Here is a 144,179-nt window from a genome sequence, read left to right as displayed (position 1 = left end):
AGGAAGTAAAGCAAATATGAAGCCTCCTCTCTTACCATAAAATTAAAGGGATACTCCAGACAGTAACATAGAAACATAGAAACATAGAATGTGACGGCAGATAAGAACCATTCGGCCCATCTAGTCTGCCCAGTTTTCTAAATACTTTCATTAGTCCCTGGCCTTATCTTATAGTTAGGATAGCCTTATGCCTATCCCACGCATGCTTAAACTCCTTTACTGTGTTAACCTCTACCACTTCAGCTGGAAGGCTATTCCATGCATCCACTACCCTCTCAGTAAAGTAATACTTCCTGATATTATTTTTAAACCTTTGTCCCTCTAATTTAAGACTATGTCCTCTTGTTGTGGTAGTTTTTCTTCTTTTAAATATAGTCTCCTCCTTTACTGTGTTGATTCCCTTTATGTATTTAAATGTTTCTATCATATCCCCCCTGTCTCGTCTTTCCTCCATGCTATACATGTTAAGATCCTTTAACCTTTCCTGGTAAGTTTTATCCTGCAATCCATGAACCAGTTTAGTAGCCCTTCTTTGAACTCTCTCTAAGGTATCAATATCCTTCTGAAGATAGGGTCTCCAGTACTGTGTACAGTACTCCAAGTGAGGTCTCACCAGTGTTCTGTACAATGGCATGAGCACTTCCCTCTTTCTACTGCTAATACCTCTCCCTATACAACCAAGCATTCTGCTAGCATTTCCTGCTGCTCTATTACATTGTCTGCCTACCTTTAAGTCATCAGAAATAATCACCCCTAAATCCCTTTCCTCAGATGTTGAGGTTAGGACTCTATCAAATATTCTGTACTCTGCCCTTGGGTTTTTACGTCCAAGATGCATTATCTTGCACTTATCCACATTAAATGTCAGTTGCCACAACTCTGACCATTTTTCTAGTCTACCTAAATCATTTTCCATTTGGCTTATCCCTCCTGGAACATCAACCCTGTTACATATCTTAGTATCATCCGCAAAAAGACACACCTTACCATCAAGACCTTCTGCAATATCACTAATAAAAATATTAAAGAGAATGGGTCCAAGTACAGATCCCTGAGGTACCCCACTGGTGACAAGCCCAAGCTTCGAATATACTCCATTGACTACAACCCTCTGTTGCCTGTCACTCAGCCACTGCCTTACCCATTCAACAATATTGGAATCCAAACTCAAAGATTGTAGTTTGTTGATAAGCCTTCTATGTGCAACAGTGTCAAAAGCCTTACTGAAATCGAGGTAAGCAATGTCTACTGCACCACCCTGATCTATAATTTTAGTTACCCAATCAAAAAATCAATAAGATTAGTTTGGCATGATCTCCCTGAAGTAAACCCATGTTGTCTCTGATCTTGAAATCCATGTGTTTTTAGATGTTCAACAATCCTATCCTTTAACATGGTTTCCATCACTTTCCCCACTACTGAAGTTAGGCTTACTGGCCTATAGTTGCCCGACTCCTCCCTATTACCTTTCTTGTGAATGGGCACAACATTCGCTAACTTCCAATCTTCTGGGACTACTCCTGTTATCAATGATTGGTTAAATAAATCTGTTAATGGTTTTGCTAGTACACCACTAAGCTCTTTTAATAGCTTTGGGTGTATTCCATCAGGTCCCATTGACTTATTTGTCTTTACTTTTGACAGTTGAAATAGAACCTCTTCCTCTGTAAACTCACGTGTAATAAATGACTCATTTATCCTTTTTCTTAACTGAGGTCCCTTTCCTTCATTTTCATCTGTAAATACCGAACAAAAATATTCATTGAGGCAGTCAGCTAGACCTTTATCCTCATCTACATACCTTCCTTCTTTTGTTTTTAATCTAACTAATCCTTGTTTTACTTTTCTTTTCTCATTTATGTATCTAAAAAAGGTTTTGTCCCCCTTTTTTACTGACTGTGCTATTTTCTCTTCTGTGTGTGATTTGGAAGCTCTTATAACTTGCTTAGCCTCTTTCTGCCTAATCTTATAGGTCATTCTGTCTTCCTCACTCTGGTTTTTTTTATAATTACTAAATGCTAACTTTTTGTTTTTTACTATTTTGGCTACATCTGTGGAGTACCACAGTGGTTTCTTGAATTTTTTGCTTTTACTGACAAGCCTAATGCAATTTTCTGTTGCCTTCAGTAGTGCAACTTTTAAATAATCCCATTTCTTTTGGACTCCATTTAAATTGCTCCAGTCTGATAATGACTCCTTTACACATATTCTAATTTTGGAAAAGTCTGTTTTTCTAAAGTCTAAAACTTTTGTTTTTGTGTGGTGTGACTCAGTCACTGTTCTTATATTAAACCACACTGACTGATGATCACTGGATCCTAAACTTTCACCTACAGTAATATCTGATACCAAATCTCCATTTGTTAACACTAAATCTAGTATGGCCTCTTTACGAGTTGGCTCCTCAACGACTTGTTTTAGAGACAATCCCAGTAGGGAGTTTAGAATATGTGTGCTCCTGGCACAAGTAGCTATTTTTGTTTTCCAATTTATATCAGGAAGATTAAAGTCACCCATGATGATAACTTCCCCCTTCATTGTCATTTTAGCTATTTCTTCAACTAGTAGATTATCTAACTCTTCAATTTGTCCTGGGGGCCTATAAATCACACCTACACGAGTTACTGTGTGATTACCAAATTCTAACGTAACCCAAACTGACTCTATGTTCGCCTCACTAACCTTTATTAGGCTAGATTTTATGCTATTCTTTACATACAGGGCCACCCCTCCCCCTTTCTTGCCTTCCCTGTCTTTTCTATATAAAGAGTACCCTGGTATTGCTATGTCCCAGTCATTTTTCTCATTATACCATGTCTCAGTAACAGCGACTAAATCTACACTATCAGTTGCCATTATTGCCACAAGTTCATGGATCTTATTCCCTAAACTGCGAGCATTTGTAGACATGACTCTAAGCTTATCATTTTTTAACACACTTGCTACAGGCACCTTCTGTCCTTGTTTTGGGGGACAATTGGATTGATGTTTTATCACCCTTTTGCCCCCCCCTCCTAGTTTAAATACATCCTAGCAAAACCTCTGAACTGCTCACTGAGAACATTTGTTCCCTTTTGAGAAAGATGCAAACCATCTTTTTTGTACAGTTTATTTCCATTCCAAATAGAGCTACCATGAGCAATAAAGCCAAATCCTTGCTCCCGACACCATTCACCAAGCCACAAGTTAAAGTCCCTAATACGCATCCGCCTGTCATTCTGAGTGTTATGCACAGGCAGAACTTCAGAGAATGACAATGTGGAAGCAACCTGCCGTATATCATTGGCAAAAACACTAAAAACTTCCTTAACCTCTGAAACCTCATTGCAAGCCAAGTCATTTGTCCCTAAATGGACAAGTACATCCAATTCCCCTTCCTGCTTTGCTTGCTTAACAATATTACCGATACGTCTCCTGTCTCTGTGAGCAGTAGCTCCGGGAAGACACCTCACATTGTCCATCTCCACACCTCTTATGATGGAATCCCCCACCAACAACTGCTTTCTATTAGGCCTCACCAAGCCTCTCTGCACAACACCACTAGCCTCAATGTCTCTCTTCACAACACCACTAGCCTCAGTGCCTCTCTGCACAACACCACTAGCCTCAGTGCCTCTCTGCACAACACCACTAGCCTCAGTGCCTCTCTGCACAACACCACTAGCCTCAGTGCCTCTCTGCACAACACCACTAGCCTCAGTGCCTCTCTGCACAACACCACTAGCCTCAGTGCCTCTCTGCACAACACCACTAGCCTCAGTGCCTCTCTGCACAACACCACTAGCCTCAGTGCCTCTCTGCACAACACCACTAGCCTCAGTGCCTCTCTGCACAACACCACTAGCCTCAGTGCCTCTCTGCACAACACCACTAGCCTCAGTGCCTCTCTGCACAACACCACTAGCCTCAGTGCCTCTCTCCACGACACCACTACACTCTGAAAGTGCAGAAAATGAATTATGTAGAGCAACAGACTGTGCAATATGCCTTTTATCCACAACTCCAAGTCTACCAGATCCTACAGTAATCCATCTGCCATTCCTAGTATGTCTCTGCGGCAGTGGCTTTGCAGCAGTTCCAGCCTGAGTTTGTTTACCAGATAATTTACAAATCTCAGACTTCAAAAATACAATCTCCTGCCGCAAAATAGAGAACTGTCTACAGATTAGACAACAACCAAACCTCCAAAAAGTGGAACGTGAAACAAATGCAAAGCAACTATTACACTGAACTAAGTCTGCCATTCCAATGAGGTGAATAATTTAAATCAAACAAACCTTAACTTTTTTATTTATCCTCCTGAATACCTCAGATTACCTCCAGCTTATCTCCAGAATATCTCCAACCACACACACACTTAGAAGCAACACTCTCCAGAATATCTCCAACCACACACACACTTAGAAGCAACACTTAGATGAAGCAACCAAGCTCTATTAGCCAAGCTAATGACAACTACCCTTATATACTCCTAAAATCACCTCCCACTAGGAATGTTTAACACCTGGGTAGGCCTCTGCTTATTAGCAAACAATAGCTAATTTAAATAGCAATCAATAGCAAGTAGCTACCTAATCCAATCAAATGCCTTATAATTACCAACAGGAAATCAAACCTTGTGCAGTCAGTAACCTTTTCCTACAGATGAATCTTACCTGTAACAGTAAAAAAGAACTCTTAGCACAGCTCTTAGACAGTTGAAGCTTCTGTAAAACTCTCCAGAATATCTCCAACCACACACACACTTAGAAGCAACACTTAGATGAAGCAACCAAGCTCTATTAGCCAAGCTAATGACAACTACCCTTATATACTCCTAAAATCACCTCCCACTAGGAATGTTTAACACCTGGGTAGGCCTCTGCTTATTAGCAAACAATAGCTAATTTAAATAGCAATCAATAGCAAGTAGCTACCTAATCCAATCAAATGCCTTATAATTACCAACAGGAAATCAAACCTTGTGCAGTCAGTAACCTTTTCCTACAGATGAATCTTACCTGTAACAGTAAAAAAGAACTCTTAGCACAGCTCTTAGACAGTTGAAGCTTCTGTAAAACTCTCCAGAATATCTCCAACCACACACACACTTAGAAGCAACACTTAGATGAAGCAACCAAGCTCTATTAGCCAAGCTAATGACAACTACCCTTATATACTCCTAAAATCACCTCCCACTAGGAATGTTTAACACCTGGGTAGGCCTCTGCTTATTAGCAAACAATAGCTAATTTAAATAGCAATCAATAGCAAGTAGCTACCTAATCCAATCAAATGCCTTATAATTACCAACAGGAAATCAAACCTTGTGCAGTCAGTAACCTTTTCCTACAGATGAATCTTACCTGTAACAGTAAAAAAGAACTCTTAGCACAGCTCTTAGACAGTTGAAGCTTCTGTAAAACTCTCCAGAATATCTCCAACCACACACACACTTAGAAGCAACACTTAGATGAAGCAACCAAGCAAAACTGCCTTTTATGTTAATTTATTTGCTGTACTTGTGCATACAAAATTGTGTATAATTTTTGCTAGAAAAATAAGTTATTTTTTATTTATTTGAATGAAAGTTGCAAAACATAAAATTCTAAGAGGTTTGAAGTGTATTCTTTTCATAATCCCTGTCGTGCAGATAACACTACAGACTTTTACCACAGTACTACCAGTAGAGGGCAGCATAATACTTCATCCAATGCTACATATTCTACAAGTCTTCAACCAGCCACATTCACTAGCCGAGGTCAGTTGGCATTACGTTCTATGAGTACTTTTAAAAAGATTTAACACTTCATCTCCACTATTTCTTAACTGGTTTCTATGTCTTGCTCTATTCTGTACAGATACCAACCTGAGCAAAAATAGTCACTCAGCTGTCATATGGGGAGATAGCCATGTGTACAGTAGTGTATCTCCAGGTGTTCATGCTACCAAAAAAGGTTGGTAGAAAATTAAAGGGACACTCCAGACAGTAACATTAATGCCTTTTATTAGCTGTATTTTTGCACACTTAAATTGAAATAGATTTTGCAAGTAAAAAAATATATACTCTATAATGAAAGTTGCAAATTATAAATTTCTAAGAGGTATGAAGTGCATTTTCTTCATAATCTCTTTCGTGCAGATAACACTACAGACTTGTACCACAGTAATACCAGCAGAGGGCAGCATAATACTTCATTCCATTCTACATATTCAGCAACACGTCAACCAGCTACAGCCACCAGCCAAGGTCAGTGGGCACTACTATGCTTTATGAGTAATAGTGGTGGTCTGAGGAAATATTTACCCAGAATTTCCGTGTTAGAAAAATATATTTCTCTGTGCAATATTTTAAGAAAATACGTGTTTGTCGTACATTTTTGCATTAACAGTTATAAATTACATCTTATCATTGCAATTATGGGTGTATGAGGGTGGGTTCATAAAATGCAGTTTATACCACTGACCGCTCCAAGCTGTATTCATTAGTAAGCTCACAAGGTAGTAAAGGGTTTTCATGGTGGATTTTAGCTTAGAAGAGGCTGAGGAAGAATGCATAACTATACAGCTAAAGAACTATTAGGGTGCTGTGTGTTACTTTCTTTCCAAATGTCTTCTGTTCAGGAAATTCTATTGTGTTGTATTTTAACATCACCATTGGAGGGCAGCGTAGCACAACATCCTTTCAGAATTATAACACTGCCCTTCCTTCTGGTGTTAACATTCTACAACATGGGTCCTCAAACTCCGGCCCCCCAGATGTTGTTGAACTACAACTCCCATGATTCTTTGAATTACATAGATAGCCAGAGAATCATGGGAGTTGTAGTTCAGCAACATCTGGGGGGCCAGAGTTTGAGGACCCATGTTCTACAAGGTCAGTATGGGCATCACAGTGGTTCTCTACATACAAATAGGCCAGAATTAAAAAAATTGTGCCAGAAACCTCACGAGTCATTTAGGGCTTGGTATCGTACAACCCAACCCTCTTTATATTTAGTACATTAAGCACAACATAACTAATTGGACGGAATTAGAATTCCTTAGTTTTAGATTAATAATATAAATGGACACATTTAACAATTTTTACTCTTATAATGTAAATAGAGTTAAAAAATCTTAAAGGACAATATGTAATGGATAAACACCATTGACAACTTTTTTTTTCTTAGTTTATCAGCTTTTTATTGGCTAAATGGACCTGTGTGTGCATATGATGAGCAAAACAACAAACACACAAAATGTATTTATTTAAATTGATTTAACAATTCATCACCACTATTTCTCGTCTGATTTCTATTTCTTGCTCTATTCTCTGGGGATACTAACCTGAGCAAAAATAGTCAGAGAGATGCCATGTGGGGAGAAAGCCATTTATACCAGTAGTGCATTTCCCTGTGTTAATGCTACTAAGGAAGGCTGGTAGAAAATTAAAGGGCGCTACAAAAAGTAACACTGCTGTGTCTTATGGCATTGTATTAGCTGCATTTATGCATACAAAATTGGATTTAGTTTTTGCAAGAAAAATAAGTCAGTAAACTTTTTCGTTTATTTTAATGGAAGTTGCAAAACATAAAATTCTAAGAGGTATGAAGTGTGTCCTCTTCACAATCCCTTTCATGCAGATAACACTACAGACTTGTACCAGGGTACTACCAGTAGAGGGCAGCATAATCCTTCATCCAATGCTACATATTCTGCAACTAGTCAAGGTCAGTTGGTATTACGTTTTAAGAGTACTTTTAAGAAGATTTAACACTTCATCTCCACTATTTCTTAACTGGTTTCTATGTCCTGCTCTATTCTGTACAGATACCAACCTGAGCAAAAATAGTCCCTCAGATGGCCATGTGTACAGTAGTGTATCTCCAGGTGTTCATGCTACCAAAAAAGGTTGGTAGAAAATTAAATGGACACTCCAGACAATAACACTACTGCATTTTATGGCATTTTATTAACTAGATATTTGCATAATTAAATGTTAATGGTTTATACAAGAAAAAAAAGATACTCTATTTAATGAACGCTTCAAAATATGAATTTCTAAGAGGTAGGAAATGCGTTTCCTTCATATTCCCTTTCGTGTAGACAATACTACAGACGTATACCACAATACTACCAGTAAAGGGCAGCATAATACTTCATCCAATGCCACATATTTCACAACATTGCAACCAGACAAAAATAACCACCAGTCAATGTTAGCTGGCATTTTGTTTTATGAGTATTAGTGGTGGTTTAAGCCAAAATGTCCATATTAGAAATATATTTATGCATGCAATCTTTTTGTAAAAGATGTGCTTGTCATAAGTTTTACATTTAACATTTCAAAGTTATATCTTATTCTTTAAAATATGGATATTTGAGTCTGGTTAACAATAATGCAGTGTATACCACTGTCTGCTCCATGCTGTATTCACTAGTTAGTGACCAATTCGTAAATGTTTTTTTTGTGTGTGCTGATTTCAGCTTAGGAGAGGCTGAGCAAGAATGCATGACTGTTACATTTCCCTCTTTTTATAATATTGTAAAGTGCTGGTGAATAAGTTGGTTCTATATAAAATTCAATAATAATATGTATACATTTAAAGAACTATTAGGGCACTGCGAGATGCTTTCCTTCCTTGTGTGTTCTCTTCATAATCCCTTTCGTGCAGATAACACTTCAGACTTGTACCACAGTACTACCAGTAGAGGGCAGCATAATACTTCATCCCAAGCTACATATTTAGCAACACTTCAACCAGCCACATTCAATAGCCAAGGTCAGTGAGCACTATTGTTTTCTGAGTAATAGTGATCGTCTAAGCAAATATTCACTCCCATTTTTCATATTAAAAGATTTTTATTCATACAATCTTTTTGGAAAAGATGTGTTTGTTGTAATTTTTTACATTTAACATTTATAAATTACATCTTGTTTTTTAAACAATGGATATTTGTGATTGGGTAATAAAAACACATTGAATACTACTGTTTGCTTCAAGTTGTATTCACTAGTTAGATCAAACATTTGTAAAGGTTTATTTTGGGTGGATTTCAGCTTAGGAGAGGCTGAGCAATGCATGACTTCACAACAAAAGAACTATTAGGGTACTTGAGTTATTTTTCTCGAGTTATTATTATTCTTTCCACATGTCTTCCGTACAGAAGATTCTACAGAGTTGTATTCTTACATCACCACTAGAGGGCAGCGTAACACAACATCCTTTCAGGATTATAGCACAGCCCTTCCTTCTGGTATTAACACTCTACAAGGTCAGTATGGGTATCACAATGGCTTATTTTCATATAAATAAGCCAGCAATCAACATATTGTACCAGAAACCCCATGAGTCATGTAGAACTGGGTATCATGCAACCCAAAAATTATTTATTTAAGTAGATTTAACACTTCATCACCACTATTTATCAGCTGATTTATATTTCTTGCTATATAATGTGCACTTACCAACCTGAGCAAAGGTAGTCCCAAAGATGGGATGTGGGAAGAGAGCCGTGTACATAGTAGTGTATTACCCTGTGTTAATGCTACTAAGGTTCGTCGAAAATTAGGGATTATTCTAGCGTCAGTGACCAAATAATCTAAATTTTATTAAAGACAGGAGGCAAATAATCTTTACTGCATCTTCCCAGCAGCAAACAAATATTTAAACAGTTTAAACAAAAAACAACCAATCAGAACACATCTAGTCAGTAATATATGGCTGTGAGACTCCTCCCAACTCCTCTTTCTTGATGAAGCCGGAATGTGATGTCAACCGTGTAAACTAGAAACGAATAATCTTCAAAGAACCATAGTCAACCATGTACACAAAGAGTAGTTGAACCAGTAGATCCACCAATCAAGGATGTCGTGAAGAGCACGAAGATAATTTCACACTAGAAACAGAAGAACATTTGTGAAAGTATGGCGTGACTGGTAGATTGCCAATCTTACAAACTCCTAGCACTAAACTAAACTTACAACAACAACTTGATACGCTACATACATATCTATGTATACCTAGGTGTATAAACACAATCTAATGAATAAACGGGTTAGTGCAAAAGTAACACAAGGAAACTGAAACCCGACAAGAATGAGGCAGACAAAACTCTTGAATACTTTACCTAATACGAAAAGAATGAGGCACATAAAGCCCTCGAATACCTTACCTTAGCATCCCTTCGTGGATGAAAACAAGGTTGGGCGATACGTAAAAGATGTCCGAGAAGACATAGGGTGGGAAAATATTCCCCTCCTGTCTTTAATAAAATTTAGATTATTTGGTCACTGACAATAGAATAATCCCTAATTTTATGGCAAGGCAGGAGGCTTCATATTTGCTGTTTTAACGCCTGGAGAGTAAATCAAAGCCCGCATGAGATTGAGGCCGGAAATAGAAGGTACGGAAGGTGGATTCCCTGGACCAATGCACAAAGGCTAAAATGTCCGAAAGGGAACTCCCCGCGATAAAGGCAGAGAATGCAGCCGCGCCCCGCACCGAATGGTTGCCAAAGGAGGTCTTAACGCCTGCAAGGCGGAGGATCCACCAAGCAACATAGGATTATGAGGACGAACATAGGACACAAAAAGATGGAGCCCAAAGGGGAGTGGTAAAGGAGACATACCGTTGCAAACAACGGGCAACACAAAGAGATGGCCTGTCAGGGAAATATGGATAAAAAACTGAAGAAAAAGGGACGTTAGTGCGTTGAACAATAGAGAAGCATACTCCTTCAGGAGTAAATGCAATAGCATGAAGATCAAAAGCTTTGACGTCGGAGACCTGACGAAAGGAGACCAAACAAAGCTAGCTTGGCAGACAGTTCTGTAATGACAGTTCCGAGTTAGGAGGCCAAGCTTTTAGGAAAGACAAGACCTGTGCAACATCCCAAAAATGGGTATAATGAGGGGTTGGAGGTTGGGAGAGGCGAATACCCCGTAGGAGCCTGCAAACCGATGGGTGTTGTCCGTCAGGAACGCATCAATCGGATAATGTGCCGCTGAAATAGCAGAACAAAAAACGTTTCTCATATGGTAAGACTTGCCACTGTCAAAAAGAGATGATAGGAAATTCATGATATTCACCAGAGTCGTTGAAAAGGGATCAATATCCCGTTCCAAACACCAGCGAACCCAGAACTTCCATGCTGAAAGGTAAGATCTGTGGGTTCCTGGGGACTTTGAGCAGAGTCCGAAAGTCCCGAGGCATATTAGGATCCCCTGAAACAGTCCAGGCTACTAGCTGAAGGCGTCCCTGGACGGTGAGAGGGTGGGAAGCTCTGGAGGGATCTCGAAGGAGATCCGGAGCCAGAGGCAGAAGCAGAGGGTAGTCTGTAGACATTTCTAAGACATTGGGATACCAAGGTTGGGCTCTCCAGAGAGGAGTTATTGACAGGACAATGACTCCGAGAACCCTGAGACAATTGAGAGTGTGAGGAATCATGGAAAACAGTGGAAATGCAAAAGCTCCTGTCGACGTCCAATGTTGCAGGAAGGTGTCGACGACTTGAGACATCGGGACTGGTAGCCAACTGAAGAAGGCGTCTGACTGACGGTTCAGTCTGGAGGCAAACAGATCCAAAGTGATGGGCCCGCAAAGCCGATGTAGATGACGGAAGACACCCGGGTCTAGGTGTCAATCGCTGGCATCCCTCCAGTAAGGGGAGAACCAGTCTGCACAAGGTTGTCCAGCTCGGGCAGATATTCTGCTCTAAGAGAGAGATTCCTCCCTACAAAGAACTGGTTCCTTTGTAAGGTCTGACAGGAGTTTCGATCGAGAGCCTCCAAGACAATTGACATAACGGACAGACGAAACGTTGTCCATTCTGAGAATCAAAGAGCAGTTGTAAGCGTCCTTGGAGAAACTGCAAATCGCAAAGGCGCCTGCTATCAGCTCAAGGCAATTGATGTTCATCGAGTGTTCTGACTGGGTCCAGAGACCTCCCGTAAAAAGGCCAGAGCAAGTGGCTCCCCACCCTAGGAGGCTGGCATTGGACTCGATGACAAAATCAGGTTGGCACCCAAATATCGCTTTCTAATTCCAGGCTTCCATGTTTTGGATCCACCAATCTAATTCCAGACGGACCTCGTTTTTAAGGAAAACCGGATCTGTGAAGATACCACGTCTTGAGGCATTGATCGCCCTGTAATGTAAGGGACTGGGGGAAATAGCCTGAATAGATGCCAACAGGAGTCCTATTATGTCCCTTTTGATGGCTTTTATTTTTGACATCTGGAGTTGAAGGTTTGACAGAACGGAGTCGACCTGAAAACCCAGGAAGAGGACGGACTGGGATGGTACTAGTGCGGATTTTTCTAAATTGATTACAAAACCGAGGTTTTGTAGGAGACATTTGGTCATATCTATATGTTTCTGAAGAGTGTGGGGGTCCTGCGCCATAATTAGTATGTCGTCTAAGTAGACGATGGACCTGATACCTTGGGACTGTAGAAGGGCCATAACTGGTTTCATTAACTTGGTGAAGCACCAAGGGGTGGACAAGAGACCAAAAGGGAGGCAAGTGAACTGCCAAAGTTGCCATATGAATTGGAGGAAGGGACGGTGAGAGTGCTCTACCGGAACTGTAAGGTAAGCATCCCTGAGATCGAAAGAGGAGCACCAATCTCCCTTGCATAGCAGGTCTCGGAGCAGGTGTATGCCTTCCATTTTGAAATGTCAATACACTGATTCAAATTTATCAAGTTGTTGATCGGGTGAAAGTCGTTTGACTTCTTCCAAATTAGGAACATGCTGCTGACAAACCTGGAAGAGGATGGTGAAGGTTCGATTGCACCCTTGTCTTTGAGCTTGCAGAGTTCTGCATGGAGTACGGCAGTGTCTGATTGGGACATCCTTAGAGTAGATACCAATGTACCGCTGTAGCAAAAAACAGGGGTCACCTGTTATAAACAAGGGGGTCACCCTTGTGGTAGATTTATTGTTTGGATTTAATAATGGAGGTAACTTATATTGCAGGTGAAAACACTCTTATCAAGCAAGTTATCTGAACCTGTCAGTGGGGCAAACTCAGAATAAATGCATAAATTAAAATAAGATATAAACAAAAAATAATAATGAAATTATGGTACCTACCTTGGAACCAGTAGGAATAGCTAAACAACCGCCAAAAACGCAAGACCGGCAGAATAAGCTCCATCGGTGAGATAAACTGCCGCACACCAAGATGACTGCTGGCACTAGAGCGGAGGTGGAGCTGCACGCGTCACAGAAAAGCGCGAGAAAGGAAAAAAATGAAGCCGCGAACAGATCGCGGCAGTATTCATGTGAGCTGAATAGCAACTAGAAAACAAACTACTGCTAGATCACGGTTGGGAAAAGACCATGGGCGGCAAAAGTGGAGTAGGAAAAAATACAGTGGGCAACACAGTGGAATACTGTGGGGAGCCAAAAGTGAAGATCAAGGAACAAAGGTCGGCCCCGAGGGTAGAGACCCAGGAATCAAACGAGATAAAGAAAATAAGCCAAAATATAGAGGAAATAAAATTAAAGAGACATTTAAAGTGTAAAGTGTATTAGAAAAACGTATAATTATACATAAACGTATTGGCAAAGGCCTGTGTAATTAGAATTGACTCACCTGGGAGGCAAGCAGCAAAGAAAGAGGAGTTGGGAGGAGTCTCACAGCCACATATTACTGACTAGATGTGTTCTGATTGGTTGTTTTTTGTTCAAACTGTTTAACTATTTCTTTGCTCCTGGGAGGATTCAGTAAAGGAAGTAAAGCAAACATGAAGCCTCCTCTCTTACCATAAAATTAAAGGGATACTACAGACAGTAACATGACTGTCTTTTATGTTAATTTATTTGCTGTACTTGTGCATACAAAATTGTGTATAATTTTTGCTAGAAAAATAAAAGTTATTTTTTATTTATTTTAATGAAAGTTGCAAAACATAAAATTCTAAGAGGTATGAAGTATATTCTTTTCATAATCCCTGTCGTGCAGATAACACTACAGACTTTTACCACAGTACTACCAGTAGAGGGCAGCATAATACTTCATCCAATGCTACATATTCTGCAACTCTTCAACCAGCCACATTCACTAGCCGAGGTCAGTTGGCATTACGTTCTATGAGTACTTTTGAAAAGATTTAACACTTCATCTCCACTATTTCTTAACTGAGTTCTATGTCTTGCTCTATTCTGTACAGATACCAACCTGAGCAAAAAAAAATAGTCACTCAGCTGTCATATGGGGAGATAGCCATGTGTACAGTAGTGTATCTCCAGGTGTTCATGCTACCAAAAAAGATTGGTAGAAAATGCAAGGGACACTCCAGACAGTAACATTAATGCATTTTATTAGCTGTATTTTTGCACACTTAAATTGAAATAGATTTTGCAAGTAAAAAAATATATACTCTATAATGAAAGTTGCAAAATATACATTTCTAAGAGGTATGCAGTGCATTTTCTTCATAATCCCTTTCGTGCAGATAACACTACAGACTTGTACCACAGTAATAGCAGCAGAGGGCAGCATAATACTTCATTCCATTCTACATATTCAGCAACACGTCAACCAGCTACAGCCACCAGCCAAGGTTAGTGCGCACTACTATGCTTTATGAGTAATAGTGGTGGTCTGAGGAAATATTTACCCAGAATTTCCGTGTTCGAAAAATATATTTCTCTGTGCAATATTTTAAGAAAAGACGTGTTTGTCGTACATTTTTGCATTAACCGTTATAAATTTCATAAAATGGGTTCATAAAATGCAGTGTATACCACTGACCGCTCCAAGCTGTATTCATTAGTTAGCTCACAAGGTAGTAAAGGGTTTTCATGGTGACTTTTAGCTTAGAAGAGGCTGAGGAAGAATGCATAACTATACAGCTAAAGAACTATTAGAGTGCTGTGTGTTACTTTCTTTCCATATGTCTTCTGTTCAGGAAATTCTATTGTGTTGTATTCTAACTTCACCATTGGAGGGCAGCGTAGCACAACATCCTTTCAGAATTATAACACTGCCCTTCCTTCTGCTGTTAACATTCTACAACATGGGTCCTCAAACTCCAGCCCCCCAGATGTTGCTGAACTACGACTCCCATAATTCTTTGAATTAGATAGCCAGAGAATCATGGCAGTTGTAGTTCAGCAACATCTGAGTTTGAGGACCCATGTTCTACAAGGTCAGTATGGGCATCACAGTGGTTCTCTACATAAAAATAGGCCAGAATTTAAAAATTTGTGCCAGAAACCTCAGGAATCATTTAGGGCTTGGTATCGTACAACCCAACCCTCTTTATATTTAGTACATTAAGCACGACATAACTAATGGGACGGAATTTTGACTCTTATAATGCAAATAGAGTTAAAAAATCTTAAAGGACAAAATGTAATTGATAAACACCATTGACTACTTTTTTTTTCTTAGTTTATCAGCTTTTTATTGGCTAAATGGACCTGTGCATGCATATGATGAGCAAAAAAACAAACACACAAAATGTATTTATTTAAGTTGATTTAACAATTCATCACCACTATTTCTCGTCTGATTTCTATTTCTTGCTCTATTCTGTGGGGATACTAACCTGAGCAAAAATAGTCAGAGAGATGCCATGTGGGGAGAAAGCCATTTATACCAGTAGTGCATTTCCCTGTGTTAATGCTACTAAGGAAGGCTGGTAGAAAATTAAAGGGACGCTCCAAAAAGTAACACTGCTGTGTTTTATGGCATTGTATTAGCTGCATTTATGCATACAAAATTGGATTTAGTTTTTGCTAGAAAAATAAGTCAGTAAACTTTTGCATTTATTTTAATGGAAGTTGCAAAACATAAAATTCTAAGAGGTATGAAGTGTGTCCTCTTCATAATCCCTTTCGTGCAGATAACACTACAGACTTGTACCACAGTACTACCAGTAGAGGGCAGCATAATCCTTCGTCCAATGCTACATATTCTGCAACTCTTCAACCAGCCACATCCACTAGCCAAGGTCAGTTGGTATTACGTTCTATGAGTACTTTTAAGAAGATTTAACACTTCATCTACACTATTTCTTAACTGGTTTCTATGTCCTGCTCTATTCTGTACAGATACCAACCTGAGCAAAAATAGTCCCTCAGATGGCCATGTGTACAGTAGTGTATCTCCAGGTGTTCATGCTACCAAAAAAGGTTGGTAGAAAATTAAAGAACTATTAGGGTACTGTGAGATGCTTTCCTTCCTTGTGTGTTCTCTTCATAATCCCTGTTGTGCAGATAACACTGCAGACTTGTACCACAGTACTACCAGTAGAGGGCAGCATAATACTTCATCCTTTGCCATATTTTCTACAACACTTCAACCAGCCACATCCACTAGCCAAGGTCAGTTGACATTTTGTTTTATGAGTACTTTAAGTAGATTTAACACTTCGTCATCACTATTTTGTTTGCCGATTTCTACTTCTTGCTCTATTCTGTACAGATACCACCCTGAGCAAAAATAGTCACTCAGGTGTCATGTGGGGAGATAGCCATGTGTACAGTAGTGTATCTCCAAGTGTTCATACTACCAAAAAAGGTTGGTAGAAAATTAAAGGGAGACTTCATTGCATTTTATTAGCTGGATTTGTGCACGATCAATTTTAAAGGAACACTATAGTCACCTAAATTACTTTAGCTAAATAAAGCAGTTATAGTGTATAGATCATTCCCCTGCAATTTCACTGCTCAATTCACTTTCATTTAGGAGTCAAATCACTTTGTTTCTGTTTATGCAGCCCTAGCCACACCTCCCCTGGCTATGATTGACAGAGACTGCATGAAAGAAAAACTGGTTTCACTTTCAAACAGATGTAATTTACCTTAAATAATTGCATCTCAATCTCTAAATTGAACTTTAATCACATACAGGAGGCTCTTGCAGGGTCTAGCAAGCTATTAAAGCGGCACTGTCATGCCGAACTTACCTTTCCTCAATATCTTCCTCTTCTCCCCCTCTCTCAGGATCTGTTCTTCTTTTCTTCCTATCTGCTATAGTTTTCTTTAAAATCATAAGACAAAGTAGGGACTCTTTGCCTTATGGAGGATTCCTCCGCTTTACCAGCTCTGACCAGCGGAGGAGCAAAGTGTGATTCATTTCCGCTGGTCAGAGCAATTTTACCACAATCCTTACCTTTCCTCTGTGTTCCCGCGATGCTTCCTGTCATTTTAGACGAAACTGCCGAATTGCGTTCTAACTGAATGAGAACAGTATGTTAGTTTGTTTTAGAACGCAATTCGGCACTTTGTTTGGATCGGAATTTCATTCTAATGAATTAAACTCTGATAATATTCATTGCCGCGGCTGCATCGTGCAGCCGCTTAGTAGATAACTCCCTAATTCCCACGGTATCAGGGAGTTATCTACTAAAAGGCTGAAAGACCTAAATTGGTCTTTCAGCCACATTTACTAATACTAAGTAAAGATTACTTAGTATTAGTAAATAATATGCCCCTACTCGCTATACCGCGAGTAGGGGCATGTCTAGTAAGCAGTGAGCAGCCTGCTCAAGACCAAAACAAAAAACCTAATAACCGCCCCACCCCACCCCTTGCGCAGCTGGTGGGGCCCCCCTAAATAACAATAAGGGGGGGACCTACTGTCCTCCCCCCCTGGCCCCCACTCCTGAGCGGTGGGTGGGGGCCCTAAAAAAACAATAATGGGGACCTACTGTCCTCTCCCCCAGGCCCCCACCCCTGAGCAGTGGGTGGGGGCCCTAAATAAAGATAGGGGGGGGACCTGAGCGGTGGGTGGGGGCCCTAGATAAGAATGGTGGGGGGGGGGCCTACCATCCTCCCCCCGGCCCCCACCCCTGAGTGGTGGGTGGGGGCCCTAAAAAAACAATAAGGGGGGGACCTACTGTCCTCCCCTCCTGGCCCCCACCCCTGAGCGGTGGGTGGGGGCCCTAAATAAAGATAGGGGGACCTCCTGTCCTCCCCCACGCCCCCACCCCTGAGCGGTGGGTGGGGGCCCTAGATAAGAATGGTGGGGGGGGACCTACCGTCCTCCCCCCCGCCCCCACCCTTGAGCAGTGGGTGGGGGCCCTAAAAAAACAATAAGGGGGGACCTACTGTTCTCCCCCCTGGCCCCCACCTCTGAGCGATGGGTGGGGGCCCTAAAAAAAACAATAAGGGGGGGGACCTACTGTCCTCTCCCCCTGGCCCTCACCCCTGAGCGGTGGGTGGGGGCCCTAAATAAAGATAGGGGGGGACCTACTGGCCCCCCCGGCCCCCACCCCTGAGCAGCGGGTGGGGGCCCTAAATGAAAATCCCTTCCCCCCAATCAAGGTGACTAGGGGTCCCAAGCCCCTAGTAAACCCCCCCACCCAAATCGAACTATCCCCTACCTACCCCCCTCACTCTAAAAATAGTGAGAGGGGAATAAAATCACTAACCTAACCTGTAAAGAAAAATTAAACTTACCATTTGACGTCTTCTTTTTTCTAAAATCTTCATTTTTCAGCCCCAAAAAAGGCCAAATAAAAAGCCATCATACCCGTCGAACTTAAAATAAAATAAAAAAAACAAGCGCAAAAAAAAATCCTGACGAAAAATAAAAAATCCGACGCTAAAAAGCCATAATCCATCTTCACCCTTTGAGGGCACGCCGCATACTGAGCTCCGCAGGGCGGGTCAAGGCTTATAAAGCCTTGCCCCGCCCTGCAATTAGGCTTAGAACACTCTGATTGGTTGCTTTAAGCCAATCAGAGTGCTCTTTGTAATTTTACACAGCGTGGGTAAATTCCAAAGAACTTTCCCACGCTGTGTAAAATGACACAGAGCACTGTGATTGGGTGGCTTGAAATCCATCCAATCCCAGTGCTCTTTGTCATTTTACACAGCGTGGGAAAATTCCAAAGAACTTTCCCACGCTGTGTAAAATGACACAGAGCACTGTGATTGGGTGGCTTGAAATCCATCCAATCCCAGTGCTCTTTGTCATTTTACACAGCGTGGGAAAATTCCAAGAACTTTCACACCCTATGTAAAAAGACACAGAGCACTGTGATTGGATGGCTTGAAATCCATCCAATCACAGTGCTCTGTGTCATTTTACACAGTGTGGGAAAATTCCAAAGAACTTTCCCACGCTGTGTAAAATGACACAGAGCACTGTGATTGGATGGCTTGAAATCCATCCAATCACAGTGCTCTAGGGCCCCCACCCACCGCTCAGGGGTGGGGGCTGGGGGGAGGACAGTAGGTCCCCCCTATCTTTATTTAAGGCCCCCACCCACCGCTCAGGGGTGGGGGCCAGGGGGGAGGACAGTAGGTCCCCCCTTATTGTTTTCTTGGGCCCCCACCCACTGCTCAGGGGTGGGGGGGGGAAGACGGTAGGTCCCCCCACCATTCTTATCTAGGGCCCCCACTCACCACTCAGGGGTGGGGGCAGGACAGTAGGTCCCCCTCCCTCATTATCATTATGGCCCCCACCCGTCACTCAGGGGTGGGGGCCGGGGGGGAGGACAGTAGCCCCCCCCCCTCATTATCATTATGGCCCCCACCTGCTGCACAGGGGTGGGGGCCGGGGGGGGGAGGACCGTAGGTGAAATAGGCATCTCCCCTGGTGGGCGTTATAGCATGCCTGAATCTGGAAGTATCGGAGCCGCTCCAAGCCCGTTGGGGTCTTATCTCCCAACAGATCGGGTAGTGATTTAAGTGATGTTGTGGTGCACCATTGATGTATGTGGGTCTTTGCTATACTTCCAAATGCGGCCACATCTTTGGGTGTGAGTCCTCCAGCTATCTCCTGGTTGTGGATCACCGGCGTCATCGGTCCTGGCAGTGTGGTTAGTGCAAGCTTTGTCCGCACTACACCCCAGATCTTTAGTGTGGCTCCAATGAGTGGGTGGGTGGGAGCCGGGGAGTTCTACAATAGTTAAAATTTCCATACCTGTGCCGGGATCGTCCCCACCATCAGTGTCCTCTCCATATGAATCCAATGTTTGGGTGAGTGTGGTATGTGCCATTCTACAATGCGTAGGAGATGTGTGGCTCTGTGATAGTCCCTCATGGAGGGGAGTCCGACCCCTTCCTGTTCCTTCGGTCTACGTAGCAGCGTCCTGCGGATCCTGGGTTGTTGGTTGCGCCATACGAACTTAGAAATATCAGAGTCTAGTTGTTGGAAAAAAGTTGCAGGCAGGCTGATCGGGATCGTTTGAAATAAGTACAATAACCTGGGGAGGAGGTTCATTTTAATAGCATTTATCCTGCCAAACCAGGACACACACAGCTTGGACCAGTGCTCCATGTCCGTCCTAAGGTTCCGCAGGAGCGGGGCGAAGTTGTGGGCATATAGTTCGGACAGTTTCTTCGGGAGCCATATTCCTAGGTATTTCAGCTTGGTGGTGCACCAGGTGAATTTGAATTGCGAGCGCTCAGGAGGCTGCAACAAGGGCCGGCGAAGGGGCCCCCTCCTATATGGCGCCCAAGGCGGCTGCCTAGTTCGCCTTATAGGAAGCGCCGGCCTTGATGTCTGCTGAAATGAGTAGAGGCAGGTACTCCTGAGCGATTAGGACAATCCAATCTACTATAGCGTTGGTGGACCGTGGAGAAGTAGGAATAGTCACGATCCGTCGGGTGGAGCACCCTCCAGCTGTCCATAAGTCCCGCGCTTTGCAGCGCCTCCCTGGCGTCCCGTAGGCTTTGGTGTGACATCGAGCTGGTACCCCTAGACATGTCTAATAGAGGTTCCAGGGCCACATTTAGGTCCCCCGCTACTAGTAGCAGCCCCTCTCGGAACCTCTCCAATCTCCGTAGGGTACGCCTCAAAAAGCGATGTTTTCTAGTGTTGGGGGCGTAAATGTTAGCGAAGGTATATTTAGTGTCTGCTATCATGCCTTTTAGGAATAGATAGCACTCTCCTGGGTCCCTGCACGTTTCTATGCATTTAAACGGGATTGTTTTCGCGATCAAAATGGCGACTCCCGCATTTTTGGCCAAGTTGGGATTTGCGAAGTATCCGATCGGGTATCTTGAGTCTCTGAGGGCCGGCTCCGCGCCTTCTTTGAAATGCGTCTCCTGTAGCATCGCGACGGAGACCCGGGATGCCCACAGCGAGCGCAGCAGGTGCGACCTCCGCTCAGGGGCGTTTAGGCCTCGTACATTGTGTGACCAGATGTGCAGCGGTGCCAGCGCAAACCCAGCCGCCGCAGAGCCACAGGGCCGCCCCCCCGAGGGGGAGGGGAGCCCACCCGCCCCGCTGTCACGCTGGGGGGAAGCGGAGGGGGAGAGGGGTGCTGGGGTCGGGAAAGAAGAAGCAGGGGAGGAGTGCAGGCCAGAGGAAGAGCGGCCCGTAGCGGATGGTGTGTCAGTAGGCGTCCACATCAGACTCAGCTGTTTTGGTCGGTCAGGCTCGTAAGGCTTCCCCTATGTGGGGACCCACCCGGGTGGGCTTCGACAATTGGCGTCCACCCCCCTCCAGAGGTGGGAGTATGTATCTGTGACTTGGTGTCTGTGGTCGTGTAGTGCACGTTGCTCCCCTTTCAAGGGCAAGCTGCACTCCCCGTACCAGAGTAAGTTAGGCACCTGTCACTTGGGGTGCGCGCTGTCCGGCACAGCACAGTTGACGTTCTCCGACACGTGTCCCTGAATTGGCAACTATCCAGGAACAATGCGCCGAACTAAGTTAAATTGTAAGGTAAGAATTACCTCCCCGGCCGGGTTGGCATGTGTTGCACTACAGTGTGATGGTCATTAGGGCTCGTGTGAGATTCTAACGTGTTGCAGTGTGATCATGTGGATATGGGTTTGAGGCCTCTTTGGCGAGCGGCTTGTCACCCATTGTGAGGCGTGCGTGCGCGGGTCTGTCTGGGTCTGTCAAGGGGGTCGGGACTCAAGCATCCGCCTTAGTTTTTGGTGCAGGGGTCTGAGTGTCATCCGTGTACCTCCCTGCAGTGCGTCGGGGTTGGTTAGGAATTCGGTCCGGCGTCATTGGGCCACTGGGTCGTCAGGTTGCGTCGTGGGTGGTCCCCATGGCTCTGGGAGGGGCTCTAGTGTCTAGCTCTGATTCCCCGTGTTCCATGCCTATCGTCTGCCATGGCTACCCCTATCCCATGTGTCTCACTACCCTCCTTTGTCATCTCTGCTATGTCCCATGTCCAGTGGGGTTGTGGTGAGCTGGAGGGGAGTCTTGGTCCACCCAGGGTCTCAATTCCTATGCGTTGCTATGCCATTCCTAAATTATGAATATTTCCAGACTGGTAATAACAATGCAGTATATACCACTGTCTGCTCCAACCTGTATTGATTAGTTAATTTGTTAATTCACAATTTTGTAAAGGTATTTAATGGCAGATTGCAGTATAATAGAGACTGAGCAAAAACATATGAAAATACAGTAAAATGCACACTGAGTTACTTTCTTTCCAAATTTCTTCTGCACAGAAAATTCTACAGAGTTGTATTCTAAAAACACTAATAAAGGGCAGTAAAGGACACCATCCTTTCATGTTTATAGAACTGCTCTTCCATCTGGTACTAACACTACACAATGTTGGTTTTGGCATTTACTATACATTCTCTTCATGTAAATAAGCCAGCATTTTGAATATTGTACCATGCAACCAATGTATCTTGTTCATATTTAAGGAAAAAGTTACTAATATAATATGGTATCTCGCACAGCTACCAACATGTCATTGGTCTATAGATAGCATCATGATTATTCACTAAAGTGTGAATCGTCTCTACTTTCACGGGAAATCAGATATTGTATTATCAAAAAAAAAGTACAATGCTTAGTGGAAAAAAGCTCTACACACCTGTGGAGAATCCCCCTCACCCACACCTTATATAAATATATAATGGGTGGAGCTTAAAATATATTATATTTTCCTCTGTTGTGACATATTCACAATCATTCTGTAGACACATGAAAAGAAAAAAAAGGTAGTTATAGAAAAGGCAATGTATGTAACATAAATTAGAAACACTCACAAAGGTAGAGACACAATATCCCCTGGTTTTAGTGTTGTGCACCTCAGGGTCCTTATTAGGATTGAAACCCCTCTTCAGTGAATCTGGAGGATGGTAACTGTAACAATAATCCTTTGCTGAAGAAGTAGATGGTTTCACCAAGGATAAGTTTCAGAAATCTACTGGCAAAAGTAAAGCATAAAATCCATTAAACTAACATAAAAAAGAAGTCCATATGTATAGTTACGATAGTCCAATCACCAAGACACGTTTTACTGAATTCTGACTTCTTCAGTTGGTATATGTCACGACTTCCGACATCTCTGCCGGTGTGGCGGCACTCAAACATAGCAGCCACATCATCAGAGATGTTTTTAACTTACCTAGGGCTCGGCAGGTAGCTACCCGGTCTCCCTCCGTTCCGGTCCCCAGCGGGTGCTACGTTCTTAGGAATGCTGGCCTCTGCGGACCGGACTTTTAAAAAGCACTTATCTTCACCCACATCAAAGATGCCACCGACGTGTGTGCGGCGTCACGTCTTAGATGTGCACACACGTTTTGGGGTCAGAGGTCAGAGACAGCCAATTACAGCCTAGGGAGGGTTATTTAAACCCAAATTACCTTTTTGTCAGTGCCCTGTCGTGGTTTCCACTACCTGGTTATCTGAGAGTGTGTTCCTGATTGCGTTTTCTGGTATTTGTTTTGACTTCCCTGATTGCTGGTATCCTTAATTTATGGCTTTCCTCATCATTGTGTCTCATTCTGTGTCCCTGACCTTGGCATGTATTTTGACTATTCTGCTGTACATTAAGTCTGGGCATTCTAAGGTCCGGTTAGACGTTATTCTTAGTGCTAGGTGGGATACAATTCTACGTGCTTGATCAATTCTAACCCTGACAGTATATGGTGAAGTTGAAGGCTCCTTCAGCATCTTTTATATCCTTTATATGATTTTTATTTTCGATTCCTTGGAACACAAACGTGTGTTTCACTCTTCTATGGTGTGGTGCGCCTTTTGGGCGTCACTTTCTTATGGTCTATATCGGCCGTGGATGCAACTTGAGTTCCACCTACCCTCTCACATCATTTCCTATGATGCTAATAGGTATTCCCAATACCCTCCTTCCTATGTAGCTCTCCTAGAATGCGATGTTAGTTCCACTACCATCAGACTTTATTCTCATCATCCGGGAACCTGTAGTGGGAGCGCAAATGTGTTTGGCTATTTAACCTAAAATTAAAAAAAAAAAAGCACTTTGAAATCACTTTGAACCCATGACAATTCACACTTTAGTGGAAGTGGCTACCTAGACTGAAATCTCTTGGTAAACAGTCAGATCAGATATAGCCTCTTCTGCAGGGACATAGCAATAATGACTACTTTTAGAGCACTGCAGTGGTGTTGGTGTCAGCATTCTCCTGTTGCCTCAAACTATTGAAACGTGGATTGACGCACACCTAGCATTACATATCGCTTTTGCGCTAGTTACACTACTGCTTTAGCAGTATCAGTTCTGACCATATTTCATTGACATTTATTGGTGTTTAGTGTTTCCGTTGACATCCAAATATGGATGGAATTAATATTGCTAATAATGTGTGATTATAAGTCACACAATAACATTATGTTGAGCAACAGGTCAAGCCAATGACTGCTCTTTGCAGATAGATTGATTAAAAACCTGGCTGCCCATTTCCTCCACTGGCTGCTATTTTAAATAATTTGGCGGCTTCAAAGGATATAGACAAAGAAGATAGACAAAAGATATAGACACGTATGTAATACGTTTAAATCAAATATTTTGTGTTCCTCCATCCTAAAATGTGTTTTCTGTTATGACATTTTAAAGCACTAGAAGGTTTTGTTAATTAGAAAAAGCTAATTCTGGTCAATTGAGGGGGTCTAGTGTTCGATTTATTTGCTTCCTTGAATAAATATTCATCTGGGAATTAAATCAGTTGCATCATTAGAAATAATTGAATAAAACAGATTCTTTATATTAAGGTTTGTGACTTGATATTGTATTTTATATTCTTTATTCTGTGCAGAGATTCACACAAGTCTGTACCCTAACACTGAAATTATAGGGGGTGATATTACTGTTTCTGATCCCAAATACAGCAGTGTATCTCCACCTGGTGACGCCACAGTGCAAGGTTGGTACAGTGTGTTGGTACATTTTGTTTTGCTAGCTCAAATGAGCTTGTGTAGGAAACTGACAAAATATTTTCAATGCAAAAAATAAAAAAGTCAACTACCACAATAATTGCATTTAACTTGACTCACCCAAAGTATAATACTTTTTTCTAATAATACACACATTTTTACAAACGGTCTTTAGAGGTCTATGTAATAGACTTTAATTGCCAATAGCATTATTTTTTTTGTTAAAACACAAAAGAATCAAAAAGGTTGTTTAAATCTATAATTGTCAATTAAAATTTAACATTTAATAAATCAGTTAAAAAAGTAAATAAGTGCATATTCTAATGATATGGAATGATATGCCATCCTTTTAAGAGGCACCAGATAAAGTATTAATATGGGTAAATAACTTAAGAATAAAGGGGTAGAAAGGGGAAGACAACTAATAACACTAAGGAATAATGATATATTCTGCTAGAAAAAAAAAAAAAACATAGAAGAGCACAGCTCGCCAGGTTATGATCTAAACACGAAGAGCAAATCAAAACACTCTATCTGTAATTCACATTGGTAAGTAAATTGTAAGAAAGTGAAAATTTCAAAAGTATCCACTTAAGTTGCACTACCATTGATACTAAGAATACTAAGAATACTTACCAAAGTGAAATGTAATAATCATAGAAAAATAAAACTTAGCAGGACAACAAATCAAAATAAAATTGGTATTTCAGTTTGCAATAAGATTGTGAACTATTCTGTGCCTTCATGGGCACCTATGCTAAGTAGTAAAATCTAATCTGACTAATCTAGATAAAGCAAACATAAAAAGCAATTTTTATCAATTGCTATAAGACTGATAACAGCTGGAATCTTAACAAAAGCGTATATATATATTGTCAGTGAGATGATTTATAGATAGTGAGCACTTATGGTCAAATTAAGCTGACCCCCAACATATGTTTCGCCGTTCCGGCGGCTCTTACATTTCATGATCTCCACAAAACATAGAACACAAATAATAGATAGTAATGCGTGACCAAAGGGAAGGATTAACAGAGGAATAAAGAGGAATTAGATTATTCAATTAAAGGAACACTATAGGTCAGGAACACAAATATGTATTCTTGGCCCTATAGTGTTCAAACCACCATCTAGCCCCCTTGTCTCTCCCCCCCCCCCTGAACACCCCTAATCACAGTTAAATCTTACTTTTGTTCCAGTCTGCTGCTGTTGGTTCTGCCTGCTTAGCTGACATGATCAGAAGTGATTCTCTCAGCCACTCACAATGCTTTCATTGGAAAGCATTCGATTAGCTGAAAATGTCAAGGAGGCAGATCCGGGGCAGAGCCAACACAAGTCAAACACAGTCCTGGCCAATCATCATCTCCTCATCGAGATCAATTTAATCAGTGCATCTCTATGAGGAAAGTTCAGTGTCTCCATGCGGAGGGTGAAGACATGGATTGGCAGTACACACTGTGCAGCACTTCTCTAGGAAGACCCACTGGCAGCCATCTGAAAAAAAAAACAGTGTTCTAAGGCAAAAAGCCTGAAGGGAATGATTCTACTCACCAGAACAAATACAATAAGCTGTAGTTGTTCTGGTGACTATATTGCCCCTTTTAGTGAAAAATAAAATATTGCAGGCATCTTCCCTTATTTTTCAATATCCTTAGTCTTTGGATCAGTAAGTGTTTTTCTTTGGTTTAGGGTTAGCTGGTACTAGTAGGTACTAGCAGGTAACTCTGCGGTGACAAGGTAAATGGGTCAGTTTTCTGAGACTGACACCTGTGTTTCTTACTGTGTTAAATAACATTTATTAGAAGAAGTATTTTTGATGCTTATTTTTGGCACAGCTAACTGGTTTGGAATGGCTATGATAATTGAAGATTATGCTAGCGTTAGTGTACTTATAATCTTAATTTTAATAATGACAGGAGGCGAGTATTTTGCATATAACTCTCTTTACTAACTCCACATAGCGGTAAAGAAAAGTGAAAACAATAACCAATCAAAATGCAATAGGAGGTATAGTATTCACAGTGATGAGGCTCCTCCCCCTCTTTCGTAAGCGACATCAGGAAACTCAATAAACCATAAAGTCAAAACATAAAGTCAACGGATGATTCCCCTCAAAACGGAACTTCACGGAATGAGGATTGATCCAGATTATCCTGTAACATGCACCAACGGGCAACTTGTTCGATTAACGAACCTCAGAAGATGAAGGTTGACCCAAATGTGTCCATCCTGGGACCGAACTGTTAACATTGTGGATTTATACTGAAAAGAGAACGTGAAATGGGTTAGGAACCGATCTTGAAACTGGTTGCAGTAATGACCCAACATATAATTGCAGCAAACGACTCTTCAGGTTAATGAGTAATGAATCATGAACATAAAACAGAACAAATCCCCAAACATGAAGAGGAACAATATAAGTATGATGAGTAACCCGAGATATAAGCATACTTACGTGAAACCACTCTTCCTGAGGGTGGGAAAAAAGGGTGGGAAAATACTCGCCTCCTGTCATTATTAAAATTAAGATTATAAGTACACTAACGCTAGCATAATCTTCAATTTTACCACATGACAGGAGGCTTCCTATTTTGCATTTTTAACGCTGATTCAGAAGGGACATAGCCGCACCTGAGCTCGGGGGGAAGTAGAATGTCTGGAAAGGTAACTCCCTCAGGAGAGACCGAAAAAGCGTCGATGTCAAAGGCCCGTACATCCGAAACACGACGGAAGGAGACGAGGCAAAGCAATAGGGTCAATTTGGCTGATAGTTGTCTGAGGGACAGTTTGTCATTTGTCGGCCAATCTCTTAGGAACCGTAGGACCAACTCCACATCCCATAGGTGAGAGTATTTGGGTCCTGGGGGCCTCTGTAACCATATACCCCTCAGTAGACGGCATACCAGCGGGTCCTTCCCTACCGGGATCCCCAAGGAGGGGACGTGAGCCGCCGAAATCGCGGAGCGAACGACGTTGAGTGAACGATAGGAGCGACCCATTGAGAAAAGATGTGACAGGAAATTCAGAATGGCGGTCACAGGTGCAGTAAATGGATCGAAGTCCCGTTCACTGCACCAAGAGGACCAGGAATTCCAAGCTGATAGTTAACATCGTCTAGTTCCGGGTGCCCAGGAGTCCCATATGAGGTCTCTAGCTGTTTGCGATAAGTCGCTGGTCTGCCAGGCTCCCCTGAAAGAGTCCAAGCCACCAGGATGAGACGGTCCTCGAGTACAAGGGGATGGGGGTTCCCTTTTGGATCTGTGAGGAGCATCGGGTAAGATGGTAGGAGCAGCGGGTTGGTGTAGGACAGCGCCAGGAGGTCCGGGAACCATGGTTGACCCCGCCATAGGGGAGTGATGAGCAGTAGAGAACCGTGTTGATTCCTCAGGTATTGAATTGTCCTCGCTATCATGGTGAACAGGGGAAAAGCGTACGCTCCCTCGGTTGGCCATTGTTGGAGAAATGCGTCCACTGCCATGCTCTCCGGGTCCGGAAGCCAGCTGAAGTAGTCGTGCGTCTGTCTGTTGTTGCGGGAAGCAAACAGATCCAGTCGAAAGGGGCCCCTCCTGACTGAGAGTTTTTGGAAGATCCGAGGGTCCAGTCTCCAATCGCTGTTGTCCCGCCAGTGACGTGAGAACCAGTCTGCTGTCAGGTTTGTTTCCCCCAGGAGATATTCCGCCTTGAGTGAGATGTTGCGGGGTAGACAGAAGTCGAAGATCTCCTTCGTTATTTCGGATAGGAGCCGGGACCGGGCTCCGCCCAGGCGGTTGATGTAGCGAACCGCCGAGACGTTGTCCATCCGGAGGAGAATACAGCAGTTCGATCTGTCCTTTGCCAGGCTGCGGATTGCGAATGATCCTGCCAGGAGTTCCAGGCAATTTATGTGGAGGTCGATCTCTTGAGAGGTCCAGGCGCCTCCTGTCAACTTGCCTTCGCCCGTCGCGCCCCAGCCCCAAAGGCCGATTCTAGAACGATGTTGGGCGAGTTCCCAAAGATGGCCCGGCCGTTCCATGCCTCCATGCTGTCGAGCCACCATCTGAATTCCTCCCTGACCACTTCCGTTATCGGGATCGTTTGATCGTAGGAAGGATTCCGGTGGAGGAAGGAGGTCTTCAGGCGTTGCATCGCCCTGTAGTGGAGCCGTCCTGGGAATATGGCCTGGATGGAAGCGGATAGTAGTCCTACAATCCGAGCCAGATTGTGGAGTGGGATGGAGTGGCAGCGAATGACTCTGCATAGTTCCTTTTTGATAGCTGCGATCTTTGTCGCTGGCAAACGTAACGTGCTGGACCTGGAATTGCAACGTCTGAGCTGGGAATAATTCTGACTTCAGGAAGTTCACCACGGAGCCCAGTGACGTCAGGAAATCTACGGTAAAGCGTGTGTGTTGAGTCAGTCTGGATTTGTCGGAGCAAAACAGAAGCAGGTCGTCCAGGTATATAATGCACCGAATTCCTCGTGCACGTAGATGTGCGACCACTGGCTTCAGTAACTTGGTGAAGCACCACGGGCCGAACTGAGGCCGAATGGGAGGCATGTAAATTGCCAGGGGAGGCCTTGCCACAGGAATCTGAGGAAACGTCGGCAGGCAATGTGAACGGGTACTGACAGGTACGCGTCCTTGAAGTCCAGTCTTGTGAACCAGTCTCCGTCTTGGAGGAGGTCCCTCAGAAGGTGTATGCCCTCCATTTTGAAGTGTCTGTACAGAACATAGGCGTTGAGCTTCCTTAAATTTATGACTGGTCTGAAATCCCTGGTCTTCTTCTTTATCAGGAAAATATTGCTGAAAAAAAACCCTGGTCGTGAGCGGGTTCTATCGCTCCTTTCGACCGGAGTTCTTGCAACTCGTTCTCGATGAGCTGGCCGTCTTCTGTGGAGCAGTTCAAGGGATGCGGTGGGACCGTCTGGTCCGAGAGGTCCACAAAGTCTATGACGTAGCCTTGCACCGTCTGGAGGATCCACGCGTCCGTCGAGATAGCTGCCCAGTTCTGAAAATAAAGGGTAATACGACCTGCAGTACGAGAGGTAAGGGATACATGAGTCAAATAATGATTTACCTGCGGGGTTGAAGCGTGCTCTGCCATGGGCACGTGATCCACGACCTCTGTCGGCTCCTCTGGTGTAGGAGAAAGGCTGTCTGTAGCCCACTTCTGGGTAAAATGGTTGAGGTCTCTGTGATCGGGGGCCTGAAGGCCAGAAGCGGCTGGCTGCGCGGCCCCTGTGGCGGCCAGCCCTTCCCAAAAACACCCCTATGGGGGTTGCTCTTGAAGACCCTTTTCATAGAGGTCTGAGCTTTGTTAAGTGACGTGAACACATTCACGTGTCTGTTGAGTTTCTTCAAAAATGCGTCTCTGAAGAGTTTGCCCTGTGCCAGTGGCCCTAACTCTTTGGTGCCCAATTCCACCAGTTTTCCGTCCAAACGTAGTAATGCTGCTTTTCTCCTCTCACAGGAGAGGGCTACGTTGGCGTTGCCAACAAAACAGAAACATCGTTGCGCCCATTCTCTGATATCGTGCGCCCATTCACGTACCACATTGGCATCGAACTGGTCAGCTCGCATGAGGGCGTCATCCGCCAAGTATAAGATGCGGGAAAGTGGGCCAATGGAGTCCAGCAATTTGTCCTGTACGCCATGGAATCCCTTCTCCACCCCTTTCCGGGGATCGCGACCACCCCTAGACATAAAGGTGGTCATGATCTGGTCGAACTCCGGTGTCTGTGCCACATGATCGGGTAGTGAAGGGCGAGGGCATTCGGAGCGCAAACGGTTGCGCACCGTCTTGTCCATAGGTTTGCGTAGCCACAGATGTATGAACTTCGCGAGGTGGTCAGGAGGTGCCCAGTCCCCTGATCGCGGATGTCGGATGTTTCTTGGGTCGAAAAGACGTTGGCCTGAGGGGTCCAGGATGGTTTCCCCTTCGTCCAGCGTTGGTACTGGATCGTCCGGTAGTTGTATGTTGTCGAGGAAGGTGCCCTGCTGGAAACCAGTGTGCGAACCGCCATCCGAGCCCCAGGCGTCCTCAGGAGAATCGGAGTCCACGGCTTGCCACGAATCCAATATTGCCATGGAGGGTGACTGCTTGCCCTCCTCGTCCGAGGAGTAGTGGTGTCTTGGGGAGGGGGCGGAGGGAACCGGTTTGCTACGTTTGACAGGGGCCTTGCCTCTGTCCGGGTTGGCGGTCCTCTTTTCGCCTTTCCAGTGACGTTTAGATGGCCGGGTTTCGGCACGAGCCTGTGATTCCAAAGCCTCGGAATCGTAGTCCTGGTGTTGGACTTCAGTAGGGTTTTTATGTTGATCGGCAGACGCCGTCATAACCCTGGAGAGAGCCTTCTCCATCGAGGCAGCAATAGCCTCATTTATCATGGCTTGGAAATTTGCAGCGCTCTGATCCATCGTAGTTATAGCGCTTATAAACAGCACACTTGGCACAGGGCAGGTTGGGCTAGGGGTCAGTCTGTATAGAGATGGTACCAGCAGTACCAGTCCAACCCCAGTAGGGTGGATAATTATTACGTGCAGCGGTACCAGCAGTACCCAACACCCCAGCAGGGTATAACAGGTTAAATGGTGGTTAAAATTTGATATGCATGTGGTACCAGCAGTGCCTATAACCCCAGCAGGATATTATTGGGATTTAGTCACTGGGCCACACCCAGGTATATAGAGGATGTATAATTCACACCTCAGAAGCAGCAGAATATCAGGGGCCTCACCCCAAATGCACAGGGTAGTAAGCCCTATAGTGCTCTAATATACAGACTCCAGTCCACTGACCTGGTGACCCCTGCCTTGTCCACACTTGGGTAGGAGCAGCCTGAGAAGCAGTGAGGCAAACCGGGTGGTTGTAGGAGCCGAGCGCCGTTCGAACGGAGCACAGGGGTACCAAAAATGGCGGCCGCGGATCTCGTGAGACGCGAGATCCAAGATGGCCGCCGCAGGCGCCGGGAGGAAATCCCCGCGAGCGCCGGGCAGAACGTGCGTGGTGAGAAGCTGCGAGGTAGGGGATGGCTGGTGGGGGTGAGCGTTACCCCAAGGAAGTGAGAGGTGAGCGATCCGCCGATGGGACGGCGGACCGCTCGGAAAAACTCGCCGCCAAGCGGGAGAATAAGTGAGTCCCAGGAATAATGGGACACAGTGTATGCAGGGACAGGAATCCCTGCAGAACAAAATAGATTTACATGGGGGACAACCCCCCTAGTAAAACAGAATGCAATGAATTAAACAGTAATAAAGTAGATGATACAATTAAACAAAAACACATATTCAAATAAGCATTAATGAAAAGAGAAGAGCTGAAACTCTGACCTGTCTGCTGATGGAGCAGGAGCCTCATCACTGTGAATACTATACCTCCTATTGCATTTTGATTGGTTATTGTTTTCACTTTTCTTTACTGCTATGTGGAGTTAGTAAAGAGAGTTATATGCAAAATAGCAAGCCTCCTGTCATGTGGTAAAATTAGTTATTTGAGTCCCTTTAGGGGAGCATTCTTAGTGTATTGCAATTTTCATAGACATCTTTGGGGCTTAAACAATACTTAAGTATTCCAAACCAGCTTTCAACTTCTAATCTATATAACAGTCCAGACAGGTCTAACAGGTTTCTTTGTTCTTTTGTGTTGTACCTTGGCGATTGTTGATAAAAAGGATTAATTATTAGTCCTGTATATCAGGTGATGCTTACTTTTCTAAATTGATTGTCTCTTTCTTTCTCTTATATCTCCATTTTTTTCAGTATCCTTAGTCCAATATCATTTGATTCAGTTGTGCTTTTACATCCTGATTATTGTTTGTTTGAATTTAATAAAAGTTTTTTTTTTTTTGATTACTTACACTCTTCTCCCTCTAGTCCTCTGGTGCCTCGCAGTAGTTAGGCCCCGGGTTCTGTGCTCTTTGTTGATATTTCTATTTTGGATTACCCCAATATTTGAGAGATAAATTTGACGACATTGTCCTGTAGTGATTGCAGACCAGCACCAACAATTTGTGCTGCTTGACCACATCCACAATACTATCTATTTATTATATGGTCCCCCAACAACCCACTCAGACATTTTAACACACATGCATTCTGACCAGTGGCGTACATACCGGTGTCGCAGGGGTCATGGCTGCGACCGGGCCCGGCCCACCAGGGGGCCCAGCCGCCCTGCGACCCGGTATGTATGCCAGTGTGGCCAGCCTCTTCTCCTGGGGGTCCCAGGAGCTGGCCACCTGGCTGGCGGGCGGGCTGGCGCGGGGGCACGTAAGGGAGCACTCTCCCCTGTGTACTCCCTCTTCAGCTCCCTCATGCACTGCACTGATGCCGGAGCCGGAAGATGACGTCAGGGGAGAGGGCTCCCTCGCGCGCCCGCCAGGTGACACCACTGGACCCCAGGGAATCCCCTCAGCGCTCCCAAAGGTAGGGAGGCAGGGGGATTATTATTTTTTTTTTAAATGTGTGTGTGTGTGTGTTAGTGTGTGTGTGTTAGAGTGTGTGTGTGTGAGTGTGTGTGTGTGAGTGTGAGTGTGAGTGTGTGTGTGTGTTGAGTGTGTGTTAGAGTGTGGGTGTGTTAGTGTTAGAGTGTGTGTGTTAGAGTGTGTGTGTTACAGAGTGTGTGTGTGTTAGTGTTAGTGTGTGTGTGTTAGAGTGTGTGTGGGTTTGTGTTAGAGTGGGTGTGTGTTATTGTTAGCGTGTGTCAGTGAGTGTGTTACTGTGTGTATCGGTTACTGAGTGTGTTAGTTTGTGTGCGTCTGTTAGTGAGTGTGTTTTGTAAGTGAGTGAGTGTGTGTCTGTCTGTCAGTGAGTGTGTATGTATGTCTGTCACTGAGTGTGTGTCTGTCAGTAAATGTGTGTGTATGTTAGCTAGTGTGTATGCGTCTGTTCGTGAGAGAGTGTGTGTGTGTGTGTCTTAAGCACTTACCTTTCTCCAGCGCCGGACTCCCCTCAAGAGCCGCATGCGCATTCAAACCGCCCATAGGAAAGCATTACTCAATTACTGATTTTCACAGTGAGAATCGCGGAAGCTCCTCTAGCGGCTGTCAATGAGACAGCCACTAGAGGCTGGACTAACCCTCAGTGAAACATAGCAGTTTCTCTGAAACTGCTATGTTTTCAGCTGCAGGGTTAAAACTAGAGGGACCTGGCACCCAGACCACTTCATTGAGCTGATGTGATCTGGGTATCTGTAGTGGTCCTTTAAGTGTATGTGTATCTGCATGCACTGGCGTACATACCACTGTTGCAGGGGTCGCAGCCTTGAGACCCCTGCGACCAGGTACCTGCCGCCATGTGTTGCGGCCCCAGCCCGCGCAGAGTAAGCGAGTGGGGGGGGGGGGGCACGGATCAGTTTTCGCACCGGGGCCCCATGGGTTGTGATTCTGACACACAGATATCAGTCACACACACACATAAATTCCAGACACACTCACAGATACACAAACATACAAGCTGTCACAGATCCGCAATATAGTCTGGTCCCCAATCAGACTTCATTGCATTACAGAGCCCCGGAGCACAGCCAAGCAAGCCCCTTACAAGTGTAAGGGTTGTATCCCCCATATGGAAACATTGGGCCTGTAGTTGCTTATCTGTCCTTTTCCCATTTTTAGAGATGTGCTTTCAGAGGCATAACTAGAAACCATGGGGCCCGGTGTGAAAATTGCCTTGCCCCCCCATAGTCTACCCCATGCCACCCCCCATACATCTACCCTACCCCTCCCATACTTCCCACCCCACACATGCAGACAAACAGATACACATGCAGACACAGACTCATAAACAGAAACACACATACATGCAGACAAACAAATACAGGCACACATACATACAGACACACACACACATAAACACACACATACAGACATACACACATACATACACATACATACAAACACACACACACACACACACACAATTAGACATAAACACACACAAACAGACACACACATGCAGATACACACAGACACACACACAGACAGACATCCAGACATCCAGACATCACACACATGTACGTACATAAATACATACAGACACACACACACACACACACACACACATACAGAAACATACATACAAACACACACAACCACACATACACACACATACATACATACAAACACACATACACATAAATACATACAGACACATACATACACACACACACATACATACAGACACACATACAGAGAAACATTAATACAGACACACATTCATTCAGACACATACAGACTCACATACACAAACACACACACAGATACATACAAACACACACATATACAGACACATATACAAAATGTTTTAGTCACCCTCCTGTTTCCTACATTTTAGGTGCAGGAGGATGACTTTCCCTGGGGTCCAGTGGCTCAGCCTGAAGGGAGTCAGAATTCCTACTCTGACTCCCTCCTCTTCTTCCTCCTGCATGGCTCACGGTGTAAGATGGGAGGAGTAACCAGGGCTGTCACTTCCTCCCAGCTCTTATGTCATCTCAGGGGGCCCGGTCGCGCTGTTAAAGCGTTGCAGCGCTGACCAGGCCTCCTGGTAATTCATTGCTATCGGGTGGCCCGAGCAGCATGGGCCCGATGGGCCCCTTCAGTGCGGCCCTGGCGGTTATACCACGTGGGCCAGGGCAGCGTTATTTAGCCGGCAGGCACCGCGGTCGCAGGGGTCCACGAGGTGGTCGGGCCCCCAGGAGTGACGGGCCCATTCGCAGCTGCGACTCCTGCGACCGCGGTAGTTCCGCCACTGTGTGCATTGTTAGTTAGATCCAGAAAACAGCTATGACTATGTTGGTATCAACGTGAGCAGAATTGGACTGGCCATTGGGCAAACCGGCCAAATGCCGGAAGTGCCACGATGGCCATGGGCTACATCAAAAGATCTCCCTTGCGAGCCCTTGCAGTGCTAGCACCAGCAATGTTATGTATATTCACAGCCAGCCCAGTGGGGTGGTTACCCGGTTAAGGTAAGTGAAAGAAAGCTCGTTGCACCAAACTATTCCTCTTGTAAGCTCTGCATTGTTGCAGGTTACCATACCATAGCAACGCCCCAACACAGAAAGCACTGGAGTTCACAAAAGGAAAAACGTTGGAGGTGCAGTTAATTCATTTCTGATACACAAAGCACATCCTATGTATGCACTATGGATATTTTATGCATACATTAGATTCCCTACAGACACATACTGCACAACCTACACACACACACACACACACAGTACATCCCTGACACACACAGTACATCCCTGACACACACAGTACATCCCTGACACACACAGAGCATCCCTGACACACACAGTATAACCCTGACACACACAGTACAACCCTGACACACAGTACATCCCTGACAGGGCCATCTTTCCCCATGGGCACGCTGAGCAGTTGCCCGGGTGCCCCACGAGCATGGGGGCCCACTGCGCTGCCCAGCATGCCCGACCGACAGGGGAGATCCTTTGATCTCCCCTACTGGCCTATGGAGAGCAAACAATTTCACTAATATACATAAGCTCATTGACATAAAAATACAAGCTCACTCACTAGCAGACACACACACACACATGCAAGCAAGCAAACTCACTAGCAGGCGCACACACACACACACACAGCTTAATGTAGTGGTTCTGGTGTCTATAGCCTGTCCCTGCAGGCTTTTGAATGTAAACACTGACTTTTCAGAGAAAAGGCAGTGTTTACATTGCTTCCTAGTGACACCTCTAGTGACAGACACTCAGACGGTCACTAGAGGCGCTTCCTGTGTCAGTGCGGATTGGCTGAGATCATCAAGCTTGATGATCTCAGTCATAGAGGCAGAGCCCAGCATGACGTTGGAAAAAAAAGTGAGTAAAACACTATTTTTACAAACACACACAGACACTACGACTGACACACACACACCATGACAGACATACACACACCATGACACAGACAGACACACACACACACCATGATACAGACACACAGTGACACAGAGACACACACACACACACAGCATGACACACACAGCATGACACAGACACACACACAGCATGACACAGACACAGCATGACACACACACACACAGCATGACACAGAAACACACACAGCGTGACACAGAAACACACACAGCGTGACACAGACAGACACACACACAGCGTGACACAGACAGACACACTCCCACTGACATACATACTTGTTGCTACCTGTGTGGGTGGGTGGGCAGACTGATAGGTGCCCCTCCCCTTCTGTGCCCTCTTTTGCCCCCTGTGTGCTTTTTAGCCCCTTCCTCTCCTGTGCCCTTATGTAGCACCCTCCCTTTCTGTGCCCTCTTTAGCCCCCTCCCGTGCCCTCTTTAGCCACCTTCCTTCCTGTGCCCTCTTTAGCCCCATCCCGTGCCCTCTTTAGCCCCCCTTCCGACTTGTACCCTCTTCAGCCCCTTTTGTGCTCATCTTTTGGCCCCTCTCCCCTTCCTGTGACCTCTTAGCCCCCTCCCCTCCTGTGCCCTTTGCTACCCCCCCTCCCCTCCTGTGCCCTTTGTTACCCCCCCCTCCCCTTCCTGTGACCTCTTAGCCCCCTCCCCTCCTGTGCCCTTTGTTACCCCCTCCCCTTCCTGTGACCTCTTAGCCCCCTCCCCTCCTGTGCCATTTGTTACCCCCCTCCCCTTCCTGTGACCTCTTAGCCCACTCCCCTACTGTGCCCTTTGTTACCCCCCCTCCCCTCCTGTGCCCTTTGTTACCCCCCACCCTCCCCTTCCTGTGACCTCTTAGCCCCCTCCCCTCCTGTGCCATTTGTTACCCCCCCTCCCCTCCTGTGCCATTTGTTACCCCCCTCCCCTCCTGTGCCCTTTGTTACCCCCCACCCTCCCCTTCCTGTGACCTCTTAGCCCCCTCCCCTCCTGTGCCATTTGTTACCCCCCCTCCCCTCCTGTGCCCTTTGTTACCCCCCTCCCCTCCTGTGCCCTTTGTTACCCCCCACCCTCCCCTTCCTGTGACCTCTTAGCCCCCTCCCCTCCTGTGCCATTTGTTACCCCCCTCCCCTCCTGTGCCATTTGTTACCCCCCCCTCCCCTCCTGTGCCATTTGTTACCCCCCCTCCCCTCCTGTGCCCTTTGTTAACCCCCCTCCCCTCCTGTGCCCTTTGTTACCCCCCCTCCCCTCCTGTGCTCTTTGTTACCCCCCGCCCCTCCTGTCCTCTTTGTTACCCCCACCCTCCCCTTCCTGTGCCCTTTGTTACCCCCCCTCCCCTCCTGTGCTCTTTGTTACCCCCCTCCCCTCCTGTGCGGCCGCCAGAAGAGCTTCCCCTGCGGCCGCAAGGAGAGCTTCCCCTGCGGCCGCCATCCAAGCTCTCCATGCGGCCGCAGGACATCCACATGTCTCCCCGGCCCCAGGTGCCGACGGCCCACCGGGAAATTTCCCGGTATCCCGGTGGGCCAGTCCGGCCCTGGACATAAACACACACAAACAGACACACACATGCAGATACACACAGACACACACACAGACAGACATCCAGACATCACACACATGTACGTACATAAATACATACAGACACACACACACACACACACACACACACATACAGAAACATACATACAAACACACACAACCACACATACACACACATACATACATACAAACACACATACACATAAATACATACAGACACATACATACACACACACACATACATACAGACACACATACAGAGAAACATTAATACAGACACACATTCATTCAGACACATACAGACTCACATACACAAACACACACACAGATACATACAAACACACACATATACAGACACATAAACAAAATGTTTTAGTCACCCTCCTGTTTCCTACATTTTAGGTGCAGGAGGGTGACTTTCCCTGGGGTCCAGTGGCTCAGCCTGAAGGGAGTCAGAATTCCTACTCTGACTCCCTCCTCTTCTTCCTCCTGCATGGCTCACGGTGTAAGATGGGAGGAGTAACCAGGGCTGTCACTTCCTCCCAGCTCTTATGTCATCTCAGGGGGCCCGGTCGCGCTGTTAAAGCGTTGCAGCGCTGACCAGGCCTCCTGGTAATTCATTGCTATCGGGTGGCCCGAGCAGCATGGGCCCGATGGGCCCCTTCAGTGCGGCCCTGGCGGTTATACCACGTGGGCCAGGGCAGCGTTATTTAGCCGGCAGGCACCGCGGTCGCAGGGGTCCACGAGGTGGTCGGGCCCCCAGGAGTGACGGGCCCATTCGCAGCTGCGACTCCTGCGACCGCGGTAGTTCCGCCACTGTGTGCATTGTTAGTTAGATCCAGAAAACAGCTATGACTATGTTGGTATCAACGTGAGTAGAATTGGACTGGCCATTGGGCAAACCGGCCAAATGCCGGAAGTGCCACGATGGCCATGGGCTACATCAAAAGATCTCCCTTGCGAGCCCTTGCAGTGCTAGCACCAGCAATGTTATGTATATTCACAGCCAGCCCAGTGGGGTGGTTACCCGGTTAAGGTAAGTGAAGGAAAGCTCGTTGCACCAAACTATTCCTCTTGTAAGCTCTGCATTGTTGCAGGTTACCATACCATAGCAACGCCCCAACACAGAAAGCACTGGAGTTCACAAAAGGAAAAACGTTGGAGGTGCAGTTAATTCATTTCTGATACACAAAGCACATCCTATGTATGCACTATGGATATTTTATGCATACATTAGATTCCCTACAGACACATACTGCACAACCTACACACACACACACACACACAGTACATCCCTGACACACACAGTACATCCCTGACACACACAGAGCATCCCTGACACACACAGTATAACCCTGACACACACAGTACAACCCTGACACACAGTACATCCCTGACAGGGCCATCTTTCCCCATGGGCACGCTGAGCAGTTGCCCGGGTGCCCCACGAGCATGGGGGCCCACTGCGCTGCCCAGCGTGCCCGACCGACAGGGGAGATCCTTTGATCTCCCCTACTGGCCTATGGAGAGCAAACAATTTCACTAATATACATAAGCTCATTGACATAAAAATACAAGCTCACTCACTAGCAGACACACACACACATGCAAGCAAGCAAACTCACTAGCAGGCGCACACACACACACAGCTTAATGTAGTGGTTCTGGTGTCTATAGCCTGTCCCTGCAGGCTTTTGAATGTAAACACTGACTTTTCAGAGAAAAGGCAGTGTTTACATTGCTTCCTAGTGACACCTCTAGTGACAGACACTCAGACGGTCACTAGAGGCGCTTCCTGTGTCAGTGCGGATTGGCTGAGATCATCAAGCTTGATGATCTCAGTCATAGAGGCAGAGACCAGCATGACGTTGGAAAAAAAAGTGAGTAAAACACTATTTTTACAAACACACACAGACACTACGACTGACACACACACACCATGACAGACATACACACACCATGACACAGACAGACACACACACACACCATGATACAGACACACAGTGACACAGAGACACACACACACACACACAGCATGACACACACAGCATGACACAGACACACACACAGCATGACACAGACACAGCATGACACACACACACACACAGCATGACACAGAAACACACACAGCATGACACAGAAACACACACAGCGTGACACAGAAACACACACAGCGTGGCACAGACAGACACACACACACCATGATACAGACACACAGTGACACAGAGACACACACACACACACACACAGCATGACACACACAGCATGACACAGACACACACACAGCATGACACAGACACAGCATGACACACACACACACACAGCATGACACAGAAACACACACAGCGTGACACAGAAACACACACAGCGTGACACAGACAGACACACACACAGCGTGACACAGACAGACACACTCCCACTGACATACATACTTGTTGCTACCTGTGTGGGTGGGTGGGCAGACTGATAGGTGCCCCTCCCCTTCTGTGCCCTCTTTTGCCCCCTGTGTGCTTTTTAGCCCCTTCCTCTCCTGTGCCCTTATGTAGCACCCTCCCTTCCTGTGCCCTCTTTAGCCCCCTCCCGTGCCCTCTTTAGCCACCTTCCTTCCTGTGCCCTCTTTAGCCCCATCCCGTGCCCTCTTTAGCCCCCCTTCCGACTTGTACCCTCTTCAGCCCCTTTTGTGCTCATCTTTTGGCCCCTCTCCCCTTCCTGTGCCCTTTGTTACCCCCCCTCCCCTCCTGTGCCCTTTGTTACCCCCCCTCCCCTTCCTGTGACCTCTTAGCCCCCTCCCCTCCTGTGCCCTTTGTTACCCCCCTCCCCTTCCTGTGACCTCTTAGCCCCCTCCCCTCCTGTGCCATTTGTTACCCCCCCTCCCTTCCTGTGACCTCTTAGCCCCCTCCCCTACTGTGCCCTTTGTTACCCCCCCTCCCCTCCTGTGCCCTTTGTTACCCCCCACCCTCCCCTTCCTGTGACCTCTTAGCCCCCTCCCCTCCTGTGCCCTTTGTTACCCCCCCTCCCCTCCTGTGCCCTTTGTTACCCCCCACCCTCCCCTTCCTGTGACCTCTTAGCCCCCTCCCCTCCTGTGCCATTTGTTACCCCCCTCCCCTCCTGTGCCATTTGTTACCCCCCCTCCCCTCCTGTGCCCTTTGTTACCCCCCACCCTCCCCTTCCTGTGACCTCTTAGCCCCCTCCCCTCCTGTGCCATTTGTTACCCCCCCCTCCCCTCCTGTGCCCTTTGTTACCCCCCTCCCCTCCTGTGCCCTTTGTTACCCCCCACCCTCCCCTTCCTGTGACCTCTTAGCCCCCTCCCCTCCTGTGCCATTTGTTACCCCCCCTCCCCTCCTGTGCCATTTGTTACCCCCCCTCCCCTCCTGTGCCCTTTGTTAACCCCCCTCCCCTCCTGTGCCCTTTGTTACCCCCCCTCCCCTCCTGTGCTCTTTGTTACCCCCCCGCCCCTCCTGTGCTCTTTGTTACCCCCACCCTCCCCTTCCTGTGCCCTTTGTTACCCCCCCTCCCCTCCTGTGCTCTTTGTTACCCCCCTCCCCTCCTGTGCTCTTTGTTACCCCCCACCCTCCCCTTCCTGTGCCCTTTGTTACCCCCCCTCCCCTCCTGTGCCCTTTGTTACCCCCCTCCCCTCCTGTGCCCTTTGTTACCCCCCCTCCCCTCCTGTGCTCTTTGTTACCCCCCCTCCCCTCCTGTGCTCTTTGTTACCCCCCACCCTCCCCTTCCTGTGCCCTTTGTTACCCCCCCTCCCCTCCTGTGCTCTTTGTTACACCCACCCTCCCCTTCCTGTGCCCTTTGTTACCCCCCCTCCCCTCCTGTGCCCTTTGTTACCCCCCCTCCCCTCCTGTGCTCTTTGTTACCCCCCACCCTCCCCTTCCTGTGACCTTTGTTACTTCCCTCCCCCTCCCCTCCTGTGCTCACCTTCCAGCCCAGCCAGCCTTCCTGAAGCTCTTCTCGCGGCCGCAGGGGAAGCTCTTCTGGCGGCCGCTGGGGGAGCAGGCTGTTCTGTCTCTGCTCCCCCTCCCTCGCGCGCAGCTTAATGAGACCGGGGCCGGAATATGACGTCATATTCCGGCGCCGGTCTCTTTCTAGCGCGCGAGGGAGGGGGAGCAGAGACAGAACAGCCTGCTCCCCCAGCGGCCGCCAGAAGAGCTTCCCCTGCGGCCGCAAGGAGAGCTTCCCCTGCGGCCGCCATCCAAGCTCTCCATGCGGCCGCAGGACATCCACATGTCTCCCCGGCCCCAGGTGCCGACGGCCCACCAGGAAATTTCCCGGTATCCCGGTGGGCCAGTCCGGCCCTGGAGAGAGAGAGGCAGTACTGCAGCTGCCTGAGGCTCTCTATAGAGCACTCAGGTGGCTGCAGCATTAAAAGGGCTGGCAATGGGGGAGCAGGGCGCCCCCTTTAATGTGGCACCCTAGGCGGCTGCCTAGTTCTCCTTATAGGAAGCGTCGGCCCTGAGTGTACCACACCCTGTGCACACTACCAGTTCCTCTGCTACCCGAGACCAATACCCGTACCCGTAATCGTATTGTCTATGTCTACTCTGATTTTTATATTAATTATATATAAAATATTATTGCTGAAGTGCAAACCCAGGAGAGGACCCTTATAAGTTATATTACCTTTACTCAACATTTAACTTGTTTTAAGTTTAATCTTCTTTATTATATGCATTAAACCATGTGTTTAAAACTTTAAATGGACACTAAGGCTAGGCAGTTAGGCAACAAAACAAATATACCGTATATACTCGAGTATAAGCCGAGTTTTTCAGCACATTTTTTGTGCTGAAATACCCCAACTCGGCTTATACTCGAGTCACTGTCTGTATTATGGCAATCTACATTGCCATAATACAGACAATGGGGCTGTGTGCGGTTACTTACCTCTCCTGCAGCTTCTGTCAGCCCCACTGACCTCCTCCGCGGCGGTCCATTCAGCACCTCTGTCAGCTCCCAGTGTAAGTCTTGCGAGAGCCGCGGGGTCATAGTGCGGCTCTCGCGAGACTTACAGTGTGAGCTGACAGAAGAGCTGCAGGGACCGGCGCGGAGGAGAAGGGAGCTGACAGGAGCTGCAGGAGAGGTAAGTGCTCTCTGCCAGCCCCCCTCCTCCCCCCACTTAACTGCCAATGCCACTGGACCACCAGGGAAGGAGAGCCCCCCTCCCTTCCATGTATCAAGCAGGGAGGGGGGACGAAAAAAAATAAAATAATAATAATAATAATAAAATAATAATTAAAATAATAATAAAAATAAATAAATAATAATATAACAAAAAAATTTAAATAATAATAAAAACAATATTAAAAATGCCCACCCCCACCAAGGCTCTGCATCACACTCTGCATCACACACACACACACTGCACTCATACACACACACTGCATTCACACACACACTGCACTCATACACACACTGCACTCATACACACACACTGCATTCATACACACACACACTGCACTCATACACACTGCACTCATACACACACACTGCATTCATACACACACACACTGCACTCATACATACACACTGCACACACGGCACTCATACACACACACTGCACTCATACACACACACTGCATTCATACATACACACACTGCACTCATACACACACACTGCACTCATACACACACACTGCATTCATACATACACACTGCACTCATACACACTGCACTCATACACACACTGAACTCATACACACACTGCATTCATACATACACACTGCACTCATACACACACTGCACTCATACACACTGCACTCATACACACACAGTGCATTCATACATACACACTGCACTCATACACACTGCACTCATACCCACACACACTGCAGTCATACACACTGCACTCATACACACTGCACTCATACACACACACTGCATTCATACACACACACTGCACTCATACACACACACTGCACTCATATACACACACACTGCATTCATATACACACACACTGCATTCATTATATGCACACACTGTAAATAAATATTCAATGAATATAATTTTTTTAGGATCTAATTTTATTTAGAAATTTACCAGTAGCTGCTGCATTTCCCACCCTAGTCTTATACTTGAGTCAATAAGTTTTCCCAGTTTTTTGGGGTAAAATTAGGGGCCTCGGCTTATATTCGGGTCGGCTTATACTCGAGTATATACGGTAGCTTAAGGAAGCTGTTTTGATGCCCACTTATATATAGTAGTGTGTCCCTTTGATGTCATTGCCTATGTCATTGCTGCTCATTTTACTAAGATTTGATCTAAGTATGGACTATATGTCTATGTGCAATTGAACGTTGTTGTTCTTGTTACCTTTTGACTGATATTTAAAAACAAAACAAAAAAGTGGTCCAATTTGTTGTATTTGACCATATCACAATTGTTTTGCTGCAATCTGACTGGTATGTTTCTTCATGCTCATTTAACAGCAGATTTGTGTAGAAATTATTATTTATTTTTTTTAAATGTAAATGCACAGAACATTGGTATAAGTTATCGGCTATGCGCCTGAAAGTTCACATATTATCGTTATCGACTCAAAAAAGTCGATATTGGTTGATCCCTACTCCAAAGTTTTAACTGTGATATCTTTTTTTTTATTTATTTTTAATTACTTTTTGTGGCAAACCTAGCCACTGTTGAACTATAATATAGGAAGGTTGTCTGGAGGCTGTAATATGTGCCCTGTATATTTGCTGTGTATGTGTTATGTTATGTTGATTCGCATGCTGGCAGCCGTAAGCTACCAGCATACAGGTACTTCGTTCGGCGAACAGCGACGATCTAAGCCGTTCGCCGAACGAATAAGGGCCCCCCTGGTAGATCACACACTTATGGTCGTGTGGCACTTGTTAACCGATTGCAACAATGTTGCAATCGGTAATTATAGACTATTCTGGGTGGCCGTCGTTCGACTACCGACCATGCGGCGGTCGGCCATCTTGGATTCGTCTATTTGGCAGCGGTGTTTGGTCGTCGAGTGCCTGGAACTAAAAACGGCTACTCGATGATGCGAACACCGCTGCACTTCCAAGCCATTCGGGAGCCCGGTTTTCGGTAGAATCGTTCCCCTAGATATGATCGACAGATTGAGGGGAACTTCTATGTGAAGCTATATTTGTGCGGCATTCGGTCAATTCAGCTGGGATCAGAGCGGTATTCTCACGAAAGGTGCGCTCCGACCCCAGCTATCTACCGAACGTTCGGTCATTTCAAAGTACCGAATATTGTGGAAAATATGTATTTTAAAGTAAATTGTCAGTTCTGCTGCACGAGGGGATAATCCACTTAATCGTCCATTTTAGTGGGAGTATCCTTCTCGTGCAGCAATGCCTGTTGGGAAAAGAACAATGCATGTTGGGAGAAATCCCCTGAATTATCTGTAAGGAAACCCCTTGCATGGGGAACTGCTTAAATATGCCAGCTTGTGAATAAACTGAGTTAGTTGACTCCCAAACTGTGTTTCGTCCGGTTATTGGGAGGATTTGGGGACTTGCCTTACTTTTCAGCGCTGACTGTGGATTTACTCGTGGAACCAGCGGAGATCGTGGTCTTTACTACCTGCCCTCCGCTACACTTTTATTTTGGTTTTTCATAAGTATTCACATACATTATAACATTAATTCACAAGAACAGAGTTTACAATGGGTAATTTCGCCATAAATATAAGGTTACATTTACATGTGTTTTGCGGTTTACAATGGCATTTATACATTTTTGTAACAGATAAAGAGTGTTGTAACATTCCAAAAATAAAATTGAAAAAAATGAAAACATTGAAAAAACATTTGAATAGCGCATACCTTGTATTGTATATTGTAATATGTGTGTATTGTAAGTTCCTGATGTGTTACAAAGCATCACAGGAGTGTGTTGTGCATATCAACATGAATATCATCGTTTTCACAATGGTAATCTGCTACTTTGAGGTGTGGTTTTCCCAGAAAACACGATATATGTAAGGCTTGTGAGTGTTCCATCCCGTCTCCTAGGGCTACAACTGTTTGTTAATACAGGGTTCTAGAGAGGTAGACGGTTCAGTGGATGTGGATGTGAGCATCCACCTGTAGGAAAGTGTTCCAAGGTACTCAAGTTTGCATAAATATTGTGTGGTTTTTGAAAATGGCATAGGTCATTTCTTCCATTTGTTTTGCCCCTTCCACTCGCTGGACCCAATCCCTCTCTGATGGGGGATTTATCTTTTTACAGTGGACTGGGATGAGTTGGTTTGCTGCCAAAAGTAGGTGTGAGATCAAGGCTGTACCCTGTCTCTTTGGTTGGGGTGGTGGTAAGAGAAACAGCATGTGTTCTGGTGAGAATGGAAACTGTATTGCCATGATTGCCTGTATAAGTGTGTGTATGCGTTTCCAGAATTTAGTTATTGTCGGGCATTGCCACCAGATATGCGCTGGATGCGCGTCAGGTTGCTGGCATCTCCAGCAAGCACCTTGGGCATTATTGTGTATTTTATGTATTTTTGCTGCGGTGTTGTGCCAGCAAGTGAGGCGTTTGTAATTACTTTCCTGTGTGGCAAGGTTTGTGGATGCCATGTGTGCCCTTAGGAATATCCTCTGCCACTGATTTTGTGATAGGTCACATTGTAGTTCGTCCGACAATTTTACAGTGAATCGTGGGAGTTCCGGTGTTTGTGAATTTTGTAAGAGCGTGTACATAGAGGAGAAAAACTTTTGTTTTAAAGGATGCGAGAGACACATTTGCTCAAAAGTCGTGAGGTCTCTATCACCATCCAGTATGATTTTCATGCCCCTGATAAAGTGAAGATTTTGCGTGCCTGTGGGAGTTTGCATCTAGAGGATACTGCTCAGTGGTTTTAATCTATTCTCCTGTACAACATCGTAAAGCATGAGGTAGGGTTTGCTGTGGTATAGCCTGCACTGCTTACAGGAGATTCCTGCTTGGAAAAGGGGGTTGTGTGTGAGTGGTATAACAGGGAGGGATATGGAAAGAAGTGCCTAGTATGGGTAATGGTCCGGTGTTGTTTGTGTTGTAGGAACATTTGGCCAGACTTGTGCCAGGGGATCATCAGAATGGGAGTTTCAAAGAATGAGGCTTCTGTTTTCACCCATTGTTGAGTCATGTTCGCGTTTGTCCATTCATATACCCTAGATAAGTGAATCGCTTTGTGGTATGTGTCTATGTTAGGGAATCCTAAACCCAACTTCTCACAGGGTTTAGTGAGGAGAGAGTTTTCCAGTCAGGGGTGTGTGTGTGACCAGAGAAAGGACGTGATCAACATCCTGAATGTGTCGAAAACATTTTTGGGAAGTGCTGTGGTAATCATGTGTAGTGCATATAAGATGCAAGGTAACACATTCATTTTTATAATGTTAAGTCTACAAAATCAACCGTAATACGGTTTGTGCCAAGTTTTCATATGTTTAGATACGGATGCTAGGAGTGGGGAAAAGTAAAGTTCATATAGTTGTTCAATCTTATGCAGTAAGAGAATTCCTAGATATTTGATGGAGGTGTTGGTCCATATAAAGTGGAAGTGCTGCTGCAATTTTGCGTCCATTTCTGGCTTCGTGTGCAAGGGAAGTAACTCACACTTAGTGAGGTTAGCTTGGAAATTGGATATCCCACCATAGATATCCATTTCTTCAAGAATATGTGGGAGAGTTTTGAGCGGATCAGACACTGTGAATAGTAGGTCATCTTAATTTTGAAGCCTTGGATCTGCTGATTGTCCCTGATTCCCTGTAGGAACTGCTCTAGAACCAGTATAAATATAAGGGGAGGAAGGGGGCACCCCTGTCTTGTACCAGTGGATATCTCTACCGGGCTGGAAAGTTGACCATTAATGCAAAGTTGGGCAGTGGGCGACAAGTAAACTGCTCCCAGCCAATTAAGCGGGCTGTTTGCGGGCTGGTATAAGGTAATCACTGGATGAGGAAGATGTGTCTAGATCACCATCTAAAGTAATGTTCAGGTCTCCCCCGACAATAAGTATACCCTCTTGAAACGTGGACAGTTTGTTTAACATTTTCCACAGTGCCTGACAATGTTTCTTGTTTGGAAGATATAGATTTGCGAAAGTAACCATTGTATTACATATTTTCCCTTTGGCAAATATATATCGGCCAGGTTCATCTACCTGTTGTTTGCTAAACGTAAAAGGGACTTGACTTCCCACCAGTTTTGCAACTACCCTAGATTTTGCCCCTGAAATATGGCTGAAGTAGCCTGTTGGATATCTGTTTCGTAGTGCTGGAGCAAAGTCTTTGCGAAAGTGTGTCTCCTGCACAAAGACAATCTCTGCTTTGTGTCTGTGGAAGTCAGTTAGAGCTAAAGACCTCTTTTCAGGGGTAGACTCCTATATGCACTCTATTGTATCAGTAGTCTAAAACAATATACACCGTATGCACGTAATTTAAAGTAACAAAAATAAACAAGGATTAAACAATAGAACACTACAGATAATATGCAAGTCTCTGAGCAATTACTGCAGGTATCTGCTAATGATGAGTCCTTAAGGAGGGCGGGAGGAAAATGTATCAAGGAACTATGGTATTCGTCTATGGATAAATCACAATCCCCAGAGTATAGGGATAATAGTGAAGTGTATAGGATATATAGCAGTTTAAATCCTATTGGTAGTGCTCTTCTATCTCTGTGCAGGAGACAGAAAAAAAAATAACTGTTTGTGTTGCATAGAAAAAACTCAAATTGAGTGAAATCCACATTTTGGATGTGTTATTTTTGGGAGACTAGGAGGACTGTTACGTCCTGTTGATTATGGATTCGATACAAGCTAGGGGTGCGGGATGGAGGGGGGGAGGGGTTTATTATCAGTAAAACTTTGTTCTTGGACCAAATAGTGTTTTTGCTGAGAACACTCCGCAGGTGAGATTTCATAAGTATACGACATAGCTTTGAGTGCGGGCCAACCTGAATTTAGGACAGTTACAGGTTAACAATCAGTACCTTCAAAATGATAAATAAATATATGATCTGTATTGTGAGGTTAGAGTCTTTTTTGACCAGTTTTCTGATAAATAAACTGAACAGTCTTGAAACTCGCTTGTGGTCGGTTTATCCGCAAAGTCTTGTGGCATGTTAGTAAATGTGTTTTGTATTGAGTGTTCTTTGATATGTACCGCAGAGAGTTCTTTAGTTGGATGTATGTAAAGTCCTATCATTTCTCGGGCAGCTCCTCCCTTTCCTGATGGTTGTCTCCATTGAAGTGAGGTATATCATTGGTCCGTTTCCTCTGTTTAGATGGTGTATTCCATATTTGGCGTTGTGGTAGTCTTAGTGTTTCGGAATTTGGTTGGGGGAGAGTACCAGTCCAGGACTTGGGTATCTGGTAATCCAAGAGCACTTAAAAAGGGTTTCACGTCTAGGTGTGTGGATATCGAGTGGGTAGTACCCTTGTGGTTGACTATTAATGCGAAGGGAAAGCCTCATCTGTATTTTATGTTGCAATTACAAAGGTGCTCGGTGATGGGCTTAAGTATGTTGTCTTTTACTGAGAAGTAGTGGACCCGGCATATTATATCCCTCGGCACTTCTGTGGCTGATCCTCTCGGTCAGAGTGACCTATGGGCCCTCTCCAGGACCATCCGGTGTCACTTGCCTCTCCCAATATGAGATTAAAGAGCTCGGTAATGGTTGCTATTATGTCTTCCCTTTGTGCTTCCAGTATTTCCTCATGTAAGAGGGACATAAACGTAGTGAGGTGGAAGTGAGACAGTGTTTAAGAGGCCTGGCTCAATGTAGTCTTATTGAACAGGAAGGCACTCGGTTGGTCTATACTTTTAATATCAATAATGAAAATGTCAAAGTGCCTGTCAAAATTGTAATATCAATGCACTTTGTGTACATACACACAAGTTATATTTGCTCTTTCAACTAGCTATAGATAAAGAATATTGCATTTTCTCAATACACGATCAGCGAGAGAAACTTAGCAGTACATTCAGAGAACGCTCACCAATGTTGTATCTCAGGTAACGACTTATATGTTTAAAATTATAACTTTAGGTGAGCCCCTGGGAAAATGCTGAAAAATATTATCGATAAATATTTTATATGCAGACTGGTTGACAAGAATGTGCATATCATGTGCTCATTTTATAAGATAATTAAACGTTAAAGGGAAAACAGCCAAGCTAGCTATTATGCAACTTGCATTTTAATGTTTAGTCCAACAACTACTATATCACTTGATCAAATGTAAATATTTATATAAGATGTTGCCTGCCACATGATTTGCTGTTTGGTTATTTGGAATAAGAAGCAAGAGTACCTGAGAAGGGATTTCTAAAAAGGAAGGGGAAGGTGATACACAGAACTGATTTAAGGGCCTAGGTAGGATCCTGTAATGGAGCTTCCTGTACCCCGGTTGGGTACCTTCGCCGACGGATGCTCCTAGTGCTCACTGAGGACTCCAAGCACTCCACCAGACACCCTCAGCTCCGCAGTCCCCCGTCCAGCGTTACAGCTTGGCTGGGAACTCACCATCTCTTACCCACCCTGGACCTACGACAAGGCTCCAGGTTCCAGTAGGTCAACCGAAACAGCTCTTAGTGATTATAATCCCTGGGGAGTATACTGATATAGCAATCCCCAGGGTAGATGCAGCCTTTTCCCCCACACATGAGACAAGACTCTATGTTGAGGGTAAAACAGGAACTCTTTAATGCAAAGCAAGCACTTACAATTTATATACACATTTAAACCCCCAACAGCCTAATTTACATACAATAGGTTACATAGAGCACTATAGTACAAGGAAGGGTGGGGTCAGACAATAGCAAGGGCTGATGGGAGATTGAGGAGGGACAGTGCAGCCAGTTTAAACTGGTCTGGCAGTGTCCCTGGGACAATGCCCTGCTGGGGAAACAATAGGACAGGAATAAGGGGGAGGGGAAGAGGCACATTTTCCCATGGAAGTCATTTTTTAACATGTCTTTTTGCAGGGCCCATAGTCTTTGGGCAGGAGGCTGGCCCCTACAAACACCAGTGGCAATGTAATTTTCGCCACAGATCCCAAATTTGGTCCGCCTCCAGGAACTCTGTTTTGTGACTGTTTTGTGAGTGTTCTATGTATGTGAGCGAGACTGGAGTTTGTGTAGTGGTTGTGTGTGTGTGGAGGAAGCTGAGAGCTGTATGTGGGGTGAGGGATGCTGTGTGTGCCACTGTGTACTGTTTGAGTGTTGTGTGTGGTGACTGAAATTGTTTGTGGAGGACGCTTAGTGTGTTGTGTGTGTGTAGGGGATTCTAAGTGTTGCTGAGTATTGTATGTACTGTGGTGAAGTTGTTCTTTTGCCGCCCACCTTCTGCTTACCTTTTTGGCAGCAGGAATGGTCCATTGGTTGGTACTCTTTATTGAAACCCTGTTTGGTCTGGTAGAGGATGAACAGGGAATAAGGATTCCTGTAGGTCTGGCGGGGGAGTGTGGTGGTGGGCACCTATATCAGATGCAGATCACTTTAAGAGCTCCCTGATTCTTCTAGTACTCATTCAATGCCTCAAAGCACTAGCTGCAGTGCTTTGAGTCATTGGCAAGGGCTGGGGAACCACAACTGAACTTTTAATGTGATCTTTACCCCAACTAGGTGAGGGGGACACAGGGCTGAAAAGGGAGACCTTTTTAGCTCAGGGAGGTCAGGGAGGTCCCCTTGCAGCCAAAGCTGAAACTCCAGGCCTAGGCAGGGGCCCATGTCTGAGTCTGGGCAATAGGCAGCAGTCTAAGCTACCTTATGGGTAATCTGGCTCTGGTGACAAAAACGGTTAACATTCAGGGATATCAGAATGGATATCTGAGAAGCAATGAGAAACATAGAAACATGTATTGCAGGATAAAACTTACAAGGAAAGGTAAAAGGAACTTAACATGTATAGTTTGGAGGAAAGACGAGACAGGGGTGATATGATAGAAACATTTAAATACATAAAGGGAATCAACACAGTAAAGGAGGAGACTATATTTAATAGGAAGAAAAACTACCACAACAAGATGACATAGTCTTAAATTAGAGGGGAAAAGGTTTAAAAATAGGAAGTATTACTTTACTGAGAGGGTAGTGGATGCATGGAATAGCCTTCCAGCTGAAGTAGAGGTTAACACAGTAAAGGAGTTTAAGCATGCGTGGGATAGGCATAAGACTATCCTAACTATAAGATAAAGCCAGGGACTAATGAAAGTATTTAGAAAATTGGGCAGACTAGATGGAATGGTTCTTAAGTGCCATCACATTCTATGTTTCTATATTTCAATGGATTAGTTTACACTAAATTCCAAACCTGCCATCTGAATGTCAAAGACAGAGAGCATAAAACCTTGGAGTGGCATTCCAAGAAACAGCATAATTTTGTAGTAAAGATAAAGAAAGGAAACATAGCTGTATATAACATGCTAATCTGTCGTAAGTTGTGACATCACTGGAGTCATCTATTTAAGAAAACAAATGTTAGCTAAACATACTTATAAATGGTAATTAAAGGTGTAACGTGGGTGAGCAAAGGTTCAGAGCTAGACTGTACAGCTCAGTATGAGCCTTGAGCCATAAAGGGGGAAGGAGCCCGGGCCCATTCTCTTGAAGCGTGGTCAGTCTTTGCCCACTAACCAATGCAGTCTTCCTGGTAGTATGTGAAGATACTCTTTGCTAGATAGCTACCCCACCAGCTTTTTAACTGTATTTACCTATAATCTAAAAAAAAAATAGTCACAAGGGGACAAGAACATTTGTAATATTATGGCAAAGGGGCAAGGGAATAAGTTGAAACTGTTCTGATTCAAGCAATTTGTTCTACGAGCATTTGGTTTTCACCATAAATAAATCCTTTCTGTGCTCTCAATATACATCTGTGTACTATATATGTTTTATGCACTGTAGATACTTAAAAAATGAGGATCATTATTAATTAATTACTCAATTAATAAATAAATAAATAAATAAATACAAAAATAATCTTACTAACTAGTTATGCTGCCCTTCTACCAGCTAATTTAATGGGAGACAATTGGCATTATATAATGCTTTTTTTTTGTTTCTTTTTTTTAATTTATTTTAGGATTGGATGTATTACCAAGTACGGCTCCATCAACTAACTCTAGATTAAAAATATCTCATCACTCAGTAACCACCAGAGTGTATCAAAGGTCAGCAAGCACAAGAGCACAAAGACATTCAACTCAACAGGATATATCTATAATGATAACAAATCAAACCAATATAAAAAGGTAAGAATTACATTTCTGAAGATACTTAAAGCGGCACTGTCATGCCGAACTTACCTTTCCTCAATCTCTTCCTCTTCTCCCCCTCTCTCCGGATCTGTTATTCTTTTCTTCCTGTCTTCTTTAGTTTTCTTTAAAATCATAAGACAAAGTAGGGACTCTTTGCCTTATGGAGGATTCCTCTGCTTGACCAGCTCTGACCAGCGGAGGAGCAAAGTGTGCTTCATTTCCTCTGGTCAGAGCAATTTTTCCATAATTCTTACCTTCCTCCCTGTTCCCACAATGCTTCCTGTCATTTTAGACGAAACTGCCGAATTGCGTTCTAACTGAATGAGAACAGTATGTTCGTTTCTTTTAGAACTCAATTCGGCACTTTGTTTGGATCGCAAGTTCATTCTAATGAATTAAACTCCGATCCTATTCATTGCCGCGGCTGCATCTTGCAGCCGCTTAGTAGATAACTCCCTAATTCCCACGGTATCAGGGAGCTATCTACTAAAAGGCTGAAAGACCTAAATTGGTCTTTCAGCCACATTTACTAATACTAAGTAAAGATTACTTAGTATTACTAAATAATATGCCCCTACTCGCTATACCGTGAGTAGGGGCATGTCTATTAAGCAGTGAGCAGCCTGTTTTTTTAGGGCTCCCACCCACCGCACAGGGGTAGGGGCCAGGGGGAGGACGGTAGCCCCCCCCCAGCATTCTTACCGCTGAACGGTGGGTTTGGGCCCTAAATAAAGAGAGGGGGGATCTATCGTCCTCCACCCCGGCCCCCACCCCCGGTGAGTGGGGGCCCTAAAAAAACAATAAGGGGATCTACTGTCCCCCCCGGCCCCCACCCCTGAGCGGCGGGTGGAGGCCCTAAAAAAACAATAAGGGGGGACCTACTGTCCTCCCCCCCTGGTCCACACAGGCTGCTCACTGTTTAGTAGACATGCCCCTACCCGTGGTATAGCGAGTAGGTGCATTGGGGAGATTTTAACCTCCCTTGTGCTATTATGGGGGTCATATCTTTACATATTACAAGGAGGGAGCTGCGTGCCGGTAGCTCCCTCCTTGTAATAAACCGAACAAGCAAACGAACACTGATACACAGTCTTAGTTTGTTCGTCTGATTTTTCTATTCATTCATTCGCCTGTCTGACGAATGAATAGATGAAATTCCCGTTCGCATGTCCAGGTGTTTCACTGGGCATGTGCGGGAATCTCAGCGCTATCTAGTGTGGGCAGATGACGTGTCCCACAGGGACTTCACCTACCCACACAAAGATGGTGGCGCCCTGAATATAGATCGGGGCAGAAGATAAAGATTAAAAAAGAGGTAATCTGAGGGGCTTAGGGGTATTTGGGTGTGTCTAGGGGGTCAATTGGATGTAGTGGAGGCGGGAGGGGGGTTAAAAAAAAAAAACGGGATTCAGTCAAGAATGTATTTCAGAGATGACCAACTGAGTTTCTTTCTTGTGCCTCTTCCATTTTGATAGTATCCGATACAAGTAACTTAAATGGCATTCAAAAATTTAAACGTGAATTAAATTCATTATAGAACAATTCTGCATATATTTACATATATCTCTGTTAATTTAAGAGTCAAATCAGAGTATTTTATTTTCTCTCAATTATTATTCCACTTTTTGTATCAATATTTTTTTGTTTAATAATATTCATTGGCAATTGACCGACTTTTTTCTCTTTGAGAACCGTAGGAGAATTTGGTGAAAATGTGTGATGTTAGTATTTCTCTTTTTATGCACTTCTATGTTCATTTGGAGGTATTTTTGATGTCTGTTTTACCACTTGTTGCCGCTTTTTACTTCCTTCTTTTCTTTTTCTATCTCCATCTTTTTTTCTCTCTCTTTCTTCTGCATTTCTCTCTTCTTTTATTATTGTTATTTTCTGATTTCAAGTCTTCTGTTTTACCCACTTATTAAACTGACACTTTTAAATTTAATGTCTTTATATTTTACCCCTTTATGTTTCACACAAATGACTTCTACACTATTTAAAAGGAACATATTAGCGCTAGGAATACAAATCTGTAATCCTAACACCATAGTGTTCCTGTGCCTACTCTTTTCAGGTCCACGCCTTCACTGGTTGCAGTATAATTAAAGAGTAGAGAATTATGCATGGCAAAAAAAAAAAGGTTTGTCCAAAAAAAAACCTTTGGTTCAGTTTGTCAAAAAAAAAAAACGTTTGGTTCAGTTTGTCAAAATTTTGTCCATGTGACTAAAACCAGCTAGCCACTAAAATAAAATGTTAACAAATAAATGAAAAAGTGTGTGGGGACCATTTGGAACTCCATATTAATATAACGGTGGTATCAAATCTCCCTTATACCCCATGTGACATACTGTGGGTGGGAGTGGGGGGGCATGCCTACTAAATAGTAAGCAGCCAGCAGCTCACAGTAATTACACACTAGCAACTGGGGAGCTATAATACTAGGGAGACTTGATGTGGGCATCATGTTGGAGCTTAAAATTAAATATTAGGGGTGGAGAAGTCATGGGTGGAGATTTTATTTAAACAAATGGGGGAAGTTCTAAATATTCCCAAACAAGTATCAAGAGAAATCAAACTAGCCTGTAAGAACGCTCTGATTGTTTGGCTTACAAGAGTGCCCATCACCAGAGTGCCCATAGGAGAGTAGCAAGAATCCATTTTGGACGTAGCAAAGAGAGCAAAGCAGCAGCTGTTCCTTGCCCCTGCAAGGAAAGTGTGTAATATTGGATGCATGGAATAGGCTTCCAGCGGAAGTGGTAGAGGTTAACACAGTAAAGGAGTTTAAGCATGCGTGGGATAGGCATAAGGCTATCCTAACTATAAGATAAGGCCAGGACTAATGAATGTATTTAAAAAAAATTGGGCATACTAGATGGGCTGAATGGTTCTTATCTGCCGTCACATTCTATATTATCTTTTCACTCCCCCAATAGCCTTAATGTCTGCCTGAGATCTGATTAAGTAAGATAATTTGAGAATTTACTAATTAATACTACACGACACCAAAACATCATATTAAAATATTTTATTTTCTTTATCTCCACAATTCTCCAAATTCCAATGCATCTTCCCAAACCTGCTTAATTTTTTTTATATTCTTAAATTCATTTGTCTATGTAAAATTACTCTCAGTTTTGATTTCTTCAGACCTTTTTTTTTTTTTTTTTTTAAATATGTAGCAGTAGTTGTCTTGATGCTGTATATCCCTCAATAACAGTTGTGTGGAGTGTCCAGTGAATTAGAGCTGTCCACTGAGAGTTACCATTGACCTCCTGATTACTTCCCTAATGCTCTAACCAGTCACTGAGGTATAGTGGACAGCTGGCTGTAGGAAGAGTTGCGTTATGCCATATTATTTCCATTTTTTAGTAATGGATTTTATGGTGCTTACCTTGATTGGTGCTTCTCCAAAACATAAAGGGACACTATAGTCACCAAAACAACTTTAGCTTAATGAAGCAGTTTTTGTGTATAGATCATGCTCCTGCAGTCTCCCTGCTCAATTCTCTGCCATTAAGGAGTTAAATCACTTTGTTTATGCAGCCCTAGTCACACCTCTCTGCATATGACTTACACAGCGTTCTTAAACACTTCCTGTAAAGAGTCATCTAATGTTTATACTTCTTTTATTGCAAATTCTGTTTAATTGAGAATTCAATTTACAGAACAGGAGATAAAAACTTTTAATGTAAGTAACATATGAATGAAAGTGAAATCATGTTTTTTTTAAATGCAGGCGGTGTCAGTCACAGTCAGAATTGAGCAGTGAGAATGCAGGAGCATGATCTATATACTAAAACACAGCAAAACTGCTTCATTAATCTAAAGTTGTTTTGGTGACTATAGTGTCTCTTTGAAGAATTACTTTTTTTTTATTGCCCCTTGGCCCTCATGATTCCAGTTGTTTAAATATGATTTCTAAAAAACTCTGGACCTTTCCAGAATCAGATTATTATTTTTTTTTAGAAATCCTGTGACACTTCATTGCACACAGATAAACTGTATCAATAATTTGACTTTTATAGGGATGGAGTACAAGAGCCTATTAAGAGGTTTTATAATGTCGGTGTTGATACTTATGCAACAAATAAAAATGTCTGTCTTTTTGTTTAACGAATGCTTGTGTAACAAAAAAAGAAAATAATTGCACCTCTAAAGTTTTAAATATGATATCCACTTTATTCCACGTCTACTGCTCCATACCTTTTTAATGCATATTTGTGTGAGTTTTCTCTTCTTTGTAATTGTTATATACTTTGCTATTGTTGCAGCCTGGTAGACAGTAAAAAGAACTTGCTGTTCATTATTATTTCAACACTACTGGTTACCTGTATCCTGCTACTGTTATGTTCTCTTATCGTATGGAAACTTCGTAGGAAGAACGGTAAATCTGAAAACCCAATGAGATTAATATGTATGTCAGCTTTTGCTATGTATTTGCTGAAGTAACCTCTCCGCTGCCACAAATGTGCATACTACATATTTCTTACTTTAATTTGGTTTGCAAAATGAAATTTACCAATAATATTGCCTCACTTACCTTTGTTTATACTTCAGGAATAATTATCAATGAATAGAGAAAAAAAGGCCAGAAACTCATTCTACCCAGCATAGTTTAACACTTACTTGGGTGGTGCTGGGTGCTCATTCTGCATCTAGTCTTCATAGATTGTATAGGCCAGGTGCTATATGGCAATATGCAGCTTTAGGCCATGCATTGTGTAAGAGCTGTCAATTGCTAGTGAACGGGGCACATTTGATCAAAATGTATATTTCAGTGCTACATTAAAACCATTAATTTCTATGATTGTCTAGAGTCTTTTTTACTTTTGTTTTTGACAGGGACCCACACTAGGTACCTTGCTTTAGCTGGTTGACCCATTCTGGAATTGTAAAATTACTCACAGACCCATACTTCAACTGTTTCATATGTAAAAAAAAAATATTCTACAAAAATCTTTCATTAGAACCTCTCAAGGGTCTTTGCTGTATTAGGAATGATAGTAGAGCTTCCAATTGTCCTTCTTTTAGCAGGACAGTGCTAAATCAAGGCTGGTATCCCACTCTCTAGATCTAGATCTCTGGTGTCCCACATCTGGGGATACCAAGGAACTGGTTCCGGGCAGCACAGCAAAGCATATCATTATGGAACTGGTTTTAGGCAGCACAGTTCAGCAGGCCCTCCAGCAGCACTTCAGCAGCACTCTCTGCATGGTCCTATAGATGAAGGCTTGATGCCAGGTTGACATGTCCCTTCAGTGGGTGGGCATGCACCCTTCAAATGCAGGCCTGCCCATTATGGGTGTTGTCAGTGACACAAATTGAGTCATTGGTGATGCCCATTGAAGCTTTGCCAACTGGTCCCGATTTAATTTTTCCCAACAGTGGAGGCTCGTCCATAGGGGCACTTGAGGCAGCAACCAATTTTTATGTGGGAAAAAAACATTTATTTGCAGCAGTTTAGAAACACTAAGACTCTTTTCTGGAGGGGAGGATGCTATGCCAAAAATTATGGCATAAAAATGTGTGTCTCTTTCTTGAGAGCAATTATGCATGTCAGAAAATGGGACAGGTTTGAAATCTGCCTTGTTTTGCACATGCCTAGTGTCATTTAAGAAGGAATTTAAATGATGTTGCTTTTCGGGCAGCAGAGCCAGCTGCCAATGGCCTCTTCATTCATTGGCTGATAGCACCAGAGGGTGAGGTTGCAGTGCCCACAGGAGAGAGGAGCAACAAGCCATCTTTGAAGTAATATAGAGAGAGCACAGCAGCTTGTGGCCCCTGACAAATGTAAATTTGTAATATTAGCTTTTTGTCTACCCCTATAATCATAGTGACTGCCTAAAGACTGATTAAGCAAGGGAATTTACTCATATAATTAATATATATATATATTACGTCAGGGATGCCCAGGAGTTACAAGGGGAGTGGGACATTTTTGACAAAGAGCATTGTGCTGCCTGTTACTAATCATATTAATAACTCGTACTACACATACCCACCATCTTCTTTAATGTGTTCAGTCACTCTACTGCTGAGACCTGTGGCACTCATGATGTGGCCATTTGAAAGGTTGTGAAATGGCTGGACTATGGCTGTGACTTTGAGGACTGATTTAATATCAATCTGTAATGTCAGCTACTTCATGCCTCCATATTACCAATGCAGATTAATTATATTGCCAGCTGCAAGGGTAATAAGGAGTCTATCAGTATCCTGGTGCTTTAGTCATGTGTACCCTGTGTGCTGAGAGCTAATATTGAGTCAGGAGTAGCTGAACTGGCCGGGGTTTATCATTATATTGATGTTTTAACCATGTGCACACTGTGTGATGAGAGCTAATGGAGTAGCTAGGATATTTCATAACAGCAGCAATATTTAATAGAAAGCAAAAGTTATCGTAGCACAAGCTCAACTGAAGATGAGATGATGAGCGGGAGAGAGGGCTAGGAAGTAATCACAGTAATCCTGGCTGTGTGGGATAGTTATGTTACCTTCATATTGTGTCCAGCTCTGTGTGTTATTTTTCTGTATTTTAAGCTCTACCTGTTGTATGGGTATCTCTGTAGTGTGCCCAACTCTGTGTATTGTATAGGCATCTTTGTATTGTCCCCAGCTCTGTCTATTATATCTCAATGTTTTTCTTGGTTCTAGTTGAGGTATGAACAAAAGAAAAGTGAAGGGTTGCGCCACTGGTAACACAGAGATGCTAATACAATAAAACAAGCTAGGCACAACATTAAGATATCTATAAAATACACAGAAATCAATACAGAGATAACCATACCACAAATAGCAAAATACAAAACAGAAGGTCAGCGCTAATTAACACAGGATTATTGGGTAGGCAGCAGCCCCAGCAAAGGTATCCCTCAAAAGCCTTTGGAGAGAACAATAAAAACAAAAGAAAAGGGAAGGGCTGTGCCACAGGTAGACAACAGTACAACTTATTTGGCACAAAAGCAGAAATAGGTCTGGTGTAAAAGTCTCCCAAATAAAGTTTTTATAATCCAAAAATGAAAAATTCAGTGCTTGATAGGATGTACTGTCCTCAATTCAACTTGACCATAGATAATATGGAAGACAAAAGACAGGGATAGGTGATAGTGTAGCTTGTTGGGTACAGTCTTTCCAAAAGGAAATGATGGGACACTCACATTTGGAAAAGCTATAGCCAGCTTTAGCAGTATAGGCATACAGCGGTATAATCCCCGCTTTAAAGGATATGCAGCAAATGTCCACCACGTCCACACACTCAGGAAGGAATAAAAAAGGCAACAGATAGTGCAACAAATTAAGTAAAATTATACTTACAAGGATAGAGCAGACTGACGGCTCTATGAATACAATGTTGGTGGTATAATCCCCATCTTGGGATTGCTTGAAGTATAAAACTTAAAATTACCAGGGAAAGTGCATATAACAAAGGAGATTGGTACACTAAGTATGGGAACTAAGTTTGGTGTCCCTATCCAGAGGATCGGAACTACTGGTCTATAATGTAACTGTAAGAGACACCCTTCATGTTATTTTATGTACTTTCCTTTATGTTTTCCTACACTGTAGTCAGTAACAGAGGAAAACAAGAAACAAGATTGAATGGGGCAAACTCTGCAAAAGAAGAGAATGGTGTGAAAGAAAATGAGACAGCAGCACTTCCTTTGGAATCTATCATAGACTTATGTGGAAGAACAGGTATGTATGCATGCAAGAAAAACATTTATCAGCCATTTCTTAAACAGTTATGCGTTGGAGATTTGAGTTAAAAAGAGCAGGTAACTGGGTTCTTAAATTGCTGTTTTGGAAAATACTGTTCTTAAGAAGATTCTTAAAGTACCGTGATAGTCACAATATCAAGTGCTGCTATTAGATGGTTGGTTACACAGGGCCTGATGGAGTGCCGCAGGTGCCTAATAATTCCTGTTAAAAGCATCCACCCTTTGTGGACTTGAAGTTAAGCTCTCTGGGACCATTTAGTTAAAGGGACACTGTAGTCAACAGAATAACTACAACTTAATGTATTAGTCTGCTCCTGCATGCATTTTAATGTAAACACAGTCTTTTCAGAGAATCAGAATTGACAATCTCAGCAAATCAGAATTGATAATCAGAATTGACAATCTCAGGAAAGCATGGGATTGGCTGAGATTGTCAATTTTGAAGATCTCAGCCAAGGAGACTGAGCCAGCGCTGGCAGACCAGAGCAGTGCTTGAAGAAAGGTAACATTTCACGCTATTTAGTGTTTCACGTTTGTATTCCTGACCCTATAGTGTTTCTTTAAGTCTAAGGAGTCTGGTCTCTGAATGTACCCATTCCCTCTGGCTTAACATAGTATTCTCCAGGAGAGAAGGGAGAGGCCTGGGCAGGGATGGCCACCTACTGTAAATCCTTGAAGTTACCCACACTCCTATACGCATACTACACATGCTGCTACACACACACACACTGTTACACAGACTGCTACACACACCCGAACATACATAGACACATACACAGACTAATATATTTATTTTAAAAATAAATTTTAAAAAATTACAATTTTATTTTAATTGTGCAAGCAATTAATTGTATGTACATTTTAGTTTTTATAATATAATTTTATTACATTTTTGTACCTTGATTTGTGCTTATTATGTAAAAGCTCTTCAGTAATGTTATATTTCTGCTTGGTGATTATGTTGGCGTACACATAATTTATAATAGTTTTTTTTGTTTTTTTAATGTAAATATATGCCTAAACTGTTATTAACTGTTTAGATCCTGTGTATCTTCTTTTCTTGCTGGAATATATATTTGAGTTCATTGGAGCGCTCACTCACACATATGTTTTATTTATTTTAATAACCAGTTCCGCTCGCTTTTTTGTTGTGAAGCAGCCCATTTATTGTGTTTTTTAATTGATTATTGATCTTATATCACTTTTGCTATGTTTTAGTTACCAACGTGTTTAATCTTTTAAACAAGAAAACACAATAAGCATAAAAAGTAAAACATGAAATCACAATGTCATAGAGACATCTGAATTTCAGCCATATTTTGGTTCAGCTCGGTAGAACTTTACAACAAAAAACTGATTCTGGAAATTAATCAGATGAACCAAAAGGACGCAGAAATGTGCTAAACAGTGTACTGCAAAATATATACCTAAAATAAATGTTATGGATATATTTTGCAGTAAACTGATAGGAGCAATTTAGTTCGCAGAGCAACTAAGAAAAAGAAGGTAATATATTTAATAAACATCATTGAAGCATCTCTAGTGGCTGTCAGGAAGATAGAGTCATAGAGATAAACTGGTCTGTGTGACTTTAATGGTCATTCAAATTCTACATGTATGTGTGAAGCTTGTCCTTTCTGTTTCCTTAAACTACAGAGGACAATCGTGTTGCACAGGAAGAATCGTTAATTGTGGCTGAATCAAACGTTAAGGAAGAAAAACATAATATGGATGATGAGAGCGTAGCACTGTGTCGAGCTCATAATAAGGAACTACTTGAAGAAACAGGTATGTGCGTATGAATGTATTGTGTATTATGTATAATAGTGTTGAATGCTAAAGGATTATAATTGCCCAAGGGATTTTGATATTTTGTTTACTTAATACTTTTTTTTATGATTCATACTAATCAGAATGATTTTGTATAAAGATCAATAAGGTCTCTCTTTGAACTTTAGTTAATCGGAATGCCCTTTCTAAAATAATCATTGCTAGATCATTCTGATACAAAAAGACAAAATATCATTCCTGCTGAAGAATACAAAGGATTTATATTTACTAGAACCTACATTTTAGCTGCTTAAAGACACTCTGTGTTTGTGTGCTGAAACGCTTTAGATGTAATGTCTTTATCCCTGCAGGCCTATTTTTTCAAAGTACTGATTTCATGAAAACACTTTTATGAATCACCTTAGTAACTACTCTGGGCTGTAAAGAAGGCAGTCCGAAGAGTTACCTGTAATTGTTTTAAACTGTAGTGTAAAGTGGATGTGAATGCTTCTCAAAGAGAAGCATTAATTTCAATCACAGCTATTGCTATGCAAGTGCTATGTGTCTCAAGGCCTTCTCTATGAGAAGCTTGTGATTGGACACAGATAGTCAGTCTTTAGAAGGAGGACCAGAGGTACAGTGAGGAGACTGACCTGTTGCTGGAATAAAGGTGAACTGGTGTAGGGTTAGCATTAACTACCAAAACCTAATTTAGTTCCTGATATGTGAATCTATTTTGAGTTATTTTTCATTGGTTGCATGATTTTTTATTTTTTTTTAAAAACATTATTTTTCTATTTTTAACATTTTGTTCCAAGTTAAAGTCGTGTTAGCTATACAAATAGGATACTAAAAGATAGCATTTCCTGTCTTAAAAAAAAAAACCAATATATAATATGCATGTGTACACTGAAAGAGAAACCCTTAAATGACAGTGGAACAAACATACAGCGTAAAATTTTGGTTAACATTTTAAACAATTAATTGAATAGAAAGGTACTTGCCTACTGGTGTCAGTGTATTTAAAACATAACATTTAATTTTTTTTTTTTTTTTTTTAATCTTGCTGTTGAAAATCAACAAATAAACCAAAAAATTCCAAGACTATCAAGAGTATAGACCAAAAAAAAAAATGTTTAAAGAAAACAAAAAAATATACTTATGAAAGGAAAAAGACTTATAAAGAATTATCCAATATAAGAAATATGCAAAATAAACTGAATTATTAGTCTATTAATAGTTTCTGGAATTGCAGTATGAGCCCAAGTATAACACATTTATAGTGTAGATTTAGAGATGCCAGTAAAACTGAAACTGGCAATCCTAAGAGACACAAAGTATGGGAAGAGTAAATATAACCACTCAATCAGAACTATAGTTTAGCATACTATTGCATCAGATTCCTTTGAAGGGAACTATCAGTATAACTGTGCTTTGGTTATAAACGCTATAAAACAAGGAACTCAGCCTGGAAATATCTAGTACTAGATACAAAGTTTAAATTATTCAATGCATGACTATTTTCTCAAGTAGTGCTTTTACCAATTATAGAGGATAGTGCAGAGCAGAGCCCCATCGCGTGTTTTGCTGAGCTTCAAGGGGGATAAGACCATTGTGACAGGTTAGGTATATAGGATCAAATTCTAACCGAAATGTGTCCTCTTTAAGCAGGATAAGACTATTGTGACAGGTTATATCGGCAAATTCTAACTGAAATGTGTCCATTTGATCCAATGAGTTGAGTGGAATTTGATTGACTGTTAATTTGTCCAATGTGAGAACCCATGGGAACTGAAAAACGTGATAGGATGATTTAAATATTTAGTCTGCATAAACCTCCAATAGGAGTGCATCATATAAATAAGTCATTAAACTGTGTTTAGTACAAAGTTATTATTAAACTATTTGAAAGGTCAAGTTTTTATTTGTACAGTAATAATTGTTTACAGTTTGTAAAGAATTAAGTCAAACTGTGAATGGTTACATAGGAGATAAGTGTTCTGCCTTCTCTTCGTGCAAAATCTATTCTTAGATGTTCCTTTTTATATATGTTTAATTGCACGGCTGTGTATTTTTCTGTTGTTATCATATCTTAAATAGGATTAATGAAATCATGCAGCATAGTTTTGTATTGAAATAATGTAGATCTATTTGGTAGTATATGACAGTCGTATCTCATGATTGTATGTAGAGGTCCTTGAGATAATTCTGATATTCTTAGTTCCTATCCCTTTCCCCATTAAAATACATTTGAAACTATTGTCTCAGTGTCTAAGGGGTTGACGGAAAACTCCAAGCACCATAAACACGCGTTTCTCACTCAGACAATGACCTAGCTCTGTACGGAGAGCTAACTGAAGGTCCTAAGCTGGAGCTGTAGTTGGAAGCAATGCCCGGTAGGCCCCAATGCAAGCACTTCTAAAACAGAGTTGCGCCAGGGCCTGGAACCACAGCCACTACAGCACTCGATAGTGGATGTCTTGTTTGGAGTGTTCCTTTAACAACTTAGTGCAATCACGAATGCATTGTATATTCACTCTGCTTAGTTTAACTTCCTAGTTGGACTAATCTAAATATTATTGAATGCTGATATTTAATTTCCCACAATCATTTATTCTATGTGCAATACTGTTTAATGCCGTGGGTCACAAAGTAGTATTTCTATCTATGGAGCCAAATCTGTTGTCAATCCATGCCCAATAAACCAAAAAAAAAATGTATTTATTTATTTATTTGTTTGTTTGTTTTCAAAGCTGGTGCCAACAAAATCAATTATAGAGAAATATTTGCAATGATTGAAGCAAGCATCGAGGAAGGAAAGAGTTTTGATGAAGGACGTATCAGCTCAGTGCTTGTACTGGCATATGATGGTGAGATTTCTGAAGAAACAGGTATGTTTGCACTGTGTGCTTGGCATATTTTGTAATGTTGGTTTGTATTATATTTGTAATAAAAAGAAAGGATTATCTATGAGATAAAATACAAGGAAGTTAAGAAAAAAAATAGAACACAAAACAAACGTTTAAGCCTAAAGCTCTTCCTGTTTAAAAAAAAATAAAAAATAAAAATGTTGAAGAACATATTCTATTTTATATACATAATGCTCTTCTGCTCTTCTGAAATAGTTTTACCAAAAGGCCCCTAATGTGACCCTTTTTAATTGTTTTATTCTACTTACAATGTATGCCTGGCTATCCTGCACAGCCAGAGGATTCAATGTAAATTCATTTAACTCCCATGGTGCAAGAGAATGCTGGTTTGCTTTCAGTCATATTGCCGTGACTAACCCAAACTTCACAGCTCACCCTCTGAAACTGACCATGCATTCATGGCCTGAGTATTGCAGCTGTGCGTCTTTACGTGACTTTCCATGGTAAGCCGAGTCATGACACCTGGGCAAACAAAATCATCTAAAGAAGTGCGCACTCAGGGCAACTGCAGGACTTCCCTGAGAGCGTGGCTACACAGAAAGTTTGACCCACACATTCCCATGGCAACAACAAACACATTGATGTAGAGGGAAGAAAATAAGGTGATAAGTGAGCTTGACAGAAGGGTGTCCCTCTATAAGATGGTCTATTTAAGCTCAGGTCAGCTGAGCTTTTATTGCTGAATTGATCTATGCTATCTGCTGTGGTCACTTTGCTTCTGATCTCCTGGTATCTGACGTTTGGCCTGATTCTATGCTCCTGAACCTTACTGCCTGGATATTTGAACCCTTGGCCTTTTTGGCATTGGCTTTGCCCCCTTTGGATTTGTTTGCCTCAAATTTACTTTGAACCCTTTTACATCAATAATCAACTACCTTTTGGGTTCCACTTCCTACAACCACCTAACACATATTACATGTATCTGCCCAAGAATGCATGAGTCTGTTAAGCTTTGTGGGTTGATGACCTTGTCGACCTTGAACATGACATATGCACCGTTGCCTTGTCGGCATATGCAAAACCCCCCCACCAATACCCATTTCAATAAAACACTGACACCAGGGTTTTGGAAAAATTATATCACAGCTTTTATTGATTATTAACATAAATTATAAAGGTCATTGTCAACAGCAGGCCAATGTTGGCCTGCACAATTACCATCTAGCAGTTTACAATTTAACCCCTTGACAATGACCCACCCCCACATAACATAATACCCAAACATTGAAACATTTAACTTAACATTGAAACATGACCATTGCCACCAAAGGGCACCATCCATTGCCACCAAAGGGCACCACAAGTGTAGGGGCATACCGAGACACGCCTACACACCCCGGTTCAGAGCTACCTACGAGCTTGAACCTACCAAACCAGTCCAAAGGCCTACCTATTAGCCCTGAGCTCCACACTTTTCCCCATCTCACTCTTTTCTCCCCCCAACTTTGCTCTCCATCCCCCGCCACAGCTCAGAGCTTGACCCCTCAAGCTCCTGAGCGACCCCCCCCCGGGAAAATATTGCCCTCTGGAGGCCCTCCTTGAAACCCAGCAATAGAAAATCCAGGCCCACCTCGGAGAGATGGACCCCATCTCGCCTAAAATAACCTGGAAGCATGTCTTCCAACTCCCTGTGCCCAATTACAACCCCAACCGCTTCACATACGCTGCCATAACTTTATTAACCTTATCCTTAATTTTCGCCACCGCAGAGGGATTCCACGCGTGTCGCCAGTAAAACCTTGGAACCATTTCCGACCACACTACCATAACCCCTGGCACTAACTCCCTCAATTTGTCCACATCCCTCTTCATACACTCAATCAATACCTTTTGAAGTAACGACCCCACATCATTGCAACCTGCGTGAAGCACCACTATGTCTGGAACCTGACCCAACAGAATTTTATGAAACATTTCCGCACAGATAGCAGTCCAACCCCAACCCCGGTATCCAAACCACCGGAGCTGCACCAAGGAACTAGGAAAGCCCAGCTGTAGACCACGATGTTGAACTGCAGCTCTCTGATGCGCCCAGCATATGTATGAGTGGCCGACCACCCATACCGTCCAACCTGCAAGACATAAGGCAAACATAGACAACCACAACACAAACATTTAAACAATAACTCCCCCTCAACCGCCCATAGGCCTTATACCAACTTGTCTGGCCTGACGTAAGACCTGAACCTCAGCGACTCCCACCTGCTGATCCTTTTTACCCGATCATCACCCAATCCCAGTCTCGCCGCTTCCGTAGCCGCGCCAATCCGAAAGGAATGAGTCCCGAATTGGCCTGGGTCCACTCCCAACTTTGCCAACGCCTTCCGAAAAACCCTGAGGAACTTGAACTTCGATAGCGAAGAGCCGTCCTCGTGCGATAGCGAAGAGCCGTCGCCCATACCTCCTGGAAGGCCGTTGCGCACTTAACTGGGCACGTCCTCCCACCCGGGAGTTCCCACAACGTAATCAACATTCCCTTCCCCATTATATCCGTTTTGGACCGCCTCAGATTGATCACTACCTTGTTACTCCACACTTCCACATCCCCTTGGCGATTGCTGCTGACCAGCTCGCTGACCCGAAATGCGAAACTAAAAACCACGGAAAACAGCTTAACTTCGTATCCCGAAAAACACACCACGGGCAGCACCCTGACCACCCGTTGAAGAAACTCAAACGACACCGGCCTCCTGGAATCCACCGACACTTTACCCCTCCTGAAACCTTTCAGCGCCTGCCTCACCAGAAAATGTTTAGTGGCATCCTCCCAACCATTAAACTTAAACAAGAAAGCTAGCGCTGCCAGCTTACGCCCTACTACCGTGGCCGAAGCCCCTGTGGTGACCGACCTACACACGAGCCACAACAGCGTGTCCAACCAGGACTCCCTTGAGAGCTGACCCCCCGTCTGTTGCACTAGCTCGTCCCATTCCCCCCACTCCTTACCACCAGGTAGCGGGTGCCAGGGAGTCCCTGATCAGTCCGCCAAGCATGATGTCCCGAGCCGCCACATCACGTCCGGGCAAGACATACCTTCCTCCCGCGCGCCAGGTGCCGCCTGCCGGAATCTCTCCCACTGCGAACGAGATAACGGATTGGCAATAGCATTCAACAGTCTGGGCACGTGCCGCGCCTGAAAAACAATATTAAAACGCATGCAGAACAAGACAAAACGATGCTGTACCACCGGGATAGAGGACACTGACAGCCCGTTCACTGCATCAACTACTGCCATTGTCCGAAAAAAATACCCCCTTCTTATCCCTCAACTGTGGACCCCATAGTGACAGCGCTGCGACGGGAACAACTCCAGGAACGCCAAGTTGCGTATCAGCGGACTGACCTTCCACGCCTCTGGCCAAATCCCCACGCACCATTGACCCGAGAAGTAAGCCACGAAACCGACACTACCCGAAGCATCCGTGAACAGCTCCAGCTCCTGTGAAGAAGCCGCCGGCTCCCGGAAGAACACCTTCCCATTAAAGTCCCGCAAGAATTTCCCCCAGACATCCAGATCGGCCTTCATAGCCGCTGAGACCCAAATAAGGTGGTGCGGGAACACCACCCCCCGTCGCCCTGGCTAGGAACCTGTTAAAGACCCTTCCAACTGGAATCACCTAGCAGGCGAAGTTTAGCCGACCCAGCAGTGACTGAAGCACCAAGAGCGTGACCTTCTTAGCTCCCCGTATCTCCGCCACTGCCTGCCGCAGAGCCAGCAACTTGTCCTGCGGCAGCCTACACTCCCCTTTGATCGAGTTGATCTCCAAGCCCAAGAAACTCAAACAAGTTGTAGGCCCCACTGTTTTGTCACCCGCCAGGGGGACTCCAATAACGTGCGCCACCCATTCCAATGTCCTCAATCCCATGCGGCATTCCTCCGATCCGGGAGGCCCGACACATAGGAAATCATCCAGGTAATGGACCACCATCTTAGTGCCCGCTTCCAGATTCACCACCCATTCCAGAAACGTGCTAAATTTCTCGAAGTACGCGCACGATATAGAGCACCCCATGGGTAAACATAGATCCACGTAGTACTCCCCCTTGAAGTGACAACCCAGCAAGTGATGGCACTTCGGGTGAATTGGCAAAAGGCGAAAAGCCGCCTCCACGTCCGCCTTTGCCAACAACGACCCACGTCCCGCTCGTTGCACCAGACTCACCGCCTGGTCGAATGAAGCGTACGACACCGAACAAAGGGCCTTGTCAATGTCGTCGTTAACTGACGACCCCTGGGGTAGGACAGGTGATGAATCAGGCGGGACTTGCAGGGTTCCATCTTGGGTACCACCCACAACGGCGATACTCTCAAGTTAGGTAAGGGGGGCTCCATGAACGGCCCCACCACCCTGCCCAATTGTACCTCCTTAAGATACTTTTCCCTGACCACCCCCGGAAATTCCCCGGCTGACTTCAGGTTGCGAAGCCGATGAGCCACCTCCCGGTCCCGAAACGGTATCACGAACCCTTTGGTAAACCCCTCCTCAAGCAACCCAGCATCTTCCCGGGTTAGCGTAGCGGTTTAGCCAAGGCAACATCGCGTCGACCTTCACTGGCATTGCCCCCAGTGGCAGGGGACATGGTCGAACCTTCGGGCCCCCCCACTGCAGAGGCTGACTTACCCTTCTTAAAGCACCTGTGAAGTCCGTGGGTGCCTCCAAGACGATCCCTCAGCCACTCGAGACCCCTCTCCTGCAGAGCAGCCCGGACTCCTTCCAGACAATCTTCCATCTTGCTGACAACCTGCAGAGGAGACAAAAGAAAAAAGCCACACAAATCCTGCCACAACAACAGGTAAGTGCAACTTTAGATTAAAGTGATCCTTAGATCTAAAATGGCCACTACTTATACTCCCCTTATAACTCCACCCCACTCCATTTCCTTAGACCAATCCCTAACCACTAACCCTTAGATGCCTGACTCCTGGCAATGTCAAGGCCCACTCCCCTTAGCTATGCTGCTCCATGGGCTACATGGAAGTGCTGAGATTGAAAGTGTGTGTTTTACTTAATTCCAATGCACCACTCATGTCAGCAAAAACTACAAAAGTATATACTGGGGTGAAATATCCAATTAACAAAATAAAATTTGGAGCAATAATTATAGGCTAAAGTTTTAATAAAAGCCTAAAGCATCCTCAATATAAATGCAAATCCCCTCCTCTCCCCCATTTATTCACTATAAGACAGTCTGCTGCCACTACTGAGACAATACACTCATTATATATGAAAAAGTGTTTTTGATTTTTTTAAATGAATTGCTACCACCCCAGGTTTATGTTGTATGCATAACCAGCTATATGGTAATGCAATCACACAGGAGGTGTAATACAGAGGTCATGCAGTAGCTTTGCTATATGTCACACATGTAGTGCATAATTACAGTGACAATGGAAATGGAAATAGAAATTCAGCTTCCCTCATTAGGTTTAGCTCCCGGCCTATCATCCTTTATATATGGACTTATATGGAATATATGTATTAGACGTTAGGTCAGTGGGTAGGGCATGTGCCATAGCTAGAAAGGAGTGGCATGGATGGAATGTTGAGATTAAATAGCCACCAGTTATGACACCTTTTTGTCTACAAATAAATGCATTATATAGTAGGAGTTGATAAAAGTATGCAGAAAATTTGTTTAAAAAAAGAAAATCCCAAAGTTGAATACAAACTAGCCTAGAAATGCAGCAACTAAAACGTTATATGTCGAAAATAGTAAAACTGTTATACGTTCACCAAAATCCATTCTTAATGATTATACATATCTAACCGGCCTTACAATTCCAAATTCGAAATACAGCCCTCTCAGGCATCAATACATATTATTCTTTCTTCAGGTGAAAACAATCCACTCCAATCTCAATTTTCCCGAGATAATGGGTGATAAGGGTCTGCAGATGTACAGTGAGAAATATAAAACTATATATGGGCCTACTCACACTTATAGATCATTTTGTTTTTAATGGTTGAAATAGATGGGTATTTTTTGCTCTTTGAGATTTAGAGAGGACCAAGTGTGATAGGAATTATTTTAAAATATATATATATACACAATAGTTTGATATGTGTAAGTCATAAGATATATATTAAAGGAGCACTATAGGGTCAGGAACACAAACATGTGTTCCTGACCCAATAGGGTTAAAACCACCATCTAGCCACCCTTGTCCCCTCATGCCTCACTAAATAAAGTAAAATCTTACTTGTATTCAAGCCTGCAGCTGCTTACTTTGTCCCTGTTTCCTTTAGACCTGTCCAATGCCTGCCTACATCTGCAGAAGTGGTAGCATGATCCAACCACAATACTTCCCCATAGGATTGGCTGAGACTGACAAAAAGGCAGATCAGGGGCAGAGCCAGCACAAATCAAACAAATCCCTGGCCAATCAGCATCTCCTCATAGAGATGAATTGAATCAATGAATCTCTATGAGGGAAGTTCAGTGTCTGCATGCAGAGGGAGGAGACACTGCATGTTTTGATGCATTTTAGGCAGCCATGACCCAGGAAGGATCTCTAACAGCTATCTGAGGAGTGGCCAGTGAAGTTATCACTAGGCTGTAATGTAAACACTGCATTTTCTCTGAAAAGACAGTGCTTACACAAAAAGCCTGAAGGTAATGATTCTACTCACCAGAACAAATTCAATAAGGTGTAGTTGTTCTGGTGACTATAGTGTCTGTGGCAAATATAGCCATTCCAGACTGCTATGCTATGTATATGGTGCTATCCCTTTAAGATTGCCTGCCCATGTCTGTATTTGTATTCCATATGTGTGGCAAACCTAGCCACTTTAACCCTGTCTTTATATACCTAAGGCTAGCGCTTGTACTGTATCTGTTACAGACCTAGCCCCTTAAGAAATGTCGGCATGTAAAAGTTCAGGCTGTTTCACCTATCGCCAGTATATGTCTAGAGCATTCGTGTGTTTCCAACACACAAATACCGCCAGCATTCTGCTTAGAAATCCACGAACAGTGAAGCTCAACACTGTTCGTGGAACAAGCAAAATCCCGAATGGGAGACCACACCAGCAGGTCGTGTGTCTCCCACCTTAAACCTTGCAACATTGTAACAACCGCCAATTAATGTTACATAGTTACATAGTTACATAGCTGAAAAGAGACTTGCGTCCATCAAGTTCAGCCTTCCTCACATATGCTTTTGCTGTTGATCCAAAAGATCCGAACACGTGGCGGCGGCCATCTTTGTTCTCGGAGACCCAGCTGGGCTTTGACGTAGAGTGCCCGGAACTAAAATCGGCTACTCAGCGACACAAGCCCCGCTGGACTTCCAACCCGTTTGGGAAATCGGTTCTTTCGGGAGTTTCACCCCCTCAGTCAGTTCATTCATTTCAATGCTGGTTGGACTGAACATGCAATTCGAACAGCGTTCGTTTAATTGTGCAGGGATCTGAGTGCTAGTTCACTCAATGATGCGCTCAGATCCCAGCTATGGTAACAAGGGGTATTTTAACTAAATGTCAGGAATATTATGCCAGTTATGGATTTTAATGTAAAAAGCTGTATTTTACTGTACTAGGAGATAATCCCATTAATAATACATTCTTGAATGATTATCTCTCTAGTACAGCAGTGCATGGTGGGAGATAGCCCTGCAAGTTAAGTCCCCCATGTAGTCCACTACTGGACAACCCCTGCAAGGTCACTTTGGAAACCCCTTGCATGGGGAACTGCATAAATACTGTAACCTGTGAATAAAAGCTCAATTGACGGGGGCGGAGCCAGCGCCTGAACGAGCAAGTCGCAGCATACAACAGCTCCGAAAACCCATATTCCAGCGATAAAAGCAAATTCCGGGACCAAACATTCAGGCCACCGGACCACTTACACCATGGGGAAAAAGGATAAGAAAAGCCGAGCGGATCCCAACTCCGGATCTCAAGATATTGGCAATTTTCTGCGCCCGGCTCAGCGGCAAGAGCCTGCCAAGATGGTGCCGAGCGAGGCCTACAGGCCTACACCACACACTCATCAGACGAAGATAGCCTACCTGACTCCGTCTACACTCCCGGCAGGGCACAAAACAAAGCCCTACAGCCGCACGAGCTAGGAGACGCGGCACCTGCAACAAAAGCCGACATAAAGGCGCTGATGCTTAACATTAAAGCGATGTTCGATGCAGACATGGCGCAAGTCCGGAGTGAGATTTCTACACTATCTGGCCGCGTGGTATCAGCTGAAGAGTCCCTCAAGAGCACCAGGGTGGCACAATCGGCCAGGGATGCAACGTTGGGATCCCTACAAAAGCAGTGTGCAACGCTGACGGCCCAAATGGCCGACATGGAGGACAAGGCGAAGGCTAGAAACCTGCGAATCAGGGGTGTGCCCGAATCGGTCACTACCATGGAACTGCTGCACTATTGCAAGAGGCTTATAGCTACACTGTTGGTCCCAAAGCAGGCTAAGCAAGTAGGTTTGGACTTCTGCTTCTGTCTTCCTAAAGCGACTAAGGCACCCCTGGAAGCACCACGGGACGTATTGATCAAATTTGTTCGGGACTCAGACCGAGGGGCCCTGATGAGCGCTGCTAAAGGCTCACCTACGGTAACCTTTGAGGAGGATACCCTAACGTTTTATAGAGATCTCTCCAGACAGACCCTCACGTGGCGCAGATCCCTTCGTCAGGTTACCCTACAGCTCCGGGAGAATTCCATCCCTTATAAATGGGGACTGAATCGTCTTATAACGGAACGAGCCGGTGAGACGTCCTACCTGTCCCATATATCCGAGGCGACCAACTTCCTCCAGTCGTTCGGACTTTCGATGCCGGCTGCACCTACGGGCACCCGCCCGCTGTGGAACGTGGAAGATATAACCCCGTTTGCGCCCAGAGAACCGACACCGAAGGCGACAAGCTCCCTGACCTGAGCTCAACGCCCAGCGGACCTGTCACCCACTATCGACCTAAACGGGTCGTATATACAGGACTGTGAGTTGGACTTTCCGCACAAGCTCAAGTACCTGATATGCAACTGAGGTTTTTTGGTTTACTTTTAAAAATGTTTAGCTTAAGTTCACAACATATTTCCAAACTTTACTTTCATTTTAAAGCTTTTTTCCAAAGTTTCAGTTTTTTAAAATATGATAGCTGGCTCCGCAAGCAGACAGCATGGGATTCTGTTTAAGATGACTCCCCCCACACTCGGCTGTTTAAGCGGCCACTGGCCACATACCCATGTTTTCCCAAATCCCAATCTGAGGGCCCACGCAAGTCTCCAGCCCCAACATCCATAAACAGGGCTTATACAGCTGGCTATATGCACCCTCCTAACACGCGGCATTGCATCTATGAGCTCGGCAAGAGGAGTAACCGATGAGACTCTATATAAAAAACGGGTGGCTTAGCATATGTGTAATTATAACCATTATATGATGTTTATCTCAATTGTATTGTATATCGTGAAAACATATTGCATATGATATAAATAAGAGAGAACATCGACCTAAGAGCCTAAAATTTAACCCATAGGTCGGTGTTAGAAAAAACGCCCCAGTAACTCTTCCCAACGGGGAATAACCCACAAATTAAATAATAGAAAAGTATGGAACCAAAGGTCCCTAGTGGAAGAGTTAATCGGAAATCCCTAACTTTAATGATCCTAATAGTATAGACGATAAAATAGACAGGAAAGAGGAGACCAGGGTAGAAAGGGTAAATGTGACTGGATACACATATACCCTGATAATCCCTTAACAGAGAAATATGTTAGAGCCTAAGAATTAAGCTTAAAAAGGGTAACATACAACGACTGTAAGGAGGTTGAACTAGGTAGAGAGACCAGTAAGTAAATAGGGGAGAGGTGGGAAAAGGACCCTCTAAGCCAGAGGTATATGAACACCTTTCTCCAAAACCTAATCCCCTAAGGGTCCGCTCACTAAGAGAGGATCCTATAACTGAGTACCTCGGCACTGTGACTATCACAAGTGCCTACCTGTTACCCTGCTCCCTTCCTGTCTAAGTAGCAAAAAACCAAATCAAATAAATTAAATCCAATCCATAACGTGCTACCTAATTGTGCAAAAGAAATTAAATAAAATGAACTCTTTTTGCACATGATGTAAAGTAATTTTAAATTCTGCATACCCACAAAAATAAAGAATTTTTAAAAAAATGCTCAGTTGACCTCCAAGTGATGTGTCGTCTAGTTCTTGGGAGAAAAAGATTGTGATTACGCTACCTGCATTTTACCTACATTTTACCTGCTTTATCCTGACTACCAGCGGAAATATCGTGGATAATACAACTACTCCGCTACAGTGTCCCTTTTAAAACCTTTATAAAAACGTTTAAAATACATATACATTAAAAAAAAATCTCACTGCTTTCCTCTGATGTTGATGATCCTTTATTTGTCTTTACTGAATGGCTATTAATACATTCCACTGAAGCAGGAGAAAGAAAACAATCTAAGCATTATGACGTCCCATTTCATTATGGTGTACATATGTTAAAAATGTAAAAAAAAATTGTACATATGAATCAACTCAGAAAAATTTTACTTTTCAAACTGGTAACAGATATTTTTATCCACATCAGCTGCTTTTCAAATGCAACTAGATTAATCTAGGCATGCTTCCTTATTCACAAAGAATGCACTTCACAATAAATCCCTAAAAATAAGACTCTATTAAACTAAATTACAGATTGTGTTTCTTGAAACAGTAAAACACAAATTGGTTGACTCTCTATGTGATGTGAATATTTTGACCTTTTGAATGATTCAAGCAAATGTATGTTTTTTTTGTTTATTTCTACAGAAGTTTGAAACAGAGAACTTTGTTAAAAAAGGAGATAAAAAGGGGAAAATAATCTGTTCAGCTGTGAAGCCATCTCTCTACCAAGAATCAATCAACAGAGGCATCTTTATCTGAACTTGATTCATAGAATAACTTTTCTTCTGTTCCAGTATTAAGCTTTGATCCTTGAGCAGGGCCGGATTAACATAGGGGCTGATGGAGCTGCAGCTCCAGGCCCAGGCCCATGGAATAGGCCCATTTAAAAAATAGGCCCATTTTTACACACAACTCTTAGGTTTGCCACCTGACTGGTATTTTACTGGCACAGCCGGTATTTGAGGCTGCCTGGTCGTGCCGGTATTGCATTAATACCAGCAATACAAATGCAGGTATTTTTCTCAGAATAAATGGAGATTACTCTGCAATACCAGCACCGGATAGTAGTGGTCACTGTGTGTGGAGAGAGGCAGGGATAGGAAGTTACAGCATATCCCTCCCTGCCTCTCTCTACATTTACTGATCCATGAGGGAGCAGCAACACAGCACAGAGTCCAGACAACAGCTCTACAGTAAGTGAGGGATGGGGGAAAGATAGTAGGGACACGTGGGGACACGTGGGGACACTGAGACACTAGGGGACACTAAGGGACATATGGGGACACTCAGACACTAGGGGACACAGACACTAGGGGACCCTGAGACACTAGGACATATGGGGACACAGACACTGGGAGACCTGGGAACACAGACACTTGGGGACACTGGAAAACATGGGGACACTGAGACACTAGGGGACACTGGGACACATGGGGATGCTGAGACACATGGGGACACTGTGAGACATAGGGACATTGGGAGACACTGAGACATTGGGACACAGAGACACTATGTCCCCATTTCTCCCAGTGTCCCCATGTCCCCCAGCCAGTGTCCCTAGTGTTTCAGTGTCCCCAAGTCTCCCAGTGTCTGTGTCCCATGTCTCTCAGTGTGCCTAGTGTCCCCATGTGTCCCTATATGTCCCAGTGTCCTCATGTCTATGTCCACAACTGTCCCCATGTCTCACAGTGTCCCCAAGTGTCTGTCTCCCAGCCAGTGTCCCCTAGTCTCCCAGTGTCTGTGTTCCCATGTCTGTGTCCCTAGTGTCTTAGTGTCCCCAAATGTTGCAGTGTCCCCATGTCTCCCAGTGTCTGTGTTCCTAGTGTCTCAGTGTGCCTAGTGTCCCCATGTCTCCCAGTGTCCCTATATGTCCCAGTGTCACCATGTCTATGTCCACAACTGTCCCCATGTCTCCCAGTGTCCCCAAGTGTCTGTCTCCCAGCCAGTGTCCCCTAGTCTCCCAGTGTCTGTGTTCCCATGTCTCTGTGTCCCTAGTGTCTTAGTGTCCCCAAATGTCTGTGTCCCCATGTCTCAGTGTCTGTGTCCCTAGTGTCTCAGTCTCCCCATTTCTCCCTGTTTCCCTAAATGTCTCAGTGTCCCCATGTCTCCCAGTGTCCCCATGTCTGTGTTTTCCCGGGTCTCTCAGTGTCCCCATGTCTCTCAGTGTCCCCGGGTCTCACTGTGTCCCCAGTATCCTAGTGACATGGGGACACACTGAGACATTGGGACACTGGGAGAAATGGGGACACTGAGACACTGGGAGACTAGGGAACTGGGCGACATGGGGACACTGACACTGTGATACATAGGGACACTGAGACACTGGGTGACTTGCAAGACTGAGACACTGGGAGACAGGGAGACATTGGGAGCAATCCATCTATACAGCAGAATCAAACTGTGAGTAGTTTGTTGGTGATTTTACAGAATTTTCTCTGATGTCACTCCTTGTGATTATACAAATGATTAAGGCTGGTATTTTTTCCCAAGAAAGGTGGCAACCCCAACTACTCTTCACATACTCTTGCTTAAAGGAGCACTACAGGGTCCGGAACACAATCATGTATTTCTGACCCTGTTATGTTAAAACCACCACCCTGGCTCCTTCTTGCCTCCCTAAGTATAGTAAAATATAACTTGTATTCAAGTCTGCAGCTGCTGGCTTGCCTCTGAACTGACTGTCTGCTGACATCATCAGAAGTGGTGGTCTGCGCAAATTACAATACTTGCCCATAGGATTGGCTGAGACTGTTAACTAGGCAGATCAGGGGCAGAGCCAGCACAAGTCCAACATAGCCCTGGCCAATCAGCATCTCCTCATAAAGATAAATTGAATCAATGCATCTCTATGAGGAAAGTTCAGTGTCTGCATGCAGAGGGGGGAGACACGGAATGGCAGTGCTGCACACTAGGCAGTACTGCCCCAGGAAGCACCTCTATCAGCCATCTAAGGAGTGGCCAGTGGAGTTATTTTCTCTGAAAAGACAGTGTTTACTACAAAAGGCCTGAATGGAATGATTCTACTTACCAGAACAAATACAATAAGCTGTAGTTGTTCTGGTGACTATAGTGTCCCTTTAAGTTTGGAAGCTTAAGAGGGATGTATGGGAACAAAACCTGTGTGGACTGGCTGACAATAAAATTAGTTTAGGTAATGCTGTTGGTCTCTCTAACACTGTGGTATGTCCCCTCCTTTCTTCTATACTCACTACATACACCTTTTCTCTGTCTCAGACTGTATACCAGGAACTTCTGCCTGCTAGTAAGAAGATAAGGAGACAAGTGGACCAGCGAGTGCTAGGGGACAGTCCTTAGAAAGCATGGAGTGAGCGCATCATTAGACGCATTTATGTCAAGCTCAGAATGCTGCCTGCATAGTATGCCCTTAGTTGGGCAGCCTGCAGGATTGGCGGGCAGCCTGACATGCATTCATGCCAGGCTGTCCTTCAAATTCTTTGGACAGACATGCCCCCTTTTTGGGCATGTTCTCCCCTTTTGGGAGGTCTGGTGACGTGATTCGCACCAGTGGCCCACCCTTTTACCCCACCCATTGACTTCACTGGACACTGCTGTTAGGTGGTATGGATTTACTTGAAAGATGAAAGCATACATTAGAGAGAGATTAGCATAGATTATGTGTTTTCTTATAGCTGCATCCTATGAGTTTCCCTCCAACACCATCTCCATCAGATACATGACGCTTGGGAGGCATGACCGTTTTAGTGTTTTTGGTCGTAAATAGGCCCATCATAATTGTCAGCACCAGGCCCACTGGGCTCTTAATCCGGCCCTGTCCTTGAGATGTTGTCATCTGCCCTGTTGTCACAGTTGGTGGCCACAACCATCACATTCTATGAAGAATGTAAGCTTTTAAAATGCTACCAATGAGAAATTATTTTTTTTAAAATCTATATGATGTCAACAAAGACTGAGAGGATTATTCAATAAACTCTACATTTTCTTGACTTATATCCAAAGGCATAACTGAGAATCTTGTGCTATTTTTGCCTCATTTTTTTTTTTACTTGGATTGAATTTTTTAACATTTGCTACATTTTTCAATAAAGTGAGAATTCAAGGTGAATTTCAAATTTAAAAGTCAAAATAAATGAACTGGAAAGACTCTACTTCAGTTCTGCTATCAATGCAGCTACTCCGGCCTTAAATTTGAAGTTCAATTTTAAATCACATTGAATTTTCCCTTTAGTGAATAATCCTGTTGGACTTTAGCAAATGGCCCTGTGAGAATTTCTGAAATGTTCTGCAGAGAAATCATACATTTTCCACCTTCTGTATTGAAACAAGCATTTTGTTTATGATTCAACAAAGTTTTACGCAACAAATCAACAACAGTGCATAATTCCAGTCCACAGATTTAACTTAAATGTGTTAAGCTTAAATGTGTTAAGTGAATTATAATAGTTGAGTTGTCATATTAAAAAATGAAGAATATATACTGGCGCTAAATCTATATAAGTTTTATAGATTAATATTACAGATGTATATCAATTTTAAAGTAATAGCTGCTTTAACACCAAGATGTAATCTTTCTTTTTACACCAACTCACGTGAAACACAAAAACAAAAAAGGTGTAGCGCTACATACAGATGCGAGAGTTAGTTGAACCAGTCCAAGGAGTGCTTTTCCCAGTAATAACTGCAGGATGGATTGTTTTATCTGGGGTATGCCTACAAAATGAATTACAAACTCCAATAGTGTGATACTGTAGTAAATTAAATATACACCAAGCTCAGGGATAAACGCATGCAGGTCCGTAAAGGCGACCATCCCCTTTTTCTGGTTCAGTAGTCCTGTGTAATAAATTCTAGGACTCAAACAGAAATGAATATATGGTGCAGTATATCCAATAACCAGTGATCCAATATAAAGTAGTAAACAATGTACTCACAAAGGTGGAGCCTCTATATCGGCTCTGTCACAGCATATTGACAGGATTTGGGAATTTGTTATGATTACCTACATGCCCATATTTGCTATATTATACTTGTGTTTTTAACCCCTTTAAGGGATATTGTCCTTTTTTTGATTTTATTTTCTAATTGGCCATTAGAATTTTAACGTAAGATTCCTAATAAAGCATTTTACATTCACCTATTTGGGCTGTTGGTTCCTGCATACAGGAGTGTAGTCCTCAACTACACAACGTGCTGTGACAGAGCCAATATAGAGTCTCTACCTTTGTGAGTACATTGTTTACTAATTTATATTGCATCACTGGTTATTGGATATACTGCACCACATATTGGTTTCTGTTTGAATAGAATTTATTACACAGGACCACCCAACCAGAAGAAGGGGAAGGTCGCCTTTATGGACCTGCATGCGTTTATCCCTGAGCTTGGTGTATAGCTCAGGAGAATGTGAGTGTATTTTCAAAAACAAATATAATAATATTTAATTTACTACAGTATCACACTATTGGAGTTTGTAATTCATTTTGTAGGCATACCCCAGATAAAATATATCCATCCTGCAGTTATTACTGGGAAAAGCACTCCTTGGACTGGTTCAACTTACTCTCACATCTGTATGTAGCGCTACACCTTTTTTGTTTTTGTTTTTGAGTTGTCATATTAGTCCAGTAATGTAGATGCACAAATTGCAATACTCCATTACTTTGAATGCTAATTTTGGTGCTAACATTTATTATTTGATAATATTTATTTGAATATTACAGTATAGGCTACAGTTTCTCTAGTACCTGTACTACTTTGGGTATTATTTTTGTGGCCTTCTTGTACACCACCATCAGTTATACAAAAAATTCTGAATGTCATCTATGAAAGTACTTCACCACCATTGATGATTTTATACTTAATATGAAACACCAGGTATAGGCAACCTTCGGCACTCCAGATGTTGTGGACTATATGTACCCTGATCCTTTGCCAGCATTATGGTTATAAGAGCATTATGGGATGTGTAGTCCACAACATCTGGAATGCTAATGGTTTCTTACCTCTGCTATATACTATAGAAAGAACAAGTTCAATCAGATTTTACAAAATGCACAGTAGAACAACAGATTACATCTTCTTACATAAGTTACCTTGAATTGTATTATCATCATGAATGGTAGAATATTGCTGTAGAACCTCTATTTAGGGATCGTAGAACCAGTTTCATTGCCCTTTCCCAGGAGTGTTGCTAGGAGACAAAAAGAGCAGGGGCTATAATCCAAGGGTAAATTGTAAGCTCCCTCTAACATATATTTACTTAAGATTCTGCTAATGCCAGCCATAAGCCATGCTCTAAGTAAACCGTTAAATCATAATCTGTTTTGTAAATCACATCAACCGAGTTATTCACAAAAGTGAGAATTGTTAGAAATTAAAAGCAAATTCAAAGTAATTTCTAGATTAAGTCCAACGTAGAAAAAATATCCACTTCAGCTATTCTTCCAGTTTGGCTTCTTTGATGTTAAAGGACTTTTATAGGCTCCAAAACTACTTCATTGAGATGAAGTGGTCTCGGTACAGTGCCCTGCCATTTTTTTGTCCTGCAATGTAAAATATTGAGAAAGCAAAGAACACAGGAATAAGGACTTTGCCTACAGTGTATAATAAACAACAATAAAAAGTCCAGATAAAAGAAGTCTTAAGTAAAGAATACCCTCTTGTATAATGGTCAAGTAGTCAGAGGGTCAAAGCAGAAAAGTCTTGTCTAGAAGGTATTCAACGTTCTGTGATGAAATCCACATATAATATAAAAAGCCAAAAGCGGGAGAGACTCCAATAGTGCAATATGTCAATACGTACAGAGTGGAGGTAGTAAAAATAGCGATGAGGTAATCACATTTGATGGAGCTATAGCCAGCTCAAGCGTAAATAGCGTTCAGTGGTATAATCCCCACTTACAGGATATGGTGTGGGTGTCCTCAAAAAAGGAAAGTCCGAAAACCCAAAAGTAAAGATAAAATGCAACAGATATCACAGTATGTTATACAAACTTATAAAAGTAGCATAAAACAAGATATACTCACAAAGGTAGAGCTGACCAACTGCTCTATGAATCAGGCAACAGGGAAATGATCCCCACCTAAGATTTCTTTGGAGTTGGTAGGAGCAATGATAAGAAAATGTAAAAAAAAATATATAGAATGCCAGGTAGCTTTAAAGGATAGTTATTATAAAACACAAAGTAGAGTTTTAGCAAAAAAATTCCTTTCATTACATAAAAGCTGAGTAATAACATTCATAAATGTGTTTTCACTCATTTTATATATTCTTTAAAAAAAAAATACTTATCATTGATCCTATCAGATTTTTCTGCTTTGACACGGACTACTTGACTTTCCCATTATACAAAAGGGTGTTTTTTACTTAAGACTTCTTTTATCTGGACTTTTTATTATTATTTATTATACACTGTAGACACAGCCCTAATGTCTGTGTTCTTTGCTTTTTCCGTGTACTAAGGGTTTGAGAGGAATTCCTTAATTTGGGTTGCTGCAACTTTTTTTCTGTTGATTAGCGCTGATCCTCTTGCTTGAATGTAAAATATTGCCATATTATAGATACATTGCAGTGCTAAACACACCTCTTCCTGACAGACACTAGTGTGTGGTATAACGGAGTCAGACTCGGTTATGCAATGTTCAGCATTCTTACGCATTGCACGAGGACCTCAAATATCCTCTAGTAATGATCATAGAGAAGCACTGGATCCCATGCTTCCTTATGAGAAGCACTAAGCTGGATTAGTACTTCCTGTCCCCTATATTTCTCTATAAACGAATTAACATGAATTGGATTGCATGACAAGAAAAAGAGGAAATTGCATGAGGGTTGATGTCACTTTTGGAGAAGCAGGTGGCTGCACGGAGTGGGTCACGGCACATAAAAAATGGTGAGTAAAACCCTTTCCCCCACATTTTTTAAATTACTTACATGGGCGCCATGAATTAAAATCGGGAGTAGAAGACCATAAAATGAGGAGAGCGTTTCCTAACATTATAGTGTTCCTTTTAAACTATAATTTTAACTTTGAAATTACCCTGTATTCCTGACAATGTTCTCTTTACAGAATAACCCTGCAATTATTGAATTCATAGTATTATTTTATCCTATATTTATAAACTCCACACCATAATAAACTTTGATAAACCTCAATCCATACTGTATTTAACTATTCACTACACTACATTAAAACCCTCCACCCACAGCAATATCCGAACATTGTGCTGTATAGTTAAGTCCAAAGATGGTGCATCAATGTTGCACTTACATTATATAATTGGTGGTATTTTTTCCCTTCTCTCTCAATTTAACAGGGGTTTCTGGAGTTAAAGATAAAATGAATAGTGCCAAAATTAGACCTGGGAGTTTTCAGGATCCATCTCAGGCCTCCTGTCAGTCTCCCATACCAATGCCCCTGCCAATTTCCTTAGAAGGTAGAATATGGGCTTAAACCTTGGACAGAGTTATGTATGATACTGAATTTCCAGATTTGTCAAGTAGAAAGTTACTTCTCAGAACTGTTACATTACTACACCCTGATTGTGTTGGCCCCCAAATCCTAGACCATACTTGTTTGCAATTAATTTGTTTCTATTGAGGCATTAACATTTATTGCTAAGTTGCTGATTGTATTGAAACTAGATTGTTAGTTTTGTAATACCTATACTACTGTTACCATGATCTTACTAAATGCTTAAATAACAAAAGGTCTTTAGTCTCGACTTGAAGTGTTTTTCATAATTCTTCAAAAGTGTAGTACACTTCAACAATGGGTTATGTTTGTACTGAGCAAATAATAAACTAAACAGAGACAAATGTGGACATTAAAGCAAGAAGAAGCTCAGTGATCACACAAGCAAAATATAATGTTTTATAAAGCAGTAACAGTATTACTATGCTTCTCAGCCTGCCATACATTAACTACATACATATTGAAACATAAACATTAACTTTATCCAACTGTTTGTCAGTTGTACAGTTTTCATTCGGCAGTTGAAAAAAAATAAACATTCATGTCAAATTTCTTTCCCGATGGAAATTTGGATGCATTTGTCACTGGTCTTATCTGCAACTTTTTTCTTTCTGTTTATTGGCGATTTAGTATTTTGGTATCGTTTCTCCTTACTACCAGGTGACTGGACATCCCCTGACATTCTGGAGAATGAAAGGGAACAGTGCACGTTTAATATGCCAGAAAAACCAACATGCACCATTTCTTTAATCCTTTAGCGATGGTTGATATACACTGTAAATTAACAGAGTACAGTTAAGTTGCCGCTAAGTGCATTAAAGACAGCCGAAATAGCAACCAATCGAGTAAAGACCTACTATTGCAGTATGTCTCATGACAGCCTCTGGGGGACTATTGCCTCTAGATACCTCTTGGGGACTATCTTGGCAATAGTTCCCCGGAGGCTTTCCCAGGTATTGATTGCCATGGAACCATGTAAAAGAGAACAGTTATTGGCACAGGTAGCATTCGGGACATCCTCTGTACACAGTACATACTGGGATGAGTGTATACAAGGCTATTGATATAACTTATACTTCAACGAGAGACACACATTGTCTCCAAGATGCTGTGATTGTTCTTGAAGTTATTCAGGGAGAGTGAATGCCTTACATGACTGCTATACGCTTTGACTTAAAGTTTAGTATTGGGTTACAGTGGAGGTAGATTAGGGTCAGAGGGTAAGTATTTGAGTTTATATTATGGTTGTTATTGTTTGGTTTAACCCCTTAAGGACATATGACATGTGTGACATGTCATGATTCCCTTTTATTCCAGAAGTTTGGTCCTTAAGGGGTTAAGGGTTTTTTATGTTTATGGTTAGAATTAGAGTAAATAATTGGTGGATAGTTAGAATGATTTCTAGGTTTAGAATGTGTATTTAGTTCTGGGGAGGTCAAATTGTAGTTGCCTTTCTACAACATCTGGGGATCTCCTGTTTGCTGATGCCTGGTTTAGTTAATTTAGAATGTGTGTTAGTTTAGTGTATTATTAAGGCTGACAAGTAGTGTTAAGTGTTAATAAGGATATTTGTTCATTTAAAATGTTTCATTCTTGTGTTTTATGAGTTTTTCTTCTGCTGAGTCATATGTTACGTCACTAGTGCTGAGTCAAAGCTTCTCGCAGGTCAGTGTAGTGACACAGATAGTCCGTTAATCATAAAGTATCACTAAGTCAGCTATGGTTTCATTTCAACTACTCAAATTTGAAATTCACTATGAATTCACTTTGAGTTCTAACTTTAGTGAATAACCTTTTCTGAGTTTAGCAAATGGTACTGTAAGAATTTCTGAAGTGTTCAGCAGAGGCATCATATATTTTTACATGAAGCCAACATTTTGCTTTGATTTTTGTGTTTTATTATGTGGTTTGCCTCTGCTTATGCATATGTTAATATTTCACTAGCACTGTGCCAAAGCATGACACATATCAGTGTAGTACAGATAATGTCACAGTAACGTATGTTAGAGCCATGTATGTACGTAGTGGGGAATTACGATGCAGCATAAACATAATTAAACCCCATTCAACCTTCCCCCAATAACGACAGACAACGTGGTATGGATGAACAGGCCACAGCATTTATTAAAACATAAATAAATTACTGTATAACACACCCATAACTCCATATATTAAACTCTTCTTTCTGTAACGAAATTGTTAGCAACAAAACATAAACAACATATATATATAAATAACAATTCAACATAAAGTGCTATACAGAGAACCCCCCGTCCTTGCCAATAAAAACCTGCAGTGGCTCCTAAACACCACTGCCTCTCACCTCCCCCCCAGTCATAAAAAACATATTCCAATGCCTGCCATCAGCCGACCTTATCCACGCTCGATGGGCACGAGACCTCAGGCAACCTAAAGTTAAACCTTTTGAAGCAGGGGAGGCTGAGACCTGTAAACATGAGGAACTTATTCCATCCTTAACATAACCACACTTAATTGGCAAGGACATACCCCCGACTCGCTGTGACTAACTAAATCTACTCGGGGTGGGCGGGCGGGAAGCTGTTCACTGGCCCGAATCCCAAGTGGCACTGAGGTAAGACCTCCCCCCTGCTAGCTCACATAGCCCTAACCCCCACCCACACAATACACCCACTGTCAAAGACCCTCCCCTGCATCTATCCCCACACTCCTACATGTGCCCTTGTCCGCTTAGCTGCGCTATCTCCCCAGGGCCTTGTCAGAACTATAGCATGCATCTGATTTGACCTTGGTAATTTCCCACAATGTTGACTAAGGTTAAAAGAAGGTTTTTTAATGAAATTCATATGGAAAATGTAATGTGCAAACAAAATGCATATAAAACAATATTGTATCTCTTGGTGAAAGCATAGCTTAATGTAGAATCAAACATGAAATAGGTCAGGAAGACAGTTTCTTAAGTTGAACATGCTTGTCAAAAAAGGTACTTTTTATAATCTTTATGACTCATGTGCCCTTAGTGATTGGCCAGTGCAGCATGTGACCCAGCCTCTACATATAAGCTGAAGTCGCGTAGAGCCGCACGCACATGCGGTCTTATTAGTGTAGGGAGAGGATGCTGCCGCTAAACATTGGTAAACATTCTACTGTATATACTCGAGTATTTTCTGGGTGCTAAACTGCTAAATAGTATATTCTGGGGCCTGTTCTTAATATCTGAGAGTCAAATCGAAGCGTCTAATAGTGTGCTTACTGCGCACTTGTAAACATTCTACCGTATATACTCGAGTATAAGTCGAGTTTTTCAGCACATTTTTGGAGCTGAAAAATCCCCACTCGACTTATACTCGAGTCAGTGTCTGTATTATGGCAACTTACATTGCCATAATACAGACAAGGACCGCTGGGCTCATTACAAGCCCGACGGTCCTGTTGGGGGCCGGCAGAGAGCTGTAACTTACCTTTCCTGCAGCTCCTGCCAGCTCCCTTCTCTCTCCTCTGGTCCGGTCAGCTCCCTTCTCCTCCAGTGTAAGTCTCGCGAGAGCCGCAGGGCCAGAGCGTTGCCACAGGTTACCGTGGCAACGCTCCGCGCGGCACTCAGACCACGAGACTTACAGGGGAGTTGACCGTCACGGAGGAGAAGGGAGCTGACAGGAGCTGCAGGAAAGGTAAATTACAGCTCTCTGCCGGCCCCCCTCCTACACAGCCCATCCACTAGATAGTGTTGTCGCGAACCCGAAATTTTCGGTTCGCGAACGGCGAACGCGAACTTCCGCAAATGTTCGCCAACCGGCGAACCGCGCGAACCGCCATTGACTTCAATGGGCAGGCGAATTTTAAAACCAACAGGGACTCTTTCTGGCCACAATAGTGATGGAAAAGTTGTTTCAAGGGGACTAACACCTGGACTGTGGCATGCCAGAGGGGGATCCATGGCAAAACTCCCATGGAAAATTGCACAGTTGATGCAGAGTCTGCTTTTAATCCATAAAGGGCAGAAATCACCTAACATTGACACCTGTCCTCAAAGCCCAGCCCTGATACACACTGACACAGAATAGAGGCAGAATAGAGACTGTTACCCCTACATAGGGTCACTTGGCAGATATGGATTGACACCTGTCCTCAAAACTCCTGATACACACTGACACAGAGCAGAATAGAGACTGTTCCCCCTACATAGGGTCACTTGGCAGATATGGATTGACACCTGTCCTCAAAACCCCTGATACACACTGACACAGAGCAGAATAGAGACTGTTCCCCCTACATAGGGTCACTTGGCAGATATGGATTGACACCTGTCCTCAAAACCCCTGATACACACTGACACAGAGCAGAATAGGGACTGTTCCCCCTACATAGGGTCACTTGGCAGATATGGATTGACACCTGTCCTCCAAACCCCTGATACACACTGACACAGAGCAGAATAGGGACTGTTCCCCCTACATAGGGTCACTTGGCAGATATGGATTGACACCTGTCCTCAAAACCCCTGATACACACTGACACAGAGCAGAATAGGGACTGTTCCCCCTACATAGGGTCACTTGGCAGATATGGATTGACACCTGTCCTCAAAACCCCTGATACACACTGACACAGAGCAGAATAGGGACTGTTCCCCCTACATAGGGTCACTTGGCAGGTATGGATTGACACCTGTCCTCAAAGCCCCTGATACACACTGGTGGGAGCTACTGTCCTCCCCAACCCCTGCGCGGTGGGTGGGGGCCATAAATCACAATGGGGTGACCTACTGTCCTCCCCCCCTCGGCCCCCACCCCTGCGCGGTGGGTGGGGGGCATAAATCACAATGGGGGGGCCTACTTTCCTCCCCCCCGGCCCCCATCCCTGCGCGGTGGGTGGGGGGCATAAATCACAATGGGACGGACCTACTGATAGGAGTGGAGTATTGTTCATATCAGTTTAATACCTTCCGCGTCTCCTATCAGTGGACGTGTAAATGGCAGAGATTTTTAATTGTTGAATCACCTCCCCTTTTTAGGCCAAGGTGGGAAGATGCTTAGACCACTGGTATATTGGTGCCATCTTGGAGGATTTTAATTTTTGGTTTGGTTTTTGAAGCCACAGTGCTGCACCAGTGGGCCTAAAAATTAGGCATGTACACATGCCTGAAAAATTAGGTATTGTTGCAGCCGCTGCTGTAGCAGCGGCCAGAAAAATTGATGTTTGTTTCACAGGCAGAAAGTGCCCTAAAACATGGCGGCTTGAACCCTAGTTGGTGGCGGATAAGTCACGCAAGTCAAACGTCATTCAGAGCTAAAATACAGCAGCGTGTGGACCATTTTTAGCCCAAGGCAGCTCATCTCATCAGGCCTTTTTTAATCGAATGTATCGCCCAGTGTCAGTCCCTTCGGGATCCATCCCTCATTCATCTTAATAAAGGTGAGGTAATCTAGACTTTTTTGACCTAGGCGACTTCTCTTCTCAGTGACAATACCTCCTGCTGCACTGAAGGTCCTTTCTGACAGGACACTTGAAGCGGGGCAGGCCAGAAGTTCTATCGCAAATTGGGATAGCTCAGGCCACAGGTCAAGCCTGCACACCCAGTAGTCAAGGGGTTCATCGCTCCTCAGAGTGTCGATATCTGCAGTTAAGGCGAGGTAGTCTGCTATCTGTCGGTCGAGTCGCTCTCAGAGGGTGGATCCCGAAGGGCTGTGGCGATGCATAGGACTTAAAAAGGTCCGCATGTCCTCCATCAACAACACGTCTTTAAAGCGTCCTGTCCTTGCCGGCGTGGTCGTGGGAGGAGGAGGATGACTTCCACCTCTCCCCCTGTTAGATTCCTGTTGTGCTGTGACATCACCCTTATACGCTGTGTAAAGCATACTTTTTAATTTATTTTGCAAATGCTGCATCCTTTCCGACTTGTTGTAATTGGGTAACATTTCCGCCACTTTCTGCTTATACCGGGGGTCTAGTAGCGTGGACACCCAGTACAGGTCGTTCTCCTTCAGCCTTTTTATACGAGGGTCCCTCAACAGGCAGGACAGCATGAAAGAACCCATTTGCACAAGGTTGGATGCTGAGCTACTCATTTCCCGTTCCTCCTCCTCACTGATGTCATTGAAGGTATGTTCTTCCCCCCAGCCACGTACAACACCACGGGTACCAGATAGGTGACAACGAGCACCCTGGGATGCCTGTTGTGTTTGGTCTTGCTCCTCCTCCTCCTCCTCAAAGCTACAATCCTCCTCTGACTCCTCTTCCTCACAATCCTCTTCCAGCGTTGCCGCAGGTCCAGCAAGCGATGCTGATAAGGCTGTTTCTGGTGGTGATGGTGACCACAACTCTTCCTCTTCCTCTTCACGCTCATCTACAGCCTGATCCAGCACTCTTCGCAGGGCACGCTCCATGAAGAAAACAAATGGTATGATGTCGCTGATGGTGCCTTCGTTGCGACTGACTAGGTTTGTCACCTCCTCAAAAGGACGCATGAGCCTACAGGCATTGCGCATGAGCGTCCAGTAACGTGGCAAAAAAATTCCCAGCTCCCCAGAGGACCCCGGTCATACAAATATTCATTAACAGCTTTTTCTTGTTGGAGCAGGCGGTCGAACATTAGGAGTGTTGAATTCCAACGTGTAGGGCTGTCGCAAATCAAGCGCCTCACTGGCATGTTGTTTCGCCGCTGGATATCGGCAAAGTGAGCCATGGCCGTGTAGGAACGCCTGAAATAGCCACACACCTTCCTGGCCTGCTTCAGGACGTCCTGTAAGCCTGTGTACTTATGCACAAAGCGTTGTACGATCAGATTACACACATGTGCCATGCACGGCACATGTGTCAACTTGCCCAACTTCAATGCCGCTATCAAATTTTTTCCGTTGTCACACACCACTTTGCCGATATCCAGTTGCTGCGGAGTCAGCCACTTTTCCACCTGTGCGTTCAGGGCGGACAGGAGTGCTTGTCCGGTGTGACTCTCTGCTTTCAAGCAAGTCAAACCCAAGACGGCGTGACACTGCCGTATCCGGGATATGGAATAGTACCTGGGGAGCTGGGGGGGTGCCGTTGATGTGGAGCAAGAAGCAGCAGCACAAGAGGACTCAGCCGAGGAGGTTATGGAAGAGGATGGAGTAGGAGGAGTAGAGGAGGTGGCAGCAGGACTGCCTGCAATTCGTGGCGGTGTCACCAACTCCTCTGCAATGCCACGCATTCCTTGCTTGTCAGCCGTCAGCAGGTTTACCCAATGCGCAGTGTAGGTGATATACCTGCCCTGACCATGCTTTGCAGACCAGGTATCAGTGGTCAGATGGACCCTTGCCCCAACACTGTGTGCCAGACATGCCATGACTTCCTTTTGCACAATCGAGTACAAGTTGGGGATTGCCTTTTGTGAAAAGAAATTCCGGCCGGGTACCTTCCACTGCGGTGTCCCAATAGCTACACATTTTTTGAACGCCTCAGACTCAACCAGATTGTATGGTAAAAGCTGGCGGGCTAATAGTTCGGACAAGCCAGCTGTCAGACGCTGGGCAAGGGGGTGACTTGGTGACATTGGCTTCTTACGCTCAAACATGTCCTTGACAGACACATGACTGTGGGCAGATGAGCGGGAACTGCTCAAGGCGGGAGACGGAGTGGCGGATGGTTGAGAGGGGGCAAGAAGGACAGCAGTGGTTGACGTGGCTGAAGATGTTGGACCAGGAGGAGGATGGCGGCTTAGAGTAGGCGTGCTGCTTGTACTCATGTGTTGATCCCATAGGCGTTTGTGATGTGAGATCATGTGCCTACGCAAAGCAGTTGTACCTAGGTGGGTGTTGGACCTCCCACAACTCAGTTTCCTTTGGCACAGGTTGCAAATGGCATCGCTGTTGTCCGAGGCAGACACTCAAAAAAAATGCCACACTGCTGACCTCTGCAATGACGGCATTCTGGTGGTGGACACAGCATGCGTTGATTGGCGTGCTGTCGGGCTGACCCCGGGTGCCGATGCATGCTGTCTGACTGTGCCACTAGCTCCTTGCGACGACCCCCCCCTGCTTCCAACTCGTCTCCTCCTCCTCTCTGTCTCCCCATCTGAACTTTCGCCCTGTTCTTGTTCTTGCCGAGCGGGCACCCACGTGACATCCATGGACGCATCGTCATCATCAACCGCTTCGCTTGTATCTGACAACTCAGAAAAGGAAGCAGCAGCGGGTACAACATCATCATCATCACACCGTACCTCCATGTGTTTAATGCTGCCTGCCTGAGACATATCCCTGTTATCTACATCCTCTAGCAATAATGGTTGCGCATCACTCATTTCTTCAAACGGGTGTGTGAATAACTCCTCTGACATACCAAGTAAAGCGGCTGTGGTGCTAGTTTTGGTGGTGGCGGCAGGCGGGTGAGTGCTATCTTGAGAGGTGCCTGAAGCTAAGCTGGAGGAGGATGGTGCGTCAAGGTTCCGAGCGGAGGCTGTACAAGATTGGGTGTCCTGTGTTAGCCAGTCAACTAAGTCCTCAGAACTTTTCAAGTTCAGGGTACGTGGATTCTGAAAACTGGGCATTATTCTAGGGCAAAAGGGAATCACAGCACCACGACCACGACGGCCCCTGCGGGGTGGCCTGCCTCTGCCTGTCATTTTTTGGGGGATTAGTGGTACTATGCGTGCAAGCTACTGTGAGACCAGATATGATTGGCAATGTGCACTGGAACAGTTCTGCAGAGCACACGCTGAAGGAAGGACTGACAGAGCCGCTTGAAGACAAGTAACTGCTATTCAATCTATAACAGTGAAAAACAAATTTTGGTTTTAAAAGCACGCTATAGAGACACCAGATATGATTGGCAATGTGCACTGGAACAGTTCTGCAGAGCACACACTGTAGGCCTGAGACACCCGCTTGAAGACAAGTAACTGCTATTCAATCTATAACAGTGAAAAACTAATTTTGGTTTTAAAAGCACGCTATAGAGACACCAAATATGATTGGCAACTGTCAAAGCACGCTGGAACAGGTCTACAGAGCACACGCTGAAGTAGGCCTGAAACACAGACGCTTGCAGACAACTAACTGCTCTTCTATTACAGTGAAAAAAAAATATTTATTTTAAATCTAAAGCTTAACCAATTGTTAAAACAGATATGAGTGGTGGCACTGGGCTAGTGGGCACAGTATCGAATGTGAACCTCACACAGAAGCTAGCAGGCAGGCAACTGCTCTTCTATTACAGTGGAAACAAAATTTTGGTTGTAAAAGCACGCTATAGAGACACAAGATATGAGTGGCAACTGTCAAAGCACGCTGGCAGGGTTGTGCAGGGCACACGCTGAAGGAAGGCCTGAAACACAGACGCTTGCAGACAACTAACTGCTCTTCTATTACAGTGAAAAATAATGATTTATTTTAAATCTAAAGCTTAACCAATTGTTAAAACAGATATGAGTGGTGGCACTGACTGTGCAAATGGGCAAGGCATCCAACCTCACACAGAAGCTGGCAGGCAGGCAACTGCTCTTCTATTACAGTGAAAAAAAAATATTTATTTTAAATGTAAAGCTTAACCTATTGTTAAAACAGATATGAGTGGTGGCACTGGGCAAATAGGCACAGTATCCAATGTGAACCTCACACAGAAGCTGGCAGGCAGGCAACTGCTCTTCTATTACAGTGGAAACAAAATTTTGGTTGTAAAAGCACGCTATAGGGACACAAGATATGAGTGGCAACTGTAAAAGCACGCTGGCACAGGTCTGCAGAGCACACGCTGAAGTAGGCCTGAAACACAGACGCTTGCAGACAACTAACTGCTCTTCTATTACAGTGAAAAAAAAATATTTATTTTAAATCTAAAGCTTAACCAATTGTTAAAACAGATATGAGTGGTGGCACTGAATGTGCAAATGGGCAAGGCATCCAACCTCACACAGAAGCTGGCAGGCAGGCAACTGCTCTTCTATTACAGTGAAAAAAAAATATTTATTTTAAATGTAAAGCTTAACCTATTGTTAAAACAGATATGAGTGGTGGCACTGGGCAAATAGGCACAGTATCCAATGTGAACCTCACACAGAAGCTGGCAGGCAGGCACCTGCAATTACATTACACAGGGAAAAAAAAAAAAAAAGCAGCCTGATGTTATAGCCCTAAAAAGGGCTTTTTGGGGTGCTGTCCTTACAGCAGAGATCAGATGAGTCCTTCAGGATTGTAGTGGACACTGAATACCCTAGCCTAGCTATCAATTTCCCTATCTAATCAGCAGCAGCTAAACTTTCCCTCCTCTCACTAAGCATGCATCTTCCGAATGAATCGAAAATGGATGCTGGGAGGGAGGTTGGAGGGTGTGGAAGGGAGGGAGTGCTGCTGATTGGCTGGAATGTGTCTGCTGACCGAGAGGCACAGGGTCAAAGTTTGCCCAATGATGACGAATAGGGGGCGGATCGAACTGCGCATGTGTCCGCCCGCCGCGGCGAACGCGAACACGCTAATTTCGCCGGGAACTGTTCGCCGGCGGACAGTTCGGTACATCACTACCACTAGACCACCAGGGAATGAGATCCCCCCTCCCTGGCCAGCTAACAAGCAGGGAGGGGGGACGAATAAAAATAAATCAAAATTTTAATAATAAATTAAAAATAAAATAATAATATTAAAAAAAATTATAATAATAAAATAAAAATAAAATAATAATATAACAACAAAAAAATAATATTAAAATAATAATAATTAAAAAAAATAATACAAATGCCCACCCCCCACCAAGGCTCTGCATCACATACACAAACACACTCTGCATCACACACACACACACACACACACACACTGCATTCATACACACACTGCACTCATACACACACTGCATTCATACACACTGCACCCATACACACACACTGCACTCATACACACACACACACTGCATTCACACACACACACACACTGCATTCATACACACACACAAACACACTGCATTCATACACACACACACACACACTGCATTCATACACACACTGCATTCATTATATACACACAGTTAATATTCAATTAATATAATTTTTTGGGGATATAATTTTATTTAGTAATTTACCAGTAGCTGCTGCATTTCCCACCCTAGTCTTATACTCGAGTCAATACGTTTTCCCAGTTTTTGGGGGTAAAATTAGGGGTCTCGACTTATATTCGGGTCGACTTATACTCGAGTATATACGGTAATTTTTTTGCTGCTAATCTGCTAAATAATACATTTTGGGGCCTGCGGTGCACTTCATATCTGAGAGTCAAATTGAAGCGTAACTTTGATTCAAATTTACTACATTGGTCACTTGTAATATTGTTTCACACCTACAACACTTTTCTACACTAGAAACTACCAGATAACAAGCTGCTATCTTTAAACCAGTGATCAATAGCTAAGAGGTACTTCAACAATATTGTAATTCTGGGGCAATACCCTCACAAGTCAAACTGAGAGGTCAGTTTATAGGGAAAACTGTTGCCTGGAGGAAATTCTAAAACAATTTCCATATGTCCTTTGCAGACTTTACATGCTGGAAATACACAGGTGCCAATTGCTGTGGCTTTCTGCAGTGTGCATACCGGCAGGGAGGGCAGGGTTGAGGAGTGGGTGGAAGATGATGTGGAGGATGATGAGGTCCTAGACCCCACATGGAATCAAGTTCATGCGAGTGACGTGAGCAGTTTGGAGGAAGAGGCGCTGGTCGCACAGAGGCACCAGCACGACATAAGAGGGAGCAGGGTGCAAAAGCGAAGCGGACGTCCCCTAGCGCTCATCGGCATGTATTAGCTCGGGAATTACCAGTTATCCAAGTAATACATGTAGCGATCAAAGGATCCATAATAGAGTTGAGCGAACCCAAACTGCAAAGTTCTGGTTCGTACCAGATTTAACGATCCATTCGTAGTTCACAGTCAGGTGGGCAGTCCGGTGACCAGGATCCAGACACTGACTGGGCGACGGTCGGATGACCGGGACCCAGTATTTCTGATGTAGAAGTTAGGAGTCACAGTGTGGAATGGATTAGCAGGGTCTGGTGCAGGGTAACCACACGCCCCCTGCTGTTGAGCACCAGCATTTGTGCGGCCACATATCAGGACCCTGATGCAGCTTCAGTAAAAAGAGTACTGAATACTAGAGGCCATCACCAGACTGATCCGCAACTTGAAACAGGATGTGACATTCACTGTAGCGGCTGTGCATTCTTTTTTCACCCTGCTGCTGTTCGCCTGTCTGCGCTGCAGCGTAACTTCGGTCTTCCCGCTCAACGCCTCATGAGACTGTGCGAGCAGCAGCAGGCAATAGTGGAGTTTCAAATACACACAACCACCCGTGAACAAAGTGATTTGTGCAAACAAAAACAAACTTAACTTATAGGTACACAGCTTCCCAAGGTTATTTCCCAGCTCATAACCATATGACAGAACTGTGTGAATGATAGGATATTTAGGGATTCTGCTGGTGTACCTAAAATAGAGGATAAGACATAGTGCAAATATTGTTTTATACTCAAAATAATATATTGGTTTATATGCACTCACAAATTCCAAGATGGTAAAGCGTTTTATGGGTGCCTCCCCACGATGTTGTTGGGGGGTTGTTGAGTGTCTCTCCTCGAGTGATAGCCGATCGGGTATCAGGGTCAGCGAGATGATCCAAAAGACTCCAACCAAATGAATACTTCAAAGGCAATTTATTCACTCATAAAATTAGGAGGTGTACAAAAAATAGAAATATAAAAACAAATATAAAAAGGTCACCGGTCCTACGCGTTTCGTCCTTGTGCAAAAGGACTTCCTCAGGGACCTCTTTCAATAAAAACAATAATCACATGTACAATAACTAACAAGGCATCCTAAAAATGCTACCAAATAAAGTCTTATATAGGGCTAATCCCTTCAAGTCATTGGTGGAATAGTGGGTGTTTTCTCTTTTCTGAACTTCCATTCGTTACCCAGCATCTTCTTCCAGGTTTAGCTCCTTCGCAGATGATTTAAAAACCTTTCGGCATTATTTCCTGCCACTTCCGCATACGTCACGCGTTACGTTCTTATCACGTGACCGGTGTGCCTTCCACACCCGAGAAAAACATGGCCGTGCGTTCCACCATGATCGCAAATAATACAACCTGGAAACCACTATTAATACACACAGTGGTGGTACCCTGGTAAAGCTGAACAAAAGGGCTATTAGATATTGCATATAAACAATAACAATCCTAATGATAATAATATCAATAATATATCCTCTACATCTAACCAAATTAATAAATCATCAAAAATTAAAATTGAATGCAACAACTTCCTATCCAAGTTTGCATTCAATATAATCATAAATCAACGCAATATACATCACAAGCTATTATTTCTTGCAATATTAATGATTTAATCTTTTTCCTATTTCAAATAATATTTGATGAATTTGTGACATAGAAGTGAATAAAGAAACTTTAAAGTGACATTATCCTTAATTACACATCCATACTGTATCTAACGCAATTGATTAACCAATCAGATGGCTTCTCAATTACATTCTCAAAATAATTATTCTTATATCTCTCATCGACTTAATCAATCCAAAAAGCAGACCATATCCATATCTATATTTAACCCCCTTGGAGTGAGGGTACCCAATCTATGAATCCAATATGACTCTCTGTGAGCCAAACGTTTCTCTTTGTTACCCCCTCTCCAATGTGGTCGAATTTGTTCCACCCCTATGCAACGCAGCCCTTTCAGAAAAAGTTGTGGGCAACTGTTACAATGGAGGGGGACTGAGTGGGTGTCAAGTTTCTTCTTAATATTGTTAATATGTTCAAGGAACCTCACTTTCAAACACCTCTTTGTGCGTCCCACATACTGGCTGCCGCACGGACACTGTAGCAAATACACCACAAAGTCCGAGCGGCAGCTTATCTCTGATTTAATAAAAAACTGTTTCCCAGTGGTGGAGCTGGTATATGACATAGCTTTATCAGTATTCACTTGTGAACATGCTTTACAGTTTTTACATCCCTTAAAACCTTTTGCACCCTTTTTATTCTTAGATCCACTCTTTAAGGCATAATTTTGGTGCTAATACATTTTTTAGATTTTGTTTTTTCCTATATATAATTTTTGTTTTTTGGGGGAGATGTTCCCCGAAAATGGGGTCCTCCAACAATATTGGCCAATATTTACATAAACTCCTCCTAATTTTGGGATGATCGATGTTATATTGTGTAAAGAAAGCTTGTCCAAAATTTTCCCCTTTCTTTCTTTCTTTCACTAGGGTGATCCATCAAAAAATCATTCCTATTTTTTTTTTACATTATATGAATTTCCCTTTCAATTCTTTTCTTATTATAGCCTTTTTTAACAAGTTTATTAGCTACATGTTGGGCTTGCATGTGGAAATCTTTGATATGGGAACAATTCCTCCTAACTCGGGTAAGTTGTCCCTTTGTAATCCCCTTCAACCAAGGTTGATGGTGACAGCTACGTTTATGAACATAGCTGTTTCCATCAGTTGGTTTAAAAACACACCTAGTTTTAATCTCACTTCCTTCACAGAATAAAGTCAGGTCCAAAAAATTGATTTCCCTACGATCCCATATTGGAGAGAGTTTCAAATTATACTCATTTGACCAGGACCCAGACACTGTCTGGGCGGCGGTCGGATGACCGGGACCCAGTATGTCTGATGTTGAAGTTAGGAGTCACAGTGTGGAATGGATTAGCAGGGTCTGGTGCAGGGTAACCACACGCCCCCTGCTGTTGAGCACCAGCATTTGTGCGTCCACATATCAGGACCCTGATGCAGCTTTAGTAAAAAGAGTACTAAATACCAGAGGCCATCACCAGACTGATCCGCAACTTGAAACAGGATGTGACATTAACTGTAGTGGCTGTGCGTGCTTTTGGTGTTGTCACCCTGCTGCTGTTCGCCTGTCTGCGCTGCAGTGTAACTTCGGTCTTCCCGCTCACCGCCTCATGAGACTGTGCGAGCAGCAGCAGGCGATAGTAGAGTTTCAGCTGCAGCACGCACGGGTCAGTGGCTCTGCACCAGACTTCCCTCCAATTGATCAGAGTTAAAGGATTTCAAGTGGACTCATTACAATTACAGGGCCTCTAAAGAGTCCTGTATTGTTATTTGTCGTCACTACCTTCCCGCGTCGGGAGTGGGTCATTTGCGCGCGGCTGCCTTCCTTGCATGTGGTAGCCGTTTCTCAGGGTCCCTGTACGAAATGGAGCCCCTGACGAAGGTGCATCTAAGCAAGCACCGAAACACGCGTCGGGCTCTATGGGCTCATTTTCACTCGCTATTTCTTCTCACTAGGGCTATCTATCACTATGTGCAGGCAACCAACATCCTAAGTATGGTTCTGCACATAGAGTCACTCTAACTATTTCTTTCACCTCCTTTTGCTGGGTCACAGTTTTTTACATATTATAGTCTGTAGAGGATTTTTCCTCAAGTACTATGGGGTTATCTTGACAAGCATGCAGTACACATCCCAGTAGATCTTGTGACTACTACAAGAGTAACGTTACAGGAACTTAGCAGTTATTTCTAGTGTTATATGTGTACCTAGATGCTAATGGTTAATCTACAGTGGTGAAGCTGCATGCCCCCCCTGACGCCGATACAGGCTTCCGATTTAACCAGTCACTTACAACCATACTACCATAGGTGTGGTGTATAGTAGAGTTAATCAGTAACCATTCGGCGCTAACTATTACCCAGACTTTTTCAGTGACCTATTCCAGATACCTATGTCAGCCGCCTGACAGACACCTATTCCACACGCTCTAGCCACTGGACTTGGCCGTACCTAATTGTCTAATAAAGTCAGTACCCAGAGGGGATTTCTGGAGCGAATAGGTACCAAGGTATCACTGGATCTATTTGGAGGTGAGCCATTAAGGCTGGATTACACTAGGTTTAGTTAATATCTATTTATATACTTAATTCAGATTACTCCGTACCCATATCGTATGGTTATTTATCTATCTACCCATTCATTTATTATTTTTTCCAGTATTATACTCAGCCAGTCTGGATTACTCCAGCTTTTTGAGTATCTTTTTCTATCCCTGTACGAAATGGAACCCTGATTCCCCGTTACCCGTGGTAACCACGGTAGGCGCAGAAACTGGCATCTAAAGTTGATATGGATGACATGCGCATGCAAAGTCGCCGCCACGGGGATGTGCGATTTGCCCAAGGTTCTCTAGAGTCAACAAAGTTCCTGCGCAACTATAATGTCAACAGCTACTCTGCGGAACAGTGTTGTCTTTTTTTATATGTCCCAATATTTTGGGGGCTACCCCAATTAAAATATATATACATATATAAAAACAGTGTTGGTTACCTCATCCTCCTCCTCCACTGCCACGGTCACCGCCTCCTGAACCTATGGGTCACTTAGTATAAACTAGGTACACATTAGGAGAGGCTTGTGAAGGCCTTTTCTCCATACATCAGGAGTTGAGCATTTTTCCATGCATCAGGACTGCAAGAAATGCACCGCAGGCCACAAATGTTTATTTATTTGTATGTCCCAATATTTTGTGGGCTACCACAATAAAAAAATAAAAGAAGTGTTGGCTACCTCATCCTCCTCCTCCACCGCTGCTTCCTCCTCCACCGCCACGATCACTGCCTCCTCAACCTATGGGTCACTTAGTATAAACTAGGTACACATTAGCAGAGGCTTGTGAAGGCCTTTTCTCCATGCATCAGGAGTTGAGCATTTCTCCATGCATCAGGACTGCAAGAAATGCACCGCAGGCTGCAAATGTTTCTTTATTTGTAAGTCCAAATATTTTGTGGGCTACCACAATAAAAACAAAACAAAAAAAAACATAAAATACAGTGTTGGCTACCTCATCCTCCTCCACCGCCACGGTCACCGCCTCCTCAACCTATGGGTCGCTCAGTATAAACTAGGTACACATTAGCAGAGGCTTGTGAAGGACTTTTCTCCATGCATCAGGAGTTGAGCATTTCTCCATGCCGCAGAACTGCAAGAAATGCACCACAGGCCAAAAATGTTTCTTTATTTGTAAGTCCAAATATTTTGTGGGCTACCACAATAAAAACAAAACAAAAAAAACATAAAATACAGTGTTGGCTACCTCCTCCTCCTCCTCCACCGCTGCTTCTTCCTCCACCGCCACGATCACCGCCTCCTCAACCTATGGGTCACTTAGTATAAACTATGTACACAATAGCAGAGGCTTGTGAAGGCCTTTTCTCCATGCATCAGGAGTTGAGCTCAGTTTGAACAATGAAAGAGAATACCCTGCACTCCAACCCTCTCTCAAATGGATCATTCTGGTGATCTTCCTGACAGCCATGCTTTAGATTTTGATTCATGTTCCTCCAAAGCTAAAATCAAAGATTCCATCTAGTGCTATTTTATGGCTCAGCTGTATTTTAAATGTTTATGTTATTTTAAGTGATTTCCCTATCCACATTTGTTTGCAGGGCACTTGTCCTACTCTTACTCCCATTTTACTTGCTTTTGCAGCTCTCTGGCTCATTCCAGGAGTTTTTTAGAGGCATTTTTGTGGCCAAAAGTTCGGGTCCCCATTGACTTCAATGGTGTTTGGGTTCGGGGTCAAGTTCGAGCCTGAACCCGGACTTTTTTTCAAAGTTCGGCTGAACCCGCCGGACCCGAACATCCAGGTGTCCGCTCAACTCTAGTTATTTTCATTTATATTATACAAAGGCTCCCTATAAACATTATTTTCAGTGCAAGAATAATCAGCATGGCCAGTAAGTCATAGTAAAGCCACTAAGAAAGTTGTATGTATCAACAGAGTCCACTATTTGTCTGAATTATTATTAATTTTTAAACAATTATGAATAAAGGATCTCATCACCAGCAGATAAACATGTTTAGAATTTTTTGAATGCATGTCCAAAAGTTTGATCATTCTGTCTGTTTTCTCTTTTACCTGTGTATTATATTTGTAGCAAGATGAATTGCTATTGTTAAAAATGTTGAATATTCAAGCATCAATTAACAGCAGTGTCATGTCAAGCATATCTAACTTGGATGGAAAATAGGAAGAGAATCCAAGACTCCAAAAAAATGTAACAAATACTTGAAGACCAAGGGTTGATTTATGCTAATAAAAAGGGAAATACAATCTCTTATCTGATATATCTCGACATGTTAATGGTTGCTGCTGAGCTGTTAATATAGTCAACAAGATCACAATCCCATCACTCAGATATTTCCCTACACAGCCTTTACCAGTCACCACTAACATACTGGTGAAAATAGACCATATCTGTATGTTATACCAAAGAGAAGTTATTGATATTTTATAATGAGACTATCAAATACTTAGTGACGGACTTGAAAAGGGAATTAAAAATATATTTTCAAACAAATCCCAATGCCAGAAATTATCCTTCGTGTTGCAGAATAAACACCACAAACACCTCATCAGACTTTAAGAGTTTTTTTTGTTACGGTTACAGGTAAGATACATCTATAGAAAAAGGTTACTGATTGTACAAGGTTTAATTTCTTGTTGGTAATTGGTAAGGCATTTGATTTGATTAGCTATGTACTTGCTATTGATTGTTGGTTAATTAGCTATTGTTTGCAAATAAGCACAGGCCTACCCAGGTCTTAAACATTCCTAGTGGGTGGTGATTTTAGGAGTTCTGTAAGTGTTGTGGTCATTAGCTTGGCTAATATAGCTTGGTTGCTGCTTCAAAGTGTGTAATTGGAGATATTCTGGAGGTAATCTGAGGCATACAGGAGGAAACAAAAAGATAAGATTTGTTTGATTTTTGTTATTCACCTCATTAAAATGGCAGGCTTAGTTCAGAGTAATAGTTGTTATGCATTTGTTTCACGTTCCACTTTAGTGGTGCTGTGGAGACAGACTCAGGAACTGAATGTAGTGGTGTTATGGAGACAGGCATAGGAACTGAGTGTAGTGGTGTTATAGAGACAAGCTCAGGCACCGAGTCTTGTGGTGTTGTTGAGACAGGCTCAGGCACTGTGGGTAGTGGCTTTGTGGAGACAGGCTCAGGCACTGAGTGTAGTGGTGTTGTGGAGACAGGTTCAGGCTCTGAGGGTAGTGGTGTTGTGGAGATAGACTCAGGCACTGAATTTAGTGGTGTTTTAGAGACAGGCTCAGGCACCGAGTGTAGTGGTATTGTGGAGACATTCTCAGGCACAGAGTGTAGTGGTATTATGAAGACAGGCTTTGAGACTATGGTGAGGCCTAATAGAAAGCAGTTTTTGTTGCGGGATTCTATCATAAGAGGTGTGGAGCTGGACAATAGTGGTCTTCCCGGAGCTACTGCTCACAGAGACAGGAGACGTATTTGTAATATTGTTAAGCGAGCAAAGCAGGAAGGGGAATTGATGTACTTGTCCATCTAGGGACAAATTACTTGGCTTGCAATGATGTTTCAGAGGTAAAGGAAGTTGTTTGTGTTTTTGACAATGATATACGGCAGGTTGCTTCCACACTGTCATTCTCTGAAGTCCTGCCTGTGTATAACACTCAGAACGACAGGCAGATACGCATTAGGGACTTTAACGTGTGGCTTGGGGAATGGGGTTGGGAGCACGGATTTGGCTTCATTTCTCATGGTAGCTCTGTTTGGAATGGAAATAAACTGCACAAAAAAAGATGGTTTGCATCTTTCTCAAAAGGGAACACATTTTCTCAGTGAGCAGTTCAGAGGATTGTCTAGGATGTGTGTGGGGGGATGTGTGTGGGGGTGTGCGGCAAAAGGGATGATAAAACATCAATCCAATTGCCCTCCAAAACAAGGAAAGAAGGTGCCTGTAGCAAGTGTGTTAAAAAATGATAAGCTTAGAGTCATGTCTACAATTGCTCGCAGTTTAGGGAATAAGATCCATGAACTTGTGGCAATAATGGCAACTGATAATGTAGATTTAGTCGCTATTACTGAGACATGGTATAATGAGAAAAGTGACTGGGACATAGCAATACCATAGTACTCTTTATATAGAAAACACAGGGAAGACAATAAATAGGGAGGGGTGGCCCTGTATGTGAAGGATAGCATAAAGTCTAGCCTAATAAAAGTTAGTGAGGCGAACATAAAGTCCTTTTGGGTTATGTTAGAATTTGGTATTCACACAGTCACTCATGTAGGTGTGATTTGTAGGCCTCCAGGACAAATAGAAGAGTTAGATAATCTACTAGTTGAGGAAATGGCTAAAATGACAATGAAGAGGGAAGTTATTATCATGGGTGACTTTAAATCTTCCTGATGTGAACTGCTTGTGCCAGGAGCACACATTTTCTAAACCACCTACTGGGATTGTCTCTAAAACAAGTCATTGAGGAGCCAACTCGTAAAGAGATAGAATTAGTGTTAAAAAATAGAGCTTTGGTATCAAATATTACTTTAGGTGAAAGTTTAAGAGCCAGTGATCATCAGTCAGTGTGGTTTAATATAAGAACAGTGACTGAGTCACACCACACAAAAACAAAAGTTTTAGACTTTAGAAAAACAGACTTTTCTAAAATTAGAATAGGTAAAAGGGAGTCATTATCAGACAGGATACATTTAAATGGAGTCCAAGAGAAATGGGTTGCACTGCTGAAGGCAACAGAAAATTGCATTAGGCTTGTCAGTAAAATCAAAAATAGTCAATAAACCACTGTGCCAAATTAATCGTATTGATTTTTCTGATTGGGTAACTAAAATTATAGATCAGGGTGGTGCAGTAGACATTGCTTACCTAAATTTCAGTAAGGCGTTTGGCACTGTTGCCCATAGAAGACTTATCAATAAACTGCAATCTCTCGGTTTGGATTCCAATATTGTTGAATGGGTGAGGCAGTGGCTGAGTGACAGGCAAAAGAGGGTTGTAGTCAATGGAGTATATTCGAAGCATGGTCTAGTTACCAGTGGAGTACCTCAGGGATCTGTACTTGGACCCATTCTCTTTAATATTTTTATTAGTGATATTGCAGAAGGTCTTGATGGTAAGGTATGTCTTTTTGCTGATGATACTAAGATATGTAACAGGGTTGATGTTCCAGGAGGGATAAGCCAAATGGCTAATGATTTAGGTAAACTAGAAAAATTGTGAGAATTGTGGCAGCTGAAATTTAATGTGGATAAGTGCAAGATAATGCATCTTGGACATAAAAACCCAAGGGCAGAGTACAGAATATTTGATAGAGTCCTAACCTCAACATCTGAGGAAAGGGATTTAGGGGTGATTATTTCTGATGACTTAAAGGTAGGCAGACAATGTAATAGAGCACAAAAGAAAAAGGGTAATAGGCGCTCACTATAGAAACCAGGCAGCAGTATACAGGACAAGGATTCCCCAACCTTGTGAGTGAAATAGTAGAAAGAGAGAGGGCGTATACCGCGCTTATAGTATTAAAAATAAAATATACAAAGATACATACATATGTTCTTGAGTATTTCAATTAGTCGTGACCTCAAAGGGAAATACAAATAGAAAAATAATAGCGCAATACAGCAAATATATTTATAGAAATAAATGATAAGAAACTAAGTATAGTCCACTCACATGAAGTAGAGCTATAACAGAGCTCTACTGTAAAAGCGCTTGGACGGTACAATCCCCGTCTTGGGATTCGTGGTGGTTGCCGCAGATGTATTCAAAGGTGCCAAATATGGAGTTGGTATGAAAAGAAAAAATAGCAGCAATATGGTGAAGTAAGTCCAAGTGGTAGAATAAAATAGTAAAAAGTAATGTACTTACACTTTCTAGAGCATGTAACCTGCTCTAGTGTGAACAGCTTAGGTGGTATGATCCCCACCAAGGATATACAGGATACCAGGAAATGAAGATAATAAAAAAGTAACTTAAAAGTATACTTTAATGTAAACAGACTAGACAATGAATATTAAAATATAGATATAAAATATAATATATAAAATATAGTCCCACTTAACGCGTTTCGCCTGATAGGCTTCTTCAGAAGTGTCACTTCTGAAGAAGCCTATCAGGCGAAACGCGTTAAGTGGGACTATATTTTATATATTATATTTTATATCTATATTTTAATATTCATTGTCTAGTCTGTTTACATTAAAGTATACTTTTAAGTTACTTTTTTATTATCTTCATTTCCTGGTATCCTGTATATCCTTGGTGGGGATCATACCACCTAAGCTGTTCACACTAGAGCAGGTTACATGCTCTAGAAAGTGTAAGTACATTACTTTTTACTATTTTATTCTACCACTTGGACTTACTTCACCATATTGCTGCTATTTTTTCTTTTCATACCAACTCCATATTTGGCACCTTTGAATAAATCTGCGGCAACCACCACGAATCCCAAGACGGGGATTGTACCGTCCAAGCGCTTTTACAGTAGAGCTCTGTTATAGCTCTACTTCATGTGAGTGGACTATACTTAGTTTCTTATCATTTATTTCTATAAATATATTTGCTGTATTGCGCTATTATTTTTCTATTTGTATTTCCCTTTGAGGTCACGACTAATTGAAATGTAATAGAGCAGCAGGAAATGCTAGCAGAGTGCTTGGTTGTATAGGGAGAGGTATTAGCAGTAGAAAGAGGGAAGTGCTCATGCCATTGTACAGAACACTGGGGAGACCTCACTTGGAGTATTGTACGCAGTACTGGAGACCATATCTTCAGAAGGATATTGATACCTTAGAGAGAGTTCAGAGAAGGGCTACTAAACTGGTTCATGGATTGCAGGATAAAACTTACCAGGAAAGGTTAAAGGATCTTAACATGTATAGCTTGGAGGAAAGACAAGACAGGGGGATATGATAGAAACATTTAAATACATAAAGGGAATCAACACAGTAAAGGAGGAGACTATATTTAAAAGAAGAAAAACTACCACAACAAGAGGACATAGTCTGAAATTAGAGGGGGCAAAGGTTTAAAAATAATAATAAAGTATTACTATGCTGAGAGGGTAGTGGATGCATGTAATAACCTCTACCACTTCAGCTGGAAGGCTAACACAGTAAATGAGTTTAAGCAAGCGTGGGATAGGCATAAGACTATCCTAGCTATAAGATAAGGCTAGGGAATAATGAGTAAAAAGTATTTAGAAAACTGGGCAGACTAGATGGGCCGAATGGTTTTTATCTGCCGTCACATTCTATGTTTCTATGTTGATGAAGTCTAGGAGCAATATTAGCTAACAATGCCTCTTTAACCCATTAAAACAATAAAAGGACAAATAAGCACAAATACAATATAACTAGCGATAACATAACAAATACATGTGTGCACACTACCTGAAAACAGGGGTATCTTAAAGAAGCACACATGAAATCCAATGTCTACATAAAACATAAGTTATTGAGACACTTGTCACCTACAAGAACCAATCTACAAACCTTTGGAAATTGTTATTTTTTTTCAAGGTTTTTAGTAACAGTTATCAATATAACAAAGTTTCAAATAGTTTCTAGCTGACAACTAAAAACACACTTGAGATGTTATTAGACTTGGTGATCAGTAATAAGATCGGATGGGCTTGATTTTAGTAGTGAGACAGTAGTGATAAAAGTAACATTTAACTGTAGAACAAATGCCTAGACGAGTGTCATGGATACAATTAATAGACACTCTGCTCTATACACTCCATACCTTAGTTCACTGTGGTTTACTACCAAGTGTGTTTAAAGTCTACTTGAATATCTAATAAAGTTTTTCTTACTTTTATTTTTGATCTCAAAGGCAATTTCTTTGCATGCTTCCTTTGAAGGACCACACTTTTAGTTAAAAATGGAGTATAATATATTTGCATTAGGGTAAATTCCATGCTTCACTTGATATTGCCCACACTGACCAATCCTCTTGCTATTTTGAATTAAATAATCTTGCAACTTTATATGTATTAAGGCCGTTTGGCCTGTATTTGTGGGAGGGGCTTAAAATTAATTCACTCCCCTATATAAGGGACACCCCTTACCTGACTCATATCACTTGAGGTCAGCATCAGAATGATTTCCACTTCCGGGTCATCCAGACGCCATTTTACCTGATTACTCCATGAGGTTTTCTAAGCAGAGCTGTGTCAGGAATCCAGCCACAGGCTTTTCCGGCCTACCACCTTCTTTCTTCAATCCATCACCGTGGATGGTGTCCAAGTGACTCACAAACCGTAAGTCGACCTACCCGTCACGCCAGGCATCAGTCCCACGGCACCATGCACGGGTCAGGTCCTCACTTTACGGCTGCATTTTGTCTAAGTCTGTTCTAAAACCATTGCAAGTTCATGCATATCATTCGTTTAAACCCCCTACTGGTCTTTGGGTGTACTACAGGCTTCTTAGACATTATCGCATTTCATGTACAAACCAACGAACCACTGCATTTTCGCCTACACACTGACCCCTACCAGTCATTCGGTGTACTACAGGCTTTTCAGACATTATTGCATTTCATGTACAAACCATCGCACCACTGCATTTTCGCCTACACACTGACCCCTACCGGTCATTCAGTGTACTACAAGCTTCTCAGACATTATTGCATTTCATGTAAAAAAACAACCAGCCACCGCATTTTTCACCTACACACTGACCCCTATCGGTCATTTGGTGTACTACAGGCGTCTTAGACGTTTTTTGCATTTTCATGTACAAACCAATAAACCACTGCATTTTCACCTACACACTGACCCCTACCGGTTTTTGGTATACTACAGGCTTCTTAGACATTATCGCATTTCATGTACAAATCAACGAACCACTGCATTTGCGCCTACACACTGACCCCTACTGGTCATTTGGTGTACTACAGGCTTCTCAGACATTATTTCATTTCATGTACAAATCAACGAACAACTGCATTTTTGCCTACACACTGACCCCTACTGGTCTTTTGGTGTACTACAGGCTTCTTAGACATTATCGCATTTCATGTACAAATCAACGAACCACTGCATTTGCGCCTACACACTGACCCCTACCGGTTATTCGGCGTACTACAGGCTTCTCAGACATTATTGCATTTCATGTACAAACCAACAAACCACTGCATTTGCGCCTACACACTGACCCCTACCAGTCATTCAGTGTACTACAGGCTTCTCAGACATTATTGCATTTCATGTACAAACCATCTAACCTCGGCATTTTCGCCTACACACTGACCCCTACCGGTTATTCGGCGTACTACAGGCTTCTCAGACATTATTGCATTTCATGTACAAACCAACAAACCACTGCATTTGCGCCTACACACTGACCCCTACCAGTCATTCAGTGTACTACAGGCTTCTCAGACATTATTGCATTTCATGTACAAACCATCTAACCTCGGCATTTTCGCCTACATGCTGACCCCTACCGGTCAATCGGTATACTACAGGCTTCTCAGACTTTATTTCACTTCATAAGCAAACAAACTAACTACAGCATTTTCGCTTTTATACTGATTCCTATCTGTCAAACGGTAGGATTAACCCCTTAAGGACATATGACATGTGACATGTAATGATCCCCTTTTATTCCAGAAGGTTGGTCCTTAAGGGGTTAAAGGGTATTTTAACATACAATCAGCATTTCTGACCCCTACTGGTCAACAGCAAAACTGTCTTCACATGTCATATACAATTTACCAGCCAATATAAATTACACAAGATTGTTTTAAACATAACCATAAACCATAAATTAAACTCCAGCACTGACTCAACTTCAGGTTTAAGTCACAATAATTTACATTTCACATCAAGACCAACAGTGGTTCTATCAACACTGCCACCTACAGGTCTGTCAAGTACGTTGACAATTTTCATGGGGTTTTACAAACACCAAAACACTGACACCTATAGGTCAACAGACAAACAACATTTCACATACCAATCAGTATCCAACTACACTGCCACCTATAGGGCACTCGGCAGATCTCCAGTGCACTTGCATTTTGCAACACCATGTTCACTGACCCCTACCATTCAATAAGACATACAACAATTCACATAGCAAGCACTATATCAACATCTGGTATAAATACATATATTATTACACAGTAGCAGACGCATCTGTATATATGTAACTGGTAATATAGTTCACATACATTTTTCACAGCACGCTGCTCACACAACAGACTTTCCCCTAGCAAGGGGACATACAACTTACAAGGTGGGGACAGACCACATTTTCACTTGTACATACGGCACTTAATGGGTTAAGATTGATACATATTTAACCAGTATGGCTACGATGTTTAATATTTACACATCACGGCACTTTACTTTTCACATATACTGTACGTATTAAGATAAGCTTGGTCTATGCCACATTTCCTTATGCCATACGGTTTTATCCATTCAGGTTACAGTTACTACTAAAAACCTATACGGATTGTCAGGTTCAATACCATACTACCAGGTACATACACCTGCTCACGTAGTTATTCATCTCTTACCTTCCCTGGAATAGTAATAGTGTACTGGCAATTAGGGTTCTAGGGCCCAATAGGTATTACCCCCTTTTTTTCTCTGCATTATGCTTCTGTTAGTGGTCCCGCGAGGCCAACACCCCGCCTCACACTCGGAGGCATACACCCCTCGGGCCACTCATGAGCTAGCCGCCTCGCATTGTATCATAGAGAGGGCCTCACCTGTCACTCCCCTTCCTATTTTATGGTTACTGTCACCGAGAGGCCAACATCCTGCCACAACATTCAGTGGCCACACAAAATCCCCTCGCGCCAAGCATAGATAGAGCCTCTCAAGCCACTTGGCAACTAGCAGGGCCTCACCAGTCACCAAAAAACACCAAGCCTAATCGTTTCGCCTTACGGCTTAGCTAGCAAGCCAGTACAAGAACCCTGGGTACAAATAATAATTGAAATCTTTATTGTTATTTAAGTTTTCTCAAAAAGATGGTGAATAATCACCTCTTCCTAGCACCCCAGCTAGAATTGATACACCTTCAGAGGAGATGTTGCTAGTCCAGCAGCAATCAGATCCTGGACGATCCCACACATTACCACCAACCTAAGGAGGTGACAAATCCCCTACCCTGCTACAGCAAGGAAAGCAGAGTTATTCAAACTCCTCCATACATCAATGGACAACACGGAGGCAGGGGAAGGCCCAGCTACATCAACTCAGGTGACACCCAGGCTATGCTAGCCTCACTCATAAACTCATGAGCCAAAAAAAAAAAAAATTATGATAGACTGGCAATCTGGAGTTGGTCACCACAGCCCTCACAAGGCTGGGCCTCACGCTACTCTACAACCAGCACCAACCGAAACTCGGTTACCTGGTACAATCAATTCTTATGACACACAAGACGTTAACCCTGCACGTATGATCCCAGCACATTGGGGAAGCAAGGCATATATATGTATGATGATGTATCGTGATGGTCAGATCCAGGGATTCCAGGTAAATCGGGAACTGACCATCCCTTGGTTGGGTTGGCATTTGGAATATGTAGAGATGTTTATTTGTGCAGGTACCCATACAGAAGGGAGTTTGTCCCAAACAAATGGACGAGCACTCTCAGGCTCCAGGTACCAGCACCTCTGAACTACCAGAGACCATTGATATGAGTAGTTGCATTGCATATAGACTGTTGCATATATGTTCAAATGGTTCAGGGCACATGACAAACCATGTGTCCCAATACAACTTACAAATAACGTACTCACCATCTGTACACACTAATGCATTTTCAACACTACTGACTCATCACCCTTCCAGACTTGTAGTAGATTTACTAAAGCTCTGGAGCTTCAAAGGGCTCCCATACAGGTATCATAAACACACCTTCAAGGAATATAGCATGCCCTCACTTACAGTCAGCACAACAAAACCATTGGCTGTAAACACACTCATAGCAAGATTTGCAGAGGGGTCTTCCAATCTCCACCATTTACAGCATGGCACCAAACACAAACACATTGGTATTGTCACAAGGAATCTTCTCTTAAACAAAGACTAACCATAGACTGATTGGCACCACACACCTCCGCTACCCCAAGTCTCAACTCCCTCATACCCTCCGAGGAGTTTTCTTACTATACAACACCATTGATCTACCTTTACAGCTATCACTCAAGCATGGGTTGAAGCTTGGTTAAGTAAGACCAATATCATCAACGCAGTAAACGGCTACCATCTACCCTACACACTGGCACTTACATGGCATAAATTGGGCAATCCTTTCCCTGCTCAACTTTCGAGCTACAGATTAGCCTACTATCGATATTCACAGATACTCTGTGCTGGTTATGATAACATATCCAGAGGCCTTAGTCATACACTATCTAGAAGACTTCTTGTTGATCAAAGATAACATATTTTTCCCTAGAAGCCTCACGGCAGCTTAGTCTGGTTGACCACTTGGGCGTCCCAGTACGCCATAAGAAACATAAGGCTCAGACACTATCATCACATTACAGGGCATATAACTTGAGTCGGCATTCATACACGCAAGTTACCACAAGACAAATAGGGAACATTCTCAACTACATCAATCACTACCTCCTGCTTAGTACTTACAGCTGCAAGGAACTACAATCCCTACCAGGTTCCTTAATTTTGCCATGCCAATCATACCACAAGACCACGCTTTCCCATCCAGAGTACTTTCCCCTTTTTTCCACACTTTCAACATGACGATCAGAGGATGTCCCTAGACACCTCAGCAACAGCAGACCTGCACATGGGGGTGAATTTCTTAACCACTTGGCATGGTAAAAGCATGTTCCTTTCAGGATTGTCTGACACTTCTCCAACCAGATGTTCAGATGCGGCGTCTACTACGGGTTTGGCAGCGATCTACTGGGAACAATTGCTTTGGAGCTGTTGGCCATGGCATCCAGGTTTGGAACTTTTTCCACCACCTCAGCCCCTTTGGGAGATCTACCCCATTGTAGCAGCTGCTGTGGCATGGGGTAAATCATGGCCAGGGTCATCAATCAGTTGTTACTCAGACAACTAGGAACATGTCATATCATCAACAAATGCCACTACTCATCCATAAGGTCATGATATTTCTGGGGAACTCATTTGGTTGGCCACTTATCACATTTCACTTTCATGTACCAGAAGGGGGTATACATCCCTGCCGACAATTGTCTCATTTATATTCCAGGCATGTTCATCATACGCTTCCTACAGCCGCCCATACAGTCACGGCCACTCTTTTGTTCCAGAGACAAAATCATGGATTAGACATACTCATGCAGCATAGCATGCACTATCCCATCTAGCACTTTCATCCCATACTTGTAGAACACATAACACAGCTTTTTACCTGGCTTAAAGAATCTCATTGGAACACAACATAGCTCAACCTGTGTCATGACATTTCTCTTAGGTTTTGCTTCTTTTTGCCACCTTAAACTATCTCACACACCATTAATTATATATTTTTCAGGCATTCAACAACACAGGATAACCTATGGCCAAAACTACCATAACTTCATGCTATCATACCAGACAAGAATATACTCAGAGGTTTTCAGGAATCCATTCCCCCTCGATACTCTCAGAGATTACCAATAGCCATCCAACTTTTCATCCTTATCGGACCTATTAGATCTACAACCATTCAATTATACTACCAAGTCGGCCATTACCAGCCATGCACATTGCCTTTCACGCCTTTCTCGGGCCAGAGAATCCACTACCATCACCACCACTCAGACAGATCATTGTCTTCAACGATCCCACGTACGTAAACACATATATCATTACCTATTGGCTCTACCACATTCCGAAACGAGTCAACACAAACCAACAGTAGAGATAACATACTATCCTACCCACAACAAAAGGTGTCCACTTTCGGTCCTAGATTCCTACCTTCAAAATTCTTCCAGGAATTAAATACTGTAATGCATTTAAGGAAATGTCTGGTTAATTTGTATATATTTGTTGACTGTATTAAATCTTTGATTATTCATTTTTGCCCTCTTTATTTACAGGCCTACCGTATCGTCGGTCTCGGCACACCACAACCGACTTGCTCCCTTTATACTATCCTACGCTTATGCTGGATTCTTACTCCATATACGGCTATTTGCCCCTTACACAAGTATTAAGGCCGTTTGGCCTGTATTTGTGGGAGGGGCTTAACATTAATTCACTCCCCTATATAAGGGACACCCCTTACCTGACTCATATCACTTGAGGTCAGCATCAGAATGACCCTCCCACCCACTCCTCATTTCAACACTTTCTCTTTTCTTTCCATTTACTTTACTTTCTTACTCCTTGGTGGGCCCTCTTTATTTACAGGCCTACCGTATCGTCGGTCTCGGCACACCACAACCGACTTGCTCCCTTTATACTATCCTACGCTTATGCTGGATCCTTACTCCATATACGGCTATTTGCCCCTTACACAAATATATATATATATATATATATATATATATATATATATATATATATATATATATATATATATATATATATATATATATATAAAAAACAAAGAATCTTGCACTCCACCTGTCCAGTAGTTCAATGCCCGGTGCTTGTCAGCCAAAATGTAAAACAACTTCCAAAGATAGCACTCCAAGGTCTTGATAAAAATTAACTTTTATTTTTCTTGCTAAAACAACAAAGTGTCAAAGTTTCAGCCTGATCCCCTCAGGCTTTCGTATGGACATGTCCTGACGAAAGCCTGAGGGGATCAGGCTGAAACGTTGACACTTTGTTGTTTTAGCAAGAAAAATAAAAGTTAATTTTTATCAAGACCTTGGAGTGCTATCTTTGGAAGTTGTTTTATATATATATATATATATATATATATACTGGATCACAAATTACAGACATTACATTTCTCATTTAACCCCGTAAGGACACATGACATGTGTGACATGTCATGATTCCCTTTTATTCCAGAAGTTTGGCCCTTAAGGGCTTAAATAAATTTTAAACTCTAGTAACAAGTAGTTTCACTGGAGACAGATGTATTCTAAGTAAATACCCCAATCATCTGCATTTTTCTTAGTATTACTTACAACAACAAATAATTGTCTACCTTCTGGTAATTTTTTAATAATTTCCAAGAAAATATATTTTGACAGTCAGAAACAATTGAACCTTTTATTCTGATCCTTCCTTCTCTAAGAGTGAGCTTTTTAAAATGTGTGAATGGCTTTCATTTTCAGGACAGTAGTGTATCTGTTCTGAATGTATGTGGCTAAATTCAGTTGCCCATAACTGGAAAAAACAAGTTTTATTTCTCTTTTTCCTATTAAATTCACCCTCCTGTTTTATTATACAAAAAAAAACAAGCAAACAAACATGCACGGTTAACCATATTTCTTATGAATCTCATCCGTGAGAAATGTAACAAAAAGTAAATGTTAGAAAAAGTTAAATAACTTCATTGTGCATGGTCCTTACATTTGATACTAACAGTTCTATACATAATAAAAATTAATACATATTAAAATTAAAATGTATTCAGCGTCCTTAGGACATTTGTTATGTAAGGGCAGACATAGTTGCACACCAGTATCTCACTACGTCATAGCAGGAGGGCGATAGTTAAACAGGGGTGCAGAAGACAGATGGTATGAGATGGGCCGGGTTTATGAAACCCCCCTTATCCACTCCCCATTCCTTATGATCACATGATTGCAGTAGGGAGCTATTCAAAAGAACACTCAATTCCCAATATATTTTTAGAAGCCTATTTAAAAAAGTTGAAATGTAAGCAAGAAACAAATAACTGGCCCCTTCACTAGTATGCACTTTTCGTTTAAAAAAATATAAGCATATACGTTTTAAATATGTTTATTTAAAACAAGGAATGCATTGATAGCACATAAACATACTATACATTGGCAATTTTGCGTAGAGGTTGCTTTTTAGACAACTTAGAAATGTTTTATTTTATTAATTCAGCTTTTTTAGAAGTATTGGGGAAAGCTTTAGCCAATTAAAGTATACTTTATCTTGGAGTATCTAACAAAGCAAAAATACAAGTTTTCTCACATACAGTAGATGTGGCAAATGTATATAAAGAGAATGTTTATGAGGACCCTGAGGGCATTGCTAGTAGTCCTGCTTACTGAAAATGGCAACACACTGTAAAAGAATGTCTGTATTTAAGCAAAATGAGCACATATGATAATTATTGTTAAACCATATAATTCCAATACTAACATTGAAATGGTAGAGGCTGTGACAAACGCTCCTTACCCTGGATGTTTGCCACGAACCTATGGAGTAATGAGGAAGCGACCTCCTGCCCATCGACTATGGGCCATATACAATGTGACAAGCTCACTATTTCTTATGTTCACAAGACATTTCCCATCTAGTTCATGGTATAAAGTTTCCCGAACACAAATACATTTCCTCAGTTTGGGAGCTGCAATCTACCAAACATGACCACCCCCCTGGCTCATTAACTACAAACTACAGGTAATCACCAACTTAAGGGCTCTCCCTGTGTGGCTACCATTCGTATAACCGAATGACACGTGCTGGATAAAATGGCGGCCATCTTGTCACACGAACGCAGACAGTGGGATTTGATCATCGAGTGTCTGGAACTATAAGTCAGACACTCGACCTCACAAACACCAGTGATTTCATACAAATGCCTGCTTCTGTTCCTGACAAGACAGGAGAGAGCTGTTCGGTAGGATTGTTTGCAAGAACTAGATGAACAATCACTACCTATGAGCCAGGGGAACCGTGTTAACAGTTTGTTTGTACGGAACTCCCAAAAGTGACCAACCGATACCATTTCTCTGAAACTAATTTGGGCAGATGCCATGTGTGCGGTTGGTCAAAACTTTACCCCGGTGGCGATTCGGCTGTGTTCGTGGTATCTGAGCGCTATTTGGACAACTTAGGCACTCAGATCCAGGCTATCCGGGGATATAATATTTGTGGGGGTTCCTATATGTGTTATATGTATTTTTAATATTTTATACTTTGTAACTCTAGTGCCTGGGAGATAATTAGTTTAAAGGACCACTGTAGGCACCCAGACCACTTCAGCTTAATGAAGTGGTCTGGGTGCCAGGTCCATCTAGGGTTAACCCTGCCTGCTGTAAACATAGCAGTTTTAGAGAAAGTGCTATGTTTATAAATGGGTTAATCCAGCCTCTAGTGGCTGTCTCATTGACAGCCGCTAGATGCGCTTCCGCACTTCTCACTGTGATTTTCACATTGAGAATGCTTTCCTATAGACTGACTAAATGCGCGCGCGGTTCTTGCCGTGCATGCGCATTCAGCCGATGACGTCCGAAGGAGGAGGAGAGTCCCTAGCGCCGAGAGAGCCCGGCGCTGGAGAAATGTAAGTGATTTAACCCCTTCCTCTCCCTTCAGCCTGGCGGGAAGGGGGCCATGAGGGTGGGGGGGACCTATTAATACTATAGTGCCAGGGAAACAAGTTTGTTTTCCTGGCACTATAGTGGTCCTTTAACCCCTTAAGGACCAAACTTCTGAAATAAAAGGGAATCATGACATGTCAGACACGTCATGTGTCCTTAAGGGGTTAAGCAAAGTACACTAAATTATCTCCCAGACACAGAGACTCCTAGGCGTGTTGTGGGAGTGTCCTGAGCATGTGGTGGAGTGGTTTACTATGTTACAGCTGGAGACCCCATGCTGGGGGTCTGTGTATATAAGCTGGCCACAGAGTCATAATAAACCAGTCTTCTTGTACCATTTATCAATTCTTTGCTGATATTTGGGTATACCAGAGCTATAATCACTGCTTCACTGGGGACTTAGGAGAATTACAATGGATATACTCAATCGGAGTATAGGGGATCCGTTACAGAGGCCATTACATTCTTCCCTTTACTGTTTGAAAGGAGAGGGCAAGCTGACATTTTCAGCACACTAGTTGACAGAGAAATCTGTTCATCTTCAGGTTGGTAAATCATTCCTGGAATATAACTAGTCAGAGGCACATATACAAACTGTTGTAATTCCTACACCGTTCACCTGATTTGGATGTAAATACCCTCAAATTAAAGCTGAAAGTCTGCAGTCAAAGCACATCGTGTTTGTTTCATTTCAAACCCATTGTGTTGGTGTATAGAGCCAAAAAGATTAGAATTGTGTCGATGTACCAATATTTATGGACCTGACTGTATATATATATATTAATGACTGTGTATATATATATATATGTGGCGAAACCAAACTCGCCACTGGGCATTGGAGAAGCCTGTTTGCCAGCCTCCTGCCCTGCGACTATGGCCCTGGGATGTATTGCCCTTCTAGGAACTGATTTGAGCATATTGTATTTTATTATGCTGCTACTGGCCCTTTAAGAACCATCTGGGGACATACTGTGGAGTTACTGGGTGGCCACCATTTCATGTATCAGAGGCACATGGTGAGAACAATGGATGGCGGCCATTTTAACTCACAGACACTGTTTAGACTTTTCTACACTGTGCCATCTCGCCGGTCTTTGGTGCACAAAGACATTGTGCAGTAGTTTTAAACTATACAACAGGGGACACATTATACAGTAATTATTTTTCATATAGCCTGGATATGTTCTGCGGAATCTGCATTAAACTGTATCTTCCAAACTACTGAACGGATCTGGGTGAATTTTGGATATGTGGTTCACCCAGATCCCCCGGTTCCGAGGATATTTATGGGGTTATTGCATGTTTTGGGGTCCCTGTGATGTGTTTTATAATAGTGTATTTTTCCCTTCAGATTAGAGGCAGTGCTTATACCACAGGGATTTCCAATCTGGAGGGAAAAAACAGGCAGGCAAATCTCCAAACATTTTAAACCCTCCCCTAATTACCTCCTTTCCAATAAGTAGCAGCTCCTCCTGATCATACCCAGTTCTTTGCCTGCCTTCGGCAGGGGAGGTTAGACAGGAGGTTCTCCAGGAAGCAGGTGAGAAGGGCTGAGGCTCGGGAGGCTCTGTTTCCTTTATCCGGGTAAGTAGCGTTTTACACGCCGGACGGCGTGGTCCCTGAAATTTTATTATGCCGTCTCTTCCGTGCCAGGTGCCGGTCTGACGAAGGACGCAGGCGTGCGTTGGCTGGGAGGTCCTGTCGGTGGAACGCACGCACAGGTTGCGTTGCGTTCCACCAGGGAGTCGCAGATCGCTATGCACATGCGCAATGCGAACCTTGATTCAGGCGCCAAATTTGAACTTGGCGTTTTGGTTTGGTTACAGGACTTAAAAGGAGCATTTACCAGCAGCAAACTCTGTTTGCCAGGAGCTCTCAGAACGGTTGCAAAGTGTGTTTCTCACCTGCCCTCCAACACACTCTCAGGCCATTTAAGGTAAGACTGATTAAGTTTTTATTTTAAATGGTTTTAGCCTGAATCTTTAAGGAGAAAATTTAGATTATTTTCCCTTTCTTGTTTTCTGTTCCCAGTATGTCTAATCCTGAAAATTTGGATAAAGTTGCTGAGAAGGGGAAATGTACATCTAAAGCCAAGCATTTAATGTGCTCTGTGTGTAGCCAACCTATGCCAGATGGTTGTAAAAAGAAAATTTGCTCATTGTGTTCAAAAGAAGCTTCAGAGGAAGCAAAAAGAACAGAAATGTCCACTTTTCTCAGCTGGTTGCAACAAGGTATGCAGCAAACATTTGTGGATATACAGTCGGCAGCATTGCAGTCAGTCCAGGCTTCGGTTGCCCAGGATTCACAGATTGTAAAACATGCTAAGAAAAGACTGAGATCTTGGGAAGTTCCGATACTAGTTCAGGAACTAGTGGTTCTGATTATGGCGAAAATTCAGGTAGTGACTCATCAGATGAGGAATCTGCATTCCCAGAAGAAGCCATTTGGGAAATTGATTAAAGAAGTGCAGTGCATTTTTGAAATTGAGGAAACAGGGAAAAAGTCCAAAATGTTTCCTTTTCACCCACAGATTAGGGAGTTGATTTAAAAGAATGGAAAATTCCCAAGTCACAAGCCGTTTATTTCTAAACATTTTTTAAAACTCTCTTTTCCATAGAAGCGGAACAAGACTGTAAGCTGGATACAGTCCCTGTAGTGGACGTTCCTATTGCTCAAATAGGTAAGAAGACTACATTACCGATTGGAGACTCAAGCGGGCTGAAGGATGTCATGGAAAAACGCATGGACTCCTCCTTAAAAAAGTTGTTCATCTCTTCTGCAGCCCAAGCTAAAGCTTTGATTGCGGGGGCATCCGTTGCCAAGGCCCAAAAACTTTGGTTGGAAGAGCTAGAAAAGGTCTATACGCGAGAAACAGGAAGACCCGGTAAAACTATTAAAAAATATCAAGATGGCAGCTGATTTTTTAGTAGATGCTTCTGCAGAAAGCCTGAAATTGTCGGCCAAGAATATGGGTATTTCAACAGTCACCAGAAGAGCGCTTTGGCTTAGAAATTGGTCAGCAGATGCGGCATCTAAAAATTCACTGTGTGAACTAGCTTTTGAACCAGGAAGACTGTTCGGCTCGAAATTGGATGAGTTGTTAAAACAGATGAAGGAAGGAAGGAAAGCTTTACCAGAGTCAGATAGGAAGCAGTTTCGAAGCCGGAATTCGGAGACGCTTCCCTCATTTAGAAGTTCCTTTCGTAGAACCTATTTCAGGGGTCAACATAAAAGAGCCTTTGATTATAGGAAGAAGGAAAGAGGTTGAGTCACTTCCTAGATCACTGGAAAGAGACAACATCAGATCACTGGGTCCTCGCAGTGATAAAGCAGGGATACGCTCTAGAATTATCACAAACCCCAAAGAAAATGTTTCTATGTTCCGAGGTTCATTCTCTGGATATGGAACTCTCTCTGATGCGAGAAGTATCAAGTCTGTTACAAAAAAGAGTGGTGGAAGAAGTTCCTCTAAAGGAAAGACATCAAGGCACCTATTCAGGACTTTTCTTGGTGCCAAAACCAGATGGATCGTTCAGACCCATTGTAGACCTAAAAGCCGTAAACAGGCGGATTATCAAAAAGAAATTCCTCAGGGAATCAATAAAATCAGCGACTCTGCTTATTCATCCAGAAAGTTGGTTTGCGTCCCTGGATTTAAAAGATGCCTATCTTCATGTACCCATAGCAGAATCCAGCAAAAGTCTTCTAAGGTTTGCTGTGTGCTGCCAATCGGTAACCAGACATTACCAATTCAGAGCACTGCCTTTCGGCCTGTCATCAGCGCCCAGGGTATTCACAAAGCTTCTAGTAGTCGTCTCAGCTTTTCTAAGAGGTATGGGCATCGCTGTCATTCCTTATTTGGACGACTGGCTGTTGATTGCAGAGTCCCAAGATCAGCTACAGTTAGTCCTGGGGACAGCTATTAAATTGCTGGAAAATCATGGCTGGCTAATAAATGTCAACAAATCGGAACTAGTGCCAGTTCAAAGGATCCAGTGCTTGGGTCTAATTTTGGATTCTATCGCTATGAAGTTATTCCTGCCAGAAGAGAAGAAACTAAAGATCAAGCGTTTAATCCAGAATCTCAGAGAAAAAGGTGTGTTTTCGATCAGAGAAGCCATGTGCCTACTGGGTCTGTTTACAGCCTCAATCCCGGCAGTCGGTTGGGCAAAAGCCAGAATGAGACCTCTACAGAGAAACATTCTGCAAGTCTGGAATCGACAGGAACTCGGCCTAGAGGGGCTTAAGAGGTTCAACAATCTAACTTTGAGAAGTCGGCAGTGGTGGACCTCTTCTCGATTCCTGCACGCAGGTCTTTCATTCCGGATGAAGTCCTTCACTATAATAACAACAGACGCCTCTGCACTGGGCTGGGGGGCCCATCTGGGAGACATAAAGAAGCATGGGTGTTGGCAAGAGAAGGATATGAGAAATTCCTCGAACTTCAGGGAATTAAAGGCCGTATGGATGGCGCTCTTGGCATTTCAGTTTCTCATCAAAGATGAGCCCTCTTATATCTCCTCACAGATCCATAGGTATGTCCCTTCTCGGTCTCTCCGTTCTGCCCGTGACCACCTCCTGTCCGTTGTCCGCACTCGTACGGCCAACTCGCGCTTGCAGGACTTCTCACGGGCGGCTCCCTTCCTATGGAATAGCCTGCCTACCGCCATCAGACTCTCCCCTAGTCTTGCATCTTTTAAGAAGTGCCTTAAAACCCATCTCTTTAGGAAAGCTTATGGCCTCCAAGACTAACCCTTACCTCACATACCTGTCTCTTTCCCTCTCCTAAAGGGCAGCCCACCTTATTTGATTGTAAATTCCTGTCCTAATGTGTTTTACACCCCACCTCCTATAGAATGTAAGCTCGTTTGAGCAGGGTCCTCTTCAACCTATTGTTCCTGTAAGTTTATTTGTAATTGTCCTATTTATAGTTAAATCCCCCTCTCATAATATTGTAAAGCGCTACGGAATCTGTTGGCGCTATATAAATGGCAATAATAAATAAATAAATAAATAAATAAACATATTCAAATTCGTTCAGACAATCGAACGACAGTGGCATATTTGAACAAACAGGGAGGTACAAGATCAACAAAATTAGAAAGCCTTTGTTCAATGATCATGCTGTGGTCAGAAGTTCACCTTATGTCGATCTCAGCAGTTCACATTTTAGGAAATTCAATGTGGTGGCAGATGCCCTGAGCCGGCATCATTTGAAACAAGCAGATTGGTCCTTGTCATGCAGAATTTTCTAGCTCATTACAGACCGCTTCGGTGTTCCGGAGATAGACCTGATGGCCTCCGGAATAAACAGGAAGACAAGACGTTTTGCATCCCTAAATCCAGCAGACCAGCCAGATATCATAGATGCCCTGTCAGTACCACGGAAGTTCAACCTGGCATATATCTTCCCGCCAGTAGTTCTTATTCCCAGAATACTTCAAAAAGTAGGCTGGATATTGTAAGGATTATCCTAATCCTTCCCTGGTGGCCAAGAAGAAGTTGGTTCTCGGTTCTTCTGAACTTTCCAGGGGCCACCTTTTGGAAGCTTCCTCTTTCAGGAGGAATTCTAGAGGACGCCATGGTGCCTCTTCCGACCCTTCGGAGATTCCGATTGACGGCCTGGTTTCTGAACTCCAGATTTTAGAGAGTAAAGGTCGGGATCCTGAAGTTATAAAAATTTTGTTGGCAACTAACAAGGAATCTACTTCAAGGATCTACGCTAGGATTTGGAAGTTTTTTTGTCAGCGGTGTTGTAGGTTTAAAGTCAACCCTGTTTCCGCGTCCATCCAGAAGATTCTAAGTTTCCTTCAGATGGGATTTGCAAAAGGTCTTAAACCTGCTTCATTGAAATTACAAGTTTCTGCTATCAGTTTCTTCTCCCTCAGATGCTTAGCCTCGAATTTTCTGATTTCAAGGTTCTTAAGAGCTCTGACACGTTTGGTGCCCTATGTTAGGGAAACCTGTCCTCCCTGGGATCTAAATTTGGTCCTTTCCGCGCTTTGTGAACCGCCCTTTGAACCATTGGAGGAAGCTTCCCTGAAGATTATTTCGTTGAAAACCGTTTTTTTGGTGGCTATTACGTCAGCTAAAAGAGTATGTGAGATCCAAGCTCTTCGGGCGAATTTTCCCTTTTTGGTTTTCATCAGGACAAGGTGGTTCTAAAGCTCGATCCTTCATTTATCCCTAAAGTTTTATCTGTTTCGAATGTCAACCAAGAAGTGGTTTTGCCGACCTTTTGTCAGAATCCGTCTAATGCCTTGGAAAGTAAATTTCACTGCCTAGACGTAAGAGATGTCTTTTGCAATATCTTAAAGCTACGGAATCCTTCCGGAAGGATAACAGTCTTTTTGTCTTGTTCAAGGGCACAAGAAAAGGTATGAAGGTTTCGAAGAGTTCTCTGGCTAGATGGCTGAAGGATTGTATTCTGTTGGCTTATTCTAAGAGTGGCACGGAAATTGCAGGCCCTATAAAGGCACATTCTACTAGAGCTGTTTCGACGTCATGGGCTCTGCGAGCAGCTGCTTCTCCTTCTCAGATTTGTTCAGCTGCTACTTGGTCCTCTCTCCATACGTTCTCAAGACACTACAAGTTGGACATACTGGCCTCGGAGGATGCAGCTTTTGGGCGCAAGGTGCTTCAAGCAGTAGTGAAATGAAACCCGCCCTCAGGATCTGCTTTATTATATCCCTGTGGTATAAGCACTGCCTCTAATCTGAAGAGAAAAACATAAATTTTACTTACCGAAAATTTCTTTTTCCTGAAGATTAGAGGCAGTGCTACAATTCCCGCCCCTTTTTCTAATATACTAAGTAATTTTGCAGCTATTTGGCTTATGTATTTTCTGGGTATGATCAGGAGGAGCTGCTACTTATTGGAAAGGAGGTAATTAGGGGAGGGTTTAACATGTTTGGAGATTTGCCTGCCTGTTTTTTCCCTCCAGATTGGAAATCCCTGTGGTATAAGCACTGCCTCTAATCTTCAGGAAAAAGAAATTTTCGGTAAGTAAAATTTATGTTTTTCCTGCCTGTGATAAATTACATTAACCCATTGTGTTCAGTAATTATATCACAGGCACAGGGGAGGGATTGTATGTTTGTGCTGGGTGTGTTTTACGGTTCTCCTGTAAATGATTGGTTGTACTGTGTCCCACCCTGTGGGATGTCCCCTTGCATGGGGACTTGCATAAAAGCCAGTGTGTGGCCATGACTGCTGACCCTCTCCCTTTTATCTTCCGTTACCCTTCCCCCCAATAAAACACAGACAACCAAATTGTGGGTAAGGGCAACGGCCACAGCTTTTATTATTAAGCCAGCATAATTTAAACCAACTGTCAGCTGCTGGGTTTTCCCAGCAGACAGCTAACACAACAAATCTTCCAGAGCCTCTTCAGCCTGAAGTCCGTCCTCAACCAGACCAGGCTGCGACTCCCCAAGCCCGTCCGGGCACTGCTCTCAGTTCCACTTGCTGGCGAAGGACAAACCGCCACCGCAGCCTCTCCCCTATCCCTGGAGAGGCCTGCGTCCCCCCGAAGCCAGCGCCTGTTCAATGCCTGACTGTAATCCCAAATTAAATATATCCAGCCCAATTTCGTTTAGGTGGACCCCATCAGCCCTCATTATGTTTGCGTTGTTCCCTTCCAGCTCCACATGACGAGCCACAAAGCCACCAAGCCTACGCACAAAACGTGAAATCGTCATGTTGAAACGACGCCTGCCGCGCTCCACCGCCCTGGCGTGTGGCAGCGCCCCCCATTTCGGTCGAGGAATAACTTCGGACCACACCAGTGTGACCTCGCTGAAAAGCGCCATACAGCGGGCCAAGTCGTGCTTGCACGCGTAAATTAAATCCACAGCTCGGCACCGTCCCAAGTCATTCCCCCCGGCATGAAGTACCAGAACCACTGACCCGGTCACGAAGCGCCGGAGCGCGACGCACTCCGGATACACTTGGTGCCACTCCAAACCCCGTATCCCCCGCCATCGAACCCTAACCTGTTCATGCGGGAGCCCTAGATTCCGGCCGTACGGTCTGTGCTCAGCGCGCCTAGCCGCCCAATAAATAAAGGAGTGACCGATGATCCAAACATACCGGGGGGAACCTGTGAAGAAAACAACACATCATAACTACCAACAGATGAGGACGTATATACAGTTGAAACCTGCGAGAATCCCATCGACCCATGCGCTGAATTGCAGCATCGGACAACCCTACCTGTCGCGCCTGAGTTGCTGCACCAATCCGGAAGGAGTGGGGAGAATATCCCTTATCCTCTATGCCCAAAGCCCGCAAACTAGTCTTAAAAACACTGGAGAACTGAGACCGGGTTAAGACTGACCCATCTGCGTGAAGCAAAAAGGATTCTGCAGCCTCCGGCCGTAAGCGCGCGTATTGACCTACCAGCGCCACAGGACACCACCTACCCCCAGTAGCACCAATGCTAACCGACCTCCCCCGAACTAACTGATCTGTTTTGGACTTCCGAATGAAAACCTCCACTCGACTCTGCCCTATGCGAACGTCCCCCCTTTGAAGAGATGCCAGAGCCCTAGCCGACGCGGCCACCAACTCACCTATCCGCAGCGCAGCGTAAAAACACAGAGAAAAGGCCACCCTGAAAAGCAGCGCCTCGAAGGGGGAGAAGCACACCGCAGAGAGAACCCCACATAGATCATCCAATAAGTGGACGGACACCGGCCGTCTACAATCAGGAACCCTATCTTTCCTCCATCCCCGAAGAACCCTCTGGACCACAAACTCTTTTGAAAGGTCCTCCCACCCCATACAACGCATCAGGAAACAAAGAGCCCCTAAACTGCGTTCCACCGATGACACCGAAGCTGCGCGCTCCCGTAAGGAAGACATGAAAGCCAAAGTAGACAGCAACCTACCCTCAGAGGAGTACAAACCGAACTCTCTCGCAAAGACCAGCCACCGATCCCACACTGCCCGATAGGCAGACCACGAAGCGGGAGCCAGCGATCTCCTGAACAGGTCTGCTAGGTTCCGAAATCGAGGGTCCATAAGCACGTGGGACATACCAGACCAGCTTCCTCGGCTCCTGGAGCGACCTCCCGAAAACGATCCCACTGAAAGCGAGAAAGAGAGTCGGCAATGACATTAGACACTCCGGGAACATGGATTGCTCGGAACCAAATGTTAAATTCCAAACAACGCAGAACCAACCGGCGTAACAAAGCCAATACTGGAACCGAGCCAGATGATAAACGATTCACCACATGGACCACGCTCATGTTGTCCGTGCGGAAAACCACCTGCCTGTTCGCAAGCTCCTCCCCCCACAATTCCACTGCTACCACAATAGGGAAAAGCTCAAGAAAAGTCAAGTTACGTATCAGGTCCGCCTCGCGCCATGCAGCAGGCCAAGGCTCCGCGCACCAACGTCCCCGAAAAAATGCCCCGAAGCCCAGGGAGCCGGAGGCATCCGTAAACAACTCCAGGGCCACGTTAGATATCGCTTCACGACGCCAAATTGTCCGACCATTGTACCCTGCGAGGAACTCACTCCAGACATTCAAATCGTCCTTGAGCCGCTTGGTGACCCGAATAAAATGATGGGGAAGGCTAATGCCGACAGTAGCCAGAGACAGCCGTCTACAAAACACCCGACCCATAGGCATGATCCGACATGCAAAGTTCAAGTGGCCCAACAGGGATTGCATCTGACGAAGCTGCACCTTCCGCGCACCCTTCACCCGATCAACCATGGTCGTAAGAGTTCCCAATTTATCACTGGGCAAACGAAAGACCAAACCGATGGAGTCAATCTCTTTACCCAGGAAGGAAATAACCGCCTTCGGGCCCTCTGTCTTGTCCTCTGCCACTGGAACCCCTAAATCTCGCATAACAGCCTTAAACTGTCCCAACAAATATTCACATTGCGAAGAGTGAACCGGACCGACGAACAGAAAATCGTCAAGATAATGCAAGAGGGAAGAAAAACCTGACACCTCCGATACGATCCATTCCAGCAATGAGCTAAAAACTTCAAAATAATAACAAGAAATCGAGCAACCCATGGGGAGGCACATATCGTAGAAAAATTCCCCCTGAAACTGACATCCCAACAAATGAAAACAGGAAGGGTGAACTGGGAGCAACCGAAAGGCCGATTGAATATCAGACTTAGCCATCAGGGCCCTAGGCCCTGCTTCCCGAACGAGATCCAGAGCCCGATCAAAAGAAGCGTATCGGACCCGACTATCCTCCTTCGCAATCCCGTCATTAACCGAAGCCCCCGTTGGAAAAGACAGGTGATGAATCAGCCGAAACACCCCCGGTTCCTTCTTAGGAACGAGGCCCAAAGGGGACACCCGCAAATTATCAAACGGAGGAAAGGAAAACGGACCCGCCATCCGTCCCAAGTCCACTTCTTTTTGCAGCTTAGCCGCCAGAATCCCTTCCCTACCCCGAATCGAGGACAAATTGTGCGCAAACGACGCCTCCCCAGACGGAGTAAATGGGATCCTAAAACCGTCGGTGAAACCTTCCCAAAGCACCCGCGCATCCCTATGCCTGGGGTACCGTGCGAGCCACGGAAGCAGTTTTTCCGCCCGAACCGGAGTCCTCCCCCCGAGGAGCGTCATCCTTAGATGACGTCCTGGGGAGGGGTTTTCCTCTTCTAAAACACCGAACTGCCGGGTGAGCCCCACCACAGTGGGAACACTCATGTTTAAATCGACAACTGTTGTACCACCTGCACTGACTCTCATTGAAGAGCCAGCAGATGCCCTTCTTGATCCCGGCCGACACTCCACCAGGAGCGCCGGCGGCCGAAGGAAAGGACGATGAGGCTGGACGGCACGGGGTCATGAGAAGTAACCAAAGGTTACCATCTTGCATGCCAAAATGCATGTGCGGTCGAACCGCCATTTTTTGTCTAAATTGCTGGTCGTATTTAAACCAGCATTGACCCCCATAAACTTTATAAGCCCCCCAAATTAAATCCAAATAAGAAAACAAAGACGGGGCCCGCTCTGGAAACCTCGTCGACAAAATACTAGCGTAAGTTGCAAATCCTTGCAACCAATTACCGAAGGTACGGGGGAGCTCCTTACCTTTTCCAATCTCCGTCGCCTCACCGCGTCGCGGTCTATCAGCAGATTCCCTATCAAAAGGGACTAACGATATGAGGTCCACATACTCACCCTTCAATATTTTCTCCTTCACCTCCAGCGACACATGCATCCCCAGGGGGGCTATGTCACACACCGGCCCCCCTGCAGTACCCTCCAGAGAACCCAACGGAGGGGTCCCCGTGGGAAGCGAAGCGTCCTGCGCAGTTAAGCCAACCTGCCCTAAGCGATCTAATACTAAGCGCAGCAATTTTATGACTTCCCCAGTATTTCCTTGTTCCAGCCCAGAGACCCCCTCTGCCCCTAACCAAGCGCGTGCGCACTCCAACTCACGGTTCTGGAGCAGGGGTCTCTCCATCAGCTCCACATCTGATCCATCCGTCAATACAGGTCCTGTGGCCAGCCTGCCAGCCTGCCCTCCAGGGGGCTGGCGGCTCACCCCCATGGTAGCTCCAGATCTTCTGGGGTGGGTGTGTGGAGGGGAATCCTGCGTCCCTCCCTCCTCTGTGGCTGCAGAAGCACCTTCAGGTCTCCTGGGGTGATGAAGAAGAGGGGAATCCTGCGTCCCTCTCCTCTCCCTGGTGGTCCCAAGATGCCCTGGCGAGTTCCTCCGCCGGCCTGCCTGCACCCGCTGGCCATCTCCACTTTCGGGGGGCCAGCGGTGCTCCGTTCCGGAATCCCCGGATCCATCTTCACCCGGACTTCCGGGTTCGGCAGTGGCCTGTGACGTCTGCGCTCTTTGACCCGCAGACGTCACGTACGCGCCACCAGCGTTCCGGCGTGCGGCGCCCCGCCTCTTCCGGCGTGCAGCCGCACGCCCTGACGTCACATCCGCTGCAGCCGGAAGAGAAGGGTGAGGACTGCGCGACCTCACCTCTCCCACAGTGCCATCTTGGGATCCGCCATCTTGATGGCCAGGCCCCGACCGGGCCATCCGACGCGTGGAACACCTCTCCCCGCTCCTTCTTCTTCCGGAAACCGGATTCCTCCGCAGGGGGCCAGCCTCGCTCGGCCCCGGACTGGTAGTAGTTGGTGGCACAGCCCTGGCTCTCCTCACCGGACTGGGAGACAATCTGGATGGCGGCCTGGAACGGCGGGTACGACGTCCTCTGGTGGGCCCCGACCCCTCTTGAGACTCCTGGGTGTTTTGGACGCTGTGAAGCAGTGCAGCATAGGACTCTGCGCCGTGTGTCCTCTTAAAGGCCTGCAAAATCATGAGTAGAGCCTCTCTGGGCATGTCAGGGACATGAGCCATGATGTTAAGTTATTAACTGCAGTGGCAAAATTCTGGAACAGCAGTTTTTAAAACACTAACAGCAGTTTTTTTCCTTTTAAGATGACCAGAAACAGCACTGCTAGGTTCCCTCAGCGTGCTCTCCAGTGGTCTGGTAAGTATTTCCCAGTGACCCCGGTCCAAGTTCATCCTAAACATTGTATCAATTTTTTGTCACCATGGCAACCTCTCCGGGCAGCAGTCATGCTCCCCCTCCTTATCCACTCCGGGGGTTGGCCTTTACAGTGAGTTCCTGCTTAACCCTCAAAGTGAAGTGTCGTCTCATTATTGGGGGAGGATTTATTGTATGCTAGAAGGGCAATACATCCCAGGGCCATAGTCGCAGGGCAGGAGGCTGGCAAACAGGCTTCTCCAATGCCCAGTGGCGAGGTTGGTTTCGCCACAATATATATATATATATATTCACACACTACATCTCCTGCAAAAACACACACACTGCATCCACTACACACACATGCACTGCATCCACTACAAATGCACTAACACACACCATGTCCACTTTACACGCACAATGCATCCACTTTACACTCACTGCATCCAATTACACAAACACACTGCATCCACAACATATACCCTGTATCCACTCTACACACACTGCATCCTTGTTGGCAGACTTGGAGAAGGGATACCTTTCAAATCATATCCAATAAATTGAATTTGCTACAGGTGGACTCCAATCAAAGTATAGAAATATATCAAAGATGATCCAGAGAATTGAGATGCACCTGAGGTAAAGCTAAGTGTTACAGCAAAGGCTCTGAATAATTATGTTAATTTTATATTTCAGTTTTTTCTTTTTAATAATAGTGTACTGAGTGTAGATTGATGTGATAAAAATAGTCTAAAGAATTGAAGCAAAAGAATGAAACATAAAAAATAAATAAATGAAGGAATGAAGGGTGTTTGAATACTTTTGAATGCACTGTGTATATATAGTTTCACATATGAAAGTATTCAGACCTCCTTCACAATGGATTTGCACTCAGTTGTCCAAACAGATCTGCAATGTGCCTGGTGCTTAAATCCTGCAGTTGGCAAACAATACACCAATTAAAGTTTTAAAATCAAATATGAAACTTTAATAAACATATGAATTAAACTGTGAACAGATTTCCCTCACCGCACCCTGATTCCGCTCCTGCAACTGTCATCAAAACAAAACACTAAGCCCTCAATGAACACTATCCTAGCAACCTACTATTCTACCCTACCCTTTCCTTGACATTACCCCACTCCCTCTAGCCAGGGCCGGATTAAGAGCCCAGTGGGCCTGGTGCTGATAATTATGATGGGCCTAATTACAAAATCTTATTGACCAAAAACACTAAAACAGTCCTACCTCCTAAGCGACATGTATCTGATGGAGATGATGCTGTAGGGAAACTCATAGGATGCAACTATGAGAAAACACATACCCTTTGCTAATCTCATGCTTTCATCTTTCAAGTAAACCCATGCCCCCTAACAGCAGTGTCCAGTAAAGCAGGAAGTCTATGGATGCGGTAAAAGGGTGGGCTACTGACACAAATCACATAACCAGAACGGCCGAAAGGGCGAACATACACAAAAAGGGGGAATGTCTGTTTCCCTATGTCTCCCAGTCCCTTAGTGTTTGTGTCCTCATGTCTCCCAGTGTCCCCATGTCCCCAACACTGGGAGACCTGGGAAATCTGAGACTCTTGGGGACACTGGGTGACAGACACGAGGGGACACGGGGAGACATGGGGCACTGAGACACTGTGATATATAGGGGACACTGGAGACTTGATAAAAACCTGGGTACAGGTCAAAATGTTGCGGTGTCCAATAAACCTGCTTAAAGCTATCACAGTGAGTGCCTGAGATTTTTTTATTTTATACTAGGGGACACTGAGACACTACGGGCACAGAGACACTACGGGCACAGAGACACTATGGGCACAGAGACACTATGGGCACAGAGACACTATGGGCACTGAGAGATATGGGGCACTGAGACACTGATACATAGGGGACACTGATACATAGGGGACATTGGAGACTTGATAAAGACCTGGGTATAGGTCGAAACGTTGCGGTGTCCAATAAACCTGCCTAAATCTATCACAGTGAGTGCCTGGGATTTTTTCTTTTATAATAGGGGACACTGAGACACTAGGAGACATGGGTACACAGAGACATCGGGAGACTAGGGGACTTTGGGAGTCTAGGGAACACTGAGACACTAGGGACTCTGGCACACTACAGACACTGAGACACACCAGGGACACATGGGGATACTGAGATACTAGGGACACTGGCTGGGAGACATGGGGACACTGCCATGTCTCCTATGTCTCAATGTCGCCCAGTGTCCCCATGTCTCCCTGTGTCTCCATGCCTCTCAGTGTCCCCATGTCGCCCAGTGTCCCCTAGTGTTTGTATCCCCATGTCTCCCAGTGTCCCTTAGAGTCTGTGTCCTCATGTCTCCCAGTGTCCTGATGTCACTAGGACACTAGGGGACACTTAGAGACATGGGGACACTGGGAGACATGGGGCCACTGAGATACTAGGGACAGTGGCTGGGAGACATGGGGACACAGACTAGGGGCCACTGGGAGACATGGGGCCACTGTGTCCCTAGTCTCTCAGGGTCATGGGCGTCCGAATGGGGGGGGGTAAAGGAGGGTACTTGCCCCCCCCCCTCCCCTGGATTTTTCAGCTTGTGCTGCTATTTTTCGTTTTAGTGTGAGAATACAGTGCAATACCAGCGCTGGCCAGTAGGTGGCGCTGTGAATGGAGAAAGGCAGGAAGCTACAGCTTATCCCTGCCTCTCTCTCATGACTGAAACCGCAGGGGAGCAGCACAGAGGCAGCCTACAGAGCAGGTAAGTGAGGGATGGGGGGTGGGGGAGACCGCATAGAGGAAGGTAAAGTAGAAGGAGCAGAAAGGTTCTGCAAGGGGCAGGAGGGGTCAGCAAGGAATAGAAAGGGGCAGCAAGAAGCAGGAAGGGGTCTAAAGGTGTTCAAGGAGCAGGAGGGTAAAGTAGAAGGAGCAGCAAGGAGTAGAAAGGGTCTGCAAGAGGCAGGAGGGGTCAGCAAGGAATAGGAAGAGGCAGCAAGGAGCAGGAAGGGGCAGCAAGGAGTAGGAAGGGGCAGCAAGGAGTAGGAAGAGGGAGCAGGAAGGGTCTGCAAGGAGCATGAAGGGTCTGCAAGGAGCAGGAAGGGGCTGCATGGAGTAGGAAGGGGCAGCATGGAGTAGGAAGGGGCAGCATGGAGTAGGAAGAGGCAGCATGGAGTAGGAAGAGGCAGCAAGGAGCAGGAGGGGTCAGCAAGGAGTAGAAAGGGTCTGCTAGGAGTAGGAAGGGGCAGCAAGGAGAAAGGAGTAGGAAGGGTCTGCAAAAAGCAGGAAGGGTCTGCAAGGAGCAGGAAGGGGCAGCAAGGAGCAGGAAGGGGCTGCAAGGAGCAGGAAGGGGCAGGAAGAATTAGAAGGAACATAAAGGATCAGCAAGGGGCTGCAAGAAGCTGGAAGGGGCAGAAAGAAGCAGGAAGGGTAGTAAGAAGCAGGAAGGGTCTGCAAGAAGCAGGAAGGGCCATCAAGGAGCAGAAAGGGATCAGAAAGAGAAAGGAGCAGAAGGGCGCAAAATAAGCAGAAAGTAGCAGAAAGGTAAAGGAGCAGAAGGAGCCTCAGAAGACAAAGAAGACTGTGTCAAATGAAGGAGAAGAAAATATGAGATTGGAGCACTTCATTCTGGATACCACATCATAAGGCCTGGCAGGGAAACTTTGGACCTTCTCATCTCCCCAGGTAAAAACAAACAATATCAGTGTTAATGTGTTCACTTTTATTTACTGAGTGTCAGGAAACACAGAGGGCCGCTGGGTAGGGGTGCCGCTGATTGGCTAGATTGGTCAGCTAGCACTCTAAGCCAATCAGTAGCTCCCCATTCATAAAAACGTGAAACATTTTTATGAATCGGGTACTAGCGATTGGCTTAGAGTGTCAGCTGACCACTCTAGCCAATCAGCGGCACCCATGCCCAACGTCAATCTGCACTTCCTGACACTCTGTTTCAGAAGTCGAATACCACTGAGCGACCTGGAGATCTGGAGCTGATGGAAGCCTTTGGGGGTAAACCATTTGAGAGCGGTTTCACCCCTTCAAAGAAAGAGCACCCAGGGGCCTCCATGCATGACAGCATTTCCATTTAGATAAAGTTGTTATGGTGACCAGAATGTTCCTGTAATTTGATGAAAGGAACACTATAGTGTCAGGAATACAAACATATATTCCTGACACCATAGTTGTGAAAACGCTATTCATCCTTGCTTTATGTGAAAATGACTATGCTCCTTCCCTTTCATGACACTGTCAAAAAGGGGCCAAGCATGGATGTCATTACAATTATGCCTCCCCCCCCCCCAGCCCGGAAAAATTCCTGCGGATGTCCATGCTCAGGGTCCCCATGTTCCCCAGTGTCCCAATGTCTCAGCGTCCCCATGTCTCGGAGCTGCTGTCTGGACTCTCTGTGCAGAGCTGCTCCCCCGCGGATCAGTGAGTAGAGAGAGGCAGGGAGGGAGATGCCGTAACTTCTTATCACTGCCTCTCTCCACACAAACAGCGACCCCTACTGGCCGGCGCTGGTATTGCAGAATAATCTATGTTTATACTGAGACAGACATTTGTATTGCCGGTATTACTGCAATACCGGCACCGGCTAGGCAGCCTCAAATACCTGAGAAATACGTCTGAGAAATACCTAGCAACCCTAAGAAATACATAAGAAATACCTGGCAACCCTAAGAGTAGTGTGTAAAAAAAAAAAAAAAAAAAGTTAAAAAATATTTTTTTTTTTTTTTTTTTTAAACCAATGGGCCTATTCCATGGGCCTGGGCCTGGAGCTGCAGCTCCATCAGCCCCTATGTTAATCCGGCCCTGCCTCTAGCATGACAGCTCATTGAGCAAGGCCCTCAATCCCTCTGTTCCTGTGTGTCCAACTCGTCTGGTTACAACTATGTGTGTTAGTCCACCCATTGTGCAGCGCTACGGAACTTGTTAGTGCTTTATAAATAATAATATTAAAAAAGACTCTGGAGTGCTTACTATATCTTAAGTTATAGTATATATATTTTAGCTTGTGTACATATATATATATATATATATATATATATATATATATATATATATATATATATATATACACATATATACACATACACAACGATATTCTTGGCACTCACTCCTCAATAGAAATCTCTGTTGTAATCCTGCCTGGGTGCAACCTCAGCGTCAATATATAGCTTAAATAGAAGAAAGGTGCACTCACAGGTCTTCATCCAAAAGGTATTTTATTCCTTGCTGTGCTTTACATGTGTAGTCAAATCAATCGACGTTTCAACCCCTATAGGGTCTTTTTCAAGATCAAACTAACCGTGAAATAACCATAAATATATAGGAGAGTGAATAAGGTGAACTTACCTACCGGTGTGTAGAGACAAATTCCCGCCCGGCTATCCGAAACCCGGAAGAGCGCTCGTGTAACCACGTGATAGAAAGTGATGTCGCGTGTACTGTGCGTCGTTGCTAAGCAACGTAATCAACAAATCCTCCGTGGGTCTTTACTTTGCCGCGAGCTTAAAACCAGCTCTGGGGGGGATCAAGTGAGCTTTAAATTGAGTGCCTGTGGTGACAAATCAATGATATAATAAGAAACCCATGAATTTAAAACATAACAAAACGGAGGGTATTATACATACTGTAAGATCTGAAAATCTAGATACCCACTGTAAGACTAAAACGGCTGGAGAGTAACCAAACGTGAATAAAGTGCTCCTACTGTATGTGCAGTGTCAGTGAGTGCTAAAAACAGTCCCCAAACCCCAAGTGACTCCAACAGTACCTAGAACTAACAGATAAGTTCTATATTAGCATATTACCAATCTGAAAAGTGCACACATATATACATATAAATTATAGGGTAATTGCAGTTACTTAGTACCTGGATGAAGACCTGTGAGTGCACCTTTCTTCTATTTAAGATATATATATATATATATATATATATATATATATATATATATATATATATATATATATATATATATATATATACATACTATTTTCTGACACATAATTGTTACTTACCTGTCCTGAGGAAAGTCCTTATTGGGGACTGAAACGTCAACATCTCTGTACAGCATTGCAATTACTTATATTTGAAGGTATAAACTTGTTGGACACATGTCTCTTTTCAGCCTATGTAAATATATCACTATATATAAAGAATAATGTACAACAAGACCATAAGTGCAGATAAATGTTTTTAAAATGTATTTAACTGTATCTAGCACCCGGTATAAGAACAGGCCCAAGGGAGAGTGCACAGCTTAGCGGACAAGGGCACATGTATGAGTGTGGAAATGGATGAAACGTGATTGGCTGTTTGTTATGGGTGGGAGTGTTGAATGTGAGGAAGTGGGTGGTGACAAGTAAGCTGACCTCAGTGCCACTTAGGATCCAGGCCAGCAACAGTTTCTCGCCCATCCTCCCCTTGTCATTTAGGCCCGGGGTGTTGTCACAGCTAGGCGGTCGGCATATCCTTGTAAAATAGGGTGAGAGATGGTTTGTAGGTAGAGGAGTTAGGGGATAATGGCCGGGTCTCATCCTCCCTTGTCTCTTATGGTAAACCATAAGGGGTACCAGGTTGGATGTGTCCCCACCAAACTAAAAGCCGTCTGGTGGGGAGCATTATGGTCCGGTCCCCACCAAGCTAAAAGCCGGCTGGTAGAGAGCCCAAACGGGAAGAGGAATTTATTATGCTGATGGGGGAGGTGAGGGCCTTTGGAAAGGGCCGAGTTAGATTGGCAAAGGCGTTTTGATTACGTTAAGGGCATACTGTATGACATTATGCACCATTATTTATATGTACAGTTTTATATGAATTGTATGCGTTATACAGTTTTTGTATGTTTTAATAAATTCTGTGGCCTGTTATATCCAAAGATCTAGTGTCTGTTATTGGGGAGTTCATGGTTGGTAAGGAGGATATCCAATGCCCACTACGTACATACATGTGTTTTGGAAGGAGTGCAGGGTTATACTGTAAATTAATTATATATTGTATATACTCAGTCATATATATAGATATAGATTTCATACAGAACCCATGGCACTCACTAACTAAACACCAGCTTAAAAAACACTGACTTAGGCAAAAGTAATGTCTGATCATATAGTGTAACTTACACAAAACACACAAAACAAACAAACAACCACACAAAAGGGATCCCTAAAAACAACAACAGAATTCACGCACCAGTTAGACACTCCAGGGATGTGTTAGGTCTTAACCCTTAAAGGAAAACTATAGTGCCAGGAAAACAAACTTGTTTTCCTGGCACTATAGCATCCCCTTCTGTCACTGTTACTTTAATTGTGTGCATAGGAGGCATTCCTCACACATTGATCAGACTCTCGACTGCTGGAGAGTCTAGTGAACACATGTGCTCTGCGCTCCTCTTTGTGCATCTTTACTGCATATGTATGTAGTAATAGGAGCATTTAGATTTAGTAGTATATTTTTCCCACTCTACTCTCCCTGCTATATTTGCAATTTGAGGGTTCTGTGCTAGTTGTAGCAAGATTACCTATACTGGACTAATATTTAGCTTGGTGCTTTTTGCTTTTATCACTTTTTCTTTCCATATTTTTTTTCAATATACTAATTAAAAGTTATGTTTTAAGGTTTATCTGCAAATGTGACAATATCTATTTAGATTTTTACTCTATAGAGACACCTACTGGTATTTTTTTTTTCACTCGTATCACTTAGCAGTTTAGGGATTACCCCCTCCCCCCCCCCCACATTTTCTTCTACCACTACTCTTTCTTACATTTACACTCAGGCTCTGTTTTTTTCTTTCTCACTTATTAAGATTTGATTTGACTACTAGGGCATTAGCTGGGCTATTAAAGTCAAATGTATTGCCCTTAAATCAATATAACTATTGCAAGGTTCCTTGTATTATTAGATAAGACTTTTAGGGTTAAGGACTAGCCAGATAAGGATTGTTTTATGTAACACATTTTTTTGTAGAAATTGATCTCTCTAATTCTATCTTTCTAAGGTTATAGTGCATGTATCTTTATATGTGTATATGAGGTACTCATTATATACATGTGGCACTTACTTGCATTCAGCAAGTTAAGTACCTTCAATTTATTGAAGGTAATATATAGGGTAACTAAACCCTATTATTTTTGCCTAATTCAGGTATAAAAAAAGCAAAAAACAAAACAAAAACAAAACTATTTAATGATTTGAGCTCTGAAGCTGCTGTTTAGTGAGTGAGTGAGTGCACTGGATTTTGTATGTTATATCAATTGATCCCAGGAACATTCTTATAATGTACGTATGCTTAGGTGAGTGCAGCCTTCCTGGTTTTATATATATATATATATATATATAATATAACAGTAGGAGAGGTGAAGGGCAAGCGGTAAAAGAAACACTATGTTGTATATGCTTTTCTCTGATATCATGAAGAAGGCGTACCTGAGCACAGTTGTATAGTGGTGCAATAAGAGGAGCTTCAAACAGTTTCACTTCTCACAACCCAGAAGTGGATGAGACAGAGAAGTTCCTGTACTTGGCTGGTAAATTGCTGATACTCGTAAGTATAAGTAACATTGTTCTCCACTGTATTATTTGAAGAGCATCTGTGAGTTATGATAAAAATCTGCTACTTGTCAGGTGTTGAATTTACTTTTATCTCATATCTTAATAATATCATCTATCCTCTGATTTCTTTTTAACGTTAGGTTATGCAAATATAGTGTGGAATGATTATGTTATACGTCCTACTTGATTATGTGCATTTTGTTCTTACTCGCATATAAAAGAACACCTACTTAATTTTCAATATATATATATATATATATATATATATATATATATATATATATATATTATGTATATAGTTACATTGATATAAAAAAAGATATTGTATGCGTTTTCTTTCTCCCTTATGTTAATCTTGATTGGTTAACTGCTCATAGTTTGTACTTTTTGAATTGTGCAGAAAGTAAAACATTGGATTTGTAAATTATAAGCCAAATTAGAAATAAAATATTTTAAGCTAATTTTTAGTTTAGGTTTTAATTTTACTGACATTGCCCAGTTTAGTAAATAACCCTTTGAGCCCATATTTCTTATATAAACCAAGAATCCCATCTCAGCCTGTATTTCTGCGACCCTTCTAAAGAATAGTGACATTTTGGCTCTGGATTACGAGTGATTGCTGAACCATGACACAACGCCTGATCATGATTGTAGCTTTTGACTGGCTTCTCACAATCCCTTAACGTGCTGGAAATTATGACAGGAATTTCTTATAACAGTACCTGACTTTGAACAAAGTACTAACTGGAACAAAAGTTATTTAATACAATTAATAGTAAACTGCAGCAGTTAGGAAACAGGAAATTAAAACATAGTGCTCAGGCAAATTAGAATGCCAATACAGGTCATTTCCATTAGTGGTACATATGTACATAGTATATATATGCAAAGTACTCTTGCATTAGTTAACAAGGAATATCATTATTTGTGCATTAACATCCTAACTTGTATATATATTTTTTTGTTTTGTTTTAACAATCTTCATTGCACACGTTTAGTCACCATATAGAAGAAGTGTGAAATATAAATAGTATAAGACAGGCATAAGTAAAATGCAATACCACCACCTCAATAACATGGAAATGGTAGTAATATAGAATTAGAGGCAGTAAGAAGGTAAGAAGACAAAATGGAAGACGAAGGGATATAAAGAAAGCGCATTTACTACACCTCTATGGGTCAGAGCATGAGAATATCTAATGTCTAGGAGGCTGTGAAAAATATGGGCTGGGCAACAATAATGTGTGTGCTTTGAAGGTTATTAAAAGAGGGACAAAAATTGAAGAAAAATGGAAGACATGAACAAGTGACGGTAGTGGGGGTATGAGAAGAAAGGAACAAAGGGCAGGACATATGACAAGAGATAAATAAGGGTGAAGAGACAAGGGGAACAAGTGAAGCGGGAATGAGAAGAGATGAATATGGGGAGGTGGGCACAAGTGGTAAAAGGGGAAGAACACAAGTAAGCAAGAGGTAAATAAAAATAAGCTGATAGAGAGGGATAAAGGGAGAAAGATGGGTAATGGAAACACAGTGCACAAACTTCAGTTTAAGAAGGGTTTAAACCACCTACATTGGTCCCACTGCGCTGCACGCACAGAAACTCTTCAGTTAATTCAAAATTATTTGAATTATAGAGTTTTCATAATTTTTACAAAATATTATTTTTTATATTTTGCCCCACAATTAACCCTGTATATTTTCGAATACAATAAAAAGTGAATAACATGTTTATATGTATGTGTTAAAAATCTAATCTGAAAAATATATATATAAAAAAAAATATATATATATATATGTAACGTCCCAGAGAAATGCACTCAGAGGGCTTGTAGTCTTGTGCAATAAATCCTTTATTTGTGCAAAGGTACAGTCAACATTTCCACAAGACTACAAGCCCTCTAAGTGCATTTCTCCGGGATGTTTTATTGGGGCACGGAATAGCACAGAGGCAAGAACAGGACAGGAATGTGTTTGCCAACCCCATGTTGGATATGCATGTATATATATATATATGTGTGTATATATATACATATATATTACTCCATATATATTACTCCATATACGGCTATAAGCCCCTTACACAAATATATATATTTGTGTAAGGGGCTTATAGCCGTATATGGAGTAAGGTTTTTAGTAATAACTTAGGATAGTATAAAAGAGCAAGTCGGTTGTGGTGTGCCGAGACCGACGATACGGTAGGCCTGTAAATAAAGAGGGAAAAAATTAATAACCAAATGATTTACCGTATATACTCAAGTATAAGTCAACCCGAATATAAGTCGAGACCCCTTATTTTACCCCCCAAAAATGGGAAAACTTATTGACTCGAGTATAAGACTAGGGTGGGAAATGCAGCAGCTACTGGTAAATTTCTAAATGAAATTAGATCCCCCCAAAATTATATTAATTGAACATTTATTTACAGTGTGTGTATATAATATACTGAATGCAGTGTGTATATAATGCAGTGTGTTTGCATGAGTGCAGTGTGTGTGTGAGTGTATGAGTGCAGTGTGTGTGAGTGTATGAGTGCAGTGTGTGTATATGGGTGCTGTGTGTGTGTGTGTGTGTGTGTGTGTATGAGTGCAGTGTGTGTATGTGATGCAGAGCCTTGGTGGTGGGCATTTTTTTATTTTTTATTATTATTATTTTTTTTATATATATTAATATTTTTTATTTTAATATTATTTAATTTTTCTTATTTTATTGTTATTTAATTTTTTATTTATATTTCTTTCGTCCCCCCTCCCTGCTTGATACATGGCCAGGGAGGGGGGCTCTCATTCCCTGGTGGTCCAGTGGATGGGCTGTGTAGGAGGGGGGCTGGCAGGAAGCTGTTACTTGCCTTTCCTGCAGCTCCTGTCAGCTCCCTTCTCTCTTCTCCGGTCCGGTCTGCACTCTTCTCCTCCACTGTAAGTCACGCGGTGGCGCGGAGCGTTGCCACGGTAACCCGTGGCAACACTCTGACCCCGCAGCTCTAACGAGACTTACACTGGAGGAGAAGGGAGCTGACCGGACCAGAGGAGAGAGAAGGGAGCTGACAGGAGCTGCAGGAAAGGTAAGTAACAGCTTCCTGCCAGCCCCCAACAGGACCGCCGGGCTTGTAATGAGCCCGGCGGTCCTGGTCTGTATTATGGCAATATAAGTTGCCTTAATACAGACATTGACTCGAGTATAAGTCGAGTGGGGGATTTTCAGCACAAAAAATGTGCTGAAAAAATCGACTTATACTCAAGTATATACGGTAATACATGCAACAATATATACAATTTATCCAGATATAGCTTTAAATGCATTTCTTAATTCTTGTGTTGGCTCTGGGATGTAAGTTGTATAGGCGGATGACTTCCAACGTCCCAGTGTTTTTATGATGGCACTGGTATGTTAGCACTGGAATCGGAGGAGGCCACACCAATGCGGAAGGAGTGACCTAAGTATTGAGCAGGGTTAAATCCTAGCATGGTTAACAGGGATCTGATGTATTTGATGAAAATAGTGGTAGTGAGCACATAGCCTTGTAGTGTGAATAGATGAGGTGATGGTAGTGATGTGGTATGTAACAGGTATGAATCCAGAACCCCCATTGGACACCATTTGTGGGTAGGATAATAAGTGATTTCAACTGGAGGTGCGTGTTGACTTGTTTTTGTCTGTGGTAGTGCTAGTATGTAGTGGTCCATATGTTTGCGTAGGTGTGTGTGTAGGAGGCATCTGTCTGTCTGAGTGGTGGTGATAGTAGTGAATTCTCGTGGCCTGAGGAAACCGTAAAAGGCCATGTACATGGCAGTTTTGATGACAGTGTTGGTGGTAAAGTGGAAAGGTTTGGAGTCTAATAGAACGGATAATGACTGAAACAGTATATTGTCTATAGGTAAACATTGTGGGGAACGTGGAGGGACTGATTTCTGAATGCCTCTGAGTATGTTCTTTACCTTATAAGAAGGCATGAAGCTATGTGTATTAGGCCGTAGGGTTAGCATGTGATGTTGAATGCCTGTGAGATATAATTTGATGGTATTGTAGGATACGTGTAGTTTAAGATGGCAAAAAGAGGCGAAGGCTATGATAGATGTCATGAGAAAAGGTTGGGATATGTCGTGGTCTGATAGAAATCTTGTGAATAGTGAGAAGGCTCTGTTGTATGTTTTGCGAGTGTTGGATGAAAGTGCTATTTTTGACAGATCCCTGCTATGTTGCATGATTAATTCTAGTCCATGGTTAGTTGTTGGAATTGAGGGGCGGCTGTTGCTGCTTGAGCAGCTGATGGGAGTGCTTGCCGAAAGGCCTGAAAGTTAAAACGAGAGACTGTCAGCTGCTATGTTACTGGTGCCTGGAACATAAAAGCAAACCAATTAAAAATTGTGACATGCTGCCAACCACGTGAGTTTCCTAGGAAACCTCATGATTGTTGGGGATGATGAACTGCCTTTGTTAATGATGTGGCATGTGGCCTGGTTGTCTGAGTGACAATGAACTGACAAGCCTGTCCATAAATGTCCCCATGCTACAGCCATCGCTACGATGGGGTAGATCTCAAAAAGAGCTGAGGTTGTAAAAAAGCCTTCTAAGTCATGAACTTCTCCAGGCCACTCTGTAACGAGACTATACCCCAACACACAGGATCCAGCTAAACAGAAGACAACACAGAGGGAAGATACGTCTACCGGTCCTTAGAGTGGCCGGACTAAATGTATATAGGAGAAGTACAGAGTCAGGAACGATCCGAGGTCAAGGGCACTAAGAGACAGCGTAAACTAGGACTAGCCGGGGTCTGGTACACAGAAAACAGCAAGCCGGCAAACAGAACAGATAAGGATAAAGAGTAAACGAAGTCAGAATACAAAGCCAAGGTCAAAACGAAGAAATACAACTAAACACCACAAAAGGGAACCACAATAGGGCAAGGAACTAAGGGAAAGGGGTAAGTATAAATAGCCAAACATCTATTATGATTGGTCCCTGTCATATCCACACCCCCAAAAGGTAATTGTATGGGGAGTGTGGCATGACAGGGACCAATGGGAGACCTTTTCTAATTTAGGCTCCCACTGTCCCTTTAAGAGCGCGCCCGAGACTCGTGGCGCGCTCTTAGTGTCAGGCGGGACACGTGACCGCTTCTCGCGGTCACTGCCCGCCCTCCATTTCCAGCTGTCGGATGAGCCGCGCGCGGCTCGTGCAGCAGCTGAGCCGCGCGCGGCTTGAATAGAGGACCCCGGTCGGCACCCGGAAGGGTAAG

General features: G+C 43.5%; 2 protein-coding genes across 2 annotated transcripts in view; both read left to right on the top strand.

Moving 5' to 3' along the window:
• The first annotated feature begins 32,049 nt into the window (after window positions 1-32,049).
• Window positions 32,050-77,016, top strand: LOC134602333 (uncharacterized). Its single transcript, XM_063447162.1, has 6 exons — window positions 32,050-32,153; window positions 57,927-58,039; window positions 61,222-61,350; window positions 63,030-63,161; window positions 65,897-66,034; window positions 76,853-77,016. Exons 1-6 carry the CDS (start codon window positions 32,050-32,052, stop codon window positions 76,858-76,860), a joined length of 624 nt encoding a protein of 207 aa, XP_063303232.1. The 3' UTR covers window positions 76,861-77,016.
• Window positions 77,017-138,861: 61,845 nt separating this feature from the next.
• The window catches only part of LOC134608385 (polymeric immunoglobulin receptor-like), a 145,169-nt gene continuing 139,851 nt past the window's right edge, over window positions 138,862-144,179 (top strand). Inside the window, exon 1 of the mRNA XM_063451162.1 lies at window positions 138,862-138,929. The gene's annotated coding sequence lies outside the window, so the exon portion shown is untranslated. The remainder of the gene's footprint in view (window positions 138,930-144,179) is intronic.

This window comes from Pelobates fuscus, chromosome 1 (assembly GCF_036172605.1).
Source record: "Pelobates fuscus isolate aPelFus1 chromosome 1, aPelFus1.pri, whole genome shotgun sequence".
NCBI classification, from domain to species: domain Eukaryota; kingdom Metazoa; phylum Chordata; class Amphibia; order Anura; family Pelobatidae; genus Pelobates; species Pelobates fuscus.
The sequence above is the reverse complement of the archived record's forward strand: the minus strand, read 5'-3'. Positions and strand labels throughout refer to the sequence as shown.

Bases quoted from the DNA above. Each gene is read 5' to 3' on its own strand.
- LOC134602333 (XM_063447162.1), top strand. From the start codon at position 32,050: ATGGCTGGTGGGGGTGAGCGTTACCCCAAGGAAGTGAGAGGTGAGCGA. The intron at 58,040-61,221 runs GTAAATCTGAAA...CCTACACTGTAG, and splicing joins GAAACTTCGTAGGAAGAACG to TCAGTAACAGAGGAAAACAA. The intron at 63,162-65,896 runs GTATGTGCGTAT...TTGTTTTCAAAG, and splicing joins GGAACTACTTGAAGAAACAG to CTGGTGCCAACAAAATCAAT.